The sequence below is a fragment of the Diceros bicornis genome, unplaced genomic scaffold, assembly GCF_020826845.1.
Source record: "Diceros bicornis minor isolate mBicDic1 unplaced genomic scaffold, mDicBic1.mat.cur scaffold_414_ctg1, whole genome shotgun sequence".
Lineage (NCBI taxonomy): Eukaryota > Metazoa > Chordata > Mammalia > Perissodactyla > Rhinocerotidae > Diceros > Diceros bicornis.
This window is the reverse complement of record NW_026691283.1, coordinates 2,734-146,912: the sequence shown is the minus strand read 5'-3', so window position 1 is coordinate 146,912 and position 144,179 is coordinate 2,734. Positions and strand designations below refer to the sequence as shown.

The 144,179-nt window shown below is 49.2% G+C and overlaps 2 long non-coding RNA genes across 4 annotated transcripts; both read right to left on the bottom strand.

Moving 5' to 3' along the window:
* Positions 1–23,408: 23,408 nt before the first annotated feature.
* On the bottom strand, positions 23,409–33,632 carry LOC131402975 (uncharacterized). 2 transcript variants are annotated; one of them, XR_009219105.1, is made up of 5 exons: positions 32,861–33,632; positions 30,874–30,940; positions 30,236–30,305; positions 28,480–28,564; positions 23,409–23,558 (listed from the first exon to the last, which is right to left on the bottom strand). It is a non-coding gene; the product is annotated as an uncharacterized LOC131402975 (long non-coding RNA). The 2 variants fall into 2 exon arrangements; XR_009219104.1 differs by lacking the exon at positions 23,409–23,558 and having other exon boundaries at positions 28,366–28,564.
* Positions 33,633–59,506: 25,874 nt separating this feature from the next.
* On the bottom strand, positions 59,507–136,633 carry LOC131402974 (uncharacterized). Of its 2 annotated transcripts, none has more exons than XR_009219103.1 (4): positions 136,586–136,633; positions 71,319–71,433; positions 70,652–70,825; positions 59,507–59,940 (listed from the first exon to the last, which is right to left on the bottom strand). It is a non-coding gene; the product is annotated as an uncharacterized LOC131402974 (long non-coding RNA). The 2 variants fall into 2 exon arrangements; XR_009219102.1 differs by lacking the exon at positions 136,586–136,633 and adding an exon at positions 74,308–74,373 and having other exon boundaries at positions 59,508–59,940.
* Between the last annotated feature and the right edge of the window lie 7,546 nt (positions 136,634–144,179).

Here is a 144,179-nt window from a genome sequence, read left to right as displayed (position 1 = left end):
TCAGGTTTCTTTGGTTCAAATAAATTTCAGGCCAAATCACGTTCCAACCAGAATGGTTTCCACATATACTTGAAAACATAAAACATCTTATATCGCACCTGATGACATCCCGAGGGAGTAGACGCTAGAATGACCCCCACTGCACAGATGGGGACACTGGGGAGGACCTGAGAGGCACGTGGTTGTCCAGGGTAACATCACTGCCAAGAAGCAGGAGCGGGACTGCATTCAACTCTGTGTCCTCAAAGCTGGGGCCCTGGTTGCGTCCAGACCTCCCCAGAGGCTGTGGGGTGGACTGTGTTGGTGTGACTGTGTCTGGATGTGGTGTGGAGATGGAGAGTGAGCAGTCAGCAGCCCGGGGGGCCCTTAGGGAGGTCTTGTGTGAGGAGGAAGCTTAGGTAAGGGGACCCCAGGAAGTACCCTCATGGAGCCCAAGAGTACTTGGAACCCTGGTAACTAGGCACCCACATCCTAGAGACAGCCCCCAAGCCAGCTCACTTGTCTAGCACTTGTCTAGGAGCAGCAACGTGTTTAGTTGCTTCTTCTCGATGGTCAGGGGCCAGAGCCCCAGGAAAGCCCCCAAAGACCACCCGCGATGCAGATGCGGGTTCCTTTCTCATGGCTGACAATTGTGGCCGTTTAACCGGAGGGACAGAAACGTAACACAGGGAGTCCTATTGCAGGCCAATCCAGACCACACTAGCACTGTGGTCCCATCTGGGCAGCCCTACATCCCCTCCCCATGTGTGTGTGTGGAATGGCGGGTTCATGAGGGTGGACCACCATGAGCAGGAGCAGGTCATTGAGGTGTTAGAAGCCTGGTGGGCTTCAAACACGACCCTGGTGGGTCATGTTCACAGCCCAGGTAAAGGCCGGCTGGGTGGGATGTGGAGTGCTGGAGTGGCACCCTTCTGCCCGAGGTGTATGTCTTTCATCCAGGGTGGAATTCTGTGCAGACACAGGTATATGCCTGATCTGGGAGAATTAGGACCCGAGGGTAGAAGCAGCACAAGGACAGCTGGGCAGCTGGCAGGGATCGGATGCCTCTGGGTTGGCTGCCGGTCACTGCCGTTGCAGAGCTCCATACAGGAGATCAGCGTGGAGCTGGTAGAAGGGGACATCCAATCCCTCACCCCCAGGGATGAGCAGCTGTGACACAAGACCACATCAGCAGCTGTGGGGAGAACGTCTGCACTGACTGTTGTACAAGCCTCAGAGCTCCCTCAGTACCCATCATCCATTCCGGACAACTATCATTACCACCAACTCCTGCAGGAGACCAGGAGGCAGCTGAGGCCCCAGCCACCGTGCAGGGAGAGCCATCCCCTGCACGGGCTCCGGTAGGAGACCAGGAGGCAACTGAGGCCCCACCATGCAAGCAGGGAGACACATCCCCTGAAGAGGGTCCTGCAGGAGAAGAAGAGGCACCTGAAGCCAAACCATCTGGCCTGGGAGAGCTGGCTCTGCAATGTCTCTCATCAGCAGCTCCTGTACCACCCATTCAAACTGCTCCCTCACCAGAAATTTCCTTCCCTATCCTCATTAATGTGTTTGTTTCTTTCTTAGTTGTTCTTTTTGATTTTTCTTTATTGTTTAGTTCTTAATAATTATTTAAATTAAATGTTTCAATTTTTTTAAATTTATGTTTTCTCATTTTAAATTGTACACTTTATGAGCATTAAGGACATTCACAATGCTGTGCATCCATCACTGCTATCTGGGCTCAGACAATTTCACACTCCAAAAGGAAACCCTGTTCTAAAAGCACTCACTCCCCGTTTATCCCTCAGGCCCTGGCCAGCCCTAATCTGTTTTTTGTCACTGTTTTTTGCTTTTTTTAAAATCTATTCTGGATGTTTCCTATAAGTGGAATCATGCCATAACTGGCCATTTGTGTCTGCCTTCTTATTTTCACAGGGCCTGATAGGTTTTCCTTTTCTGTTTTTATTTGAAATAGAATTTCTCTAATTTGATAGGAAAATCCCAGGTGGATTCTAGATTTGATGTATCAAATAAAGCCCTTTTGGTAAATATGTGCATAATCTTGTGGTACAGACTGCTGTTCTAAGTGGGACACCAGAGCCAGAAGCCAGACGTGAAACGCCTGTGGCCAAAACAAAAACAAGAAAAGGGTAGAAAGCTGGAAAGACAAACCACAAACCGGAAAGCATTCCTCATAACCCAAGGCCAGGGAAAGGCTACACATCCTTCTCGTCCAAAAAACGCTTGAAAGTCAGTGTTTTAAAAAGAGATAAAGAGCAAACACACTCAACGCCAACGAGGGGTGATACACAGGGGCAGCATGTGTCAGAGACGCTCGAGCTCCATGAGGGGGACACGCACACATGGAGACACTGTGGATAGGGCACTGGGCCCCATCAGATGGGCAGGGTTCCAGTGTGGTGACAACCAGCCCTGGTGACAATGTGAGGAAGCAGAGGCCCCAGCACACTCCTAGAGACAAGTGTGAAAGGACACTCCTCTCTGGAGACCAGCCTGCAGGACCCATCGCAGTGCCCAGGGGCACGCCTGTGCTGGCGGTGCTGATCCCAGGACTTCAACCCACAGAAAGTCTGTAAAGTGTGTGCACGTGTGTGCACATGTGTGCGTATGTGTGTGTGCACGTGTGGGTGTCAGGAACGGAGCGTTCCAGGGTGTGTGCTCTTCTAGAACCTGATTTGTCCAGGCATGGCCACCGCCAGGTAATCCTCTTCCACGTGGTATTTTCTCTGTCCCAGCATCAGAATTTATGAAGACCTCCTGCTTGGACCAGGGGCCATTTCCAGTTTTTCACTCTCTGAATCGTGCTGAGGGGAACACCTGCAACCACAAATCTCTATTTAGGACAGAATCCACGACGTGGAGTTTCTGGGTCAAAATGTATACTGTTTTTAATGAATTGGCCCCAGTTTCCAACACCAGAGGGCTCTTTGTCAGCTTTGAGCCTTCTTTGGGAAAGCAGGGCCACAGAGACCCCGGGGCTGGGACCTCATGGAGTGAGGGAGGACGAGGAGCTGGCAGTGGATGTGATCAAGGTACTTGGGAGTGAGCTGTCTGGCAGAAAATGTCCCACCCCTCAGCCCAACACCTGGCCCCACCCATCATGGTGATGTCATGGGCTAGTCCTCTCGCTGGTGCTAGAGCTGGTGCTGGAGCTGGTTTTAGCTCAAAAGATGGCTCTGACTCTAGAACTGGAGCTGAAGCTGGAGCTGGTTCAATCTCAGCAGCTCATGCGAGAGCCTGTGTTAGAGTTGCACTATCTCTATAGCCGCCAGTATCTCTAGCTCTGGGGAAGGTACTGGAGCTGGAACTACCTGCAGCGATAATCTAGACCTGCTTCTGCAGTTTGATAAAGCTCTTGAGCTGGCTCCAACTCTTGCACAGGAGCTGTGTAGAGTTATTGTTGTAAGTGGCTCTAACTCTGGTTCTCATTCTAGACCTGGTTCTTGTGGCTCTAGTTGTAGAACCAGTCCTAGCTCTAGCTCTGTAGCTGGTGCTAAAACTGGTGGTGGATTGGTTTGTAGCTCTGGCACCGGCTCCACCTCTGGAATTGGTGTTGGGGCAGATTCTGGTACCAGAGCAGCACAGGCTCTGGCTGGGGGGTTGGTGATAGAGCTGCCTCCATCTCTGAAATCGGTGGTAGAGCTGGTAGCACAGCATGATCTAGCTCTGATGTTGGTGCTAGAGCTGTTGTCAGAGCTGGTTCTTTCTCTTGAGCTGGCATTGGCTCTAAGTCTGCTACTGGTACCCAAGCCAGCTCTTGCTCCAGCACTTGTGGGGGATCTAGCTCTGCAGCTGGTACCAGATCTGTTGCTGGAGCAGGCTCTGCCTCTGAACTTGGTGCTGACTCTAGCTCTCGAGCTGGTGCCAGAAATGGCTCTAACTCTGGAGTCAGTGTTAGAGCTGATGCTGGAGCTGGCTCTTCCTTGGAACCTGGCACTGGCTGTAAACTAGCTTCAACCTGGTTCTCTCTCTAAAGTGAGCACTAGAACCATCACTGGGACTGGCACAGGAGTTGGTGATAGAGCTGCCTCTATATCCAGCACTGATGCTACAGCTAGTGTTCAAGCTCTAGCTCATGAGAGAACACCGGCCCTGACCCTGCAACTAGCACTGGAGCTGAAGGTGGAGCTTGCTCTATCTCAGGAGTTTGTGCAAGTGTGGGAGCTGGGGTTAGCTCTAGCTATGGAGCTGGCCCCAACTCTGGTGCTAGAGCTGTTGGTAGAGCTGGTGTTGGGGCTAGCTCTGGCTATAGACCCATCACTGGCTCTAGTTCTGGAGCTGGTAATAGAACTGGCTCGTGCAGTGGCTTGGGTGCTGAAGCTGGTCCTGAAAATGGCTCTGAGTCTGGAGCCTGGCTAGAGCTGGCTCCAGAGAACACTGAAGCTCTTGAGCTGCTGCTGGAGCTGGTGTTGGAGCTGGCCCCAGCTTTTGACCGTTTTCTGGAGTTGGCACTAGCTCTGTGGCTGGTACTACATCTAGCTGTTGGGCATGGGCAAGAAATGGCTCGAACTTCAGATTTGGTATTAGAGCTGGTGTGATGTCTGACACTGAAGGCGGTGCTAGCTGTGGAGCTGGTGGTGGAGCTGGCACTGGAGCTGGCACTAGCTCTTACTTGACTTCAAGTAAAAGAGATTACTGTCATAATTTGGGTGGGCCTCATCAGCTGAGGGCCTTCAGAGCAAACACTGAGGTTTCCCAAAGAAGAAAATCTGCCTCGAGGCTCCAGCATCTAGACACCTGCCTGACTTTCTAGTCTGCAAGCCTGGTCTACAGATTTTGGACTTGCCAGCCCTCAGGAGCACATGAGCCGATATATTAAAATCAGTCTCTCTCTCTCTACGCATACACATACACACATCTGTGTGTGTGTGTGTGTGTGTGTGTGTATGTGTGCATGTGCATATGTATCCTGTTGGTTGTTTTCTGGAGAACTCTGACAAACACAATGCTGAAATGCCTTTGTCCTTCCTTTTTCCCCTTTAGAATCACTGTGCTTTAAGGGCTTCGGAAACTCAGTGCCATAGGAAGTTTGCAGACGAAGTGTCTGTCCAATCCAGACCTCGTACCGCATGTCGGGCTCTGCCGGCACCGCCTGGTAATTCTGAGAAAGCGTGGCTGACGCTTTCCTGCTGAAGACATGCAAATGACCCCAAAGGCCTCTTACCTGAAACCGAGCAAAATGTGGAACAGAAAGCTCACCCTCGTGAGGCCGGCCGACAACAGGGTCAGCACCCAGACTCCTGCAAGAGAAAAGTGATACACGAGGCCTCAGAAAATTAACCAGACACCGTATTTTCAGAACGTGGGCTTCCACGCCAGGAAGGTCTGTAGAGAATATGTCACATTTCCTTTAACACATTTCTTGAAGAGGTCAAGTTTTTTGCCTATTTATTGTTACCTTTCAGCACACACACTTGATATATGCTCTTTCCTGCACAATCCTCTCCCTTCATGCTAAATGTTTTCACTCTACAGTCAGTAAAGAGAAGAGAACACGACGGAGAACGCAATCCAGAGGGAGCCACCACCCTCGGAATCACCATGAGTATGTGAATTTCTGTCGTCACCTGTTTGGAGTGGGCCCACCCCCCAGTTACACAGCAGCCAGGGCAGGGATGACGGGATCAAGAGGTCTAGACTAGTCATTCGACTGGCTTTCAGCCAGTATATTTAATATGTGGGTTCTGGTTTGCCTCCTGAGAGGTTTTGTGTGTTTGTGTGAGGGAGAAAGATGGAGGAAGAGGGAAGGGAAGATGATTTCATGGTTTAAAAGCTGCTGCAAAAGCTAATATCCACTAAGTGCAGAAAACCCATTTGACAAAATCCAACTCCCTTTCGTGATAGAAACACTCAAGAAACTAGAAACAGAAAGGAATATCTTGAGCCTCGTCCAGGGCATCTGTGAACAGTCCACAGCTCACCGACGTCATAGTCAGTGGGGAAAGACTGGAAAAGCCACCCCTGAGGTCAAGAACAAGACGAGCATTGGCCACTCTTGCCAATTCTATGCTAGGTTTTACTGGAGGTTTTAGCCAGGTCAATTAGGCAAGAAAATGAAGTAAAAGGTATCTAGATTGGAGGGGATGAAGTAAAACTATCTCAATTCTCAAATGATGTGACCACATATACAGGAAATCACAGAGAATACATGGAAAAACTATTGGAACTAAGAAATGAGATTAGCAAAGCTGCCGGATACAAGATAAATTTAAAAAATCCATTGTATAGGAATATAAATTGGTGCAGCCACTATGAGAAAGAGTATGCAGATTCCTCAAAAAATTAAAAATAGAACTACCCTATGATCCAGCAATTCCACTTATGAATATTTATCCAAAGGAAATAAAAACACTAACACAAAAAGATATCTGCACCCCACTGTTCATTGCAGCATTTATTTACAATAGTGAAGACACGGTAAGCAACCTAAGTGTCCTTTGATGGATGAACGGGTAAAGAAGATGTGGTGTATGTATACACATATAACGGAATCTTATTCAGCCATAAAAAGGAAAGAAATCCTGCCACATGCAACAACATAGAGGGGCATTATGCTAAGTGAAATAAGTCAGACAGAGAAAGACAAATACCATATGATCTCACTTAAATGGCGAATCTAAAATTAAAAAAAGAAAACTGAGCTAACAGATACAGGGAACAGCTTGGTGGTCGCCAGAGGCAGGGGGTGGGGGTTGGGCAAATGAATGAAGGGGTCAAAAGGTATAAACTTCCACTTAGAAAATAAATGAGTCCTGGAAATGTAACAAAAAACATGGTGACTATAGTTAGCAATAGTGTATTGTACATCTGGGAGATGCTAAGAGAGCAGATTTTAAAAGTTCTGATAACAAGAAAAAATCTGTAATTATGTGAGTTGATGGATGTTAACCAGACTTATCGTGTTGATCTTTGGTAATATATACATATATAGAATCATTATGTTATATGCCTGAAACTAATATAATATCATATGTCAAGTTTTAAATTATCAATTTTATTTCTATATACTAGCAAAGGAAAATCTGACAATAAAAGTAAGAAAACATGTTAATTTACAATAGCATCCAAAACAATGAAATAATTAGAAATAAATTTACCGTAAGAAGTACAAAAGTTGTACAATGAAAGATACAAAACATTATTGGAAGCAATTAATGAAGACCAAAATAAATGGAAAGACATTCCATCTTCATGTATCCAAAGACTTGATACTATTAAGGTGGCAATACTCCACAAATAGAACTAGAGATTCAGTGGAATTCCAAGCAAACTCCCAGCTGCCTGTTTTTGCAGAAACTGACAAGCCAAGGCTAAAATTCATATGGAAATGCAAGGGAGCCACAAGAGCCAAAACAATCTTGAGAAAGAAGATCAAAGATGGAGTATTCACACTTCCCAATTTCAAAAATTATTACAAAGCTGCCATAATGAATACAGCGTGGTACTGTCATAAAAAATAGACATACAGACCAATGGAATAGAATTGAGAGTCCAGAAATCAACCTACATATTTACAGTCAATTGATTTTTGATGAGTGAAAAGACAATTCAATGGGGAAAGAACAGTGTTGTCCACAAATGGTATTGAAACAACTGGATTTTCACACGCAAAGAAGTTGGACTCCTTGCTTACAGTACTTACAAAAATGAACTCAAAATAGATCCAACAGCTAAATATGAGGCAAAACTATACAACTCTTACAAGAAAACACATGGGAATAAAACTTTTTTTTTGTTTGTTTGTTTGTTTTGTGAGGAAGACCAGCCCTGAGCTAACATTCAATGCCAATCCTCCTCTTTATTGCTGAGGAAGACTGGCCCTGGGCTAACATCCATGCCCATCTTCCTCTACTTTATGTGGGACGCCGCCACAGCATGGCTTAACAAGCGGTGCGTCGGTGCCCGCCCAGAATCCGAACCAGCGAACCCCGGGCCGCCGCAGCAGAGCACGCGCACTTAACCGCTTGCGCCACCGGGCCGGCCCTAGGAATAAAACCTTTGACCTTGAGTTAGGTGATGATTTCTTAGATAGGGCACCAAAAACACACGAATAAAAAGTAAATAAATTGGACTTCATCAAAATTAAAAATTTGTGTGTATCTAAAGGCAGTATCAAGAAAGTGAGAAAACAGCCTGCTGAATGAGACACAATACCAGCTCACCATATATATAACAAGCTACTTGCAAATAGAAGATAGAGTGAATGCTTACAACTCAATAATAAAGAAACTAATAACCCAATTTAAAAATGGGGAAAGGAGCTGAGCAGACATTTCTCCAAAGAAGATATACAAGTGGCCAATAAAGACATGAAAAACGCTCAACACCATTATCTAGGAAGAAAATGCAATCAAAACCACAATCAATAAGTATCATTTGCCATCCACTAGGATGGTTGTAAATTAAAAATATAGATATTAAGACGTGTTGTCAAGGATAGGTAGAAACTGGGATCCTCATACATCGTTGGCAGGAATAAAGATGGAAAATAGTCTAGCAATTCTTCAAAATTTAGAGAGTTTTCATGTGACCCAGCAGTTCCACCCTAGGTGTGTACCCAACAGACATGAAAACATGAAAGCTTGTGCGTGAATGTTCATAGCATCATTATTATAACAGCCAAAAGGCGGAGACAACTCCAATGTCCCTCAACCGATGAATGGATCAATAAAATACAGTATATCTATGCAACGGAAAATCATTTGGCACAAAACAGAAAGAATTACCGATACACTACAAACAAGGATGAACCTCGAAAACATGACATATTAAAGGAGCCATCACAAAAGAACACACATTGTACTATTCTGTGTATATAAGAGGTTCAAAATAGACAGATCGAGAGAGAGAAAAAGTAGAGGCGTGGTTGTCTAGGGCTGTGGCGATGGGGGAAGGGGGAGTGACTGCTAATGGGTCCAGGGTTTCATTCTGAGGTGATGAAAATGTTCCACTGTTGTGGTGATGGTTGCCCAACTCTGTGACTATACTACAAGCCATTGATTTGTACACTTTAAATGGGTGGGTTAAATGGCATGTGAGCAATATCTCAATACAGCTGTTTTAAGAAAATACAGAGAAAGATAATTTGTTTCAACTTGGAGATGTGTCTTTGTCCCAGGAGCAGCCGGACTAGGCACTTGCTATAGCACCAAGCCCCACCCCATCCAAACTATATGGGTCACAGCCCCACAAAACCCACCCTCACAAAGCCCACCCTCAGAGAAATGGGGAAAGACGTCCTCAGAAGGAAAGGATGGGGGGGTGGCCCCTGAAGGAGGGGGTGCAGACTTGCTCCAGCCAGCAGCATGGGCGTGAGCAGCCCTAACCCTAACCTGCACACTGATGAAATTTTACCTTGAATTTACGCCTTGATCTTCCCAAGGTGAAGCACGTGCAGCTTAGAGTGTCTCTCTTGGCAGGAGGGTAGCTGGCAGAGGACAGAGTGGAAATTTTATCTTTTGACTTTCAAAGCAGCTATTCCATGTGGGAAATACATCAAAGGGGAGAAAACATGAGTGTACACGGGGATATCTTCACTACAATTCACTTGGACCAAGACACTGAGGTTTGCTTAGACAACTTGCCCAGAACAGGGCTGGAGACAGGATTTTAAAAAATAGGACTTGGAATTATTGAGTAATATTGGGAGTGATTCACTGGGTACGATATTCAGGAACTCATCAAGTTGAACAGAAATCCTCCCGAAAGACCAATGAAAGTGCCCAAGGTCAACGATGAACTCTGGCGATAGGTAAGGAGCAGGACCTGCCCGGGGAGCATGTAAAGGAGAACTTTCCATGACACACAAGGTGTGAAGGAGTTTCACTGGAATCATCCATCTGCGAGCTGGGCCCCTCTCATTTTTATATTTATTAGCTTATGATTGTTAAGGGGTAACAACACCATTTGTGACCCCTCCTTCATGGCTTCAGGATCATTTGGTAACTTAAGGCATCACTCTCAGACCTGCAAGAACTTCTGGAATCCACTTACGACCTCCACACTAGCCCTATTTTACAGATGAGGAAACTGACGCCCAGGGAGGGTTCAAGGACACACTAGGAGTGTCTCTGACTTCTGGTCCAGGGCTCTAGCTCATTGGGGAGCCACGAAGAACTCTCCTCTCTATGCCAGAAATGGGCTGATCCTTAGGACATTTTCAAAGAAAGCTGCCTTTTTAAAAATTTTTAAAAATTTTTCCGCCAAAGCCCCAGCAGATAGTTGTATGTCATAGCTGCACATCCCTCCAGTTGCTGTATGTGGGACGCGGCCTCAGCATGGCCGGAGAAGCGGTGCGTCGGGCCGCGCCCGGGATCCGAACCGACCCGCCAGTAGCAGAGCGCGCGCACTGAACCGCTATGCCACGGGGCCGGCCCTATAGGATCATTTTAGTTCTTTCCCTGACACAGAAACAAAACAGGCTACTGGACAAGAGAAAACTCTAGGGCAAGTTGCCATTTTCAGTTCATCCCCACAGAGATTGGAACAAAATGACTGGAGTCCTGACCCCTCCGTCCGCATACTCGACCCACAATAAATGTATCAGCTCGTCATGAATGAGCATCAATGAGCCGAAACACGTTTGTCTCCTCGGCCAAGTAGCATCAACCTTCGCGACAGGTGTGCTCCTGCCACCAGGTCCCGTCTCTCCCACCGGTGCCCAGACACCTGGCGGGCACAGTGGGCGGGACGGTGCTGCCTCTGGGGAGGGGGACCAGCTCTCTCACCTGCAGGCTGGCGGGGTCAGGGCCCGTCTCCCTCACCGAGGCGATGGAGGTCTCCGGCTGTCCCTGCACACACGAACAAGCAGGCCTCCGTGACAAAGGCCCGGGACACAGGGCAAAGGGTTCACCGTCCCCCCGCGTGCAGCCCGGAGGCGGCACCGAAGGCGGGTCTCTCTCGGGCTCGGCGGCCAGTCTCTCCGGGCGCCGCAGCCTCTTCTGAAACCTCTCCCCGGGCACCGGCTGCACCGACACGCGGGGCTGGGAGTTCTGGGGAGACAGGAGTCCCCACACGCTGTCCTCCACCCCACGGCGCCCACGACCCGGCCCCACACGGGATCCAGGGCCTCTTCCAACGCCCCACCCGATGTGGGGGTCACAGAGCAGTTGGTGGAGTGGGGACCCTCGGGACCAGCCCTGTGGCAGCTGTTGGTGTTGCGCGTGCGCGCGGCGGAGCGGGGTCACGTGCACGCGCTGTGCGTGGGCCCCGAGCGCGCGCCCGGCTGGGGACGTGAGGCCCGGCTGCCCCGCGCGGGTCCACCCGCGACCGCCCGTTGGAGGGAGGCCCCTGCGCCCCCACGCCGGGGACAGCCCGAGCCGCGTCCACACTGAGCTGGCTGATGCAGTTCCACGAGCAGGCTCTCAGGCGACAGTTGGGAAACTGAGGCCAGGAGAGACAGGGCCTGGCCCGGGCCCATGAGATGGGCAGAGTCCAGAGGAGAAGAAACAACGGCTCCTCCTGTTTGGATCACACCTGCTTCTGTGTTTTCATTCACTCACCCATTCACTCATTCTTTCGTTTACTCTCTCATTCCTTCAATCACTCACTCAGTCATTCTCTCATTCATTCCTACACTCATTCATTCGCTCATTACACATTCATTCACTCATTCGTTCATTCACTGGTTCATTTATTCAATCATTCAGCCAACATCCTCCGGTGCCTGCTGTGTGCCAAGCACTGTGACTTCACCAGGGAGCACAACCTGATGTGGTCCCTGCTCACGTGGAGCTCACGTCCACTGTGTGACATAAAAGAGGGCCGTCCCTGGGGGTACCAGGGGTGATGAGCACCAGAAATCCACACCTGAAAATAGAGGCCAGTCATGCAGAGAAAAGTTCAGAGAAAAGCCATGCTGGGCACTGCCATCTTGCATGATCCTTGACCCCATGCCCCAGCAGAAGAGCCGGGGGCCACATTTCCCAATGGCTGAAGGCGAAGGTGGGCGCTGAGGGCAGCCAATGGCTCAGGGAGACCTGAGGATGATGCCCCGTGGGGGCTGAGGATCTCTGGGCACTGACTGGGGAGGCAGGTGGCGCAGGAGGGAAATGGGGCTCCTGGGCCAGGCTGCCAAATGGCAGGGTGATCGGACACTCAGATCCACCACCTGGACTCTCGTGTGTGTCTTTGCCTCCGTGCCTCTCCCTGGTGAGAAAAGCTCAAACCCTCTACACCACCCTCGCCCCTCCCTGCCCCATCCAGAGTGGTGAGAGCTCCAGGAGAGGAGAGTGAGGGGCAGGGGGAGCCCTGACCACCCCTTTCCCTCCCCCACCAAGTAGAAAAATCTGCTCTGGCTCAACCTTTGGCATTGGTTCCCCTGGTTCCCAAGAAACATCTTTCTCCCTCAGACCTCAGTCCTGACCCAGGAGAGAGATGGGCAGTGCCAACTCTGCACCTCCTTCCTCCATGGGGGTCTCCGAAGCCCCCAAGAGGTGTTACCCATGCCACTGCCCTCAGCCCAGGGCACTCATCCAAGATGGAGAGGTGTGCAGAACTCTATTCCCGAATATTTAGATGGTCCAGAGCCCCCCAAGCACCAGCATTCTCCCCCTCCCACCAACCGCAGGCCAGAGACCCCTGGAGGGAAGGGAGGGAGCCAGGTGACCCAGAGCCGCCCACTGTGACCTCCCCCCACCAGTCAGCATGGCCTCAGAGACCAGTGTGGTGTCCAGAAGATGATTCATGCTCTGGTGGGGCCTGGCCCGTTGTGGTGACAGAGGAGGCCATGGAGGTCAGGAGAGAAGGCTCTGGGAAGATAGGAAGGGCCAGGCCCCAACCCCATGCCAAAGCACCATTTGCCTGATCATCGAATATGAACCTGATCACCAACCACCAGCCCCTCCTGGCACTATTTACGAGGAAGATTTTTAGGAGTCTCACAGCTACCCTGGGCCACCTCTCTGAGCCTCTGGATCTGGAGGTGGGGACAACAAGGGCCCTTGCCGGCCCCGGCTAAGAGAGGGAAACTTGAGGAGCTCCCATATGAGAGCAGAGCACTCCAGCCCTGGGACTGAGGTATTTTTTAATGCCACTCTCTGAGTGAACACTGGGCTGGGGTAGGAAGAAAATACCCCCAATATATGCGTGCCCACTGTAAGCCAGGGCAGGGAGCAGCCAGTCACTGCTGTCACATCCACTGAGAAATGGAGTTAGTGATTGGTTTAGTGAGTGGAGCCTGGGGGAGGATGATGGAATCTCCCAGCAGTGGAAAGAAATGAGCTTTCCCCTTTCAGGTTCCTGGATACTGTGCTGAGGGAGGGGCAGCAGCCCTCCATTCACAGAGGCCTCCTGGGAGGGGAGAAACCAGGGTGGTGGACGGTGGTCGGCCTAGCAGAGGGCAGGCTTGGGAAGAGTGGCGGGGCTGTCCTGAGGGGAGTGGAGCCCTGCTGTAGGAGAGACCTTTCCCTACCTCTCAGAGCTCATCTGGCTCTTTTCTTTCTTTCATTTTCACATTAGAGGCAGCAAAAGGACAAGCTTACCTGTCTCTCATCCCCTTTCCATACCTTCAGCTTTGATGTCCACCCCTCCTATGACGCCTGCTCTCTTGGGAAGCTAAAGGCAGGAGCTGGTGGCTGAGGCAGCCTTTGGCCTTGAGGCTGGCGGCACCAGGAGCGGCTGGATGGGAGGTAGGAGCCGGCGGCCCGGCCCCTGGCGTCTGTGGGCAGCCTGGTGGTGAGGGAGTTTGTGGCTCTTGCTTCAAGGAGGTGGGAGGCTGTGAGAGTCAGGAGTGCAAGGTGGCCCTTGCCCTGGGGGCAGGACAGTGTTCTGTGCACGGCAAACGTGTGTTCATACACACGCATGTAAGTGTGAGCATGTGCTGTGTCATCCACAATAGTGTGTGTGCGAGCACACGTGTGCAGAGCCCAAATCCTAGCTGAGGGACTGGCTCATCCAGTATTTTGAGGCTTGGTAGCATTCTTATCCGGGGGCCACATGTAGAGCTGATGGGGGTGTGGCAGGCCTTGCATGCAGGACTGCCCCAGCCCACTTGACTGTGTAAATCTGCTCTGTGGAGGGGGCAGAGGTGTCTCCAGCAGGGGCTCTGCTGTGCACTGCGAGGCCTGGCAGTCCGTGCAGCCCAAAGGGGCAAGACCTGCTGAGGCGGCTCTTCAGAAGCATCCAGTCCTTGAGTACATTGTTCACAGGGAGAGGTTTTGGGTGCTGGTGCCCCCTCGCCTACTGGGGCTCGTCCCTGAAGAGGGTCCAGCAAGTTGGAGATGGGGTGGGAAGCGGGGATGAAAAATAGGCCAAATTCATGTCCCAAGTCACAGTCCAACTCAGTGAATTTCCCTGTTCCCTGCCTCAGTTTAACTATTCAGGAAATGTTCCAGAGTGCTGGGCAGGGTAGACTCCAAAGCTGGGGTCAGGGGGTAAGAAAGAAAATCCCAAGCCAAGCTCCTGCTCTATGCCACGATCATTTCCGTTACCCTGAGATGGGGTGAGTGGATGTTGGGGGTACAGTGGGACTCTAGGGGGCCTTGCCCTGCCCAGGACCTCATCTTCGGGGGTATGGCCCTCACCCCGCCTGCCCCAGGTCACCAGCAGTAGCAGTGGCACTTACATCTGTCCCAAGGTCTGGAGAGGGGAGAACTGGGCAGCCTTACACCCTGGTGGGGACCCTCACGCTTTCTTTCTTTCTTGAGGAAACACAAAACCCTCAAGATTCATGTACTGTGTGATGGAGAGAAAAAATACCAACTGTTTCTCCAAAAAGACAATGTATGTTGTACTTTGTAAAGTGTTAATTAAAATGGAGAAAAATATCATGTTGGCTGAGGGCGTCTGATTTTGAGCTGCTCCAGGGCCACATCTCATCTCTTTCCTTCTCCATTCCATGGTCGAGGAACATGGCCAGGGGCTGGGAGGAAGGCAGAACAACCTCCCCGTTCACACCCAGCGGCTGAGAGAGCACACATCCCCAGAGCGAGAGGGGCTGTATTAGTTACCTGATGCAGGGTAACGAGTTGCCCCAAACTCAATGGATTAAGATGATTGTTTACATGTCACGGTTTCTGTGGGTTAGGAATTCGGGAGCAGTTTGAGCAGGCACCTCAGGGTCCCTCAGGAGGCTGTGATCATCTGAAGTCCTGGCTGGGACTGGAGGATCTACTTTCCAGGTGTTTTACTCACAGGGCTGGCAAGTTGGGCTCCGCTGTTGGCAGGGAACCTGTTCCTCTCCACATGGGTCTCCCCATGGGGCTACTGGAGTGTCCTCACAGTATGGTGCCCGGCTTTCCCCAGGGCAAGGGATTCAAGGGCCAGTGCAGGAACCAAAATGGTTTTTTGGCCCAGAGCCTCAGAATTCACATGCCTCTGCCTCTACCATACTCTGTGAGCATACAGCCCCGCTCTGATTTGACACAGGAGGAGAACACACAAGGGTGTGAAACCAAGAGGGCAAGGTCACTGGGGTCGTCTTGGAGACCGGCTACTGTGCCCATCATTCCTCCCAAACCTCTGGCAGAGGCAGGCCTGGGGGTGAGGGGGCCTGCGGAGCAGGACAGGGCCTTGCTGGTGCATGGGGAGGATCCGGGGCTGGATTCCGGGCCACAGGGCCTCTGGCCCAAGCCTGGAGCCCTGCTGTGGATGTCACACCACCAGGAAGGTCCTTGGTGCTAGAAGCCCAGGAGCTGATGCCTCCTGACAAGATACCCTGGGGGTACGAGGGAGGGCTCCGTACCCAGCGTCCCTCCCACAGGGCTCTGGCATTTGGTTCCTGCCCTTTTGACAGGTAGGCACGGGGGATGCCCAGGCAGGACAGAGGTCTTGGACCTTGGACACCCTTCACTGCCAGCCTTTGATGCTTTCCATTGAGGACCGGTGAGAGCAGGGCAGTGATGAAGACCTGAGCCTGCACTGAACCCCACCAACCTCCATTCCCACCCGCCTCACCCCTGCTCGCAGGAAAAGCGGACCTGGGGATTGAAGGGAGTGACAATGGGGCTGAAGCTCACTCACCACCCTGAGCCCAAGAAAGTTTTGGATGCTGTGAATGCTTTCCCTTCTGGGGTCTTCAGACTACGAACCACTCATTCCTTCAGAGACCCCATTGGAGCTGGGACATCCACGGGGACTCTTGATGTCCCCCAAAATCTCACAAGTTACAAAGACCTCCAGGGCCCCATCTCCCTTTCCGACCACTCACTCACAGTCACTGTCACTCGGGCGGTGCTGGACCTTGTGCCAGGTGCTGGGGATCCCGAGGAACAGGCTGTGGCCCCTGGACCTGCGTCTCTCTAGGAGGTGAGAAGACAGGGAAAGGAGCTATTCCAAGGAGTGCAAGGCCAGGCTAGACCACAAGGATGTGCTGTGCCCAGGGGGAGGGAATGACCACTGTCCAGTAGTAGGGGGCAGACCAAGAGCCAGGACATTAGGGTTGAGCTTGGTAAGATGGGGACCCAGCAGAGGGAGGAGCAAAGGCGCAGAGGGCCATAGGGAACCTTGGCTGGAATGGATGAGTGCGGCGGGGGAGGGAGGAGTGGATGCGGCAGGTAGGGGATGAGGCTGAAATGCAAGGTGGGTGCTCAGGTCCGCCAGGGGCCTCACCCTCCTATAGGCCATGGGGAGCCACTGAGGACTTCCACGCAGGGGCGCAAACTTAGCATCTGAGTGGGAGTCTGGGTTATGAAGAGGGCTGATAGGAGCAGGAAAGGGGGACTGCAAGTGTCCTGGCCTCAGTTCTCAGGAGGAGTCCCCTGGCTGGTTCTAGAGTCGTCCCTGTGCAGAGTTGGGGTGGTGGGGGCAGTGGAGTATCAGGGGACCGGCAGATGTCCAGCCAGCCCTCAGAACCATGACTGTGCCCCTCGCCCAACCAGGGCATAATATCTCATGGAGCAGGTCTGGCTGCTTGTGGCAGGTTCTCACCGCAGCTCACATTCAGATCCCCAGGGGGGTTACCCATGCCAGGACTCCACCCCGAAGAGTCTGACTCAGTTTCTCTTGGATAAAATATCGGTTTAAAACCTCCCCCACCCTCTTTGTAAAGGTAACATAAAGAACTCGGCCACAGGAGGAAAGAGCAGCTTCTGTGGTCACATGGTCCCCCCGGCTTCATCATGTGACTTTCAACTGCGGGGGTGGGGGGCTTATGATGGTGAAAAGGAGCTCTCCAAAGGGAATGTGTGGGATGAGATCATGGGGGAGGTTGCACCACATAGACAATACGCTAAAACCACTGACTTGTACACTTTAAAATGGTCTTACGTCATGTGACTCACATGTCAATGTTTTAAAAATATCGATGTGGTAGAAAAAGCAACAGGAATGGACGCTGGGCATGAAGGATGGCCAAGAAAGAATGTGAGTTATTCTGACACTCTTGAGGGTTAGAGGAAGTCCCTATCAACATGGTGGAGGCAGCACAGAGAAGGAGGAGGAGGACGGAGGCAAGAACCCGGAACTGCCACCTCGCAAAGGTCGATGGGGGAGCATCTCATTTGAGCTGTTTTTCCAGGAGCTCTGGACCTGAGCTGACCCAGCGGGAAGCTGTGCAGCATCAGCCAGACCCAGGCCCATCTGCCACCCTGATGAGCATGGGGCACCGGGAGGGTCCTGTTGTCCCGGGAGAACCTCGGAGAAGCAGGCAGAGCCTCTGAGGAGCCTGTAGGGAAAAGCGTGAGTTGTTTTCAGGGCAATTAATACTCGGTGTCTTGGACTCAAGATCACCGAGTGTGTCATGAAATACGTGGTAAAAGTGTCCAAACTTAAAAAATTAAATGAAGGCCCCAGTGATCCCACTCCTTAGGTATACACTCAAGAAAACTGAGAACACGTTCACACCAACACTTATATGCGAATGATCCAAAAAAATATAATGCTGGGCCAATGTAAAACTCGTACATGAAGTTCTGGCATTATTCATAATAGCCAAAAAGCGGAACCACCCAAATGACCACCAACTGTTGAATACGGTACATCAACACAATCAATCAGTAACTTCCCAGATGATTCTATCACACAGGCAAGGTTGAGAAGCTCAGGGTGAGGGGTTGAATCTGCCCAAAGGAATCCCCTCATGAACACGGCCTCCTTTGGCTGCTTTGGGGGCAGGCGGCCTCATCTTGATTTCCTAGTTTGAGGCCAGACTCATTAGAGGCAGCCTGCCGCCAGATGCACCAGCTGGAATGAACGCGTCCTTCTCACCACTGCATCCCTTACACCTGGCAACTCCTGGTGTACAGTCAGACAGGAACAGGGACCCAATCAGGCCTTTGCTTCATCTTCAGGGTTCTCCCGCTGTAATGAGGGTGGATGACTTAGCTGTGGAACAGCTTCCGGTCATGAGCCTGAGCCTGTTCAGTTTCCGTCTCTGAGGGTGGACTCACACGGGGCATTTTTCTGTTGGGCACAGATTCCTGTGCTCTTCTCTGGCAACAGCTGGCACCACCCTACCAGAGCGACAGCAAGACCAAGTCTCTCCGCTCCTCATGGGCAGCCCGCACACCAGCTACATCCCACCTGTTTGCCTCCCTAGCAAGACAATGGACTCCTGGTTCGAGGAGGTGTCCACATTCTCGGGATTTTTCCTTTTAAACTTGACTGCTCGGCATGCCCTCAGTGTGGCCCCAAGAAAATCACAACGAGAGAGACTCCAAGCACTGTCTCCAGCTCAAGCTCAATCTGGGCTGTTCCGTGTGAAATATCAAGGTTTGTGTGGAAGAAAGGCTGGGTTTCTTGGTCGCCGCAGCATGAGCGCCTGAGGGTAGCTGGGTGATGCACCCTGGGAGAGAGAAGGCAAGTGTTGGGTCCTTGGGGGAGGGGATACATTCCTGGGGCTCAATCACGGGGCAGGGCAGGCCCCAGGAGAACGGAGGCCTCACAGAGCCACCCCAGTCCTGGGGGCCACCCCCAAGGCCATCTGAAGTGGTCTCTGGGAAGGTCAGGCAGCATGGTTAGGCCGAGGCACCTGAGCAGCTCCCATGCAGCCCCTGCAGGGAGAATGGACCTCAGAAGGTGTGAGTAACTCTGCTGCTGGTCAGGAGGTGCTGGGACCTGAGTGTAATGTGAGAGAAAACAGTGTGGATCTTCAGCAATGCAGCCCGAGTGTCTACCCTGTACCAGGTGCTCAGCGAGACTGCCACCTGCTGTGCCAAGTCAGAGCACTCTTCCTGCCGTGTGGTGCTCAGCGTCTGACTGTGTCACAAGAACACAGTGAGTGCACAGTAGGTGTTTCCTGACCTCGTGAAGATGTGAGACAACCACATATTCAAGAAACAAGCATGATCAGGACAGGACGCTCCTGAGTGAGTCAGGGGCGGACCTGACGAGAATGGCAGGCCAAGTGTTCTGGATTCACTGATGTCAGGGTGTGCCTGCCAGCAAGAGATCCCCGTCCCCACCAGAAATCATCATGGAGTGGCAGCCTGTATGCCCGGCATGTGGTCAGGGAAGAGAAGACCGAGACCTAGGCCCCTGGGAACGGCTATCCACTGAGGGAGACTGTGGTGGCCACCGTGTGACGAGAGTCCCTCCACCTTCTCAGGCCACACCTGCCACTTGGGCTCTGCACTGCCCTCCTCTACAGGCCCCAATACATGCAGAAGTACAGAGCCTGAGTGTAAGACGTCAGGACAGCCAGAGGACACGTCGGAGTGGCCCGTGGTCACTGCATTCAGGGTGTCCTCACACACTCACTGAAGTGACAGGAGCCCGGAGCCTGCAGACAGACTTTTCGCAGGGGAAAAAAAGGATAAATTATAGCAAACAAAGACAGTTTCTGTGTGTTTGGGCCTGCCGAGGTCACAGGGAACCAGGAGAGCCAGCGGCAGAGTGAAGGCACGATGGAAACAGCCCCTGAAACACCAAAGTGCCTCGAAACACTCTGCAGTGGGTTTTTGAAAGATAAATCCTTATTGTATTTAAATTATTCATTTCTTTTGCATTTTTACAAGTGTTTTTTAAAAATGCTTTTCACAATTTCAAAAGACATTATTAAAATCCAGCCTGCAAAGGAAATACTTAGGCCTGTGCATGCACACGGTCGCATGCACACACTCACGCTCTCTCCGCAGTCTTTCTCTGGAGGGAACATGAGAACCAGAACCGGTGGTGCCTCTGGGACAAGAGACGGGAGACTTAGTTTTCATAAGACACTTTGTACCAAGTACATATGTTCTGTGTTCAAAAATATCAATAGCTTTGTTTAGAAGAACTGACTTAGTAAACAGTAAGATAAACTACAATTTAAGGAATAACCTTTAATTCTGAAATGAGCCTTTTGGTCTAATTGCACCCTCCCCGTATGAAAACTATTATTTTTCACTTTGGTGGCTGTGGTAAGGCACTCTAAATATTAAATATCCTGCTTTCTTTTAAATGCGCTGTAAATCATTCCTCCAAACGCGCCTCTGCAAACAGCTCCTGGCACGCCAGCTTTGTCATTTCAAATCTTTCCCCCTTGGGAGCCCCTCTGGGCCTCGTGGAGCCCGGCCTGTAGCTTCTGCCTGAGTGAGGTCCCGGGGGGCCTCTGTTTTTCTGCTCCACGTGCCCGTGGACAGCCTCTGATGAGGCCTCTTCCAGGGCACCATGGGACTGGAACCCTTGGTCAGGCTGTCCCCTGCTTGCACAGGCTGCTCACTCACAGCCCCAAGAAGGAGCTCAGCGCCAGGGAGCCTGCAGCCTGAGAAGCTGCTGCTGGGCGCTCGCTCTGGCTCTTCACCACAACGCGGTCTCTCCTGATGCCCTGGCAGAGGGTGCGCTGGGGCAGGAGGAGGCCAGCGGGGACCTGGGAGGCGAAGCAGCGCCCAGGGACCTGGTCCTGGCCCAGCCACACACTGGACGCTGCTGCCACATCAGGTAGTCTGCTCTGTGGGCACGCACTCACGCCCGTCCAGTCCAGCCTTACGCTCCATGGCAAGTAACGGTCTTCCAGGCAACCGATTCCCAGGCACCCTCGGATGTTCTTGCCTCACACAAACAGCTCTCCTTTGTCTGCACAGAAAGGAAAAGGGTGGCTTGGCTGGGCTAGGCCAGGGGAAAGTCACCAAGAAGAGGAAGGGTCATGATAATAGGCTTTCTAGAACCAGGGACAGACAGAGCCCAATGTTAAACTTCAATTTCAACCAGGCATTAACACCTCCACTTGAACGGAAAGGTATACTATCCCCAAACCAAAGACATGTGCAAGCCCAGAATGACGGTGTGTCCGTCACATGGAGAAGAGCACACGCACGGAGCTGTAGGCCCAAGAGGCTCCTGGACACGGCCCACTCTGCTCGCCCCTTATGCACACCCCTCACCCACAGCCACATCCGACCACACCCTGCCCTCCACACCTTCCGAAGTCTGAGCACTACAGTCCTGGTCACGCCCTGATAGAGGGAGACCTCCATCTGTCATTCCTTGTCTGGGTTTCCACATCTCGGGAGCATTTGGTCAAGGGACACAGGGTGACTGGGCACCTCTTTGGGCCGGGTCGATGTCTGTGTGCTGAGAGCTGGGACAGGACAGTGAGTGAACACGTACGGTTCCTGTCCTCATGGGGCAGGAGCTAGTCAAACAGTTAGAAAGAAACAAACCATCAAACCAATATATACATGTTTATAAACTGTAAACAGTGCCAGGAGGAACAAGAACGGACAGAGTGCTCTAGAGGACAGTCCAGGAGAACAAATCTAGACTGGGCTCGGGAATGCCCACCTCCAGGATGGGACCCCAGACCTCGTGGGGCAGCCTCCCACTACCCAGCCTTTAGATACCACTTCCGTCCACATCAGCTCTAGGCATTCCTTGGCACAGAGGCCCCATATAACCACCTCCACCTGAGAAGCAGAAGAAGTAGACAAGACATGGAGAAGCCAGGACTAAAATAATCTGACTGATTAATAGGGAATCCCTTTGTTCCCTTCTGTCAGAGGCCCTCTGGTCTAACCACCACCCTGGGGCCTCCACCCTCAGATTTTACGTATTTAACAGAACAATGCAGTCTGGCCCCCAAAAGGTTAGCAGATCTCAGGGGAAACCAACCAAGTCCAACTCCCAGCTGACCACATGCAAACGCTGGGCACAGAAGGGGAGATACCCAAGCTCTGATGCTCCTTCTACTGAGGACAGTCACGGCACCTGGAGGGTGGCTGTGGGGTCTTGGGGGAAATCTAGCAGGGGATTTCATTTCGGTGTGACCCAAAACGTCCACATGGCATGACAGCAAACAGAAAACAGTGTACTCTAGTTGAATACTTGGCACATTTCATACGGATTTCCAAGGATGTGACTCTGCACAGTTTAAGCCATAGATCATTGATACCTCCAGACTGAGTCCATAGTGACTCTCATTTTTTAAATCAAAATAGCTGTGGAAGAGTCTGGCAGCCTCAAGACATTAGCATGTGGAAGTGCTGACTCCCAGTGATGGTGCTGAGGGACTACCCCGGTCATCACTGCGACCGAGGGTGCTGTGCACACAGTCACCCCCCCACAGTCCACGCCACAGCCCGTGTGTGTTACAGGCCTGAGATCTGAACATCAGAAGACAACTGAAGGGCAGTCAGGACTCTGGGTCGGGGGGCCCTTGGATAGTCCTCACAGGAGCGTGGGGCCAGAGAACACAAACGAGGATGACCCAACTCATTGTCCCGGCCCAGACGCCTAAAGAGAGAACAATAACTCACCAGAGATGAGTAACTGAGATTTACAAATTAACACTCTTAGGTGCAAGGAAATAGCGAATTTACGTGAGGATCCCCACAAAATGAAATTAATTTTCTTCAGTCTTACCAGTCAGGTCAACTAAAGAGCAGCAGACTGACCCGACAGTTACTGTGCTGGAACGGGAGAGGCAATCAAGGAAAGCGGATATCCGAGGGCGGGAGGCACCTGGGCGTCTGACGGCTTTGTAACTGGGCAAACCTTCAAGAACAGCTCCATTCCAGCCTTGGCTTTGATCATTCTCTCCCGGCACTTTGGAGAAATGGGGCATATTTTCCTCCACAAAACCCCAGGGCATCTGACAAATCAGCGTCCTGCCGTCCCCCATTCCTGGGTCGGGTCAGGATTTGGGCTTGGCCAGGAGCAGGATGAGTCCCACACTTTCATTTCCCAATGGCTCTCCCGGGGATTCACCAAAACTCTGCTGGGTTCCCCAGCACCCCGACATCTCGAGGGTCCCCCTCCTACCACTGACTGGCGTCCTCTTGAGAAAATTCACTTTCACATGAGCCCAACCACAAACCAAAGGAACCAAAAACAAAACTCCAGGATGAAAAAAGACACACATTATACAACTTCAAGCCAAACAACGTCTGGATGAGCTGCTCTCTGTAATTATCCACGTGGGGCGCCCCTCCACTGGATGGATGGACACTGAAAGCTGCCCACGGCTTGGGGTGAACCTAAGAGAATGCAGCTCGGCCTGTCACTGGGGCCACACGGGCTTGGCCACTTACTGGTAAGAGGAGCAACGCGGCTGAGTCCACAGCAAATGCGGGAAACCTGGACTTCTGGGTTGAACTCCATCAAGCTGAAGAGAGTGGGTGGAATCACTTCCGGAAGAGCAGTTTCCACTAGGTTTGGTCCTTTGCCAAGAATTCCGTAGCCTCAGACAAAAACATGTCCTTCTACATGACAGTAAAAACAGCGGTCAGTAAGTCAAACCAAGTGCAGCCCTCTTCACCAGAAATTCAAACTGCACCGCCGGGATGCTTTAGATCCACAGGGATTGTTTTCTCCTCCTTGCTTGGCAAAAACACATTAATGACACTTGGAAAAGAATCAGTTTCTTTTCTCCTCTTTTAAATTCTTACTCTGGGCGTATGTCAAGCAAACTAACCAAGCTCAGAATACAAACTTCCCACACCTGGAGGGCAAGCTGGAGGGGCCTAGTCAACAAATCACCCAGAAACCCCATGTGAACACAGGAGAGCCTCAGAAGGGCAGTTGTCCCCCTACTAACAGGTCTAAGATTCACACTGACCAGGAGGGCAAGCCAAGTACAAAACAACTTAGGGCCAGATGCCGATAACTCTCAGAAATGATGTTTTGCTTATAAAAAGTGGAATACCCATCAGTGGTGCCAGATGTTTCATCCCAGGGGCATAGACCTCAGCGTCGAAACCCTAAGGCTCTTCTCCCTCTGTCTCTGTTTCTTGGTGCAGCCTCTCTGGAGGAGGCAGGGCCAGAGTCTCTGGCCCAGGCGACGGGAGGGGGTGAAAGCAGTTCCTTCTCCACTCCAGAGGTTTACTACAGAATTACTAAGCTCTGGGCTGGCTATTTGTCTACAGAGAAACCAGGGCTACTATCGTTCTGTCAGGAACGTCACCCTCACCCTCTATTAACTGAACTCACTCTAACTAGGTCTTCCCACAGCCACGTTCCCTCCCTCAGGCTGAGGTCTGTGCCTGTGAATCCAACAGACACCGACCCTTCACCATCGACCCCTCTAGAGCTTCCCAATGACCTGCCTGCAAGAGGCTCTCACCATTTCATACAGCACAGCCAGTGCCCCTACACGCCATGTGCTTAACGGTCCCCACAACTGAGAAGGGCAAGTACCGGGGGACGTTCACCCGAGTCACAGGAAGGGTCCATACTGTTAGGAAGACAAACCGGTGAGAACTTGGAAGGATTCTGGTGAACGGAAGGAGCAGATAAGTGCCAGGTCATTCATTCACTCCACAAATATGTCCCAAACAGCAAACATACGCTATACATCTAACTGGTGATGGGAACATGAGGGGAAGGAAGAGACCCGGTCCCTCTCTCTGAGTTCAGTCTAGCGGAGGAGGCAGAGGTCAGCCAGAATTATCACCCAATTAATCTGTGCTGACTGCAAGGATGGCAGGACAGGGGCCTCCGTGAGGAAACTCAGGGAGCCTGAAGTAGTTCATGGGCAGGAGCGTTCAGGAGGCTACACTCTATCCACGCAGTCTGAGGGATGAGTAGGAGTGTGGAGGGGAGGGGAGAGCACGGTATTCCACGTAGGGGAGACAGCACCTGCACAGGGAGGGAGGGGCCATGGCCCACTGAGGGAGTTTAAACAAGGGCCCAGTGGATGAAGTCAGGGGACGAGGGGGAATATTTGCAAGACGCCAGTGGGGAGCAGGGAGGGCAGATCATGCAGGATGCTGTAGACCACGGAATGGTCTGGTCTTTATTCTAAGCACAATGCGTAGCCGGTAAGTGTTCTAAGTAAGGAGTGGACATGATTCCTAGAGGGGAACGTGAGTGGACGTGGCAAACAGTGGAGAAGGAGCAGGTGGGGGACGAGCAGGGGTTCACTTTTGGACCCACTGAACTCACAGTGCTTAGAGATGGCCAAGGGCAAACGTCAAGTGGCACTGAGAGATGTCTGCACCTCCCAAGAGCATGCTGGGCCTCAGCTGCCAGCTGGAGACTCCTGAGCACACAGTCGGTGACTGCAGCCACGGTGAGGGTGAGACCTTCTGAAGGAGAAGGCAGAGGAAAGGAGGAGAGCACAGTCCTGCCATGGGGACCTCTGACATGGGAGGGCCTGGCCCAGGAGCACAGCCAGGAAACGAGCCCAGAAGGAACGAGAAAGGAAGAGAGCCCTCAGAGAGCTCAGTCACAGGGGCGAAAGGAAGACCGCTCTTCACCAAGATGCTCGGCACGTCACAGCCAATGTCAAACGTTGCTGAGAGATCAAGAAAGGGAAAGATTGGACAATGGTCTCCAGGTGCTTTATTCTTGTTTTCAGCAACATGGAGGTCACCGTAACCCTAGCAAGAGCCACTCAGCAAACTGATAAGGGTGGAAGCTGAGTGGAACGGACAGAGGAATGAGAAGGAGACAAGGACATGGGGACAGTAAGTCAATGCAGCTCCTGAGAAGTCTGGCCTAGAAGTGGAGGCAGGAGGTGAAGCGAAGGGGTGGGACTTGGGGGAACGGGAGGACGTGGAGGGCTCCACACAGGGCCCCTTAAGATGGAAGACACCTGAGTCATGTGTAAATGCTGATGGCGAGGGACGAGTAGACAGGGAGAGGCTGAAGTTGTGGGGAAGAAGGCCCAGCAGATGGAGTGAGGCTTCTGAGGAACGGGGGGGAGATGGGATCCAGGACACAGAGAGAAGCATCAGCTTCAGCAGGATGAGACACGCTTCCCCCACTGCTATAAAGGGAAGGGACCCAGGGCGGGGACAGGTAGAGGCAAGTGTGCAGGAGTCCGAGTGGGAAACTGAGGGCTTTCTCAGCTGACGGCATCTGTTTCCTCTATGAAACAGGAGGCAGGTTCTTCTGCTGAGAGCGAGAGATGGGAGGGTCAGCGGTCTGGAGGATGAAGTGTGGCCAACTTAGCTTTCCAGCAGGATTTGATCTTGGTGCCTCTGCTGAGGGATAACTTTGGAAAGGCAGATTCTAAGTGCTTTGGAAAGACAGATTCTAAGTGCTTTGGTGAAGACAGCAGAACAACAACAGTCCCTAAATTGACTCAAAGGAAAAGAGGGGTTTACTGACCCAGAAAGTGTACACCTAGGTGAGCGAGGCTGGCAGAGCTGGGGCCTGGCCTCTGCTGCCTGGCTCGCAGAGAGCTTCTTTACCTCACTGTGCTCTGGCAAGGGCCACTGGAACGAAATCACTGTTGTCACTGACAGGGGGAGGCTCAGGCCACAGTCAAGATCACGGTTGTGGCGGGCTACTTCTAAAATGGCCCCTAGTGATCCCCGTCTCCTGCTGTTCACACCCACGTGTACTCCCCACCCTTGTGTGGGGGCTGGACCTAGTGGCTTGCTTCTCACAAGCAGAAGGCCAGCAAAAGTGAAGGGAGGTCACTGCCCAGATTAAAGGAGAGAACACCAGCTTCTGTCTCATTGGCACTCTGTCCTACCCTCTCATTTGGTCACTCTGACGGAGCCAGCTGCCATGTTGGGAGCTGCCACGTGGAGAAGCCTACATGGCAAGGAACGGAGGAAGGCTTGGCCAGCAACCATTTGCTGGACAACTACCAGCAAGGAATTGGGGTCCCTGAATCCTGCAAACAACCATCGGTGTGCTCCTGGAAGCAGAGCCTTCCCAGTGGAACCCTACGATGACTGCAGCCTTTGAGAGACTCAGAGCCAAAGACCCAGCTAAGCCCCCCCAGATGCCTCACCCACAAAATTCAAGTGGTACTTCTACCCGCTGCTGCCGGCAGTATCAACTGGTAAAACTTCTGGAAAGCAATTTAACAACACATTCTGACAACAATAAAAATATCCTACTCCTTTGACACTCCTGGGATTTATCCTAGAGCAATAATCCAAACGAAAGAAAAAGTCACGTATGCACACAAGATAAATGTCATGATATCTCCAACGGCCACTGCACTCCGCCTCCAAAGAAGTATGCCACATGACAACAGGGAAAAGCTTACGTAATTATTTAATAAAATGGTAAAATGAATAATTAATTATGATAAATTAAATTGATGCTATATCATACAAATATTAAAAACTGTAACTGTGAAAACATTACCACCATGGAAAAATGCTTTATGTAAGTATAAATGATAAAACAAGCATATAAAACCACACCTATGGTGTGATTACTGTATACAAATGTGCACACATGGGGCCCATCCCGGTGGCGGAGCAGTTAAGTGTGCACGCTCCTCCGTTGCAGCGACCCGGGACTCCCAGGTACGGATCCCGGGCGTGCACCGATGCACCACTTGTCAAGCCATGCTGTGGCGGTGTCCCATGTGGAGTAGAGGAAGATGGACACAGATGTTAGCCCAGGGGCAATCTTTGTTAGACAAAAGAGGAGGATTGGCATCGGATGGTAGCTCAGGGCGAATCTTTCTCATCAAAAAAAAAGAAAGAAAAGAAAAAAAGGGCCAGACCCGTGGCTTAGCGCTTAAGTGCCTGCGCTCCGCTGCTGGTGGCCCCGGTTCGGATCCTGGACACCCACCAATGCACCGCTTCTCCGGCCATGCTGAGGCCGTGTCCCACATACAGCAACTAGAAGGATGTGCAGCTATGGCATACAACTATCTACTGGGGCTTTGGGGGAAAAAAAAAGTAGTGCACATATGAACGAGGACTGGAAGAAAACACTAGACAATGAACAAAGATGATATCATGTGCTGGTAGGATCACTGAGAATTTCTAAAAGATTTAGTCTTATATTTAACGGCCCTCCCTTCAGACCAATATCAGAAACAAAAAGGTTAAATATACAAGCTTGAGAAAGTTTCTCAATCATTCCTCCCTGCATTAATTACATTCTTCTCAAATCAGTGAACATCAAGCTCCTTTTAGGGGACACTTGTTTTCTCTTTGAAAGCCTCATACAGTTTCCTGTCTCTGCTGAGAGAAAGGCTCACAGCTCCTCTGCTGACGGGTGGCTTTAATCCTCCACCCAATCCTTTATCCGTTCCTTTCCATGGGAGCTGGGATGAGGGCACTGGGAAGGGACAAACAGAGCAGTGGCCCCAGGAAGTGATAAGAGAGGTAAGAGTCAAATGAAGGCAGGTGGTTTTAGCCCATGAGAGCCCCACCGCTCACAGCTCCAGACTGCACCATCCCAAGGGGGTGTAAGGTCCACTACCTGTTTGCCCAGCTGCGCCCCATCCACCAGAATAGACTTCTCCTTTATCCGTTAGGAACAGACTATGGTCCTGACCACAGGCGACCTATCAGACGAACAGAGGGAAGGCTGATGAGAAGAAATCCTTGGAAGCCCAGTGTCCTGCTCAAGGGACGCAAAGTACGGGAGCATTCCCTACTGCTCCTGAGCCCGTAGGGGGCCGGATCCAGGCAGGCTGCCCCACACAACCTCCACTTCTTATTCTTTCTCACTCCACTGCAGCCTGGTTTCTGCCTGCCCCTCCACTGACGCGGCTCTTGCTAAAGGAAAGGGCCAGATGTCCTGAGGAGAAGACCCAAGAGCTCCTCCATCCCAGTCCATCCCTGTGGAACCACTCCCTCCTCCACAAGCCTTTCTCTTCCCCATCCCTCTCTTCTGCCTCTCCAGTAGCTTCCAATCTTGTTCCTTAGCTCAGCCCTACTGCTTACCCTTCAGTGTTGGAATCCTTCTCCAAGGTCTGTCTTCTGCCCTCTTCTCTCCTCCTCTTCACGCTCCCCTGGGAGGCTGCATCCATTTCCAAGGCTTTCCCTCTCACCTCTACCCTGCTATCTCCACTCCCAACAACTCTACTGAGTTCCAGACCTGCTTTTCTAACTGCCTAATGAAAAGCACCGTTTACTAAATGCTTATTATGCCAGGCACTGTGCTAAGTCAATAACCAAGAACACCTACGAAGAAACTGAATCTCAGAGAAGGTTGGTAACTTGCCCAAAGTCATCCAGTTAATATGTGGGGAAGCAGGGACTTGAATTCGCATCCATGGGACTTTCAAGTCTGTGCAAGAAGCACCACACTCTACTGCAAACTTAAAAGCAAATTCACTCTCTACCTCCTCCTCGCGTCTCCCTCCCACTCAACCCAAGCCTGCCCCTCCTCCAGGACTCCCCCATCTGAGTTGAGAACATCAGCAGCCACTCATTTGCAGGTGGAGTCAGGCTCCACCCCTTCTAGCTCACTCCCTGGACCTCTTATCAAGCCCCACATCTGGTCAATCCTCCTTACATGTCTCTCCACCTGTCCCTTCTCCCCACGCCTTCCCAAGTGGCCTTCATCACCTCCTCCCCCAACCCTAGAAAACCCTGCATCACTCACTCTCCACCTGTCTTCCAGCCTATGCCACAGCACTCCGCTGTAAGCATGCCAAACTCCAGCCACCCCGCATGCTCTCAGCAGTTAAAGTCTCCACCTGCCCCCTCCCCTCTGCCATGAAACCTTTCCCACCCTCCATCCCCAGCCTATCTGGTACATGCCTCTGCCACCTCCTCCACGATGCCTTCTCTCCCTTCCATTCCACCGCACGGACTTAACAATTCCCCTTTTGGTACTCTTATAGCACTTTCTAGATGCATTCACTTACGTATTTAAGGATTGATCTTAGCTATCTACCACGTGCCAGGCACTGCCCCCGGGGTGGGAATAAATGGTGAGCAAGATAAAGGCAGCCTGGAACACACACAGTGCCTGGACACACTCGGGTGCAGCTAGTTTTTTAACCTGTCTTTCCCACTACAGTGTTATCCCCCCAAACATTATCAAACTTCATACCCCATGATCTACGATACATCCTGGCCTATAGTAGGCAGCTAATAATTTTTATGAAACATCTTATTAATTCATAAAATCCCTCTACCAAATTTGCCATCACCCCACCCAAATTTCACGCTTTCAGAAGTGCCCCAGGAGTCAGAATGAGTGGCTCTCAGCCCAAGCCTCTTACCTGGACCACCTGTCCACTGACGTCCTGCCTTCTATGGACTTTGTGACTTTCGCTAATGACTGAGGGCAATCTGGGTAGAAGCAAGACATATGGTCATAGTAAGCACTGTGGGGTTCTGGCCTCTCCTCTGTCACCCCTAACTGGTGGCCCCCCACACACATAACTATCAGGGAAACTCTCAAGTTCAAATAGCAGGCAGAGGTAGACCCAGGTGGGAAAGTAACACAAAACAAATAAAATCGCTTGGTGATTTTAATACGCTGCCAGAGTTGAGACTGGTGTTTAGATCCACCAGCATAATGCGAGGATCTAGAGAGAAACTTTTTTAAAGACAAACAGACATAGAACTGAAACAGAGAAATTTTTGAAGGTAATCAATTTGGTTAAAAATAAAGAGTGAATCCAAAGAAAGTCCAGGTATCCCAATCAATGCTCATGCACCTGCCCTCCCAGCAGGCTGATGCTCCCCCTGCGATGGAACAACACTCTCCACAGCTCTCTGGGGAGTGCTCACTGCTCCTCTCAGGCATGAGGAACCTTGCTTGGTACTGCTCTGTGGCTCTATCACACAGTAATCACTCCGGAGATGTTTAATGCTCAACACAACTTGGGGAGGGGTAGTCCTTGTGGGAACTCACCTGTAAAGTTCATTTTCCACCACCTTCCTTCCACATTGTCCGTAATAGCTGTTTGCCAGGCTGAAGACTAAAGAATACCACCACCAATGAAATCAGTTCTACAGGTGTGTGGAACCCAAGAATGTCAGGACTGAGAGGGGGTCTGGAAAGTGGTCCTAGTCCAACTGCTCACCCAACTGCCACTGGGTTTCCTTCTCCAATATTCCCAGCCAGTGCAGGCACACCTCCAGGCATGCTGGGGTGCAGACCTGCTGCAACAGACTGGGACACCTGTACTTTCCCTCTGCTTCCCCTCTGGGCCCTCGTTCTGCCTCTCAGGAATTCCATAAGAGGCGAGTACCTCCTGTGAAAGGCCTCAGCACCCCCATTCCTTGGACCTGTCAACAGGCTGCCCTCGAGGCCAAGCCCCCTCTGGAAAGAGTTTCTAAACACCACCTTGGCCTTTTCCTACAAAGCACCCCTAGCCAGAAAATGAAATGTGAAAAATTTAGTCGAGGTGGCTTTCCCTGGGATAACCACTTTTTTGGCGACGATCAGGGTTACCAAGGAGCCTGGACTCTGAAAGCCCCACCTCTTGGAGGAAGCGTTAGCAAACAGCCTTCTCTCAGTACAATAGAAAAAACCGTCTACATACGCAGCCTGGCTCAGTGACTTCACGGCAAAGGGAGGCCTTGATGAGGCTGCCTGGTGTGCGCTGTCACGTTTATAAATACCTGAGATTTCCCAAGAACCACAGAGTGCAGAAACAGAAGAGAGTCAGCAAGGTCTGCCCAACACAGCTCTCTTAAGCTATCCTACTGATTTGCTCCGGGAAATTCCAACAGCTTCACAAATCACATGTGGCTCAATCAAATGGTCAACTTCAGGCCCAATGGCAAGAAACTGGTCCCCCCACCCTCCACCAATCTCCAACAGGTCAATTCACCTCCTTCACCGTCTGTCAGGACCAGAGAGTGGGCTCTGGCACAGGAGACTTGTACACCTGTGTCTCCTGAGGTCTATCCAGAGGCAGTGGGACAGGTGAGAGCTCTAAAACACACTTGTCTCCCCTCGCTCAAATGAACACAACCGGGGTCAGTGCACTGATGCAGAGTCAGAGCATTTCTAACATGAGAGATCACTGCCCCATCCTCACGTTGTTATGCAGTGAGATGGGAAAGACTTACTCAAGGTACGTAAGTTAGTGGCAGAGCGAGGAGCAGTCCCCAACTCCAACCCACTGCACCACATTGCCTCCACGACACACTGGGTTAGGGAAAAGCATCCTTAGTCTTTAAAGAAAGCTCTTCTCGTGTCATTTCACACCATTTGAACTCTTCAGGAAAGTAAAAGCAATAGCCACTTCCTGCAATAGCCACTAGGATTTCTCAGTAAGGTGAAGAACAGGATCTATATTATACGACAGCACTTAAAATAAAAGGAGGCAAAAAGAATACACAGACGCATTTGCTTGCACATGCATTAAATCTCTTCGGAAGGATGAACCGGAAACTGTTAACACAGGTTGTCTACAGGCAGAGAAACCATGGTGCTGGGAGGACAGAGGTGGAAAGCAGAGTCTTCATCATATGTTCTACTGTGCCTCTAGGATTCTGAATTATGCAAACATGGTATCTATTCATAATAGAAAATTTTAATTTTTAAATAAGCAAGTAAGGGGGAAAGATGTTTAGAAGTCACTCTAAAGAAACTTATTGTTCTTTACAATCCTACCGAGGAGGCCAGATGGGCTATGTAGGGAACGCCTCTTGCAGGTTTTAAACGATGACCTTCTGAATATTTACAATGGAGGCTAGAGTTCAGGAGAAGGTCTGTGAATGCACTGGTTCTCAACATACTCCTTACTAAGGATCCCCTACTTTCTCCTATGATCCCCATCTTTCAATAGATCTCGTCTACCAAATAAATGGCATTATGACTGCTATAATAATACACTTGCCCATTCGTATTCATCAGTGAATGATATAATTTCCAGACAACTTTTTACCTGCATGAAATATCTGGTTTATCTCAATGAGATGATGTGATTCTAGGCAAAATCAAAGAAAATGGACGATGTTGTTAGCTTATATTAGTAGCTGAAAATATGAAGTACTTTAAAATACTGACAAGTGATTCACATCCCCCATTACTATCTGCATAGACCCCTAAGGGCCTGGGAAGCAGTAAATACATAACATCGAAAGGGAATCTGGCTCTAGGTCCAACTACCAATTGGCAGGAAATACAGAGGACAGAGGATCATGTCAAACGGCACCACAGGGATGCATTCAACAAATTGCAGACTGGAAAATTCTGTAGAATAAACAACGTGACATCATTAAATAAATATCAAGGAGAAAAGATTAAAACAGACTTAAAAGACTATAAAAGTCTTATCAACCAGTTGCCACGCCTAGACTTTCTCTGGCCCTTGATTCAAATAAATTTTTAAATTTAAAATAAAAATCTATTGACAGTTCGGAGACAAAAGGCAGTTTGAATGCTGACTACATATTTGATATTCAGGGATTATACTGTTAATTATTTTTAGGTGTGACGATGTATTTCCTTTTTTGGGGGTCCTTATTTTTTAGATATGGATTGAAATATTCATAAATGAAATCAATAATCTGACGATTGTTCCCAATTTGCCGAGGGAGAAGGTGGGGGAAATGAGTAAAACAAGACCGTCATGTGTTGATGACGGCAGAAGCTGGCGACGGCCCACGGGGTGCATTATCCTATTCCAGCCACTTCTGTGTATGTCTACAATCGTTCCTAACAAAAGGTAAAAAGAAACGTAATGTGGCATCATACAGCCAATCAAGACTTCAATACTAACTGTAAAAGAATTCTAATATAAAATAAACTGAAAGAAGGCAGAACACAAAATAGACACTGTGATCAAAATTATATAAAAAGATACTTGCATACAAATGACGGAACACGAAAAAAATGACAAGAAAGATTTGTCCAGTATGTACTTCTGGGTAATTCCACTTTATTTTAAAAAATGCTTCTTATTGTCCTCATACTATTCATTGACTAATGAATATTTGTTAAAATATCATCAATAATTTCTAACATTTTTACAATCCAGTTTCAAATAATTGGAATAAAGCCTCCATCTTAAGGCTTTCGTTGAATTTCTTCCCCAGACCACATTCTAGGCACTGTAGGGTGTCTCAGGCTATCTCAAGCGAGGAAACAAACGTCATCACTCTGGGGCCAAAAAAGAACACCCCTACTTAGCAGCAAATGACCTTTACCAAACGGGCTGAAAAATAATCTAGCCCAGATGGTTTCAAACAACATGCCTTTCAAGACTCCATCCTTGTTGTTGTTGTGGTTTGGTTGATGTCATCAGATTCTTGAAAGTCAGAGGGAGCTTCCTCAGCCAATCATAGCAGAGAAAGCCAAGGGGAGAGCTTCACGTTTCCCTTCCTGGCTCCTGTGAAAGCCAAGCCGGGAATCTCTGTTGAGTTCCATCCCCCAAACTTCCGTCCCATCCTTGGTTTTAGAGGACAGCAGTGTGACTCCACGGCCACAGGCGGCAGGTGAAATCTGAAAAAGAGTTCCCATAAAGCATTCACTGACCTGGGACGTCCAGCTTTTCCAGCAATAAATGGCAGCTTGTTCACCCACTCCAAGAACACACACTATTAACACAGCAGCAAACACTTAAGGAACGTTTCCTATGTGCTAAGTGTTTGAGATGTACTGTCCCATTTTATCTTCACACTCACCCAAGGGTCTAGGTATCAGATCCTCCCCGTTCACGAAGACACAGTCTCACAGAGCAGTTAAATTGAAGATTACCTTAGTTTGAATCTTGGAAAGACCATGGGGTCTACAGCTGGTAGACTATGACCAGTTGTGCGACCTGAAATGGACTGCTTGACCTCTCTGTGTCCGTTTCCCTCTATGTGAATTGGAGTTGAGAATAACTTCTCTCTTATTGGGTTGTTGTGAGGACTAAATGAGTTAATAGAGCTAAAGCCCCTACAGTGAATAGAACCTGACTTAACGTGTAAGAGTGACGGCATATACTCACTATCATTACTGGTGGTAGCAGGAGGAGTATCTGGTAGAGGAGAAAATCGAGGCTCCTAGAGATTAAATAACTTTCCCGACACAGTCACACAGCTAATAAGTGGAGGTTATCTGGTTCCAGAATGTACACTCGTGAGCCTCATGCTGCACTGTGACATTCTCAAACCCCTGCCATGAAGAAGCATTCATACCACAGCTACATCGAACGTGACACATTCACAGCCCAGTGGCTTTGTGGGGTGTTTCACCCACATGTGATGTTATCAATCCTCACCTTCACTGGCCGCGTGAGGAAACTGAGGATTAGGTGGGGCTGAAGCCAATCAAAGGCAGCCTGGCTTTAGAATTAACCCCCTTCGCATAAAACCCAGAGTGAGCACCTTCCCGTGTGGCCTGGGATAGGCCTAGTTTACACCTGATGTCCCAACGTTCACTCTCGAACAAACTGGACGACAAATTCTATGGTCACCCACATGAGCCCCCACTGTCTCTTAGCTGTTTACAGTTCATCACAGGCCTCCAGAGTCAATCTCAGAGACTACACGTAAATCTACTCCTGAGGAAAACGCCAGCTGACCACTAATAGTGAACAAAGATGAAGAATTTTGGGGGGCGGGGGGCCGTCCAGTGGTCCACTTCCCAGTGGTTAAGTTTGGTGTGCTCTGCTTTGGTGGCCTGGGATCAGTTCTCTGGCGCAGACCTACACCACTTGTCAGTGGCCATGCTGGGGCGGCGACCCACATAGGAAATAGAGGAAGACTGGCACATGTGTTAGCTCAGGGTGACACTTTCTGTGCAAAAAACAAAGGAAAATAATTTTTTTTAATTCCAGCATTTCTGGAAGAAAGCTAGCTAAGTATTTCCTTTAAACTTGACTTGTTGGTGACTTGTTTAATCAAGTCATCCCATAGTGACACATCCCTTCTTTTGTCCTGTGATATTTTCTCTCCTCACATTCACAGGGAACATATACATATGCACCCCTGTGTGAGTCAAAAAGCTCAGTTCCCTGGCCTTTGGGAACGGCTTGGGTCCACAGAAACGACCCACTGGGGAGGCAGGAGCCAGCCCCTGACCGCACAGCAGGAAACATAGAAAAGAAGCGAGTCCACAGAGGATGCCCAGCACTCTATGCTTTCTCTCATTGCTTGTGGTAGCTGTTGATTCAACACTCAACAAATACTTGGTGAGCACCTACTGTGTTATTAAATCTGCTAGTATGGGAAAAGGCTTCGAACAACACCTGACACAGAGTCAGCATTCAGTAATGTGTGTTATAATAATGTGCCAGCAGAGCACTTCCAACTATGGTGGAGTGAAGAACTTAGTGAAGCTCTCACCAATAAAGAACTACAAAAATGGACAAAATTATTTAAAGAACACCACTTCACAGCCTGGGAAATCAATAAAAGGCAAATAAACTGAGGAATCATTCACAGAAGACTGCGAGAACTACAGGTAAGAACAGCTGCAGTCTCCAGACTTCCTGTCTTGTGCTGTTCGTCCACCCCAGCTCAGTTAGCACAGGAGTTTGAACAGGGCAGGGCTGGCCACGAAAACCTTCAGCTTTGTTGCCAGAAAGGACAGACTTAAATTGGGTGCTGAAACTGGAGGATGCAAACTCAGGCCCAGCAGCAAACTAGTAGGAAACAAACAGGGAAAATGCGCAACTCGAGGAGCCTGACTGCAATCCTGATTGGGGGCAAGAGGAGAGGCAGACCAGCCAGAAATTTCATGGGAAGATGCTAGAAAGGAGAGAGCCACAGAAGGCTCTGCTCACACCCACGCCACCTGGGCAACAGCACGGATGGACAGAGGAGACCCGAGCACCAGTGGAAAGTAAAGATGAGGAGACTGGAGAACAGGCTGAACTTTGATCTGGTTCCAACCTACCCACAGAACCAAAGGTAGAGGGTAGAAACCTTAGAAGCTCAAGGTGTTTGAGCACAACCTCTGCCCAAATCATTGCCTGACCACAAAGGTATGCAGACAGGGGGCAACCCTTAAGCAGCCAGGCTAAAAAAACTAAAGGGACGGAGACTAAAAGGAAACCTGAGCAAAGACATCAGTAGCCACGCATAGCAGAGGAGGCTGAGGCTATAGCTTAAGCCCCCAAAAATTGAAAAGAAAAAAAAAAAACCCAGGGGGAAAAATACCACAATCCAGAGTTGTTATATCATCAAAAATTCCAGTTTTTAACAAAAAAAATACAAGACATGCAAAGAAATAAGAAAGTGAGACCTGTACTGAAAATGGATTCATCAAATACAAGGCAACAACAATCAGATTAACGACTCAGTTCTCTTATGAAACTGTGGAGACCAGAAACCAGTAGAATGACATTTTCAAAGTGCTGAAAGACAGAAATTGTCAACCAAGCATTAATTCTATATCCCACAAAAACATACTTAAAAAAAATTGAAGATGGAATAAAGACATTCCCAACCAAAGACTGAGAGAAGTCACTGCTAGCAGACCTGTCTTAAGAAGTCCTTCAGGCTGAAGGGAAATGACAGCAGATGGTCACTAACAGTGACAAGAAGAAATGAAGAACATCAGGGAGAGTGATTATGAAGGTAAATATACAACACTGCACAAATATATTTTGACTATCTTCATCCCTTAAGAGATTAAAAAGACAATTGCATAAAATAATAATCCTAAATTACTTTGTCGGACTTAAAATGTATAAAGATGTGGTATATATCACAACAACCACACAAACGCGAGAGAAGGAAATGCAGCAATGTTGGAACAAAGTTAGTTTCCTCAGGATTAGGTCACTATTAACCTGAAGTAGATTGTGATAAATTAGGACACATATTTTAATCCCAAGAGCAACTAAAAAACAAACAAACAAAATATAGTAAAACATCCAACAAAGGAATTTAAAAGGTCCGCTAGAAAAATACCTATTAACCACAAAAGAGGGCCTCAAAGGAAGAGCAGAGACATAAAAATGACATAAAGAAATAAACAGCAAAACGGCAGATGTGATCCGACCACGTCAGTAACTACATTCAAAGGACATGGATTGACCAACGTCAGTGAAAATAGTGGGGCAACAAAAACACGGGGAAACTGTCAGAATCCACTTTTCAAAACTCTGACAAAGAACCAAAGACTTCAAGCAATCTAGGGGAGGTTCACTCCAGGAAAGCAGCTGACTCTCAGTCAGAACAGCAAGCTTGGTCCCATCTTAATCTGACCTATTCCCATCCAGCTCTCCTCAGCTCTGCAGGAGCCCTCAACACCAACAGCTCACAATTTCAGTGGAAATCAGCAATCTGGCAGCCACGGGGGGGGGGGGGGGGAGGCAGAAAAGGATTGGAACAACTGCAAAGCCCCACTCCCAGAGAACTCTCATTTGTTCTGCGTGGTGGTGCCCTGCAAGACCCCATTAACAAGGCTCTATTTTTCTGACCTGATGCAGATATCACCCAAAGCAAACAGCCTTTCCTCCCGGGGTGTCTGTTGAAAACAATGAGAGGCTAATAACGAACATTCAAGCATGGTGCATAATAGTAGGAGCAAACAATATAGATTAACCCAGAAACTATCAACCAACTTGACCTGACATCTCTAGAACACTGCACCCAAACAACAGCAGGATACACATCCTTTTAGAACACACACGGAACATTCTCCAGGATAGACCATAGGCTAGGCGAAAAAAGAAAGTCTCAATACATTTAAAAGGACTGAAATTAAAATATGTTCTCTAACCACAACAGAATGAAATTGGAAATCCACAAATAAAGAAATTAGGAAAACCATCAATATTTGGAAAGTAAACACTTCTAAATAACTCCAGGGTCAAAGAAGAAATTCCAAAGAAAACTGAAAACTACTTGAAGGTAAATGAAGACAGAAGAAATACAACATATCCGAATTTATGGGCTGTAGCTAAATAGTGCCGAGAGACAAAATTACAATTTTAGATTTAAACTTTAGTTTAAAGCTTGTAATGTAGCTTTCAATACCTACATGACAAAAGAAAAAAGACCTCAACAATAGCCAAAAATTCCACCTTAAGAAACTAGAAATAGCAAACTAAACCGAAAGCAAGCAAAGAAGGGAAATACTAAAAATACGACTAGAAATCAATCAAACAGAAAACATAAAATCAATAGTGAAAATCAATTCAACCAAAATTTGGTTCTCTCGAAACATTAATAAAGTTGACAATTCTTCAGCTAGACTGACCAAGGGAAAAAGAGAAAATACAAATTACCAAAATCGGGAACTAAAGAGAGAAGATCGCTACCAACCTACAGAACTGTGGGAGATCAGAAGTGAATACTAGAAACAACTTTATGCCAACAAATTAGATAACTAACAAGAAAAAACACATTGCTGGAAAGAAACACATTACCCAAGCCGACTCAAGAAGAAATCGAAATTTTAATATACCTAGAACGAGCTTAAAAAAATTAAATTAGTAATAAAACAAGCTCTTCCTACCAAGGAAAGTCCAGACTCAGATAACTTACTTCACTGGTAAATTAACCCAACATTTACCTAAGGAATAACACCAGTTTTTCACAAACTTTTCCAGAAACTCATTCTAGGAGGCCAGGAATATCCTGATACCAAAACCAGTCAAAGACATCACAAGGAAAAAATCCTCAATAAGATGTTAGCAAAACCAACCCAGTGGAAAAAGGATTATTGTCCAAGAAGAAGAGGAATTTCTCCCAGGAATGCAAGCTGGTTTAACATCCAACAATCAACTAACGTAATATATCCTATTCACAAAATAAAGGACAAACATCACATGATCACCTCAACAGATACACAAAAAGCATTTGACAGAATCTAGTCCCTATTCAGGATTTTAAAAAAGAAAAGAAACTCCGCATAAGGTAGGACAAGAAGGGAACTTCCTCAACTTGAGGAAAGGCATCTGTGAAAACCTTACAGCTCGCATCACCCGCAATGGTCAAAGACTGAAGGCTGTCTCCCTAAGATCAGGAACAGGACAAGCACAGCACTTCACTTCGACACTGTACTGAAGGCTCTACCCAGTGCAATTAGGCCAGAGGAAGAAACAAAGGCATCCAAATTGGAAATGAAGACGTGAAACTGTCTTGATTCACAGACAACCAGACAACACCATCCTGTATGCAGAAAATCCTAAGGAATACACAACAACATATAAAACTAATATACAAGTTCAGCAAAGTCAAAAGATAGAAGGTCAACATACAAAAACCAAAGGTATTTCTATAGACTAGCAGGAACGCTCCAAGAATTAAGTTGAGAATACAATTCTATTGAAAATACCATCAAAAAGGATAAAATGCTTAGGAATAACTGTAACAAAAGAAATGCAAGACTTGTATACTGAAAACTGCAAAACATACTTGAGAGAAATTAAAGACCTACTTAAATGAGAGATTCCACGTTCATGGATTGGAAGACAAGAGAATTTTTAGAGGGCATTTGTGCCCAAATCAATCTACAAATTCAACATAATCCCTACCAAAATCCCAGCAAGTACTTCTGCAAAAACTGACAAGCTCATCCTAACATTTATGTGGAAAATCAAAAGACTCAGAATAGACAAAACAATTTTTATAAACAAGAACAAGCTGGAGGACTTACATTTCCCAATTTCAAAATTTATTATAAAGCCACAGTAATCAAGAGAGCATAATTTCAGGACACGGTTAGACATATAGATCAACAGAACAGAACTGACAGTTCAGAAATAAACCCTTACTGTTTACAGGCAGCTGACTTGGACAAAGGTGCCAAACAATACAATAAGGAAAGGCTAGTCTTTCAACTAATGATCCTAGGACAATGGGATATCTACATGTGAAAAGGCCCCTACCCCACACCATACACAAATACCAGCTCAAATGGCTGGCTCATAGACCTAAACAGAAGAACTAAAACTATGAAGCTCCTACAAGAAAACATAGCAAAACTATCTTTGTGATCTTGGGTTAGGCAAAGACTTCGTAGACATACCAAAAACACAATCCACAGCAGAAAAAGGCATCAACTGAATTTCATTAAAATTTAAACATTTGCCTCTTCAAAGGACACTTAAGAAAATCAAAAGAAAAGCCGTGGACTGGCAGAAAATATCTGCACGTATCATGTATACGATAAAGGACCTCTATCCAGCACACACAAATAACTCTTACAACTCAATATTAAGGAAAAAACAACGCAAATTGTCATTCCTCTGGGGCGTCAATGCCCCGTTTCTCTTGATCTCCCCTTTTCAGTTCAAGATCACTTGTTACCCTTGACACACAAGTCAGAAGCCAAACTGGTCCAATCTGCTGCTGTTTCATCCCGCATGGAGATTCCCACAAGCATCCCCAACAAGAACCTATCCCAAGCACCTCGTTTTGCTCTTCTGACTGTTGGCTCCAAGAGAAGCCGCCGCAGGTCGCCCTCTGCTGCCATCTTTTCAAACCCGAGTCAAGGCAGACGCCGCCTGTGCAAAGAGCCTAGTGTGTGCGGACCTCCGCTCCTCCTCGCTCCTCCCTGTACCTGCCCCAGTTAAGGCTTCCTTTCCCACTGGTCCACCGACTCCAGCCGGCCCGCAAGGTCCCGGAGCTTTTGCAGCCGGCTGTCCTACCATCAGAACTTCCCGGGCCGACCGCCCGAGTGCGGGTCCCACTGTCCCTCCCCCTATCAGCTGTGGGGCCTGGGGCCTGTCCCTTGACCTGTCTGAGCCTCCCTCTGCTCCCTGATCTGTGGGACAACCCCGACCCGCCGGGGAGGTGCGGCTACCGCGGGCCGCCACAACCCCGCCGTTTCCGCGCCTCCATCCAGGCGGGCAGCGCCCCGTCGCCTCCCCCTCCCGTGCCTGCGGCCGCTCGAGGGGCGCCCTCCCGGAGTCTCACCGTCCAGCGCGGCAGCTTCTCCAAGAGGCCGAGGGCCCCGGGAGCGGCGGCGGCGGGCGGAACGCGCGGGGGGAGGGGCCGCCCGCTCCTTCCGCTCCAGCTCCAGGCGGGATGGCAGCGGCTCGACCCGGCGGCGCGGCCGCGAGCCGGCGCGGGGCTCGGCCCGGAGCTGGGCAGCACGACGGGGGGGGCGCCCTGCGCCCCGAAAAGCTGCAGCCCCCCACGAGGCTGCGGTCGGCGCGGGCCGCGCGCTCGCCAACCTACCGGCCCACGGGCGCGCCCCGGGCCTCCGCCGCCTCCTGCCGGCTCCGCGAGCACACAGCCGCCGTTCAGAGCCCTCGCCCCGGCCCCGGGCAGCCCAGCCGGCGCCCCAGCCGGGCCCTCGCCGCTTCACACCTTCAGGCCACCCGGCGAGGCCTACTTGTGTGACCCTTGACCCCACGCCCCGGCGAATGCGCCTGCCACCAGGTTTCCTATTGGCTGAAGGCAGAGGCGCTGAGGGTCCCCAGTGGCGCAGCCAGGGGGCGTGGCTGGACTGGGCGGAGCCGGGGACCTGTGATCCTCAGGGTGGTGGATGGGGCCCTGGTCCTGGCCTGGCCACCTGGTGCACGACCTTCCTCTGAGCTCCAGCTGCGCCTGAGCGCCGTCCCCTCCCCGCGCAGCGCACGTTTCCCGAGCATCTGCCCGGCTCGGACGGGCGCAGGGCGCTTTCCTGGCGCGAGGCCCTTTGCTTCTTGGCTTCAGCCTGGGAAACGCTGGAGGGGTGGCGCCCTCCGCGCATCTCCAGGTAAGTCCTTCCCCTGCCCTGTGTACTCCCTTTGCCAATGTCCGTCGTCATCTCTTCCCTGGCCTTGTCGTGGGCGTTCCCCACCCCCATCAGTTACTAGGCCACTCAGTCCCTGCTCCAGCCACAGTGAGCTAGAGGGTAGCTCTTCCTATTGGCATTCGCTGCCAAAACCCCTGGCAGGCATTCCCCGTTGTCTTCCACAGTGCATCCTCCTCCCGGGCTCACCTCGCTCCTCAGCGCTTCATCCACTTGAGCAGAGGGCTCCACTTGTGCCTTCTGATCCCAGCGCTGTTTCAGGCCTCCGTACTTTGCACGCACTGCCTCCAATGCCCTTCAGATGTCTGGCAAACTCCTAGTCATCTTCTAAGATCCAGCTCAAGCACCTCCTTTGAACTTCTGTGAAGGCAAGAACTTCAGTTCCTTCAGGTTGTCCTCACCAATGTTGTCCTCCTACAGGTTGGCAGGCGGCCAGGAACAAGGGATGCCCTCCTGAATGAATGACCAGGCCCTGGGTTCTAGTCCTTGTTCTGCTACTGAGTAGTTGTCTCACTTTTCTGGATCTCCTGTCTGAAATGAGGGGACGGGTTAAAACAAAAGTCAATACATGAAATGCATTTTGGTAAATAAATGAGGTGTTTTGACTTTATGGCTTGTCGTAGGATGTCTTGCAGCCGGTTATGATCCCTGATGGGCATGCCCAAATACTAGCGCCAAATGCTGAGGGCCAACGCCCTCTGTCTTCCCTCCCTTGCTTCCTTCTCTCTCTTTCTCTTGATAGTGCTTGATCCCTAGAAGTAATCCAGTTTTAATCTACTCCCAACACCAGTTCAGATTACTTTGTTGTCCTGGAATGTGCCTTGTATCCAGTCTGAAATGTGGTTGATGTTTTACTGTTCTGTGGGGCTGTTTTGCAGAGAGTGATCAGGGAAAACTGACTGATAAGATATGGTATCCAGGAGACTACTCCTCGAAGGCCTCCACCTGCAGGAAACGTAATTAACCAAGGTATGAAGTCAGTAGTCTGCTGGGCTATGAGGTCTATCCTCTGTTTGCACTGAGCTCGTGCTTCCCTTGGACTGCTCCGAATCAGTGAGTGAGGCAGGGATAGACACTCAGGCAGACCTGTTCCTGGGAGGCATGGACTCCTCTGCTGATCTGCTTGTGCTCAAGGACTCCCCAGTGGCATTCCTAAGCCTTCCTTAGATTATACAGCAGTGTAGGACACTTGGACCCATCCTTCCCTCTATCTCCCCCTCATTTAGAGTCAGACTTGCCTCATGGCCTGATGGATCTCCCACTTTGCCAGGCTCCCCCACCCCATTTTCTGTTACAGAGGCATTTCCCCTCATAAAATCCTTGCCCATTTAATCCTGTCTTGGTGTCCACCTCTCAGAGGACATTTGAGCCAAGGCATGAAGAAATGAAGAGTGAGCCATTTACACATCCTGGGTAGAGGTTCTAGGCAGAGGCTACCTCAAGTACAGAGGCCCAGTGGTGAGAGACTTCTTGGGTGTGTGTGCTGCAAACCAGCCCAAATACGACCAGCTAACCCAAAATAGTCCTGCCCAACTTTTCGGTTGCTTTTGGTAGAGAGGAGAGCCAGCAAAACTTTGCCTTGGTAATGGTTAGCTAAGCCCCACAACCTCATTACCAGCTTATAATGCAAGCGAGTCTCACGTGAAATGTTGTCACACAAGCAGACATTTACTTAAAAATATTCCTTAGGAATCAGGGAATGAAAGAACTCGTAAATCCTATTCTGTAAGCTCAGCAAAGTCTCAGCTCTCTGTCCTTTTAGATGAACCTACCATCCACATGCTTGCAAGATTTTCTTTAGGCAAATAGCACATTCCAGAAACAGCATTTTTGTTTCCTTTTTCACAGCTGTTGGCATTAGGCCTGATAGTGCTGCTTGGAGATCAAACCTCAGGCAGACCTGTTCCTGTGAGGCGTGGACCTGGTTCTGCAACCTCCTCTTTTCACTGAAAACTACACTGGAGATACTTTTGTAACAATTTGCTTGGACCTATGCCATTCTTTTTCACTGTTACATGTTACTATGAGTAAACGACATCTCCTTTGACCGTTCTTCTTCTGGTGCACATTTGGGTTGTTTCCAGTTTTTGCTATTCCAGTATTAAAACTCTTGTTTTAATTCTCACATCAACAAATGTCCTTTTTCTAATCTATGGAATGCTACGTTTGTCACCTTTTGTGCTTCTCCTTGGTGCTTTTGCTCTTTCGAATGGCCCTCAAACGTAGTGCTGAAGTGTTGTGTACTGTTCGTAAGCACAAGGAGCCTGTGATGGGCCTTTCGTAGAAAATGGTTGTGTTAGATGAGCTTCCTTCAGGCATGAGTTATAGATAGTGCTGTTGGCCGAGAGTTCAACTAATGAATCAACAATCTATATGAAATAAGGTGTCTTTCAAGAGACACACATAAGACAAGGTTGTGCATTGAGAGGTTCCCAAACATGTCACGACCAGAGGCTGCGGAAACCTCACCTTGTCCTTCCCCTAGGAGCACTGGTTCATTCTTGCTCATGCAGTGTCAGCGAAAAATTGACAGAACGTAACTCTTCCAAATAAGGAAGGTCAATGGTAACATAATGGAGATATTTTCAAACCTCTCTCTTAAAAACCATATCTACAATGCAGGTACCTTCTCAACTAACTGTTGAACTGTTGTCTTTACTTTGAAAGGACAGAGTTTTTAACAGTATCCACTAGGACGCATATCTTTGATGGCCGCTTATAACAAAAACCTCAGCAAATTTGGGATGATTGTCTTTTTGCAAAAGACAATGTGTACGGAATACATATATTAACGTCAAGACGGTAGTTACCTCTGGGCAGGAAAGAGAGAGGAAGGAGAATGGTGTCTTCCACTGTGTAATATTTCTTAAAAAACGACATCAATAAGGTGTGCTCTGTTAAATCTCAGCAAAGAGTAAATGGTTTCTGTTATCCTATTCTCCTTCTAAGTATATTTAAAATAAATATGTAACTGGAACTGAGATGAAATAACACTAATCTAATAGATCCTATTTGCTGGAGTGCTCCCACCGTCTGATGGACAGCTCATGATGGGTTGGTGATGTCACCGACCCCATCTAAAGGTCAGGACACGTTGTTTACAAGCTGTGGAGCTAGAGAAGGCTCGGTCACCAGCAGCAGAGCCAGAGTTACCTCAAACTACAAAGTTAGAGCCACATAGCACCAGATCCTACTCCAGCTGTGGACTAGTGACAGCTCTGGCGCCAGCTCTAGAGCTCAGTTGCAGCCAGCTCCAGAACTAGAGCTCCCTCCAGCTCCCACACTTGACCAGCTCCCGAGCAGCAGCTATTTCCATCACTAGCTCCCGCACCAAATCTGTCAACAATGCAGAGCTAGAGTCAGTCTCAGGACCGGAGCCAATTCTAGAAGCAGGTCAGGCACCATCGCCTGAGACAGAACGAGCTCCAGCCCCACATCAGGTCCAGCTCCTGGGCCAGTTGCACAGCCAGAGCTGGTGGGATCTCCAGCGTCAGCCACAGCAGTGGCTCCAGCATAGAGCAGCTGCAGCACTGCCCTCATCGCCAGCAACTAAGGCCCAGCCAGCTCCAGCTCCACCCTAGAGTTGTCCTTCACCTTGCCTGTGAGGGCGGGATGTCTTTTCCCTTTTCTATGTTTTGTGATTTTTTTATGTTTTATGTGTTCAAATGTAGATTCAATAAAGTTTAATGTTTTCATCACTTAAATTTGTATAATTCAGGGCCGGCCATTAACTACATCTTCTATGCTGTGTACCGTCACCGTTATCTAGATCCACATCATTGCTTCACCCCACCAGAACCCCTGTACCCATGAAGCAGCCATGCCCCCATATCCACTCCCCCACCCCCTGACAAGCACTGATCTGCTTCCTGTCTCTGTGCATTTCCCTGTCCCTGGTATGGCTGTCCTGAGCACAGCCAACCCTCCTTTGGGCCCTCCCCTCCATGTTGAAGACCCCTGAGGATGCCAATGTGTTCAGTGCCATGAACCCGAAGCCCAGTATGACTTTGACATGAAGAAGCCCACCGTCACCAAGGGGGTGAGGTCAGGCGTGGAGCCAGCTCAACCCGGCCTCACATGAAGAGGAGGGACCCTATATTGCCAAGGGCAACTTCTCCTCAGTCCCTAGTGCTGTTCAGCCACAGGGCCACCCTCTCCAGGGTCTGGCTAGCTGGGGAGACGAGCACATACAGACTAGAGTGACAAAAACCAGGTGGCCATCTTTTCTGTCCAACCTGCTGGCCTAGGCTACCCAGGAGCAGTTTCACCCTGAACCTCTCCTGCTGCAGGCCTGATGCCTGCCATTCAGCAGGCTGTCCTGGCCTGCCGTGGACCACTGGCAGCCTTAGGTGCCTTCTGCCCTCTAGGGTCCAAAGGACTAGCTGACCTTTGCCAAGGAGTGCTGCCCATGGGCATGAAGCCTTGCCTGCCACTGAGGCACTGCCCTCTGTGCACCTCCCTCACACCTTCCCAGGTGCGGGTCACTTGCATCTGTGACTGCAGGTGTCCCAGAGTCCCCACTCACTCGGTGGGTGTGACCTCTGCAAATGCAGCCCTTCCATCCAGCCTCCAAGCCTCCAGGCCCCAACACAGGCTTCAGGGCCAGGGACAGCTCCCACACCAAGTGCTGGGACGCCTCAGATGGGGCCAGGACCTCAGTGGCAGGGACATTGTCCAATGCTCAGCGAGCACTTGGCTGGTTCCTCCAGCTCCAAGGTGAGGAGAGTAACATGAGTTTTGACCCAGAGTCCCCTGATTTCAAGGAAAAGAAGGTGACTGCCCTACCCATTCTCCCTGACAGCCCATTCCCAGTCCCTTCTTGCCTGGGACCAGTGTTTCACATCCACACCCACAAAAGGGCCAAGAAGCCCAGGAGCTGGATGCCGGCCTGGGGTGTCCTGCCGGGTCCAGAAAATCTGCTGATCATGCCATCCCCCACAGTTATGGAAATCACCCGCCCCCTGGTCCCCGATGGTCTCTGGTTTCATCTTGGCGTCCAGCAGCACCTCTTCCTCCTCAGCCTCCACCACAGCCGTGGCAGCTTTGGTCACACACAAGTGTTGTGTCTCAGGCTCTTCAACCAAAGCTCCTCGCTGGCCCTCTCCATGCACCCGGTGGGCGATGCTGCATCATCCCAGTCCACCTGGAATAAACAACAACAACGTGGACAGGAGCGTCTTGTTTAGCCCACTGGTGGGACATGCCCTTGGTCCCATCACTCAGAGCTCTCTGAGCACAGACCTGTCCTGAATGGCTACTTTGACAAGAAGCCCTCTCCGGGCCCTCCAGGCAGCATGCCCAGCCCTGGGAGGAGGTAGGCGACCGCCACAGTGCCCACTGTACATGGGAGGAAATGGAGGCAGCGTTCTCATCCTGTTGGTTCTTGGGGATCTGGGCTTGAGTGGAGGTGGATAAGGTGCCCACACCAAGCTCCCTCCAAATCTAGGATCTAACCGCCAGAGGCTCTGATGAGACTGCTCGTTCACGTCCAACCAACCTGTAGTGAGGCCCGACTCCTTGCCTGAGTCACGGCCCTGTGTGATCTGGTCCAGACACCGTCCCCAGAGTGCACCCCTCACCGCACCCCACCCTCCCTAGAGCCTTCCTCCCTAACGACCCTGCCAAGCCCCTGCCCCATTCAGAGCTCCTGGCCTGCAGTGCCCCTCCCCCGAGCCCCCTTCCAGGATGCACTCACCTCTGTGCTGGACTCACAGGCCACCTCCTCAGGCTCGTGTGCTAGCAGAGCCTTTAGGGTCAGATTGACCTGGGGTCAAACCCACAGCTGCGTCACCTCACAGCCCTGTGACAGGCAAGGTCATGTGGTGTCTTCTCAGAGCCTCAGTTTCCTCCATGAAAAATGGGGTCAGTGACTCTGACCTCAGGAGGGTGTGTTGGGATTCAAGCAGGGAGAAGAAGGTGCCCAAAGTGCTTGGACTCAGGAGGTCGCCTGGCTGGGGGAGCCCCAACGCAGGACAAGGCCTCGATGGTCAATGCTGGGCTCAATGCTGGTGAAAATCAAGGATTTCTAGTCCCCTGTCCACGTCTGGACTTGGTCACTTAGAGCAGAGTGACCTTGAATGCTGGGACCAGTGGTCATCTGTAAAATGGGGTGCAATGACTCCATTAGGGGGCTATGGAGGGGCTCCCTAATAACAGTGACTCCCTCCACTAGTTGCCCAGCTGGGATCCCTTCAGCTCCTCCTACACCCACCAGGGCTGCAGGCAGGAAATGGCTGGACCTCATGTGGCAGGGAGGGGGTGTAGAGGAGGAGGGAAAAGGGCGGCCTGGCCTTCTCCCTGCCCAGGGTCTGTGTCCACCACTGTCTTCGTGTCCACAGGACCAGCCATGCATGGAGCTGGACCCTGGGATGCAGTCTGTGGACCAGGACAGTGAGGTCGGTGTATATTCAGTGACCCTCACGTCCCCAGATGTCCAACCTACCCAACTGCGCACCGTGTGGCCCACCTGGATTGTGTGGTGTGTTCCCGGGACGTAGGGGATGTGAGGGTCACCGAGCAGTTGGCTGGGGCAGGGGACAGATGAAAGCAGCCATGTCAGGGGACCGTTGTGTTACACGTGTGTGCTGCGGGCTGTGTCACCCGGAAGTGCTGTCTGCAGGGCCCCTCTGTGTGCCTGACCGTGGACAGGAGGCCTGGTTGCCCCACAGGAGAGAGGCCTGTGAGACCGTGTGGGTATCCCAGCCACACTCATGCGGGCAGAGATCCCAGGCCATGTCCATGCTCATCGGGGCTGATGTTGCTCCGTGTCCAACCCTCACAGGAAAGTTGGGAAACTGAGGCAAGGAGAAGCAGGGACAGGCCCTGGGCCCACGAGGTGGGCAGAGTCCAGAGGAGAAGAGAGCATTCCAAGCTCTTAGGCCAGCCTCAACACTTCCAAGGGGTTTGCTTTGGGAATGAGAGCCCCTAAGATCCTGGCGGACCCCTGCCAACATCCCCCATGTAGGGCCCTTTCCTCTACGCATCCCCACGTGGACATACTCACACACACAAGCATACACACACACTCTGACTGCCCAGCCCTGTGTCAGAAGGAAAGTGCACACTAGGGAGGTGACAGGAGGAAGGAAGAAAGAGGTTGGAGGCAGCTCTGCCATGGGGCAGGGGCATCCGGTCCCCTAGCAACATGTGCATGCCCATAGCATGAAGAGGAGAGATGCCAGACTGGTGGGCAGGGGGTCCCCAAGGTGCACAGTGGGATGCAGGGGTTGGGGCCATCCCTAGAGCAGCCTGCAGAGAACCAGGTCTGGCGTCCTGTGTCCACCACTCTGGGCACTGGGAACTAGGAAGTGACCCCCTAGGGGGGAGGGGCTACAGGAGAGAAGGCCTGATCTTAGGCCTCTGTAAGTTGGGGTGCATAGATGGGGTGACTCTAAGGGTCCCACAGGCTTGTAGAAGAGACTATTGACCTTCGTGCTCCATCCATGACCCACTGTTCTCTGAGTCCTTGTAAAATGCATTCCATTCCCTCGAGGTCTTGCTGAGCAGAGGGCAGCCTGAGAGCTTGGGGACTGGGGCCCCGGGCAGTGCAGAACATGGCAGAGCACTGGTCGACTTGTCTGGGGACCAGGGACAAGGCCATCCGTGTCGGAGCCTTGGGGGCCTCCTTTGGAAGTGAGGTGGAGTCATTGCCCTGGCTGGGGTGAGGAGGCCTTGTGAGTCAACGGGACATGCCAGGGCCAGTGTAAGGAAAGTGGGGAGCAAGGGAGGCTTCTGAGGTCCATCACGTCCCTCCTGGAGCCCACAGGTCCTGCTCCTTTGTGCCCTTGGCCCTGCTGGAACCACTACCTTGAGGACCCCAAACAAAGAAAGGTGTGTGTTTTGCTTTCTGCTTTCTTGCCTGGGGCTGCAAGGCTGGGGCTGACCACCAGGGGTGTCCTGTGTCCACTCGTGCTCAATGGAGCAAGTGGAGCAGGGAAGGGACGCCCAGGGCTCGTTCTGGGTGTTTCCCTGTCCAAAGCAACAGGCACCTTTGATTACTGGCATCCACGTCCACAATGGGAGCTGCTCAGAGGCAGGAGGGGACTCTGAGATCCTCCCATGATTCTGTCAGCTACTGTGGCCCCAGCACTCACCCTGAGCAGGGCCCATGTTAGTCCTGAGGGCAGTGCTGAAAGCACCCACATGGTCCCTGTCCTCCAGGTGCTCACAGCCTAGAGGTGGAAGGGACAAAATCATGAACAAATTCATGCAAAAAAGAAGAGCAGGTGCTACAGGGCAATGAATCAGGGTGCTGGAGGAGGGAGGGCCTAGAGCCCCTAGGTGGGTGTAAATGGCCCCCTGGGGACATTTGTGCCCTGAGCAGAAGGACAAGAGGAACCAGCCCTGCATCTGTCTGCAAACAGCGTGCTGGGGGGAAGCTCAAAGGTACAGAGACTTGGAGGCAGAAGAGAATTTGATGAGAGAGGAGGTAAGGAAAGAGCCAGTGTGGCTAGAGTGAGCTGGGGAGGAGAGAAGTGAGGGAGAGATGATGGCAGGGCCAGACCCAGGCTTGGAAGGAGGTACTAGCTGTCTATGCTGGGTGACAGCATTAGCCTCACTTAGCACTTATGAGACCTATCATTGAGCATCTGACAGTGTCTCTACCAGGGTCCAGGCTCAGGTCAGCTGGGAGGCTCCCCGTCAAGGTCTAGCAGGAGGCTTGGGCTGTGTTCTCAACTGAAGCTCGATAGAGGCAGGAGCCATCTCGGAGATCATTCACAAGTATCGGGGCAGTGGTAGGATTCAGTTTGGATGGGGGGTTTCAGGCCTTTTCTGTCTGTGGGCCGGGACCCTCTGCCAGTTCTTTGCATTAGGGGGTGCCATAGGGAAGGAAGCTCATAATATCTGATCTGGCTTCTCCTGAATAGTGGATCAGAGAGACAGAAAGAGAGAGAGAAAGAGAGACAGAGACACACAGAGATAGAAAGATGGGTAGGAGAGACAAAGAGAGGAGACACAGACAGAGACAGGGAGACAGAGAGGAGAGACAAAGAGAGACAGAGAGACAGGAAGAGACCAAGAGAGATACAGACAGCCAGAGACACAGAGACAGGGAGACAGAGACAGAGAGAGAGAATGAACACAGGAGAGACAGAACCAGGCAGAAGTCACAGACTTTTCGTTAAGCCGACCGTGGAAGGACATCCCATCACTCGGCCCTATTCTATTGGTTAGAAGCCAGCCGCAAAGTCCATTCTCACTGAGGAGCGGGGATTACATAGGGTGTGTACCTAGGAAGTGGGAATGCTGGGAGCCTTTGTGGCGGCTGCCCACCACATAGGCTGAGATGACCGCCACTCAGGCACTTGGACCTGAGTCTAAACATAACAGGAGGCCCTGGACGGTTGCGAGCCAGAAGCAGATGATGTCTGAACGTCATTTCATTTCAACCCTCCATGGGACACTGGGAAACTGGCAAGAGGGGAAGTGCCTCTCCCAGACGCCCAGGAGACCCAAGCCTCTTTGCGTTGTATTCTCTGCAACAGCCAGCCCTTCCTGTAATCCTTGCACTGCCAAATCTGTGCAGGAGCCACATTTGGGAGCAGCCCACGGGATTCACAGACTCTGAAGGGATCTCTAGGTCTATACACCTGATGACATCCCTAGGAATTAGATGCTAGAATGACCCCCACTACACAGAGAGGGACATGAACACAGGAGACACCCTGAGAGGGGAGGCCCTGAGAGGCGCAGGGTTGTCCAGGGTGACATCACTTGCAAGAAGCAGGAGCGGGACTGAATTCAACTCTGTGTCCTCAAAGCTGGGGCCCCGGTTGCGTCCAGACCTCCCCAGAGGCTGTGGGGTGGACTGTGTTGGTGTGACTGTGTCTGGACAGGGTATGGAGATGGAGAGTGAGCAGTCAGCAGCCCAGGGGGCCCTTAGGAAGGTCTTGTGTGAGGAGGAAGCTTAGGTAAGTGGATCCCAGGAAGTGACCTCACAGAGCCCAATAGAACTTGGAACCCTGGTAACTAGGCACCCACATCCTAAACACAGCCCCCAAGCGAGCTCACTTATCTAGCACTTGTCTAGAAGGAGCAACATGTTTAGTTGCTGCTTCCCAATGACCAGGGGCCGGAGCCCCAGGAAAGCCCCCAAAGACCGATGCAGTTGCTGGTGCCCCTCTCACGGCCGACGGCTCTGGCCGTTTACCTGGAGGGACGGAAAGGTAACACCGGGAGGCCCAGGGAAGGCCATTCCAAACCAGGCTACCACTGTGGTCCCATCTGGGCAGCCCTACATCCCCTCCCCATGTGTGCCTGGAAGGGCGGGTTCATGTGGGTGGACCACCGTGAACAGGAGCAGTCGGTGAGATGTTAGAAGCCTGGGGGGGTCGGTCAGGTTCAAAGCCCAGGTCAAGGCTGGCTGGGTGGGACGTGGAGTGCAGGGGTGGCGCCCTTCTGCCTGAGGTTTATCCCAAGCCCCTGAGGTGTAGGTCTTTCCTCAGGGGTGGAATACTGTGCAGACACAGGTGTGTGCTTGATCTGGGAGAATTAGCTCCAGAGGGCAGAAGCAGCAGCAGGGACAGCTGGGCAGGGCTCTGATGCCTCTGGGACGGAGCCAGTCACTGTCTTTGCAGAGCTCCAGACAGGAGATCAGCATGGAGCTGCTGGAAGGGGATATTCCATCCATCTCCCCGATGGAGGCGCCGGTGTCCCACAGGACTGGATTAGCAGCTACTGGGAGAGCGTCTGCAGTGACAGTGATAAAACCCTCAGAGCCACCAGAGGACCCAGCCTCAATCCCGGGAGAACAATCATATCCACCATGTCCTGCAGCAGACCAGGAGGCAGCTGAGGCCCCAGCCTCCATGCAGGGAGCGCCATCCCCTGCACAGGCTCCTGTAGGATACCAGGAGGCAGAAGAGGCCCAAATCTCTGTGCAGAGAGAGCCATCCCCTGCACAGCCTCCTGCAGGAGATGAGGAGGCAGCTGAGATCCCTGCCTCCGTGCTGGGACAGACATCTCCTGCACAGCCGCCTGCAGGACTCCAAGAGGCAGCTGAGGCCTCAGCATCCAAGCAGGGAGAGCCATCCCCTGAGCAGGCTCCTGCAGGCAAACAGGAGGCAGCTGAGGCCCCAGCCTCTGTGCAGGGAGAGCCATCCCCTGCAGAGACTCCTGCAGGAGAACAGGACGCAGCTGAGGCCCCAGCCTCCGTGCAGGGAGAGCCGTCCCCTGCACAGACTCCTGCAGGAGAACAGGAGGCAGCTGAGGCCCCAGCCTCCGTGCAGGGAGAGCAATGCCCAGCACAGGCCCCTGCAGGAGAACAGGAGGCAGCTGAGGGCCCAGCCTCAGTTCAGGGAGAGCCATCCCTTGCACAGCCGCCTGTAGGAGACAGGGAGGCAGCTGAGGCCAATCTCTGCGGCCTGGGAGAGCTGGCTCTAGACCCTCCCTCATTAGCACCTCCAGTCCCACCTATTACACCTACTCCCTTACCACAAATTTCCTTCCCCACCCTCCTAATTGTGTTTCTCTATTTCTTGGTTTCTTACATTGATTTTCTTTTATTGTTTATATCTTGATTATTTAAAATAAATTTCACTTTCGTCTTTTAACACTTTAATGTTTTTCATTTTAAATTGTACACTTCATGAGCATTAAGTACATTCACAATGCTGTGCAGACGTCACCGCTGTATGGGTTTAGAATATTTCATTCTCCAAAAGAACACCCTGTTCTAAAAGCACTCACTCCCACTTTCTCCCTCAGGCCCTGGCAACCCCTAATCTCTTTTCTGTCACTGTTTGTTTGTTTTTTTTTTAAATCTGTTCAGGATGTTTCCTATAAGTGAAATCCTGCCGTATGTGGCCATGTGTGTCTGCCCATTTATTTTCACACGGCCTGATAAGTTTTCCTTTTCTGTTTTTATCTGAAATAGAATTTCTCTAATTTGATAGGAAAATCCCAGATGGAGTCTAGATTTGATGTATCAAAGAAAGCCCTTTTGGTAAATATGTGCATAATCTTGGGGTACAGACTGCTGTTCTAAGTGGGACACCAGAGCCAGAAGCCACACACGAAATGCGCTGCTCTTCCTGCGGCCAAAACAAAAACAAGAAAGGGTAGAAAGCTGGAAAGACAAACCACAAACCGGAAAGTATTCCTCATAACACAAGGCCAGGGAAAGGTTACGCATCCTTGGGGTCCAAAAAAATGCTCGAAAGTCAGAGTTTTAAAAAGAGATAAAGAGCAAGCACATTGAACGCCAACGAGACGTGATACACAGGGGCAGCATGTGTCAGAGATGCTCGAGCTCCCCGAGGATGAGACGCGCACATGGAGACACTGTGGAGAGGGCACTGGGCCCCATCATACGGGCTGGGTTCCAGTGTGGTGACGACCAGCCCTGGTGACAATGTGAGGAAGCAGAGGCCCCAGTAGACCCCTAGTGACAAGTGTTAAAGGACACTCCTCTCTCGAGACCAGCCTGCAGGACATATCGCAGTCCCCAGAGGCACGCCTGTGCTGGCGGTGCTGATCCCAGGACTTCATCCCACAGAAATTCCTGCTCAACTTTTCAAAGATGTATTTTCCAGACAATTCATCGCAGCACTGGTTGCAATAACAAGCAATTGGAAGGAACGCTACTGTCCATGGCGAGGCGATGGGATCCATCCGTCCCATCTGTAAGACCACGTATATGTGATATCAGCCGGGAGACACGCATCTACGAAAATCAATCTGTGTGTGAGAGAGAGACAGAGACAGACAGACAGAAAGAGAGAGACAGAGCCAGAGAGATACGCACCAAATTGTCCATGGGGTTCACCTCTGGGGATGGGAATTGCCACTCGCTTCTCTTCTCCTTTAGGGGCCTGCGTGATGTTTCAACGTGATAGAATGTGCCTCTAGTCCTCTTATAATTCGAACAAGATTAAAATCTCATGGTTAATATTATCCATTTATCACTCACATTTGGACTGAAGTACATTATTTAGTTTTTCTTTGTAAAGGTTATTATTACAAAGACAATGAACGTTTATTATAGTAAAAGAATGAATTCTAAGGGAATTAAGAATTAAGTGGAAACTCAGGAGTGCCCTTAACAGGCAGTGTTCACCGTTTCAGTCCTTTGCCTTTGTATGCACGTGTGTGTGCACGTGTGTGCATGTGCCCATTCAGCTGTATGCATCTGTATGCACATGGGTATGTCTATGTGCAAGTGTGTGTGGGTGTGCACTTGCGGCTATCGTGTGGGAAGGACTGCAGGGGGTGTGCTCTTCTGGAACCTGATTTCCCCAGGGCTGGACCCCGGCCAGTCAATCCTCTTCTTCCTCTGCGTCCGGCTCAGAATTTCCTAAGAGCCTCTGCTGGGCAACACGGATCATTTCTGATTTTTCACCCCCGTCATCGTGCTGAAAGGAACACCTGCATCCATAAATCTCTACTTCTTTAGGACCGATCCCTAGAGGTGGAGATTCTGGCTCATAATGTAAATGTGATGTTAAGGTGTTGGTCACAGTCTCTGACACCCAAGGTCTCCTTCTACGCTGTGATCTTGTATGGGAACAGGGAGTCCAGAGACCCTGAAGCAGAGACCTGAGGGAGGGAGGGAGAAGGAGGAGCAGCTAGGATGCAGGGGATGAAGGTACCTGGGGTGACCTGCCTAGCTGGAAGGCCCCGCTCCTGTTGCTTCTGTCCCTACCACTCCCCTCACCCCCGGCCCCGCCCCTACCACACCTGACTGGGCTTTGGCCTTGCCCATGCCCCTCCTGCTCCCTAACTCACCTGAGCTGAGCAGCCCGGCCTGCCATCCAGGACAGATGATGATGAGGGTCTGGACACTCCTGCCTGCTCCCTCTCCCTCCAAGCACAGAGCCCCATCCTCAGTAGGGAAAGCACATCTAGGGCAGTGCAGTGAGTCACAGGGACCTCCTTGAACATGCTCCCTCCAGAAGGAGTTCTCAGTTGCAACAGCAGGACCCACTTGAGCTTGTGTGAGCAGAAGTGACTTTGACAAGACACAGTGGAGGTGTCATAGAAGGTGCCAGAAGGTCAGAGCACGGGGCTGGAGGCTTTGGAGAAGGTCATTGTGCACAAAGCACACCTCAGGGTCTTCCAGGAGTGATGGCTGCCTCAGGCACTGTGCCAGCCCCAGCCCACATATCCAGCACATTCAGCCTCTGCGATGGAGGGGCCCTGCTCAGTGGAGACGAGGGAGAGAGCCCTGGTGACCTCGGAGAGGCACTGCCATTGGATCCTCGGTTTCCTCACCTGTGAAGTGGGGTGGCAGCCGACCTTTCATGGTGGTGTCAGACAAGTTCGCTCAGGCTGCACCTGGAGTGCCCTGCACCTTCTCAGAGATCAACAGCTACTAGCTCTAATGAAGAGGAATCACGGGAGGAGAGATGGGGCTGGGTCCTGGATCCCCAACTGGCTGGCTGAATGCCGTGGGACAAGATGGAGGGGAGAAAGGCATTCCAGAGGAACAGTGGAGTCAGAGCGAGTAGGGCATGCCTGGTAGGAGATCAGAGTGGGCAGAGGCGAAGGGCCCCAGGGGGCTCTCAGTGGGGTGACATCAGCAGGAACAGCTCACTGTGATGAGCACTTACCGGGCCTCTGTTCTCCTCTTGAGCTATCTCCTTGAATCCTCCCCACAACTCCTTGGGGGAGGCGCAATTATTGTCTTCGTTTCACTGATGAGGAAACTGAGGCTCAAAGAGACTTGCCCCCTCTGTGCCCTGCAGAGTGGCAGAGCCGGGATTTGAACCCAGTGCCTCTTAGACCCCATGGGGCCTGCCTGAGAAGGGCTCCCCCATGCTGAGGGAGGGACCTCTTTTCCCTAAAGTTCTGAGAACTTTTGTTCCTGATGCCCAGAGAGACCTCACTCTGCGGGGGGTAGGCTGGTCCTTGGTACTGGGAGAGCCCACAGCGCCCACGGCTGGCCATTCCCCGGCCACCCTACCCAGCCCCAGGCAGACGGAGTGGCCCTGTCCCTTTAGTTCAGTGATGGCTGGAGGCCAGAAGGGTTCAGGCCCCCGGGAGGCCAGGACCCCTGAGCCCGAGGAGGCCGCAGTGCAGGACAGTGGTTTGGAATGATCCCAAGTCAGAGAAACAGGGGTGCTAGTCCCTACTCAGCCTCTTTCTAGCTGGTGACGCAGGTGAGGCTCTCAGCCTCAGTTTCCCCATCTGTACAATGAGGAAATAACTTGGCCTCCTGATGGGCTGTTGGGAGACTTCCCTGAGGAATGGATTGTGCATCTCTAGCCTGGTGCCTGGAGCGTGTTAAGAGCCCCCTGCCAGGCTGTCACAGTGGTCCTCCAGGGCGCAGGGTCTGGGAAGTCCCTCCTCAAGTTCCCTTCTTGCTGCCCTGCTCCCGGGAACATTCAGCATTGTTTGAGGAGGAGCTGAAGAAGATCCAGGACCACACTGTGTTGCAGGTGACGGAGGCTCAGTGCTGGAAGCAGAGCTGAACATGCTCCATGCCACCGTGCAGGGCTGTGCTGTGACCCCCTGTGAGCCCGCCACACTAAAGGCTCCTCCTGTGTGGATCAAGCTTGTGTGGTTTATTCACTTTTTCCTTCATTCACCCAGTCATTCCTTCACTCATTCCCTCACTCACTCACTCCTGCACTCATGTACTCATTCATGCATTCGTTCATTGTTTCACTCACTCATTCAGCCAATACACTCTGGTCCCTGCCATGGGCCGAGCACTGTAACCACACCAGTGAGTATGACACGACGTGGTCCCTGCCCACCTGGAGCTCACATCCACTGTGTGACCTGAAAGAGGGCTGTCCCTCATGTTAGCAGGGTTGATGAGCACCAGGAATCCACTTCTGAAAGTAGAGGCCACCCATGCAAAGAGAAGAGCGGAGAAAACCCATGCTTGGCACTTCATGGACAAAAAAATAATTAAAAGTTAAGAAAAATAAAGATATCCTATATTTAACAAAATGTGGGTTCTAATGACAATTGTGCACTCATTCCTACAACCAATGTGAAGTAATCCAGAGAGGACTGGGTATTTGTAACACATTTTTCTGGCCAATAATAGCATTTCAGTAAACATGTTCCAGGGCCTCACGATTTTTCTAAGGCCTCTGTGATCCTCCAACACTTAAATCTTTCTCCTTGGGAGCCTCTGTCCTGTCACCTTCCTTGTCAATGGCTCTTCCACTGTGCGGGGGCCTACCCTGCACGGCCACACTCGTCAATGAGTCTCCACGTTGTTTGGACAGGCTGCCCGCGTTCCTCCCTCAGCCTCAAGAGCTCCTGTTTCTTTGGCAAGGTTGGTGTTTTCACTGGGTGATCACCTGGCATCCTTCTTTGCAGTGGTTTGCATCTTCCCACGCTGTGTCTCCTCTGACATCTCCGGGAGGCAGGCCTTTTGTCCCCATCTTACAGGTGAGGAAGCTCAAGTCCAGAAGGCTGGACGACCTGCTCCAAGTCACAGCCAGCGTGGAGCCTCGGCAGGGTTTGGGCCAAAAGCAGACAAGGATGTAGGGCAAGTGGTTTGTTTGCAGGTGAGGGAGGAGGCCCGAGGAGGCCAAGGGGAAGGAAGCCTGGAGGAGGAGAGCCAGTGCGGGGCCTGAGGAGGGAGCACTGAGGTGAGCATCCCTCCTAGTCCTGTTGGGAGACGAGATCCCAACTGGACTGGCTCTGTCCCCGTGCGTGGAGGGTATACCCCGGGTCATGAAGGCTTCTGTGCTACAGGCTGGCACAGGCTTGCAGGAGAGGAAGCTCCCGGTGCAGGAGAGAGCCCTCAGGCAGAGAGTGGATGCAGGTGCTCCAGGGGGACACTGTGGGCCTGCTGGGGACTGGCTCCCAGGGACTGCGGGGACTCAAGTGGGCTGAGGGAACTGAAGGGCAGCAGCAGCAATGTCTGCAGCGGGGGTCTGCACACATGTCCCACACTTATGCCCCCAGAAAGGCTGCTCTGCATGGCATTTCTCCTCCCAGATGCGTAGTTGGCCCAAACCGCACCTCCACTCCACACGCCCAATTCCTTTCCACTCGTCTCAGGTTACTAGAAATTCAGAATATTTTATTTGGTGTTGGAGCCCAGAGACTTTTGTTTGTCCTGCCCATGTTCTAACATTGCTGGCTTTTTAAAGATCTCAGGGCTTTGACTCCAAAACAGCAAGATGCTGAGGATCCCAGAGAGCTTTCTGGAAGCAAGACTTTATGCTTTGCAATACTGCCATCCCACGAGCTCTTCTCAAAATCACTCCAGGACACAGACTCACAATCTTGGGTCCTCAGATTGCTGAAAGGATGCGCCTTCAGAAAGTGATTGGCGTGGGGCGGCAGGACACACCGAATGGTGGAGTGAGGCATTCAGCCAATCCTCTTCCCGGAAGCCACGATCACACCGGACGCGCTGTCAGAAAACAACCTCTGGGAAGAGACCAGAGACATACAACCAACTGAGGAGCATTTGAAGCTGAGGGAAGAACAGTAAGAGTTGTGGTGTTTTTCCCCAGGGCAGCTCCCATCCCCACCCCCTCAGTGTGACAGCCCTGTGAGCGGCACAAGCCTGAAGGGGGGTGGCTTCACTGTCAGAAGTTGCCCACTTGATGTCTCCATGGGTGGGCAAAGCCCAGCCCCTAAGCATTTCTGGAAACAGTAGCCATCTCAGTGGCAAGCTGACGTGAAAGGTCAACTTTGCAGCCGCCTGAGGTTGGATCTAGAACAGAGCAGCGAATCAGCCAGGAAGGTAAGACGGACAACCACACAATGAGACAGACACAGCGGCCTTGATGGGCTGCACATAACCCCAGGGGGTCTGAAAGGTTGTGTACTTGTGCAGGCCTGTTCCCAATCAGGAGAGACCAGGAAGATGGGCATTGTGGGGATGCTTAGAGACCTGCCACCAGCCTAGGCCCTGCCCCCAGGGGTTGCTGCCTCCCAGGAAGTCCAAGTTGACTGAGGGGACAATGCCCAGCCCTGTCGATCGTCCCCGTCCACTCTGGGGCTCCCATGGAGAGAGGCCTTTCCACCTGCAAACTTCTCCCTAGGTCCTCTTCAGACGCTGAAACGAGGTGCTCTCAGAGCAGAGAAGATGGTGAGCAGTGAGGAGAGGCTCCTGAGGAGTCGGCCCTCCTGGGGAAGGAAGCAAATGAGCTGGGAGGGTGGAGTGGTCCCTGCTTGCTCTGGCCTCAGCCCCCTCAGTGTACATCTCCCTCCTGGAGGGGACAGGAGCCCAGGGAACCCAGGAGAGCACCCCTGGTCCCCGAAGAGCAACACTCCCAAGGAGGAGGATCTGAGCTCAACATAGGATGAGCCCAGGTAGGAAGGGAGCCTTTCGCCACCAGGACAATCGAGTCAAGGTCAGCGTGCTCCTGCAGGGATGATCTCCCTGCCTGTTCTATATGTCCCTGTGGACCAATGACAGCTTAAGGATTGGCTCTGACCAGCAGACGAAGCACAAGTGACAGGACGACACTTCCCAGATTCTACCTCCGAGGCTATCATTCTCACTCACTCTCTTGTGTTCCCTCTACCCTCTCCCATTGCTCCCCTCTCTCAGTCTGTCTGACCCCTGGACCTTGGGACATACATGGATGTCCTGAGCTCCCCTATGCAGATGCCCACACAGAAGAAACCAAGGGAGTCCCCTGGCCAACAGACAGAAAGGAGCCGGGCTCTCAGTGAAGCTGATCCTGACCGAGCCCACAGGCGTTAGCTTGACAGCACATCTCATCCTGGTTCAGACTCAGTGGAGGCCACAGCCCCAACCTGGAAGAAGCGATGAGCAGAGGCTGCAGCTCAGTTGTGCAGGATTCCTGGTCCACAGAGATGGAGAGAGAGCGAATATTTGTGGTTTCATGATGCAGGGTGGGGAGCAGTGTTGTCAGAGAGGAGGAGACACCTCACACCATCTCCCAGTTCCCGGGTCTGGCCTGCCCCCTCCCTTCTCTCCCCTCCACGCTCTCTGCAGCCACAGTGCCCACCTCTCTAACCTCCTCTGGCCAAACTCACTTCTGCCTGGGTGTCTCCACACCAGCAGTGCCTTCTCCCTGGCACGCTGATCACAGGTGAGTGAAGCGCTGGGTCCTCATGTCATTCCGGTCACAGCAAATGTCACCTCTGTCAGGCCTTTCAGACCCTCCTACCCAGTGAGACCCCAGCCCTCCCTGCAGGACACTCTTTATTTTCATTCCAGTTCATGCTCTTCTCTTTCACGTGTCTCTGACTTTGTGCTTTTGTCCATCTGCCTCCAGACTGAGCTCCTGGTGGGCAGGGACCACTGGGTAGATTTCAGCACCACCCTTGGGCCCACCAGGGCTCCTGGCCCAGGGTGAGGGCTTGGCACGTAGCTGCTGAATGAACAAAATGGGGCATCTTGGATCCCTCCTTCCTGCTTTTGCTCCACTCAGATGGTGAAGAGGAACACTAGTAATAGGAAGTGCAAGTGGGTCCTGAGGCAGGCGGAGGGTCAGCATGACTTCTGCATGACTCCTCCTTTCTCCAATTGCTCCAGCAAAGCTCAGTGGGCACCACTGACACAGGAGGCTGCCACCTGATGGCCGTCACAGGAACTGCAGCCTCAGGCAGGGACAGCACAGCACCAGGCACCATATATTTCTTGTGGAGAAATGCCTATCCACATGCATTGCCCATTTTTCATTGTGCTATTTGTATTTTATTGTTGAGAGGGGAGAATGTATTATATGTTCTCAATAGTAGACCCTTATCAGATATGTAAAGATCTGTAAGCATATTCTCCCCTTTTGTGAGTCGTCTTTTCACTTTCTTGATCGTATCTTTCAACGCACTCAAGTTTTACTTTTGATGAAGTTGAATTGATCTGTTTTCCCTTTGGTTGCTTATGTGTTGGGTGCCATAATTACAAAAACATTGCCTAATCCAGGGCCATGTTTTCTTCCAAGAGTTTTATAGTTTTAGGTCTTACATTTACATCTTTGATGGTAAGAAGATGTAACATTTTTGTATATGGTGTTAGGTAGGGGTTCACCTTTATTATTTCACATGTGGATCTCCAGTTGTCCCAGCACTACTTGTTGAAAGATTATTCCTTCCTCATTGTCTTGGCATCTCAAATAATTCTAGAATCTGTGGTTGTTGCAGGTGGTGTGACTTACAGTGCCTTAGAATTTGTTCTTTACACGAAGGTTGCTTTTCTCTGGCCTTGTGGACTTTCACCCACTGCATATGTAGACTGATCATTAGCGAAATACTCATATCACGTATTTTGACTAGTCTTACTTTGTTTGTGGTGGGTATGTAAGTCCACTTCCTGTTACTCCCTGATGGCTGGTACACCACATTGCACCATTGTTCTGGCCTGGATAATCGCTGTATCCTTCTAACTGGTTTCTCTGTCTCTATATTTGACCCACAATCTATCCCCAATGCACCAATTGGAGTGACCCTTTAAAACCAGATGTCACACCCTGACATTGTGAAATCTCTCAAAGGGCTCTCCATTTCTCTCAGGGGGAAAGTTCAAGTCCTTATGATGGACCTCAAGCCCCATACAGTTGGTCCCTCACTCTCTCTGACATCATCTTTGGCCAGTAATCCCCTGTACCTCTGCCCTCCATTATGCTCCTGGTACATACCAGGCACTCTCCCACCTGTAGATTTGCACTCTATGTTCCTTCCACTTGGAATCCTCTTCCACATGATGACTTCATGCCTCATCTTCTTCACTATCTTTAATTCTGTGTTCAAATGTCATCTTGGTGAGGCTGTATTGACCATGTCATTTAAAATATAAACTATCCTCTTGTCCTGACACTCCCTATCCAACTTGTTCCCCTTTCATTTTTCCCCTTAGCACTAATACCCTATAAAATAATATATAACGATAAGAATCAGTGTTCAATCAGGACACGGAAACCAACCAATAGATTGAGCAGGGACAGTTTATATAATGAACAATTAACCATAAACCTTTAAAGGGAACTATAGAGAATAGCCCAGAATTACAGCAGAGTAGTTAAGAAAGAAACAAATTTGGGAGAGGACCCCCTCGCCAAGGCTGCCTTCAGGCCTTGATGGAGAAGGAATGATTGCAGCACAGGGATGGTGGAGAAGATTGTCATGTTTCCCAAGGCCAGTACCGGTCCCTGGTCAGGGCAGAGCTCAGCAGGTAGGGAACAGCAGGCTGAGACTGGCAAACAGGAAAGCCCTGTCTCCTCCCAGGGGCAGGTAGGCTGAGGCTGGGATGCCAACTGGATTCACTGGGATTCCACTTGCAGGGGTGCCACTCATTCTCCTTATTAAGCCATCCAAGGGGATCCACTGAATCCACTGTGGATCACCCAATGTGGTTGAGTCCCTGTAGACACCCCTGAATTGTGACACTGCTGGTTGTACTGCAGGAGAAAGAAAAAGAAAAGAATGGAAGCACCCTGGAATTAGGAAGGAAGGCCCTTTGTCCTAAACCTTCTCTGACAAAGCTTAACCCCTGCCAGGTGCAAAAGAGAAATGTCTACTGTGTGCAGCTCCATTATTGCAGAACAGACAATAGAGGCAAATACTCTGATGTTGTTACACAGGGGCAATCCATTGATAACTGGCACCATAATTCCCTTATTATTTTGTTTATCTATTCCATGCTTTTACTTCCAACTTGCCTCTATTGCTTTATTTGAAGTAAGATTTTGAAGACAGCATATGGTTGTATCAAGGTTTCTAAAAAAAGGTATTTTGACCCCCCAAAATGCCATTATTAGATCAAAACAACACAAGAATTAAAAGTACAAAGTAGCTATACTATCAGTATATGCCTTAAGTAAATAGTTTACTGTCAAATTCCTCTTATATAAGAAAGCACCATGCAGTTTCATTTTAATGATGTTAGCCTCAATAATCTAGTATAATAATAAACTCCTTTGTAATGAGTAACTATATACAATGAAGTTACAATAATTTACAATTTACGTCTGTGACATGACCCAACTACTCTCTACAAGCACCACTGAAATCTTGATTGATGCTTGGCTACCTTGTTCTACTAGAACTAACGGGAATATTTCACTGCCAACAAATTCTGTTTACCTGCTGTGTAGTTTATAAGGGTTGAATTCTTCTCTACTTGAAAATCACCATTTTCATATCTCCATATGGATACCTGTTTATCGGCAGATAGCTTTGCAGCCAGTATAGTTTTTTTCAGGAGAGTCTTATATAAGAAGTCATAAAAAATGAGTATAAATAACTTACACTTAGGCAATTTTTATTTTTCTTTTTTTTTCCCTGCTTGGAAAGATTTGCCCTGAGCTAACATCTGTTGCCAATCTGCCTCTCTTCTTTCTCCCTTCCCAAAGCCCCAGTACATAGTTCTATATTCTACGTGTAAATCCTTCTAGTTCTTCTACATGAGCCACCGCCACAGCATAGTCAATGAGAGACGAGTGGTGTGGTTCATGCCTGGGAACTGAACCTGGGATGCCGAAGCGGAGGGTGCCAATCTTTAACCGCTGGGCCATCAGGGGTTGCTCCAGGAAATTTTTCCAGAAAAAAATTGGAATCAAGATGTATGCTTTATTTCTAAAAATTTCATAACATACTTTAAAACATGAAATGCTCAACATGTTTAAAAGCACTTTACCACTCAGTTTACCTTAACAAAGATATAGCAAACATTTTGAGAAATGTACTTTCAACAGGAAAGTCCAATTGTAGCTTTGTGCTTTTGTAGACCACTCCCAATAACGTGGCTTAAAAAATATAACTGTAAGATTCTCTCAAGAAAATGTATTTCATTTCTATAAAAATCGTTCTTTACAGTGTCTCAATGTTTGTTTCGTAGTGAGCTTCTCAATGTTCTTTAGGCTTAACAATATAGTAGAATCAAGCTCCTATAATCTAGCTTTTAATTCCACAATCCGGAAAGCTCTATCTCAAGGTCATCAATGACCTCTTAAGTCACCGAATAATATTATTCCCATTTCATAAGTGTGAATACTAGGTTTTAAAGAAGTCAAGTTCATGCCCAATATTGTTTAGCTAGTAAGAGGCAGAGCCTAGATATGACTGACTCCTGCTGTCTGATTCTAAAATACATAAGCATAACCTCTAGATATACAGCCAAACATAACACTCTGTATTCTTGCAACAGAATAAATGCATTTGCTTTTTCCTTAATGTCTGTAACACGGTTCTTAACTATTCCAATACATTGGTTTCTCCCTTTCTGTAAATGAGAGTGTTCTTCAAAGTACCTTCCTTCCTCTCTGCTCTTCTCTATACATTCCCTCCACTCCCAGTGCTTGAATTCATTTAACAAGCATTTATTTTATTGAGTCCATACAATTCCAGACCCCATGGAAAAACAATGAAAAAAACCCAGTCCCTGGCCTTGAAGGATTTACAGACTACTAGGGGAGAAAGCCCTATAAGCAAGTCCAATACTATTTTCCAAAAAAAAAAAAACAAGTTTGAATCTGCACAAACACAGAAGGCTATCTATGCCACACAGCACGGGTTTTCAAGCCTTTTCTGAGGAGGACTAAAGTTTTTTAAGAAATAGCGTTTAACATTTCCAAAAGAGCACGCAAGACCTAGAACTTCCCTGATCCACTGTCCCATTCCCACTACAAGCCATGTTTTTTCTAAGACTCTTAAGAACATCGTTTGAAAACCACTATATTCTAACATCTTAATAGTTTTGCCTTTCATGCCTAGGTCTTTAAGCTACTTGGAATGGATTTTTGTGTACGGAGTAAAGTAGGGTTCCAATTTGAATTTTTTCCATACTGATATCTAATAGTCCCAGGACCACTTGAAGAAACGCCCCTCCTTTGCCCTCTGCTCTGTAAGAGCACTTCTATTAAAAGAAATCAAGTTTCTGGATACACGTGGAATTGGATTTGGGTTCTCTACTGTTTTCCACTGGTCTAACACTGTGCTAATACCAAAGTGCTTTAGTTACTATAGCTTTATATATAATACATCAGGATATCTCATAGATCAAGTCTTCTCACCTTGACCTGCTGCTTAAAAAATATCTTGGCTATTCTTAGTCCTTTGTATTTCCATATGTATTTTAGAAAACACACGTAATTTTGAGCTCTGTAATTTCCTGGCAAACTGGTAAAATACCCACAAAACAAATCTAGATCAGTGGTTCTCGACCGGGGCAATTTTAACACCCCCACCTCCCACCGCAGGGACATTCAGCAACGTCTGGAAACATTTTTGGTTGTCACAAAGAGGGGGGTAGGTACTACTGGCCTCTAGTGGGTTGAGGCCTGGGAGATGCTGCTAAGCATCCCACAGTGCACAAGACAGCTGCCACAACAAAGAATTATCCCATTCAAATTTTAATAGTGCCACTTTTGAGAAACCCTGACCCAAATAAATCAAGGGGCAAATTTGCATGGGCCCATTAAAGGCCAGGGAACGTCTACCAAAAACAATAATTTAGTTTTAGAAAAACCAAACTGCCCTGTGCCAAATGAGATTTACCCCAATTCATTAAAAAAAAAATCACATTATTTGCATATACCAAAAGGCTTATCTTCCTGTTCTCTATAGCAGGGACATTTGCAGGAAGCTTATTGGAGGGGTTAAGTCTTTAAAATACAAAGTTATAAAAAAACAAGACATAGCCAGAAGGTATTAAAAAAAAAACTCATAGAAATCAGTAAGAAACAACCCAATAGAAATATGGGCAATCTGAATAGACAATTCACTAAAAGGAATATTCAAATGACCAATAAACATATATAAAGATTCTCAACCTCATTAGTCACCAGAGAAATACCAATTCAAACTCATGAGTACACCATCCATGCACCAGAATGGCTAAAATTGTAGAAGACTGGACATATCAAGTGTTAACAAGAATGCTGAACAACGTAATTCCCATATACTACTGGATGTAGTGAAGGGGTTGCATAAACTGGTTCAACCACTTTGGAAAATGTTGGCAGTCTCTACTATAGCTGAACATATCCATACACTATGCCCAGCAATGCCATTCCTAGGGATATAGCCAACAGAAAATACTTACCTATTTGCAAAAGAATGAACAAGAATGTTCATAAAAGCATTAAAAGCCTAAAGGAGAAACCATCCAAATGTCTAATAACTGCAGAACGGATTAATAAACTGTGATATGTTCATAGAAGGAAATAATATACCACAACAAGAACTACTACTATATGCAACAACACAAATGAATCCCCAAAATACAATGTTAAGCAAAAGTACGCAGACTCAAGAGTACAGATATCACTCCATTTCTATAAAGAGGCAAAACTCATCAATGATGACAGAAAGGAGGAGAGCAAATACCTGTGCAGAGAAAGGACAGTGACTAGAAAAGAGCATGAGAAGGGGCTGTAGGGTGTTGGGAATGTCCTATTTTTATCTAGGTGGTAGATACACGAGTGTGTTTACTTTTTGAAAATTCATCAAGCTATACACTTAGGATTTGTATGCTTTTCTGTATTTAGCTTATATCTTATTAAAGAATTCGCTTAAAAATATAAAGAATACAACCCTGATTTACCGCATCTGATGCTTCAAGAGACTATTCTAAACAGCCCTAACCCAAGATGATGTTAAAATGCAAGTTGTGTATATATTGACAACTGATTTTTTACCAAGGCACAAAGGCAATGCAGTGGATAAAGGATAGCCGTTTCAATAAATGGTGCTGAACAATGAGATATCCATAGGCAAAATAAATGAACTTGGATCCATACCTCACACAATATACCAAAAATAACTCGAAATGGATTTTAGACCTAACGGTAAAACCTAAAACTATATTTGATAGAAAAACACTTGTATTCAAAATATACAAAGAACTCTCAAAACTTAACAATAAGAAAAAAAAACAGGCAAAAGATTCGAACAGACATTTTATCAGAGAAGATATACAGATGGCTAATAAGCACATGAAAAGATGCTCAACATCATAAGTTATCAGGGAATGCTGATTAAAACCACAATGAGATACCACACTACATGCCTATTAGAATGGCTGACAAGACTGACCATACCAAGTGTAAACAAAGGTGTACAGAAATGGGAACTCTTGGACACTGCTGGTGGGAATGTAAAATGGTATAATGTATAAACACTTTGGGAAACAGTTTGGAAGTTTCTTAAAGAGTTAAACATAAGTGATCCACTCACTCCACTCTTAGGTATTTGCCCATAAAAAGGAAAGCACATGTCCATAACAAAGACTTACATACAAATGTTCATAGCAGCTTTATTCATAATAGCCCAAAACTAGAAACAACTCACATATACATCAACACGTGACTGGATAAACAATTTGTAGTATATCCACAGAACAGAACATTACTCCGCAACAGGAACAAACTGTTGATACACACAACATGGGTGAATTTCAAAAGAATTATGTTAAGTGACAGAAGCTAGACAAAATCAGTGTACAAATGTCTGATTCCATTTATATAAACTCTCGAAAATGCAAACTAATCTATAGTGATAGAAAGCAAATCAGTGGTTGTTTGGGGAGAGTAAGTCACAGAGGGGTGGGAAGGAGGGATAACAAAGGTGCATGAGAAAACTTTTGAAGGTAATGGATATGTTCACTATCTTGACACTGACTTAAAGTTTCATGGAGGTACACCTTATGGTGGAGGTCATAACTTATCAAAGCATACCATTTAAATAAATGCAGTTTGTTTTCTGAAGTATATTTCAATAAATCTTTTCTAAAAATAATACAGGTTGTATATAAATATTGTAAACCAGAGTTCTTATAATTAGCTCAAAATCAACTCCATTCATTCACACAACAAATATTTACCTAGCACCTACTATATGCCAAGCACTCTGCTAGGTTCCAGGGTTACAATGGTAAGCAAACTGACATGGTTCCTGACCTCATGGAGAACACAGTCTGCTAGGGGAAGCAGAGATTATTAAAAGATGCACACAGACACATGGATAATAAAAACTTCACAGACAATTGCTGTGAAGGAGACAAACACAGTGAGATGACACAAAATAACAGGGAAACCAAATCTGATCTAACGGAAAGGTGAGTATGGCTCCCTCAAGGAAGCGACATTTAAGCGACACCTAATGGAAGAGGAGGATAACAAGTTGAAGATGTAACTTTCCTCAGAAGAGACACTAACACAAGCAAAGGCTCTGAGGAAGAAGAAAGCATGACCCTTTGAAGGAATGGAAAGAAAGTCAAAAGGGCTAAGGGTCAAAACAGTGTAGACAACACTATTGGTCACCTCTCCAGTAACTATTCCATCTCCTCTTCCTCACTCCTAACAGAATCACACTTGGGTTCCAGCAACCACCCTCCTCCACACATAGTCATGTGCTTTAGAGGAAGATGACTCCATTCTTGATTTTAGGAAGTAGATAATGTTGAGACTTAAGTCAGTCATGGCCACCTCTTTTCTCCCTGTCAGTGATTAGTTAAAGAATGGCATGAGTGAAAGCAGGAAAAGAAGTTATTGCATGCTCTAAACAAGAGATGGTAGTTTGGACCAGGGAGTTGTCAATGGAGATAGAGATTTGCACGGAGAGATAAGGTAGAGCAACATGTACAGGATGTCTCCTAGGTTTCTGGCTTAGGCAAATAACGATCAATCTTTTCCATATAGTCAAAGCCAGAGAAATATTTTTTAAAAATGAATAGTCTTATGTTATTCTTAATATATTTCTCTTAAATAAACCTAATTAGAACTACTCAAGGATCATACCTAAAACATATCTCATCCTCATGCAGGATACTGGCTTCAGAAGTTCATGCAAACTTATCAAGAATGAATGAGGCTAACTAGATTTTGTCTTACAATACAAATCAATGTTTTCTAAAATTCTAACCTATAATTAACAATCCTGCCTACAAATAACAGCAATTTCTGAATATCATTTATTTTGCCTTGCCTGCTTCAAAAAATGATTTAAGCTAGCAAAATGTCCAAATCAATTAAAAGCCAAGCCAAGAATAAAGTAGTCCAAGGATTTCTGACCACTCTTGTGTTATCTAAAAATAATTCTAGAGAAATTAGACGGAGGTATCTAATTAATTATGCTCATCCAATTTATCAAATTAGGTCTCATAACAACAGTAATGAAGGTTCCTATTACAGATACAACAGACCCAGGCAAAAATATAACCTACCTTGACAAGTTGATGAAGTGCCATTTCTTTCAGAAGGTGGTATACTTGGACTGTTGAAATGACGTGAAGTTCCTCGGTCCTCGCCATCGTTTGTAAAATTCTTTGAATGGCACGTACAACGACGTGACAATGGTACTTCAGCTTTTTTGCTTAAGCTTTCATCCGCTGGCTTCCCTAAAAGTGAAAGAACCTCTATTTATAATATTTCTAATTCAAAAAACATTAATCATCCTCTGCAGCTACAGTGAGCAACCACTCGAATTTGCCCTGGATTGGGAGGTTTCCCAGGCTGTAAGATTTTCAGTGCTAAACCTGGGAAAGTACCTGGCAAATCTGGACAAGTTGGTCACCCTATCTGTAGCATGAAATTAGGACAGGAGAGAAACACTTATGATGTCAGAGACATTTACAGAGAAATTATCATCAATTTGCATAATTTACAAAAAGATAATAGTCAAAGATTAATAATGTAATAAAGGCACAACCACTTGAGTATTCGTTTATATTGAGACATTAAAATATCAAGCAGGGAGGATTAAAAGAAAGACCAAAAGTATATTCTTAGTTACTGCTATTTCTTTAAATGAATCATTCTGGATGAAAAGTACTTTATTATATTTTTTTCAAGTCCCAATAATCAAGCTGAATATATCAACCAAATACTCACCACGAAGAAGAGACTGTTGCCACGCTAAAGCAGCACAAAGTAAGACTAAGCTGTTCCCACTTTCTGTAGGGCTCTCCAACAAACAATGCTGCTTACTTTTTAATCCTCGGACAATCTATTGACACAAAAACAATAAAAAAAAAATCAGTAAACAATTTACTTCATTAAGGTCTGTCTCCATCACAAGTACAAACACAACAAGTAAGGTTGTACTTGAGGGAACATAGCAATAGCAGAAGGGAGAATTAGTATTTAGTTCAATCTAGACCTTATTCCTTTATCTTTCTCCCTAAAATTATGTTGGACTTAAAAACATATGGGCATAAAAGAAATGAACAAAGCTATTTGTGCCTTAATGATGCAAGCACCGTCATTTCTGTAAAACTAGAGTACACTAATATCTTGGATGAAAATTTAATGGAGGATTCTGTTAGGGGGAGTGTAAATCACTACAACCACTTTGGACAGAAATTAACAATTTCTAGCAAAGTTGAAGATATCCAACACTAGGAAGTCCAGTCCTATGTATATATCCAAAACCTTTCCCACAGGAACATAAGGAAACATGCATAAGAAAGTTCAGAGCAACATTGTTTAGAATTGCAAAAGAATGTAAACAACTTAAATGTCTGTCGAAAGGAAAATGGATAAAAAATTCTGGTATATTCATACAATGGAATACTACACAACAATTAAAATAGATTAACAATCAATAAGGCTACTTCTTAAAAATAATGTTAAGCAACTAAAAACACTTCTGAACAAATATAGGTACAGTATCATATCATTGCACAAAGTTTAAAAACAGGTAAAGTAATGCTCTATATTGTTTACGGATACATACATATGTAACAAAAGTATAACAACACGTCTAGGAAAGAAAAAGAATAAATTCAGCATAATAGCAATGTTACTTGCAAACAAGGTATAAAGTAAATATGGCAAAATATTAAGATTGAACAACTCTGGAAAGTTTGCTTACTCATTTGTCTATTAATTTTCTATATGATTGAAACATCTCAAAAGATATGGTGAGAAATATAGTATTCTGTGTAAAAGACAGTAAATACTTTGTAGAAGGTAGTAATTCCGTAAAGTAAATAGAAGTGCCAAATGAGCTGAGAATAGTTTTCAGAATATTCTCCTTTGCCTCCTAACCATATACAGTTTATAGTGATCAGGATTATTTTTCGAAAGGTGACATGTTCTTCCATGAACCCAGCAAATATTTTCAATCCATTTACTATCTGAGAAAATGAATGTAGTCACAGATTCAGTATACGTTATTAATTATCAGCATCTTTATCTTAATGAAGACTTAACTGCTGAAAGATACTTGCAGAATTCATTATAGCAAGCTATGATGGACAAGCTTTACAAGGAAAGTTCATCTTCACCCCACCAACTGTACATTCAGACCATATTGAAGAGTCACGCTTTCTTGTTTACTTAGATTCCTAACTGCAGCAGAAACGAAAATCAAGGCTGAAACAATGCCATTCAAAGAAAACCAGATACCCAACTAGACTAGGACAGAAGTCTAGAAATAAAAAGGGGATTCCTAAATGTATCAACAAAACAAATGCAAGTAAAAGAATTTCCTAGTCTTAACCATCACACTGGTTGAGAACATGTCTCGGAATCTGACAAATCCGGATCTGTATCCCTACTCTGCCAAAGCTGTGGACCAGGAGGTAGAAGTACGAGTTCTAGATCAGGTTCCCACAACTCAGATGTGTTTCCTTGATCATGTCTTCACTTCTCTAGACTAAGATCCTTATCTGTAATAATCCCTAATTGAAAAACTGTTGTAAGGGAGAAAATGCCTTGGCACACAGTAGGTGCTTGATAATTCTGATTTAAAGGTCAGAAGGGTATAATGAAAAGAAGATGGGCTTTGGAGTAAAGCAAGCCTAAGTGTGAGTCCCACTGTGTGAATCACTGAACCTCAGTCTGTTTCTTCATCTGTGCAATGGAGATGAGATTATCCACCTGATAGAGTTTTGACGAAAATTAGCCAGGCATTGAGTTAAGAATTAAGTAAGGTAATGGATAGAACGTGCCTAAACTCCAGTACTTGACACAGAGGAGGTGATCTACTTTAATCCCCACCTCTTCTAAACCACCTATGCTTAAACTAGGATCCAGAGACGCAAGTCTGAGACTGTGATCTCTTGCCATTGCGTGCAGAAGTCTTGGTACATGACTGCGTTTCTCTGAAGAGAAAGTCCATGGATTTCTCATTCCCAGAACTATATCCTAATAAAATAACTGAAAACAGAGGGGAGACTGATATGCACCGTTATTAACTGAGGACTTCCTTGCAATAGTGAAAAAAAACCGGCAAATTCGACCTGGGGATGGAGGGATGGTTAAAAGAGCAATTCAACAGCTTATGAAGGCAATTATACCCTGACCCCTAGCCTGTGTGTTCCAAAACAAGCTAAGAACCACTATTCTGAGGTATTTCCCAGTTCTAATATTCTGTGATTCTCTCTGTGCAACTCGAGAAGAGATTTGGTGGCCTCTAACCCCTTCACCGCAGCCAATAACGCAACGCCGGCTAGCTCCTCAGATACAGCCTAGAAATCCATCCTGCCCGCAGTCGCCGCAATCCCCCAGGGGATAAAGGACGAGCCTCGATCCGCCTCCCGCAGTCGCCCCCGCCGCCACGAGTCAGCGGGGACCGAGGGGGCCCGGGCCCTCTCACCGGGGGTCGGGACAGGCTCCCTCCGGCCTCCGCGTGCTCAGACCCCCGAGGCCCGGGACGCGGTCACCCCGACGGCCCGCACGGCGGCCAGGCGAGAGCAGAAGGCTCCCTTCGGGCAGGCTGCGCGCCGCCCCACGAGAGACAGGCTGGCCTGTTCTGAGGAAAACCGAGGCAGCGCTGCCTGGGCTCCGAGTCCCGGGAGAAAAGGAAATGGTATCCGCGAGCACACACGGCGGAGCCTGGCAGAGAGGAGAGGCCCCAAACCTCTCGCCTCCTCACCGGGCTGCCACTCCCGGGCCGAGCGCGGACTCCGGCGCCTCACCCGCTCCCTCCTCCGCTCTCTCCAGGCCGCGCGCCCGTGCGCTCCCGGACGAATTCCCGCCTCCCGCCCCCTCAACTCCCAGCACCCAATCACCCGCCAGAGCAGAAACCAAGCAACCAATCCCGGCGTGAGGTTAGGGGGCGGGAACCCTGGCCCCCGAGGGAAGCCTCCGCAATAAAAACCCGCGCAAAGTATTTCGTGGCCCGGAGGCGAAAGCTGGAAGAGCGAAGGATGCTCGCAGACCGCAGGGTTTAAAGGAAAAGTCTTCTCCGTTTTGAGATTTTGAAACCGGCGACTTAACCCGTGCATCCGTTCCCTTGGAAACTCGCAGTCTCATTCTTCAGGTCTGTAGACCAAGCGAAAGCAAACCCTTTGAAGCCTTGCCGGGTTCTTCCCAGAGCGCCCGTCAGCGCCGCTCAGCTCACGTTTCCGACCTTCACGGCGGCCTGGGTGTGGCACAGACGGAGGCGGGAACTGCCAGACGCCTGAGCCCGGCCAGGCGACAAGGCTGGTTGACGACTGGCCGCAGAACCTCAGGATGTTCCAGGCTTCCCCATGTACCGAGTTCAACCAGAGCAACGCTCTAGAGCGCTCCCGCCCCGGTCACTTCTGCTCCATCAAGGCTCATCCGCCTTCTGTCCCTCCTAAAACCGGGTTGTTCTTCTTTGCCACGAAGAGCACTTCAGCTTCCTCGAAGGTAGGGAGTTAATCGTGATCTCTCCAAATTGTGATTTTGTCAATTTCTGAATAGCCTAAGCTTGGCTCCGATACTAGTGTCTCAAAAAAGTAAAACGTGAGACATTTTCTCAAGTTGGAGCAACTAGTGTGGGGAGAGGTTTGCTGCAGGGGGAGCAGCGGGAGGAGAGTGGATTTGTTTGCTTCCCTTTCAGTTTTACTGCATCTTCCCCAATTGCAAAATGTACAGTGCTAAAAATAAATTCTACCTTTTAATTTAGTAATCTCAGGCTCAAAAATTTACCCTAAAAGAGTAATCCAAAAGAAAGAAAAAGTAAAAATACCTAAATTGAGAACATTGCCTATTGTAATCCTGAAAAAAGTCATCAACCTCCCGGTCTAGTAATAGCACCCTATACGGTTATGATATATCAGTTTGATCATTATGAAGCCAATAAAATAATTATCAAAAGTAAACAACTTGCAAAAAAAATTTCATATAAAGTTAAATGAAAGAAAGCAGACTCCCTACTGGGTATTATGAATTCCACTATGTGAAAATATATGTGCATAAGCAAAGATGGAGGGAAAGTATAAAAAGTGTAACTTACTGTTAAAACAGTGGAATGAAGGATAATTTATCAATACTTAAAAATATCTTCAAATTTTTATTCTGCTTTTACAATTTTTTAAATATCAAATCGTTTATGTAACTGCTCCAGGGAAACTACTACGATTTTCCTCTGCTCAATTCCTAAGGCTCTCAACCGACTCTAGCCTTGTATGGCCATTTGACGTGTGTGGCGTTAACAGAAGTGGATACACGTAGGCTCTGGAGTCAGACAGTCCTGGATTCCAGTCCCTTGTACTGTTCCTTTCAGGTGAACAGTAGTGAAAGAAAACACAAAAAACTACAAGTTCATTTGATAAAGAATATGAATGTTTATAAACCAATATTCAAAATAGCTGCACACTTCTGTTTTCACTTGAATAAAAAGATCACATTATGACAAATGTTGTAACCTTAACTTAAAATACATGATTTCCTTCATTAAGTAGTAGATAATAACAACAATAAACAAACACATAGAGACAGAGATTGGATTGGTCGTTACCAGGGGGGAAGGGGCGAGGGAGGAGGGTGAAAGGGATAATTCGGTACATGTGTGTGGTGATGGGTTGTAATTAGTATTTTGGTGGTGAACATGATGTATTCTATGCGGAAATAGAAGTACAATGATGTACACCTGAAATTTTTACAATGTTCTAAACCAATGTTACTGCAATAAACAAAAAATTAAAAATAAAATAAAAAATACATGAATATTAACATTTACTAATATAGTTACACATTTTGTTTACATCATCAACAAATGTGATGAAAACCAGCATGTTGTTATTTAAACACAGCAGGTTTTGACCAGCCTTTGAAAACTGATCCAAGAATGTGTGCTGCATTGAGTTAGAAACCATTTATTTCAACCTTTTCTGAACTCCTAGAGGTTTCCTACTCACATAAAATATTCCAAAGCCTCAGTTTAAAATAAAACAAAAGAACACAGGACCGCTGTATTTATTCTTAGAAGACTACAAAACTGCCTTTTTTAAAAATATGAAAATTCTTACAGTATTTTTTAAGTGTATGCTTTTATTTTTCACATCGAAATTACTTGATTGAACATTAAGCATCTGATATCTCAGGGAAGGCCAGCCCAGTATCCTGTTTTTCAGAGCTGACCGGGTGTTTCTGATGCAATCTATGGACCAGCAGAGACCCATTTGACTAAAGAAGAAATAATTAATCAAGTGTTCTCTAAACATTGCTGCATAATGGAATCAACTGGGGAATCTTAAAAAAAAATACTAATGCCTGACTCCCAACCGCAGACATTCTGATTTAATTGGCATGGGTTACAATTGGGGATCAAGAGTTTTAACAGCTCTCCAGGTGATTTTAATGTGCAGCAAAATTTGGAGCCACCACAATGATGCAAGACACAACAGTGATCTAAGTCACAATTAGCCACAAATGACAGATGCCTATACAGGAGAACTCACTTTTAAAGTTTCTCAAGTAGGAAATACTTTATAGTTTCTCTCTGTTTCTTAAGATCAAATTTATGCTTTTTCTGAAAGTTATAATGACTCTTTAATTAGTAGTCTTCAGAGGGGATTTATATTGTTAAACACTCAACAATTTTTTTCAACCATTAAGTTTAGGTTATTGTATATAATCACTGCTATACACTTATCTATTACGTGTAACAATACACTGAAATTACCTTCTAGGCATCACGGTATTAAGAACCATGCATAGTTTATTGACTGTTTGAAGCATTCTCCACAGAACCCCTGAATTCAATAGCTGGTTCATATTGGATGTTAATACTTCTGCATATGGTATAAGTTCACTGGCAGAGAGTAGAGTCAAGCGTTCTAGAATCTGTATCGTTTCCATATGTCTTACTGGGACAGCTGAAAATGCTAAAGGGGAAACTTAGCAGTCATAATCTAAATTCTATACAGCTTACCAAATAAGAAGTAACATTGCTCTCTCAGACTACAGGCCAAACAAATCAAGAAAATAATGTTGCTCTAAATGTAAAACTTTCAATCCTAGCCATAGTTTTGGCCATACTTAAAATAAGGACTTTAAGAAAAATTCATTTAGGTGTAGTTATTTCACAAAGAACAAAACCTATCTCATTTAAGAAATCACATTAGTGACCCAAAGACAAGGTTCATTTCCTTGGTGATTCAGAAAGATTTTAAAAATGGATTGAAATATGAAAATATACCCAAATATTGCCTTTGGTAGTCACATTCATTTGAAAGATTGGAATTTGTTGACCCTTTATAGGTTATAAGCACTCAGCAGATCGCTGTTATTCAATAATATCAATCCTGTGCTCTTCAATAGAACAGACACTAACCACATCTGGCTGTTGAGCACTTGAAATGTAGCTAGTCCAAAATGAGATGTGCAGTAAGTATAAAATATACACTGGATTCCTAAGAGTTAGTATGGAACAACAGTAAAATATCTCATTAATCGTTGTTTATATCGAGCACCTGATGAAATAATATATTAGATATATTGGGTTAAATAAAATAATTATTAAAATTAATTTTGCCTTTCTTTTTACTTGAATGTGGCTATAGAAAGTTTCAAATTATATGTTAAAATTATATGTGTGTCTTGCGTCTTATTTCTATTTGACAGTGGTGATCTAGAACACTATCCAGTAACCGCAAGTCCGTTGCTCTATTCCGTGGCACTTATTGCTGACTTCTTTCTATCGACCTTTCACACAACCTGTTCAGTGATATAACGTAGGACCTATGAGGTAACAGATACAAGCATATCAGAAATAAATGGTTAAAACTCCTTAAACTCAAAGAGAAATATTAAAATTATATTCACGAAAACGTTAGTATATCCCCAGGGAAATTCTGCATGATTTTAAGATTTCAATGAGCCTAACATCTCTTTGCACTACTAAAGGGGTAAAAGGAGTACCAATCTACTATACCTTCTTGGAGTTGTTTAGGAGAGTGGTTTTTGGCATTATTAGTCAGGAGCATTTCCCTTAACAGGGCGTGAGTCCCTGTGATGTTTTCTTCACAGATCCAATCTTTCACAATGCATAAATGCGAGTAGTTAGTTACAAGGAGACATAGTAAAGCAGAATGCGACCCTTAAAAATTTACAGAAAGTCAACTGGATTCTTCATTCTTAAACACAAAACTCATCTCTCTCCTCTCTCCCCCTCCCTTCTGCCTTTCACTATCAGCAATCCAAAGGAAGTTGCACTTCTTGTGCATGCATACTAGAGTTTGAGAACTTCTGTTAGGTAGTTCAGCCAGGGAATCTGCTTAGATAAAGATCCCCAAGTGATCTGATACAGGGAAGTTGGAAACTACTACTTTTATCAAAAGTTCTCAAGCTTTCTTCCACTCTATCCCAACATAAAAGTCTTTCATCAGGAAAAGTTGTTTGACATAGCCATAGTTCAAGAGTTGAGAGGGGGAGGAAAGAAAAAGATGAGAAAAGAATGTCCATTTGGGGGAGATCATATATGGTTTTAAAAAGGCCTCACTCAGAAATTCTGATGACTAGTGGTATAGTGATTTGCATGCTCTGCTGCAGTGGCCCCAGGTTTGCAGGTTCGGATCCCGGGCACAGACGCACACACCACTCATCAAGCCATGCTGTGGCAGCATTCCACATACAAAATAGAGGAAGATGGGCACAGAAGTTAGCTCAGGGCCAATTTTCCTCAAGCAAAAAAAAGAGAGGAAGGTTGGCAAAGGATGTTAGCTCATGGCCGGTCTTCCTCACCAAAACAATAAAAGAAATTCTGATAGGCTTCTATAGGAGAACATGTCATCTCCTCCAACCCAGTTGACAATCATTGCTATACATGGGTAAAATTCAAGTTGCTCACTTTAAATACCTAAAAGTTCTCAGGCACTTTATATTTTCTCATTTCACCCTAACATTCCTACAAGGTAAGCAATATTGTCTCCATTCTACTGTACGGAAACAGGCTGAAAGACATTTATTAATATCCCAAAGTCACACAGCTAAGTATGTCAGCCAGTCGAAGCAGTACTGGTGATACCCACAAGAGGATGCAATTGTCTTCCTTCAAGAAGTGTTAAGGAAGCTCCAAAGGAATGGGAAAGCTTCCTTTTTGTAAATCAAATGCTTGTTTCTAACCTTTTGCTTATACCATGGTTTGACTATTCGTGACTATTACTGTGTAATATCAATAATGAGAAAGTAAATGATGATATTGTAAAAATGCCTATTTAGATATATGAGATACCACTATGCTAAGTGCTTGGCACATAAATACTTAATAAATATTTTTACTATATTACTAGTATCATTATCAGAGTTGTAAGTGTAGTAGTAATAACATTAGTAGCAACAATGGTACTTTAGATACAATCATCAACTTCTCATGCAACTTAAATCAAATCATACCAGTGCTTAGTCCCAGTAGGGATGGTATCTGCTTCCTTTCTCATAGAAACTGCTTAAAATTGATGTTTCTGTTTGAAAAGACACTGTAACAATCAAAAGTGGTATGATTTTAAAGTTCAAAAGTCTCAATGCACAAGTATGTGTACAGTGAAGACTATCCGAAGGCCGGTACCGCAGCATAGTGTTTAAGTGCGTGCGCTCTGCTGCTGGCGGCCTGGGTTCGGATCCCGGGTGCACATTGAGGCACCACTTCTCAGGCCGTGCTGTGGCGGCGTCCCACATAAAGTGGAGGAAGATGGGCATGGATGTTAGCTCAGGGCCAGTCTTCCTCAGCAAAAAGAGGAGGATTGGCATGAATGTTAGCTCACGGCTGATCATCCTCACAAAAAAACAAAACAAAACAAAAAAAATCCAAAAACAGTCATACAAGTGACTGCTTACAATAGTACAAATCAGTCTACATTTCATAATCTCTTCAATAAAACAGTTCCCAAATGCTGCCAAATACAACATAATTTCTTTGGAATTAGATTATGCAAAGATACGAGTAAATAAATGAAGACACCTGGCTGAAGATGACCAAAGAAGGTTCATGTTCCTCCTTGAAACCAACCACAACACAGAAAGAAAAAGAAAATTCCGACTTCAAGGAAACAAACAAAAAAACCCACACTCAAATGTTATTAAAAAAAAAGAAAATATTATAAAAAAATTAAATTTCAAAAATATCACTATTTCTATGGCAGTTTTACACTAAAACTATTATAGTAATTCTATGCTGTGGAATATTATAGAGCAATTAGAAACAATAAGGTAGATCCACATGTACTGACAAGAAAAGATTTCCAAGAAATATATTAAATCTCCAGACCAAAAGGAAAACGACAAGCACCCAGAAATCAACCCTGAAAGCACAGAAATGTATAACCTTAATGACAGAGAATTCAAAATAGCTATCACAAAAAAGCTCAATTAAATATAAGAAAACAGACAATTCAATGAAATCAGGATTTTTTTCACAAAAGAGATTGAAACTATAAAGAAAAATCCATCAGAAATCCTAGAGCAGTCAGTTAGTCTTCACGAAGTGCTTTCCGACATTTGATCAGTTTTAGAACAAGTAGCAGGGTTCTTCCTATCGCACACCCCCTCTTTTCCCAGAGTGTGTGTGGCATGAGGGTGGAGGCTGCACGTGCAAGCCGGTCATGGGAAATGTCACTTCAGCACTGGTTTCTGGGCAGAACTGCAAGATTTAGGGTGGAGTTATTTCCTTCTTTCCTCCTTGTCTTCTGGGGTGACTCCCTCCCCCCACAGTCCCCCAGGTGGGCTCAAGCACCCAGGATGGCAGCTATGGTGATGGGTGACCCGAGTTCACTTTTGGTTGGAGAGGCCTACAAAAGGCCAGCAGCAGCCTTTTGTAGCCACATTTCACAGGTGGCGCCTCAGAGAGTCTTTGGAACCGCAGCAGCACAGAACATCTGATTTCGCTTGTTTTAGTCTCAGAGAAACTGATACATGTTGTTTTGCATGTAGGAGCATCAAAGGGAATTTGTCCTGCAGTTCTGAGTGTGCCCTGCCCTGCCTGGCTCTCGACTCTTCATTTTTCTTGCCACATCTGCGTCTGTGGGTGCCATCCACCTGTCTTTCTCAGCACCTGAAGCTCAACGAGAAGCGCACACTGGCCTTGCCTCCTTGGAGTCTTCAAGGGCGCCCTGCTCTATGATCACGTACTTTGGGGCATTAGCTCTAAGCAGCCTGTCCATGGTGGCTATCTGGCTGGTGGCTCACCCTGCCTGGATGCCAACCTGGTTTCCACCCTTCTCCTTGAGCGAGTAGTGGACACCCACCCCAGCCTGCAGCATCTCCTGCCTGGGCTCTGCCAGTGAGCCTGGGGACCACCACTGTGAGTTTTGCAGGAGAAAGAGAGGAAGAAGTCCAAGCTCATACCCAACTATGTCTGGCCGTTAGTCCCTTCCAACCTCTTCAGATACTTAACCTGGTCATTTACTGGGAAAGTAACAGGTTTAAAACATGATTCCAGGCCGATGCCCACACCAGGGAGCAGAAGAACAGAGTCTGTCCCCATTAGTCCTGTTACCAGAGGGGCAGGAGCTGGGCAGGGAGCAGGACAGAAGGAAAGACCAGTGCTGCTGCAGCTGCTGTACTTGTCCCTCATCCACGCGTACCAGGTTTCCAAATGAGCCTGTGGGGCCAGCACAGGCCACAGAGGAAAGGCTAGAGAGAAGCAAAATCCTTCTTGACTCTTCTTTTGGGTGCCCACTGGGCTCAGTGGAGGTCCAAATGCTTACCCCATTTCTAAGGAAGTGCTTTTGTGGGTCTTCAGCCCTCCCCCCAGCTGATGGTCTCTGTCCTCAAGCGCCGGACAGAGGTGATGGTGCTCTGAGCTGACAGCTTGTGACAGCCCTTCAGGCCTGGCCTCTGAGGTCCACTCTCATAGTAGGCAGAGGCCCCCTGAAGACAGCTCAGCCTGGGCCTCCTCCCAGCATTCACGCCTGGTGCTTGGGAAGCATGCACAGCCTCACACAGCTCCCTGTGGCCCTGAGGACCTGGGAGTTGGCCAGTCTCTGCCTTTAGAGCCTTGGGACAGGTGTCGGGTACCAGTCTCTGTGAACTTTGAGCCCCAGGGATGCTCCACATGCCTCAGCTCAACCTCGCCCGGGGAAGACAGAGGCAGAATGCAGAGACACTGACAACTCACTCAAAAGACAATCTCTCTTTTGGACTTCTGAACCCATAGGCAAGGTGGGACCCCACAGCAGAGGAAGCTCTCCTGGAAGGAGGAAACACACTACTATGGTCTGGTAGCTTGACAACACAAGAGTTATCTGGAGGGGAGAAAAACGTGGAAAGATCAGATGAGAGTGACTAAAAGTTGGTGTCTAATGCACAGCTCATACACGTTTACAAAATTAACATGTGAGAACAAAAATAGCCTTGGTTCTCACAGCTCCTCACCTCCTTCTGGGATTTACTTGCTGCTGTGGGATCCAGGTGACCATCCAGAGCCCAAACGCAGCCTTGCAGGCTGTAGACTTCAGACTGGAAAACCCTGCACCCTGGCATGGGAGGGCCACCGGGGGGGGATTTGGAGCCCCTGGAGCCATTTAAAATTTAGGAGAAACCAGCCATGAAGACTTGGACACCATCCTCAAGGGCAGTTCCTTGCCTTGGTCTGTGTGGATGCACGGTGAAGGAGGGTGCTCCTAGGCTCCAGTGGCTGTCAGAGTCCCTGGCCCACACCAGGTGTTGTCCAGCCCGTCCCCAACACCTCCACTCGGCCTGATGGAAGAGGAGACCAGCAACCAGTGGGGTGCTTACCTGCTCCCCAAACCTGCTGGTCCAAGTTGCACTGCAGGGATTCCAAAAGAACAGAGGATGTTTTGGGGGGGAAAATAACATCTTCCATCTGTCATTCATTGCTCCTGACTAGACACATTTCATCTTTACAACTGAGACCAAATGGATGGTGAAGGAGCCCTGAGAGGAGAGGGGATGTTGGAGATGCATGACAGCTATTGCTGGGTTAGCCGGTGTCAGCAACACCAGAGCACACTTCCTGTGACCCCATTCACTCCCATTCAGCTCTGGGCTCTCTGAAGTCCCAGGGAGCAGGGGCCAAGGCTGGGGCCTTAGGAGTCAGACGGGCCCGACCAGCTATGTGACCATGGGCCAAGTGCCTCCTGGATAGGGGGACTCAGGGAGACATAGTATGTGCCGATGCTCACTTATTATTATTCTTCTGATTGCTGTTGTCTTTCCCCACCCCAGACGAGACGCTGGGCTGGATTCAGTGCACCTGCATCTATAGAGTGTCTGCCTGTGGCAGGTGCCAGAGGGGCAATGATGAAAAGGATGCTAAGGAATACTTTAGACCCATCGCAGGCACCACTCAGGAGGCGTGGGAAAGTAGAGGGTGGAGTTCTCAGGAATGGATTGAGTCTTTAGAATATTTGTCCCCAAATGTCCTTAAATAAGACAGACTTTTGGTGCTAACGTGCCGCATTATTAAAACAAAATGACAAAATATCCCTGTAGGAATTGTGTTCACGGGTTTCCATATCTGAGGGTCTCATCTTTGCAGGGCCTTGATCGAGTGCCGGGCCTGAGAAATGCCAGTGGTTGAGGACCCAGATGGCAAGATGTGGGGCTCTGAGCCTGCTGACTGGACAGGACACACTGCTAGCACGGGCTGTCTATGGGCATCCGATCCTTTCTTGACCTACTTGATGTCAATGCCCATAGTCTCTAGTTTTGGGGTGGGACTTTTTCTAGCAGTGACAACTTGGCCCTCAGCTTCAAAAAGTATGAACCAAAGCATATGCTTGCCTTTTGAAATGCTGGGGCCGAAGGCTCTGTGGCCGCCCCATTTGGCCGCACTCTTCATTCCCACACTGGAACATTCATGCTATGTCTGCAAGCACAAGCTACTCCCTACACATGCAATACAGCAAAGCCTTTTTTCCAGGAACACACATGACATCCAGAGAGCTCATCATGGAGACACTGGGACCCCAAGGGGTTTGACCATGTAGAGTTCATCTTTCCTGCAGGCACAACATTTCTATTTCTCCCTTTCTACTCCTGGCGCCTTTTTTTGGTTTCTTACTCAGTTGGGTCCTTTGGGAAGTGGCTGCTGAGCTGTGTAGGAGAGCGAGAGGGGTGTGGGGGCTGATGCCTGATATGAAGGAGAAGGAAGCCCAAAGAGGCAGGAGACCCTCCCAGGAGCCTCACTGGCCCAGCAGGGAGGTGGGAGCCATGGCTGCCCCTGGAGGAGCCTACAGAGTGGAAAGGCCAGCCCAGCGCCCTCCACCCCAAATCTCCCCATGTGCTCCCTCCTGGAGCACTGCCACTGGTGGCCTTCAGCCAGCTGCTGGTCTTGCAGCTCAGTGGCGAGCTCTCTTCTGAAGAGGCTCTGAGCGGTGCTCTGTGAGGACAACACAGCCCATCTGCCGTGTCATGTGTGCAGGTAAATGCCCCTGCTCACATTTGGGGAGCAGATTCTCCAGGTCCAGGAAATGTCCCTCCTGAGGGGACACTCAGAAGAGGGAGGTCAGTGGTCAAACCACGGCCCCGACCTGCTGCAGCTGGTCCTGGGGCCAGTCTGACTGTCACTGCCTCCACTCAGCTGTCCCTTCTCAATGCTACTCTCCCTGAGACCCCCTCATCTCAGTAGTTCCCCGGGTGGGTGAAGCGAGACTTCCTCCTGCTCACACGCTGGTCAAGAGGGCGGTGCATGTCCACTCATGATCACGATGCCTAGGAGCAACTGGTCTGCACATACGAGCTGCCTGCCCACTGAAGTCTAGTTACGAAAGTGTTGGGAAGAACCATCTGGAGCAGGAGTCACGCTGGTCTCCTCCCGGAGGAACTCAGTTTGAGTCTGCCCAGCACTTCAAAGGCCCTGCCATCCAACTCAGCAGAAGTAAATGACCCACAGCCAAGAAGCTGGCCCTGTGGGGGCTCACTGACCTCAACCCTAACCTTGCTGGGGTCAGCCTTGAGGGGTCCCAGCCATAGGTGGGGGTTGCAAAGGCCACTAGGCCAGCTAAGGTCGCTGATCACTGCACTTTTGCTCCACATCAAGTTCAGAAACTCCACTCAACTCCTCCACTCCCCTTCTGAGAGGCGCAGATCACCAGTTTCAACAGACCAGTGTTGTTTTTCTAATTCATGCAGCTTCCCTCTGGAGGCTCTGGGGAGGATCCATTTTCTCACCTTTTCCAGCCTCTAGAGGTCACTGCATCCCTTAGCTCCTGGGCTCTTCCTTCAATTTCAAGGCTGGCAGTGTCCAGCAGAGTCCTCCTCACATCACTTCACTCTGACTCTGCCTCCGTCCTCACGTCTTCTCTCCTCTGACCCTCCTGCCTCCCTCTTCCACTTGTAAGAAATATGATTACTCTGGGCCCACCTGTGCAGCTCCCTGCACTGGGTCCTGCCCCACCCTGTTCTCCCTCCTTCAGGCATTAAGAACCTCCCCAACTGCATGAACCCCAACAAGTCCAACATGGCCCTAACCCATGTCGCTTCCAGGGTGGAGACCCATCATCAACAGCTGGTTCATCCTGGAGAGGGACCATAGCATCGCTTACTTCCAAGACAAGATGAATAACCAGGACATGCAGATGATGAAGCTCTTCAGTGGGGGTCTCCACAGGGCAGGAGGAGCCTTAGAGGCAGTGGTGTGGCCACACAGAGTGGGCTGCCTACCTGGGCCAGCACATCTAGCAGCTGCACTGAGCCTGTGGGTCAAACTGCACCCTGTGCACTGATGGGGGAGTGTATGTCTGTGTGTTCACCTGTGTGTGCACTTCGAGGTGTGGGTGTAAGGCCGCACTGTCTGTCTCTCCACCACCACTGTGAATCGACCCTTTTGGTCACTCTGCGTCCACCCAGATGATCTTTCTGACATCCTGGACCCTTAGGCCCTGTCCTCCGCCCACCTTCCCTCAACCCCCACCACCCACTGCCCTGGCATCACTCTGCGCATTTAACCATCTCCACCATGACCGACACCCCCATTTATGGCCAGCCCACTCTAGCCAGTACCCACCAGTGTCTCTCCAGCCCACCCACTGGGGGTTCCCTCCCCTGATGAGTCCTCAGCCCACTGGGTCTCCGTCTGCCAACCTTGCTCCACGTTCGCTTTCCTTCCCCTATGTCACGTCCTTCCTTCCTCTGCACACACTGAGCTCCAGGACAGCCCCACGCTCCTGTCCTGCAACACTTTCCTGTTCCTTCCATGGTCCTGGCAAGGTAAAATCCATCCTGGGACCCATTCTGCACCTTCTCTGCACCTGCCCCAGCTGTGAGAGTGGCAGAGGCTGGTGCAGAGCGAGGGCTGGTCCCACCGTCACATCATGACGGCAGACCACAAGGCCCCTCGGTACTGCCCACACCCCTCCCAGTGTCCCCAGGTAACCTCACTCCTCCCTGCTCTAGGTGCATTTCACATGTCCATTCTCTCCTCACCATCCACCCCTGCTTCCCTGTGCAGGACAAACCTTTACCGCAAAGAAGGCTGAGTGCACGGATTGTGCACACTGCAGTGTGCACGGCTCGGTGGAGCAGGTTGTGGGTATGGTGTGCACACATGTTGCCAGCTGGGAGAGGGCTGAAGTGCAGCTTCTGAGACTCAGACTCCCCCAGGGAGAGGTCAGGCCCTGGTGGCTGGGAGGGGCAGACACCCTGGAAGGGACAAGGGCCACACCAAGGGACTGTCCCCTCTCCAGGATGAACATCTCAGGGGGCTTCAGGTTCTAATGGGCCAGGCTGGGAAGATGGGACTCCACTCAGGAGGGGCTGGGGGCTGATTCAGGTGAGGGGGAAGAGTGTGTAAGGTCACTGGCTCCTGGAGGCCGGGCACTGACAGCTTGAGCCCCCTCCTCTTGGTCTGGTCCCCCTGCAAGCCATCAATTGCAGGCATGTCCCTCATGGAGGGGCTTTAGCAGGGTGGACAGAGCACCCCTGAGCACAGGGAGTTCCACACCATCCCATCCACAGAGGGCAATTCTCTGCTCTCCGGGTCCAAGGGTACCCTTTCATGTGGAGTCTTCAGATAAGGGGACCACCCCAGGGGCCACAGCCACTCAGGCGGCTCCTTGGCTCAGGTGGCTCCTGTCCCAAATAGAAAAAAGTACAATGAAGAAAATAGGCAGGACCCATAATCCCACCACTATATCCACCTCCCCTAACTGCCAGGTCTGGTCCTTTGGGTTTGAGTGTGGATCAAACTGGGAAATTCGTTTTTGGCTTTTCATGGCATTTCCATCACGCTGCCGACTCTCCAATGTCCTCGCTGGAAGGACTAACCAGCTAGAGATCACCCGGTTAGTTAAACTCCTGTATTTATAGAGGGGCAGGAACTGAGATGGGGAAGGAAGCAGGAGCCCCAGGCCTTTGACCCTTCCTCCTGCACCTCAGCATCAGCTCTGCTCTGTCCCCACACCCTCACCTGGAGCATGTGTCTTGACTAGATCCCCATCCTGCTCCTCCCTCCACCACAGACCATTGTCCACCAGCTCCCCAGCCCAAAGAGTTAAGCATGGCAAGAACAACTACAAGAGCCATTATTTATGGAGTTCTTGCGCTGTGCCAGCAAGGAGTTAATTATCTCACTGAGTAAGAGAGAGGTTCCAAAAGTAACCCATTTTACAAATGAAGAAACTGAAGCCCCGAGAGTTAATCTCATGGCCCGGGTCTCTGAGGTAGGAAGAGGTTACATCCAGGATATGAATGTAGACCCATAAGTCTGGAGTCTCGCACTAACACGTATGCTTTGGGACTAATCAGTAAAAAAGTTTATAATCGTGAGATTGGATTTGCAAGTTGGAGCATAGCATACATACCAGCAAGTACAGAAATCATATTTGCATTGATCCGTGAATTATCCAAAGGAAACACAACTGCTAACCAGTACCCACAAAAGATAGAACATGACTAGCCCTCCAACGACCCTCTTATGTGCCCCTCCCAGGTCACTGACCTCTCTCCCCCAAGGGGAACCAATACTCTAACTTCTGAATTTGTTTTTCTTGTCTTTGAACTTTATTTAAATGGAATCATACAGAGTGTCTTCTTTGGTGTCTGGCTTCTTTCATTTTGCTTGTAAGATTCATCAATATTCTTGAATGTGGCTGTACTTAATTTTTATTTCTGTATAGTATTCCACGATAAAACATATAACCCATTTTATTTATCCATTCCACTACTGATGCGGGATGAGTTGTCTACAATTTGATGATATGCCAAAAAATGCTGCTCTGGACAACTTGTACATCTTTTGGTAAACATATGAACATATCTGTGTTGGGTATATACCTAAGCGTGGAATTGTTGGGTTATAGAGTATGTGTACGTCCACCTTTAGGAGATACTACCAAAGAGTTTCAAAGTGGATTAAACAGTTTGCACTCCCAGCTGTGTATAAAAGTTCCAGTTGCTCCGCATCTCCACCAACGCTTGGTGCCGTAAGAGGTTTGATTTGAACCGTGTTGGTGTATGTGTAGTGGTAGCTCATTGTGGTCTTAATTTGCATTTTCCTCCTGAGTAATAACGTGGAGCCCTTTTCCATTTCATTGTTCCCATTTGGTTATCGTTTTTTTGAAGTGTCTTGTAAAATCGGCCCTTTTTTTCTGGTGGATTGTCTGTAATATTTTTATAAATTTATGCGAGTTAGTTAAATATCCTAGATAAGAGTCTTGTGTCAGATAAATAAATGGCAAGTGTTTATCCCCTTTGTGCCTGCCCTTTTTCCTCTCTTAAAAGTTTCTTTTCACTGACAGTTCTCATTTTTAATAATTTCCTGTTTATCTTTTTGTTCCTTAGGTTTACTATTCTTTGTGTTCTGCGAAATCTTTGCGTGCCCCAAGATCTTGAGACTGTTTTCCTAAGGTACCTACTAGAGAAGTTATTGTAAAAACCCCCATTTAGATTTAAAATACACCTGGAATTGATTTTTGTTGATACAGCCGGTATGGAAAACAGTGTTTGTCAAAGATTAAAGATCAGACTTTTCTCAGAAGATTACCAATGGAACTCTCATGTGATGCAGCAATCCCACTACTGGGTATAGTTCCGAAGGAAATGAAATCAGTATCTTCAAGTGATATCTGCCCTCCCATGTTCACTGCAGCACTTGTCACAATGTTACCAAACCAAAATGAGTTCCCTATTTGGTGAGTTGAAATCAAAGCCTTTACCAGAAGTAGTTCTCACACAAAGTACAATTCATTTGCCGCAAATAAGGGGACCACAGGGAATCACTTCCAAAGCTGTGGCTCTCTCAGCAAGGGAAAACAAGTGCCTTTTATTTTTGGTAGGGAATAAATATTCAAAAGGAAAGTTTCGTCATCACGTCTAGAGGTGGGTACAAGCTATCCCAGGCGTAGTTTGAAAACATGCTTTCCCGTATATTTCATGTTATGCTAATAAGGCTTAAGCTCCTCCTGGGGTGGAGATCTTAACATTAAAATGAAGCAAAAGTAACTTTGGAGACTTCTTGGCCCATCTGTGCAGGCGTTGCTTTTGCAGTGGGGTTTGGACTGGTTCAGGGTGGTTGGTGATTGCGTCTCTTAACGTAACTGAGAAACGACTTTGAGAAAGAGTTAAGGGGCCGGCCTGGTGGCATAGTGGTTGGGTTTGGGCGCACCGCTTCAACAGCCTGGGGTTCGCAGGTTCAGATCCCTGGCGCCGACCTATGCACCACTCATCAAGGCATGCCGTGGCAGGCGTCCCACATATCAAACGGAGGAAGATGGGCACAGATGTTAGCTCTGGGCCAATCTTCCTCAGCATAAAGAGGAAGATTGGCAACAGATGCTAGGTCAGGGCTAATCTTCCTCACCAAAACAACAAAAAAGAAACAGTTAAGTGCTTTCGATACTGCCTTTGAATTACTCGGGGCAGTTAGTTGGTGACAACAATAGCCAAGATATGGACACAACCTAAGTGTCTGCTGATGGATCAATGGATTAAGAAACATTACATGTATCTACAATTAAATATTATCCAGCTTTAGATATGAGAGAAATACTGTCTTTTCTGGGAACACGGTTGAACTTGGAGGACATTATGCTAAGCGAAATAAGTCAGACACAGAAAGACAATCACTGCATGATCTCATTTACATGTGGAATCTAAAAACGTCAAACTCGTGGAAACAGAGAGTGGAATGTGGCTACCAGGGATGGAGGTTGGTGGGTGCGAGGGCAATGGGAGATGTTGTTCAAAGGATACAGACTTTCATTATAACATGAGGATGTTCTCAAGATCTAATATAGAATGTGGTGACCAGAGTTAATAATAATGCATTGTATACTCAAGAGAATTGATCTTAAGAGTTCTTAGCATTAAAAAAGGGGGATTATTACAAGAGGTGACGGAACTGTTTGTTAGCTTGATTGTGGTATTCATTTCACAATGTGCACATACATCAAATCATGACATTGTACACCTTCAATGTATACAACTTTTCTTTGTTAATCATACCTCAATGCAGCTGGAAAAATATTTGTGCTGACTTCAGAAAATGCTTACGAATTAATGTGAATGAGGAAAACAAGAAGTGAAAGCACAAATGCAGCAGGGCCTGGGAGAAAATTTGCCAAATGTTACCCATGGGTGACACTGGCCTGGAGCAAGTTGACTCGAGGGATGCCGTTTTGTAACTTAGAGTAATGTCTGACTAGCTCACTCAAGCTCTGTGTGTTTTACCTTGCACATAGCCTAGGAGATAAACAGCTCTCGGAAATAATCCTGGCTGACACACCTACCTCCCAAGAGTGATAGATGATAACTTTATTCTTTTGAGTTTCTTAGGAACATGACGTCCTCCTCAGGAAGAACATCTATGCCGGCATCCATCATCGATGACACCTGAAAGACCTGGTGTGATGTCTCCTGTCGCCGATGCCAGATGGTGAATATTCCTGAGCCCCCTCACAGCCCACTAGTCCCTATAGAACTGCCACAGATTATGTGCTTGTTTAAGATGGTCTCTGGGACATGAGTCCATCATCTTCCGATTTTGCTAACTAATCGAGTAAATTCCTTTCCTGACCACCGACTCATCTTGTGATTGGCTTCAAGGTTGCAGCAAGCAGAAGGAGCCTTTGCTCGGTTACACGGGCAGGGATTAGCAGCGATTATGAATTTCTTCTTTACACCTTTCTCAATTTCTCACGTTTTTTAAAAGCACATTCACTTCACCAGGAGAAAACCAGAAGCAATTGTGAGTCACAACAAAAGGTGGAGAGATGAGAGGGTGCACCCCTAGCCCTACTGGCCCCAGGAGGGCTGGAGGGAGAACAGTGGGCAGTGCAGGCAGCCCTGACCTTGCTTGGCCCAGGGTCTCCTTCCCCAGAGCCTTTCATGTGTCCACCAGGCCCCACCAGTGTGGCTGCGGAGCTCCTGCTGGAGGTGGCCCCCATCAGGGTGACGCCCAGCTGAGTGGTGGCCTCTGAGTGACCAGCAGGACCTGGTTTGTGATCTTGGTCACAGGTGGGCAGGACCGAGGAGGGTTGGTAGCTCAGTTGGAGAGGGGTGGTGGGAGGCTGGACTGGGGCTGGGGCAAAGTAGAGCAGGGGCCTGGGAGGGAGTCCCAGCAAAGGAACCAAGGGTTGGCCAAGGGGCACGGCTATGTCTGAGAGATGCTGAGGAGCACAGGGGGGGTCACTGGGGCTCAGGGAATCTGCCCAGGGCTGACCGTGACAAGAGTCTCCCTCAAGGTCACACAAGGCCCCTGACCCTGTGGCCTTCAACCCAGCTCCAAGGCCAAGGGGATCCTTTCTTAGAGAAGGTGAAAGGACCAGATCACTCTGGGGCTCTAAGTGTGTCAAAGTCTTTATTAATATGCTCCAAGTGCAGAGTGCCCATGCCCTCAGGGACCAGCCACCTGTGCTGATTAGGAGCACCTTCTTTATCCCCAGTGACCAAGCGAGGCCAGAGCTAGAATGTCCTTCCCCTGTCTTCCCAGGGGTTCTCACCTCAGAACCCTGGGTGTGGGTTGGGGGTGGCGACAATTCTTCAGTCTGTGGCATGTTCTGCCCCCTGAAATGACTGTGGTCTCCCCCATTCGCTGGCACAGCCCAAAGAGCCTCCACACATTTCCCAAAACCCAGGAGACACCACGCCGCCCAGGTGTCTTGACATGAGTACAGCCATGTTTGGCCGCTCCATTGACCTATAGCCACCAGCACACAAAGAAATACAAAGCTGCTTTCTGTGTGGTGGGAACTGGCCTTTTCCTGGGAACTGGCCTTTCTCCCACGGAGGGAGTTGCAAGTTGTAACAGTTCAAGGCTCTTGGAGCGTCGTAGCACGGGACGGACTGGCCATCTGTGCCGGGCTAAGACGATAACCAAAGAAAACAATGCACATACACAACTACTGGGCTGCGACAATAGCCAGGGGGCTCAGTGCACGTACGCCACTGATAACCATTTGTGCATGGAAACACTGGATGCTTGCTCTGTAAACTCTGTAACTGCTTATATAAACTGCTGGAGACTGAGACCCGGTGAGAGTTCCACCTGTGGAAGGGACACCTTGCCCAGGACGTGTGATCCTTGCCCAGCCGCGTCAATTGACAGGGCTCTCCCGGCAGTGGGGCGTGGATATTATGAGTAACTGATTTGATGTAAGTAATTGATTTACTGTGAAGTAACTGATTTGATGTGTTCTCTTTTCGGTCAACCTGGTGTTTCTCTTTCCGGTTGATTTGTGTCATTTCCCTTCAGTCGATCTGGTGTTTCCCTTTCCAATCGATCAGATGTTTTTCCCTCTTATTATATGACCTATTCGGCTCTACTGCTATCTCAGGCGATGTGGATGTTTTCCCTTTCCAGTCGAGCTGGTGTTTTTTCCCTCTTATTATTTGACCTATTCGGATCTGTTTGCAGACTATCGCCTTTACTACCCTCTATATAATAAAATATACCTTCAGTCCATTTGTTTGGAGTAAAAAGTGTCTTTTACATCTCGGATCAAATCCCCAAACCTCTCATAACACCAGGGCAGGGTGAGAACCTGGCCAAGCTCAGCAGGTAGAAACTCCAGGAACACTTTTCCTGACCCTCAGTTCCACACCAGGTGTACTTGCTAGCTGAAGGAGGGCGTTGGTGACACTTTTTGCACCTCCAATTCCCCATATGACATGGGGACAATGCTGCTCCCAGGGTGGGGATTCTGTGCCGTTGAATGAGATCAGTGCACGTGTAGCAGGCAGTGCAGCGGTAGTTGTCAAGGTGAGTAGAATCAACACAGGGAGGGCAGATATGGAGACACGACTGCACCTGCTCCTCCAACTCTCCTAAGGATAAAATGTGGTAAAATTCATGCCTTCCCACTCATCTAAAATACCAGCGCCCACCTTGAGCCCCTATCCTGTCCTCCCCACAGCCCTGTGAACTCTACTCTGGGCCATTCATGGGACCAGGGAGTTCTGGGACTCAGGGCCAAGGTTTTCCCGGAGATTTCTCATCTGGGTGGTGGTTAGGGAGGTCTCTGCTCCCTTCTGCTCTGTGCTTGGTGCAGGACACCTGGGACAGCCCTGAGCTGGACCATCAGTGATCTGAGGCTGTTCTCCTTCACTCTGCTGGGCTGACAAGGGGACCTGCATCTGGCAAGCTCAGCCATCTGTGCAGGGGTGGAAATCCACGTCAGCAAAATGCCAGGGCTGCCAGTGCCATTCTCTGCTTCATGCCTCAGCTCTCTGGGGCACCGCCATCTTGCATGACCTTTGCCCTCACTCCCCAGTGGAAGAGCCCATGGCCACGGTTCCTACTGGCTGAAGGCAAAGGCACTGAGGGCAGCCAATAGCTCAGGGAGGCCTGAGGAGTGAGTCCTGTTGGTGTTGAGCATCTCTGGGCCCTGGCTGGACAGACAGGTGCACGAGAGGGCAATGGTTTTCCTGGGCCAGGCCGCCCAGAGGCAGAGTGAGTCAGTGACTGGAGCCCCCACCTGGGCTGCCAGGTGTGTCTTTGCCTCTGTGCCTCTCCCTGGTGAGGAAAGCTCATACCCTCTGCACCACCCTCATACCTCGCCCCACCCTGCCCCATCCCTGTACATTCCAGAGTGGTGAGAGCTCAAGGAGGGGAGAGTGAGGGACGGGGGAGCCCTGAGCACCCCTTGTCCCTCACCCCCAATTAGAAACATGTGCTCTGGCTCAACCCTCTGCATGGCCTCCACTGGTTCCCAAGAAACCCCTTTCTCCCTCAGCCCCCAACCCTAATCCATCAGAGCGATGTGCAGTGCCACCTCTGCACCCCCTTCCTCCATGGGGGTCTCCAAAGCCCCCCAGCAGGTGCTGCCCATGCCACTGCCCTCAGCCCAGGGCACACATCTGAGCTGGAGAGGCATGCAGACCTCTCCTCCCCAAGATTCAGGGGGTCCAGAGGCCCCCAAGAATCAGCATTCTCCCCCTCCCATCAACTCCAGGCCACAGACCCCTTGTGGGGAAGGAGGGAGCCAGGTGACCCAGAGCTGCCCACTGTGGCCTCTCCCACCAGGCAGCATGGCCTAGGGGACAAGTGTAGTGTCCAGAAGAATATGAATGGTCTTGTGTGGCTTGTCCCCTCTGAGGGAACAGAGGAGGCCATGGAGGTCAGGAGAGAAGGTTCTGGGGAGATAGGAAAGGCCAGGCTCCCACCCCAAGCCAAGACACCATTTGCCTGATAATCAAAGATGAACCGGCCCACCCGCCTGGCAGCATTTCCCTGGAAGAACTTTAGGAGTCCCACGGCCACCCTGGGCCGCCTTTCTGAGCCTCTGGATCTGGATGTGGGGACAACTAGGGCCCTTGCCGGCCCCAGCTAAGAGAGGGGCCTTGGGGAGCACCCACATGAGAGCTGAGCACTCCAGCCCCGTGACTGAGGAATTTTTGATGACACTCTCTGAGTGGACACTGGGCAAGGGTAGGAAGAAAATACCCCCAATATATCTGTGCCTACTGTATGCCAGGGCAGGGAGCAGCCAGTCATTGCTGTCACATCCATGGAGAAATGAAGTTGGTGTCGCTTCGTGAGCGGAGCCTGGGGGAGGATGACGGAGTCTCACAGCAGCGGAAAGAAATGAGCTTTGGCCTTTCAGGTTCCTGGATACTGTGCTGAGGGAGGGGCAGCAGCCCTCCATTCACAGAGGCCTCCTGGGAGGGGAGAAACCAGTCTGGTGGACGGTGGTCGGCCTAGCAGAGGGCAGGCTTGGGAAGAGTGGCGGGGCTGTCCTGAGGGGAGTAGAGCCCTGCTGAAGGAGAGACCTTTGCCTACCTCTCAGACCTATCCAGCTCTTTTCTTTCTTTCATTTTCAAATTAGAGGCAGCAAAAGGACAAGCTTAACTGTCTCTCATCCCCTTTCCATACCTTCAGCTTTGATGTCCACCCCTCCTGTGACGCCTGCTCTCTCGGGAAGGTAAAGACAGGTACTGGTGGCTGAGGCAGCCTCTGGCCTTGGGGCTGGTGGCACCAGGAGCGACTGGAGTGGAGGTAGGAGCCGGCGGCCCGGCCCCTGGTGTCTGTGGGCAGCCTGGTGGTGAGGGAGTTTGTGGCTCTTGCTTCAAGGTGGTGGGAGGCTGTGAGAGTCAGGAGTGCAGGGTGGCCCCTGCCCTGGGGGCAGGACAGTGTTCAGTGGATGGCCACACGTGTGTTCATATACACACATGTATGTGTGAGCATGTACCATGTCATCCACATTAGTGTGTGTGCGAGCACACGTGTGTAGAGCCCAAATCCTAGCTGAGGGACTGACCCATCCAGTATTTTGAGGCCTCGGTAGCATTCTTACCCGGGGGCTACATGTGGAGTTGATGAGGGTGTGGCAGGTCTTGCATGCACGACTGCGGACTGCCCCAGCCCACTTGAATGTGTAATTCTGCTCTGTGGAGGGGGCAGAGGTGTCCCAAGTAGGGGCTCTGCTGTGCTCTGCGAGGCCTGGCAGTCCATGCAGCCCAAAGTTGCTAGACCTACTGAGCCAGCTCTTCAGAAGCATGCAGTCCTCAGGATACTGTTCATAGGGAGAGGTTTTGGGTGCTGGTGCCCCCTCGCCTACTGGGGCTCGTCCCTGAAGAGGGTCTAGCAAAGTTGGAGAAGGGGTGGGAAGGGGGTTTGAAAAAGAGGCCAAGTCGATGTCCCAAGTCACAGGCCAAGCCCAGTGCGTCTCCCTGTCCCCTGCCTCAGTTTACCTTTTCAGGAAATGGTCCAGGGAAGAACTGAGCAGGGTGGGCTCCATGCTGCAGTCGGGGAGTAAGAAACAAAATCCCACGCCCCCCTCTTGCTCTATGCCAAGATCACTTCCGTTATCCTGAGATGGGGTGAGTGGATGTTGGGGGTAGAGTGGGATTCTGGGGGGCCTTGCCCTACCCAGAAGCTCATCTTCGGGGGTCTGGCCCTCACCTGGCCTGCCCCAGGTCACCAGCTGTAGCAGTGGCACTTACATCTGTCCCCAGGTCTGTAGAGGGGAGAACTGGGCAGCCTTACATCCTGGTGGGGACCCTCACGCTTTCTTTCATTCTTGAAGAAACACGGAACCCTCAAGATTCATGTACTGTGTGATGGAGAGAAACAAATATCAAATGTTCCCCCAAAAAGACAATGTATTTTGTACTTTGTAAAGTGTTAATTAAAACAGAGAAAAATATCATGTTGGCTGAGGGCATCTGATTTTGTGCTGCTCCAGGGCCACATCTCATCTCTTTCCTTCTCCATTCCATGGTCGAGGAACATGGCCAGGGGCTGGGAGGAAGGCAGAACAACCTCCCCGTCCACACCCAGCGGCTGAGAGAGGACACATCCCCAGAGCGAGAGGGGCTGTATCAGTTACCTGATGCAGGGTAACGAGTTGCCCCAAACGCAATGGATTAAAATGATTGTTTATGTGTCACTGTTCCTGTAGGTTAGGAATTCGGGAGCAGTTTGAGCAGGCGCCTCAGGGTCCCTCAGGAGGCTGCGATCATCTCAAGTCCTGGCTGGGACTGGAGGATCTACTTCCCAGGTGGTTTACTCACAGGGCTGGCAAGTTGGGCTCAGCTGTTGGCAGGGAGCCTGTTCCTCTCCACAGTGGTCTCCCCATGGGGCTCCTTGAGTGACCTCACAACATGGTGCCCGGATTCCCCCAGGGCAAGGGATTCAAGGGCCAGTATAGGAGACAAAATGGTTTTTTGGCCCCGAGCCTCAGAATTCACATGCCTCTGCCTCCACCATACTCTGTGAGCATACCGCCCCGCTCTGATTTGACACAGGAGGAGAACACAAAACGGTGTGAAACCAAGAGGGCAAGATCACTGGGGCCATCTTGGAGACTGACTGCTATGCCCATCCATCCTCCCAAACATCTGGCTTAGGTGGGCCTGGGGGTCAAGGGGCCTGCGGAGCAGGACAGCGCCTTGCTGGTGGCAGGCAGAGGATCAGGGGCTGGATTCCGGGCCACAGGGCCTCTGGCCCAAGCCTGGAGCCCTACTGTGGATGTCACACCCCCAGGAATGTCCCTGTTGTTAGAAGCCCAGGAGGTGATGCCTCCCGACAAGATACCCTGGGGGCACGAGGGAGGGCTCCATGCCCAGCGTCCCTCCAACAAGGGCTCTGGCATTTGGTTCCTGCCCTTTTGTCAGGTAGGCACTGGGGATGCCAGGGCAGGACAGACGTCTTGGACATTGGACACCCTTCACTGTCCCTCTCTGACATTTTCCACGGAGGGCCGGTGTGACCAGGGCAGGGCTGAAGACCTGAGCCTGCACTGAACCCCACCAACATCCATCCCCACCCGCCTCACCCCCGCCCGCAGGACAAGCAGACCTGGTGTCTGAATGGAGTGACAATGGGGCTGAAGCTCTCTCACCACCCTGAGCCCAAGAAAGTTCTGGATGCTGTGAATGCTTTCCCTTCTGGGGTCCTCAGACTACGCCCCCCTCATTCATTCAGAGACCCCATTGGAGCTAGGGCATCCACAGGGACTCTTGATGTCCCCCAAACTCTCAAAAGTTACAAAGGCCTCCAGAGCCCGACCTCCCTTTCCCACCACTCACTCACAGTCACTGTCACTCGGGCGGTGCTGGACCTTGTGCCAGATGCTGGGGACCCTGAGGAACCTGCCGTGGCCCCTGCACCTGAGTCTCTCGAGGAGGTGAGAAGACAGGGAAAGGAGCTATTCCAGGGAGTGCAAGGCCAGGCTAGACCACAAGGGTGAGCTGTGCCCAGGGGTAGGGAATGACCACTGTCCAGCCGTAGGGGGCAGACCAAGAAGCCAGGACATTAGGGTTGAGCTTGGTAAGATGGGGACCCAGCAGAGGGAGGAGCAAAGGCGCAGAGGGCCAGAGGTAACCTTGGCTGGAATGGAGGAGTGTGGCGGGGGAGGGAGGAGTGGATGGGGCAGCTAGGGGTTGAGGCTGAAATGCAAGGTGGGTGCTCAGGTCCGCCAGGGGCCTCACCCTCCTACAGGCCATGGGGAGCCACTGAGGACTTCCACGCAGGGGACCAAACTTAGCATCTGTGTGGGGGTCTGCATTATGAAGAGGGCTGATAGGAGGAGGGAAAGGGTACTGCCAGCGTCCTGGCCTCAGTTCTCAGGAGGGGTCTCTGGCTGGTTCAATGTCTTCTGTGTGCTGAGTTGGGGTGGTGGGGGCAGTGGCGCATGCAGGGAACCAGCAGATGTCCAGCCAATCCCAGAACCATGCCTTTGTCCCCCCGCCCCCAACCAGGGCATAACTCCTCCTGGAGCATCTCTGGCTGCTTCTTGGCAGGTTCTCACCGCAGCTCACATTCGGATCCCCAGGGGGGTTACCCATGCCAGGACTCCACCCCCAAGAGTCTGACTCAGTCTCTCTTGGATAAAATAATGGTTTAAAGCTTCCCCCACCCTCTCTCAAAAGGCAGCATAAAGAACTCGGCCATAGGAGGAAAGAGCAGCTTCTGTGGTCACATGCCCCCCCTGGTTTTATCATGTGACATTCCACTGGGGGGGCGGGGGGGCTCATGATGGTGAAAACGAGCTCTCCAAAGGGAATGTGTGCGATGAGATCGTGGGGGAGGTTGCACCGCATAGACAATATGCTAAAACCACTGAATTGTACACTTTAAAATGGTCTTACGTCATGTGACTCACATGTCCATGTTTTAAAAACATCGATGTCGTAGAGAAAGCAACAGGAATGGACGCTGGGCTTGAAGCATGGCCAAGAAAGAATGTGAGTTATTCTGACACTTTTGAGGGTTAAAGGAAGTCCCTATCAACATGGCGGAGGCAGCACAGAGAAGGAGGAGGAGGACGAAGGCAAGAACCCGGAGCTCCCATGTCACAAATGTTGATGGGGGAGCATCTCATTTGAGCTGTTTTTCCAGGAGCTCTGGACCTGAGCTGACCCAGCGGGAAGCTGTGCAGCATCAGCGAGACCCAGGCCCATCTGCCACCCTGATGAGCATGGGTCACTGGGAGGGTCCTGATGTCCAGGGAGAACCTCGGAGAAGCCGGCAGAGCCTCTGAGGAGCCTGTAGGGAACAGCCCGAGTTGTCTTCAGGGAAATCAGTACTCGGTGTCTTGGACTCAGGGTCACCGAGCGTGTCATGAATTACGTGGTAAAAGTGTCCTAACTTAAAAAATTAAATGAAGGCCCCAGTGATCCCACTCCTTAGGTATACACTCGAGAAAACTGAGAACACGTTCACACAGACACTTGTATGCGAATGATCCAAAAAATAAAACGCTGGGCCAATTTAAAACTCATACATGAAGTTCTCGCATTATTCATAATAGCCAAAATGTGGAACCAGCCAAATGTCTACCAAATGTTGAATACGGTACATCAAAACAATCAATCAGTAACCTCCCAGATGATTCTATCATACAGGCAAGGTTGAGAAGCTCAGGGTGAGGGGTTGAATCTGCCCAAAGGAATCCCCTCATGAACACGGCCTCCTTCGGCTGCTCTGGGGGCAGGCGGCCTCTTCTTGATTTCCTAGTTTGAGGCCAGACTCATGAGAGGCAGCCAGCCCCCAGATGCGCCAGCTGGAATGAATGCATGCTTCTCACCACCGCGTCCCCAGCACATGGCAGCTCCTGGCATACAGTCGGTCAGGAACAGGGACTCAATCAGGCCTTTGCTTCATCTTCAGGGTTCTCTCGCTGTAATGAAGGTGGATGACTGCAGCTGAGGAACAGCTTCGGGTCACAAGCCTGAGCCTGTTCAGTTTCCATCTCTGAGGGTGGACGCACACGTGGCATTTTTCTGATGGGCACAGATTCCTGTGCTCTTCTCTCACAACAGCTGGCACCACCCTACCAGAGCGACAGCAAGACCAAGTCTCTCCGCTCCTCATCGGCAGCTCCCCAACCAGCTACATTCTACCTATTTGCCTCCCTAGCAAGACAACGGACTCCTGGTTCGAGGAGGTGACCACACTCTCTGGATTATTCCTTTTAAACTTGACTGCTCAGCCTGCCCTCAGTGTGGCCCCTGAGAAAAGAACAGCAAGAGGGATTCCAAGCATTGTGTCCAGCTCAAGCTCAATCTGGGCTGTTCCGTGTGAAATATCAAGGTTGGTGTGGAAGAAAGGCTGGGTTTCTTGGTCGCCACAGCATGAGCGTCTGAGGGTAGCTGGGTGATGCACCCTGGGAGAGAGAAAGGCAAGTGTGGGGTCCTTTGGGGAGGGGATACATTCCTGGGGCTCAACCACGGGGCAGGGCATGCCCCAGGACAATGGCTACCTCACAGAGCCACCCCATTTGAGGCCGCCAAGGCCATCTGAAGTGGTCTGTGGGAACCTCAGGCTGCACGGTAGGCCGAGGCACCTGAGCAGCTCCCATGCAGCCCCTGCGGGGAGAACGACCCTCAGAAGGTGTGAGTAACTCTGCTGCTGGTCAGGAGGTGCTGGGACCTGAGCGTAATCTGCGAGAGAGCAGTGTGGATCTTCAGAAAAGCAGCCCGAGTGTCTAACCTGTGCCAGGTGCTCAACGAGACTGTCACCTGCTGTGCCAAGTCAGAGCACTCTTCCTGCAGCGTGGTTCTCAGCGTCTGACTGTCACATGAACACAGTGAGTGCACAGTAGGTGTTTCCTGACCTCCTGAAAATGTGAGCCAACCACACATTCAAGAAACAAGCGTGGTCAGGACATGACTCCCCTGTGTGAGTCAGGGGTGGACCTGACGAGAATGGCAGGCCAAGAGTCTTTTGTTCACTGATGTCAGGGTCTGTGTGCTAGCAAGAGCCACTTCTCCAGAAATCATCATGGAGTGTCAGCCTGCACGTCCGGCGGGGGTTCAGGGGACGGAAGACGGAGACCCAGGCCCCTGGGAACGACTGTCCACTGAGGGAGATGGTGGTGGCCACCGTGTGACAAGAGTCCCTCCACCTTCTCAGGCTGTGCCTGCCATTCGGGCTCTGCACTGGCCTCGCCTCTTCCCCAATATAGGTGGAATGACAGAGTCTGAGTGTAAGAAGACAGGACGGCCAGGCGACACGTCGGAGTGGCCCGTGGTCACTGCATTCAGGGTGTCCTCACACACTTGCTGAAGTGACAGGAGCCCGGAGCCTGCAAACACTGACTTTTCACAGAAAAAAAGGATAAATCACCCAACCAACGTACTGTAGAAGCTTTCTGTCCATGTGTGTCAAATGTTGGGAGTGTCAGAGGCCTTGTTGCGAATTTCTCTGAAGATGAAACGTATTTGTAAAACCATAGGAGTAAAATAATGACGATCTGGCAATGACAAAAGACTTAACATGAGAATGTAATTACAAGGAAATTTGGTTATTTTTATAAGCCACATTTTAAGATAACGACTAGAATTATACCAGGACATATCAGATTTTTAGGAATTTTATATAATTTTTAGAATACTGAAAACATGTTTATCTTCATCAAACCAACAAACTTAAATAAGCTTTCATTTACTAAAGATGATATCATGTTAACTTGAAAAACATTTGGGTTAGTTTCCACTACATTTAGAAACAATTTATATAAATGCTTACTTTAAGCCTACTAATGGAGCTCTTTTAGAAATTACATCATCCAGAGGTAGAAAAATATCACATATATATAACGCTTACACATAGACATACATAGATACACAGACAGACACAAGCAGAGACCTTAAACGGTTTTCGTTAAATGTTTCCTATGAATCAGGTAAAATACAAAACTCACTAATTTAAAAAAGAATAGTTGGCAGCTGGGAGAGAATATTTGCAAAACATACATCTGACAAGGGGTTGATCTCCATAATATATAAAGAACTCACACAACTGAACAACAAAAAAACAAACAACCCGATCAAAAAAAGGGCAGAGGAAATGAACAGACACTTCTCCAAGGAAGATATACAGATGGCCAATAGGCACATGAAAAGATGCTCAACATCACTAATCATCAGGGAAATGCAAATCAAAACAACACTAAGATACCACCTCACGCCCGTTAGAATGGCTATAATCACCAAGACAAAAAACAACAAATGTTGGAGAGGATGTGGAGAAACAGGAACCCTCATACACAGCTGGTGGGAATGCAAATTGGTGCAGCTTCTATGGAAAACGGTATGGAGATTCCTCAAAGCATTAAAAATAGAGATGCCCTATGATCCAGCCATCCCACTACTGGGAAGCTATCCAACGCACCTGAAATCAACAATCCAAAGAGGCTTATGCACCCCTATGTTCATTGCAGCATTATTCACCATAGCCAAGAAGTGGAAGCAACCTAAGTGTCCCTCGAGTGACGACTGGATTAAGAAAATGTGGTATATATACACAATGGAATACTACTCAGCCATAAAAAAAGACAAAATCGTCCCATTTGCAACAACATGGATGGGCCTGGAGCGTATTATGTTAAGTGAAATAAGCCAGAAAGAGAAAGACAAACATTGTATGATCTCACTCATAGGTGGAATATAAACCAACACATGGACAGAGAAAACTGGACTGTGGTTACCAGGGGCAGTGGGGGTGGGGGGTGGGCACAAGGGGTGAAGGGAGACATATATATGGTGATGGACAAACAAAAATGTACAACCCAAAATTTCACAATGTTAGAAACCATTAAAACATCAATAAAAAAAAAAAAAGAATAGTTGGATCCAAACTGTGTTTCTGGCAGTATTAAACAACTCTATTAATTTTTAATTTAAGTTTCCCATTGACTGTTTAAGGAAATAACGTTAAGTTTCCCAGAAAATCTCTCATGATCTCATTAACTCTGAGAGGGGATCATACTGGGCCCCTCTTTGAAGGTCGATTATGGGGGTGTCTGTAAAGCCATAATTTAATAGACTTTTAGGTACATTTTATAACTTAATTTTTTATTAGCTTTTTGCAACCAAACTTTCAGTAGGGCTCTTTTGGAATTTTGAAGGCTTTGCTTTTAAGTGCACATCTTAAGCAATCTTATCTAATTAGATCATTCCTTCTTATGGCCAATGTAACACCCCTGAAGCTGGTGGCATTTTGGTAGGACCCTAGCCACAAATGGAGTTCAACCCATATTTCTGTCCAACCATACCTGACTGCAAACTGGGTGCAACCCGCAATTCTGTCTGACCATATTTTGGGGCGCCCAACCTGATGGTTACTAAGCCAAGCTCTCAGGACACAATACAAGCGTAGCAAGATTTTGCTGTTGTTTTAAATATTTACAACTTCTGGTACCTTTAGTTTTCAAGCAGGTGTGCTGGAAGGTGGCATGCTTAACTCTTTAGAGATTAAAGATTGCATTTAATCTGTCTGTTCCACGGTTCTCAAATCTAGTGCACAAAAAGACAAGTTTTGAAAGCTCAAAGGAGCCCCAAAGTGGCCAGTGTAATTTTAAATTATCCCAGGTTATCCTGATCCAAAGATTCAGCCATTTACAGCTATCCGCATTTGGTTAAGTACTTGCAAGTAAAGGCTCCATACATATTGTACACAGAGCCAGCCAGAATTGAAGTGGGTGGGTGCCCATCTGGCATTGTTGGCTTTGAAAGTGTGGTTTCTCATTTTCTTTTACTTTCATTTTAATATAAAGTCTGAACAATTTCTAAGGACAGTGTAGCGGGTCAAAACTGTGCTGCTTGTGAGTGTCACTTCCTAAAAGGTGATGAACACTCTCTCACGTGTCTTAGCTTCTCCTGTGGGCAGTCTACAACTACCGTAGGGGTGCAGAGCACTGGATGAACAATCCTTGTGTGCGGGTCCCTCGACAAGCCATTAATTATTTAAAGTGAATGATGGTGACTGAGTTCCCTATGGGACTGCCGCATGTCATGGAGATTGTCCTCAGACACTTACACCAGGTTCTCAGTCACCTGAGAACAACTTGTGGCTGGAAAGAGCAAGTGCCCCTTTTCTTCAGAACAAAACAAATTCAGTTTCTCATTTTGCTGTCAGTTTTTTCAGACTTTATCAACATGTCTCTTTTTCAATTGAAAGCCAAATTAAAGAGGTTAGCTAACCCAGTTCACTCCAAACTTCCCCCTTGGTTCCCCTTACCTAGGAAATATCTCCCTCTTGGCTCCCCTTACCTAGGAAATGCCCCCCCCCCCAGGTTCCTCTTACCTAGGAAGAGTACCAACACACTCTTAAGATGTTGAAGTCTTCAGACCCAAAACAGCTGGAATAACAAGTCAGGACTGTCAACTTAAATAAGGAGGTCCAGATTTCGGGAGAACTCACCAGAGCACCTGAAGAGTGCAGTGAAGCCGGGGGGGGAGGAGGGGTGGTGGAGTGCAACGGTCCCCTGTGGTACCAGTGTTGGTTGAAAGTAGGCTCCACCTGGTCTCAGGTGGGCGTCTCAGAAGTCCCTTCGTGGTTGCCAGGAAAAGGTGCCGCAAATAATCAATACTCATTCTGTAGCACAAAGTTTTATTTGAGCCCAACTTCATTTGAGGACTCTAGCCCGGAGCACATCTTTGCAAGGGAAGAAAGCGCTGTGAAGAAGAGTGGTTTTCAGCAGAGTTACATCCCATTTCCAAAGACAGAGACACACATCAAGCATGACAGGTGCACATTCTCTCAAGGATTCAAGGAGATATTTTGCTATTGATGAGCACATAGACAGCAAGTCACCATGGCCTCGGTGCTGGGGGAAATGAGGCATTCAGTCTTATCTTGAAAGGGTGCTGACATCAAAGGAAGGGAGGGATGTTTTTTTATCTTCAAAGAGTACATTCTTTACTTTAGGGTAACGATTAAAGCAGACAGACAATGCATGTCTGACAAGCCGTGAGTCAGGTTTCTTTGGTTCAAATAAATTTCAGGCCAAATCACGTTCCAACCAGAATGGTTTCCACATATACTTGAAAACATAAAACATCTTATATCGCACCTGATGACATCCCGAGGGAGTAGACGCTAGACACCCCCACTGCACAGATGGGGACACTGGGGAGGACCTGAGAGGCACGTGGTTGTCCAGGGTAACATCACTGCCAAGAAGCAGGAGCGGGACTGCATTCAACTCTGTGTCCTCAAAGCTGGGGCCCTGGTTGCGTCCAGACCTCCCCAGAGGCTGTGGGGTGGACTGTGTTGGTGTGACTGTGTCTGGATGTGGTGTGGAGATGGAGAGTGAGCAGTCAGCAGCCCGGGGGGCCCTTAGGGAGGTCTTGTGTGAGGAGGAAGCTTAGGTAAGGGGACCCCAGGAAGTACCCTCATGGAGCCCAAGAGTACTTGGAACCCTGGTAACTAGGCACCCACATCCTAGAGACAGCCCCCAAGCCAGCTCACTTGTCTAGCACTTGTCTAGGAGCAGCAACGTGTTTAGTTGCTTCTTCTCGATGGTCAGGGGCCAGAGCCCCAGGAAAGCCCCCAAAGACCACCCGCGATGCAGATGCGGGTTCCTTTCTCATGGCTGACAATTGTGGCCGTTTAACCGGAGGGACAGAAACGTAACACAGGGAGTCCTATTGCAGGCCAATCCAGACCACACTAGCACTGTGGTCCCATCTGGGCAGCCCTACATCCCCTCCCCATGTGTGTGTGTGGAATGGCGGGTTCATGAGGGTGGACCACCATGAGCAGGAGCAGGTCGTTGAGGTGTTAGAAGCCTGGTGGGCTTCAAACACGACCCTGGTGGGTCATGTTCACAGCCCAGGTCAAGGCCGGCTGGGTGGGATGTGGAGTGCTGGAGTGGCACCCTTCTGCCCGAGGTGTATGTCTTTCATTCAGGGTGGAATTCTGTGCAGACACAGGTATGTGCCTGATCTGGGAGAATTAGGACCCGAGGGCAGAAGCAGCACAAGGACAGCTGGGCAGCTGGCAGGGATCGGATGCCTCTGGGTCGGCTGCCGGTCACTGCCGTTGCAGAGCTCCATACAGGAGATCAGCGTGGAGCTGGTAGAAGGGGACATCCAATCCCTCACCCCCAGGGATGAGCAGCTGTGACACAAGACCGCATCAGCAGCTGTGGGGAGAACGTCTGCACTGACTGTTGTACAAGCCTCAGAGCTACCTCAGTACCCATCATACATCCCGGACAACTATCATTACCACCAACTCCTGCAGGAGACCAGGAGGCAATTGAGGCCCCAGCCACCGTGCAGGGAGAGCCATCCCCTGCATGGGCTCCGGTAGGAGACCAGGAGGCAACTGAGGCCCCACCATGCAAGCAGGGAGACACATCCCCTGAAGAGGGTCCTGCAGGAGAAGAAGAGGCACCTGAAGCCAAACCATCTGGCCTGGGAGAGCTGGCTCTGCAATGTCTCTCATCAGCAGCTCCTGTACCACCCATTCAAACTGCTCCCTCACCAGAAATTTCCTTCCCTATCCTCATTAATGTGTTTCTTTCTTAGTTGTTCTTTTTGATTTTTCTTTATTGTTTAGTTCTTAATAATTATTTAAATTAAATGTTTCAATTTTTTTAAATTTATGTTTTCTCATTTTAAATTGTACACTTTATGAGCATTAAGGACATTCACAATGCTGTGCATCCATCACTGCTATCTGGGCTCAGACAATTTCACACTCCAAAAGGAAACCCTGTTCTAAAAGCACTCACTCCCCGTTTATCCCTCAGGCCCTGGCCAGCCCTAATCTGTTTTTTGTCACTGTTTTTTGCTTTTTTTAAAATCTATTCTGGATGTTTCCTATAAGTGGAATCATGCCATAACTGGCCATTTGTGTCTGCCTTCTTATTTTCACAGGGCCTGATAGGTTTTCCTTTTCTGTTTTTATTTGAAATAGAATTTCTCTAATTTGATAGGAAAATCCCAGGTGGATTCTAGATTTGATGTATCAAATAAAGCCCTTTTGGTAAATATGTGCATAATCTTGTGGTACAGACTGCTGTTCTAAGTGGGACACCAGAGCCAGAAGCCAGACGTGAAACGCCTGTGGCCAAAACAAAAACAAGAAAAGAGTAGAAAGCTGGAAAGACAAACCACAAACCGGAAAACATTCCTCATAACCCAAGGCCAGGGAAAGGCTACACATCCCTCTCGTCCAAAAAACGCTCGAAAGTCAGTGTTTTAAAAAGAGATAAAGAGCAAACACACTCAACGCCAACGAGGGGTGATACACAGGGGCAGCATGTGTCAGAGACGCTCGAGCTCCATGAGGGGGACACGCACACATGGAGACACTGTGGATAGGGCACTGGGCCCCATCAGATGGGCAGGGTTCCAGTGTGGTGACAACCAGCCCTGGTGACAATGTGAGGAAGCAGAGGCCCCAGCACACTCCTAGAGACAAGTGTGAAAGGACACTCCTCTCTGGAGACCAGCCTGCAGGACCCATCGCAGTGCCCAGGGGCACGCCTGTGCTGGCGGTGCTGATCCCAGGACTTCAACCCACAGAAAGTCTGTAAAGTGTGTGCACGTGTGTGCACATGTGTGCGTATGTGTGTGTGCACTTGTGGGTGTCAGGAACGGAGCGTTCCAGGGTTTGTGTTCTTCTAGAGCCTGATTTGTCCAGGCATGGCCACCGCCAGTCAATCCTCTTCCACTTGGTATTTTCTCTGTCCCAGCATCAGAATTTATGAAGACCCCCTGCTTGGGCCAGGGGCCATTTCCAGTTTTTCACTCTCTGAATCGTGCTGAGGGGAACACCTGTAACCACAAATCTCTATTTAGGACAGAATCCATGACGTGGAGTTTCTGGGTCAAAATGTATACTGTTTTTAATGAATTGGCCCCAGTTTCCAACACCAGAGGGCTCTTTGTCAGCTTTGAGCCTTCTTTGGGAAAGCAGGGCCACAGAGACCCCGGGGCTGGGACCTCATGGAGTGAGGGAGGACGAGGAGCTGGCAGTGGATGTGATCAAGGTACTTGGGAGTGAGCTGTCTGGCAGGAAATGTCCCACCCCTCAGCCCAACACCTGGCCCCACCCATCATGGTGATGTCATGGGCTAGTTCTCTCGCTGGTGCTAGAGCTGGTGCTGGAGCTGGCTTTAGCTCAAAAGATGGCTCTGACTCTAGAACTGGAGCTGAAGCTGGAGCTGGTTCAATCTCAGCAGCTCATGCGAGAGCCTGTGTTAGAGTTGCGCTATCTCTATAGCCGCCAGTATCTCTAGCTCTGGGGAAGGCACTGGAGCTGGAACTACCTGCAGCGATAATCTAGACCTGCTTCTGCAGTTTGATAAAGCTCTTGAGCTGGCTCCAACTCTTGCACAGGAGCTGTGTAGAGTAATTGTTGTAAGTGGCTCTAACTCTGGTTCTCATTCTAGACCTGGTTCTTGTGGCTCTGGTTCTATAACCAGTCCTAGCTCTAGCTCTGTAGCTGGTGCTAAAACTGGTGGTGGATTGGTTTGTAGCTCTGGCACCGGCTCCACCTCTGGAATTGGTGTTGGGGCAGATTCTGGTACCAGAGCAGCACAGGCTCTGGCTGGGGGGTTGGTGATAGAGCTGCCTCCATCTCTGAAATCGGTGGTAGAGCTGGTAGCACAGCATGATCTAGCTCTGATGTTGGTGCTAGAGCTGTTGTCAGAGCTGGTTCTTTCTCTTGAGCTGGCATTGGCTCTAAGTCTGCTACTGGTACCCAAGCCAGCTCTTGCTCCAGCACTTGTGGTGGATCTAGCTCTGCAGCTGGTACCAGATCTGTTGCTGGAGCAGGCTCTGCCTCTGAACTTGGTGCTGACCCTAGCTCTCGAGCTGGTGCCAGAAATGGCTCTAACTCTGGAGTCAGTGTTAGAGCTGATGCTGGAGCTGGCTCTTCCTTGGAACCTGGCACTGGCTGTAAACTAGCTTCAACCTGGTTCTCACTCTAAAGTGAGCACTAGAACCATCACTAGGATTGGCACAGGAGTTGGTGATAGAGCTGCCTCTATCTCCAGCATTGATGCTACAGCTAGTGTTCAAGCCAGCTTTAGCTCATGAGAGAACACCGGCCCTGACCCTGCAACTAGCACTGGAGCTGAAGGTGGAGCTTGCTCTATCTCAGGAGTTTGTGCAAGTGTGGGAGCGGGGGTTAGCTCTAGCTATGGAGCTGGCCCCAACTCTGGTGCTAGAGCTGTTGGTAGAGCTGGTGTTGGGGCTAGCTCTGGCTATAGACCCATCACTGGCTCTAGTTCTGGAGCTGGTAATAGAACTGGCTCGTGCAGTGGCTTGGGTGCTGAAGCTGGTCCTGAAAATGGCTCTGAGTCTGGAGCCTGGCTAGAGCTGGCTCCAGACAACACTCAAGCTCTTGAGCTGCTGCTGGAGCTGGTGTTGGAGCTGGCCCCAGCTTTTGACCGTTTTCTGGAGTTGGCACTAGCTCTGTGGCTGGTACTACATCTAGCTGTTGGGCATGGGCAAGAAATGGCTCGAACTTCAGATTTGGTACTAGAGCTGGTGTGATGTCTGACACTGAAGGCGGTGCTAGCTGTGGAGCTGGTGGTGGAGCTGGCACTGGAGCTGGCACTAGCTCTTACTTAGCTCTTACTTAGCTGGTACTAGCTCTGGAGCTTGTTTTAGAGCGGGCACTGGTGCTTCAAGAGGACAAATGTTCAGCAACATGACTGCCTTTCCACATGCCTTTCCAAAAACAGAAAACACCCCGCTGCCCTCCAGAGAAGCTCCAGCCCAAGGATGCAAGAAGCCTTCCAGGAAGCCTTCCCAGACTGTAGACAGTGTGCATGTATCAAATAAATTTTTTTCTTCTGTTCCTTATCTTCTTATCACAGAACATCATATGTAACTAGGTGTATCAATAACAGTTAATTTCACATGATAGTATTTAAGTCATAGGATATCATGGAAAGGAGTGAACATCACCCAAGAACTTTGCATCCTTCTTGGGGAGAGTATTTGTGTTTTGAGTTGTCCACAGGAGAGGGGTACCATGTTAGAGGGAAGAATGACTTTCTTCCTGTCCTTATTTGGAGATTAAATGCCGCTAAAGGAGATGTGAGTGGGCACCAAGTCGAGGGAGCGTGGGCTGTGATGGTTAGTCTTGTGAGTCAACCAGACCAGGCCATAGTATGCAGCTGTTTAATCAAACTGGATATTTAATCGCGTCTTGCTGCGAAGGTATTCTGTAGATGTGGTTAACACGTACAATTACTTGACTTCAAGTAAAAGAGATTACTGTCAATAATTTGGGTGGGCCTCATCAGCTGAGGGCCTTCAGAGCAAACACTGAGGTTTCCCAAAGAAGAAAATCTGCCTCGAGGCTCCAGCATCTAGACACCTGCCTGACTTTCTAGTCTGCAAGCCTGGTCTACAGATTTTGGACTTGCCAGCCCTCAGGAGCACATGAGCCGATATATTAAAATCAGTCTCTCTCTCTCTACGCATACATATACACACATCTGTGTGTGTGTGTGTGTGTGTGTGTGTATGTGTGCATGTGCATATGTATCCTGTTGGTTGTTTTCTGGAGAACTCTGACAAACACAATGCTGAAATGCCTTTGTCCTTCCTTTTTCCCCTTTAGAATCACTGTGCTTTAAGGGCTTCGGAAACTCAGTGCCATAGGAAGTTTGCAGACGAAGTGTCTGTCCAATCCAGACCTTGTACCGCATGTCGGGCTCTGCCGGCACCGCCTGGTAATTCTGAGAAAGCGTGGCTGACGCTTTCCTGCTGAAGACATGCAAATGACCCCAAAGGCCTCTTACCTGAAACCGAGCAAAATGTGGAACAGGAAGCTCACCCTCGTGAGGCCGGCCGACAACAGGGTCAGCACCCAGACTCCTGCAAGAGAAAAGTGATACACGAGGCCTCAGAAAATTAACCAGACACCGTATTTTCAGAACGTGGGCTTCCACGCCAGGAAGGTCTGTAGAGAATATGTCACATTTCCTTTAACACATTTCTTGAAGAGGTCAAGTTTTTTGCCTATTTATTGTTACCTTTCAGCACACACACTTGATATATGCTCTTTCCTGCACAATCCTCTCCCTTCATGCTAAATGTTTTCACTCTACAGTCAGTAAAGAGAAGAGAACACGACGGAGAACGCAATCCAGAGGGAGCCACCACCCTCGGAATCACCATGAGTATGTGAATTTCTGTCGTCACCTGTTTGGAGTGGGCCCACCCCCCAGTTACACAGCAGCCAGGGCAGGGATGACGGGATCAAGAGGTCTAGACTAGTCATTCGACTGGCTTTCAGCTAGTATTTAATATGTGGGTTCTGGTTTGCCTCCTGAGAGGTTTTGTGTGTTTGTGTGAGGGAGAAAGATGGAGGAAGAGGGAAGGGAAGATGATTTCATGGTTTAAAAGCTGCTGCAAAAGCTAATATCCACTAAGTGCAGAAAACCCATTTGACAAAATCCAACTCCCTTTCGTGATAGAAACACTCAAGAAACTAGAAACAGAAAGGAATATCTTGAGCCTCGTCCAGGGCATCTGTGAACAGTCCACAGCTCACCGACGTCATAGTCAGTGGGGAAAGACTGGAAAAGCCACCCCTGAGGTCAAGAACAAGACGAGCATTGGCCACTCTTGCCAATTCTATGCTAGATTTTACTGGAGGTTTTAGCCAGGTCAATTAGGCAAGAAAATGAAGTAAAAGGTATCTAGATTGGAGGGGATGAAGTAAAACTATCTCAATTCTCAAATGATGTGACCACATATACAGGAAATCACAGAGAATACATGGAAAAACTATTGGAACTAAGAAATGAGATTAGCAAAGCTGCCGGATACAAGATAAATTTAAAAAATCCATTGTATAGGAATATAAATTGGTGCAGCCACTATGAGAAAGAGTATGCAGATTCCTCAAAAAATTAAAAATAGAACTACCCTATGATCCAGCAATTCCACTTATGAATATTTATCCAAAGGAAATAAAAACACTAACACAAAAAGATATCTGCACCCCACTGTTCATTGCAGCATTTATTTACAATAGTGAAGACACGGTAAGCAACCTAAGTGTCCTTTGATGGATGAACGGGTAAAGAAGATGTGGTGTATGTATATATATATAACGGAATCTTATTCAGCCATAAAAAGGAAAGAAATCCTGCCACATGCAACAACATAGAGGGGCATTATGCTAAGTGAAATAAGTCAGACAGAGAAAGACAAATACCATATGATCTCACTTAAATGGCGAATCTAAAATTAAAAAAAAAAAACTGAGCTAACAGATACAGGGAACAGCTTGGTGGTCGCCAGAGGCAGGGGGTGGGGGTTGGGCAAATGAATGAAGGGGTCAAAAGGTATAAACTTCCACTTAGAAAATAAATGAGTCCTGGAAATGTAACAAAAAACATGGTGACTATAGTTAGCAATAGTGTATTGTACATCTGGGAGATGCTAAGAGAGCAGATTTTAAAAGTTCTGATAACAAGAAAAAATCTGTAATTATGTGAGTTGATGGATGTTAACCAGACTTATCGTGTTGATCTTTGGTAATATATACATATATAGAATCATTATGTTATATGCCTGAAACTAATATAATATCATATGTCAAGTTTTAAATTATCAATTTTATTTCTATATACTAGCAAAGGAAAATCTGACAATAAAAGTAAGAAAACATGTTAATTTACAATAGCATCCAAAACAATGAAATAATTAGAAATAAATTTACCATAAGAAGTACAAAAGTTGTACAATGAAAGATACAAAACATTATTGGAAGCAATTAATGAAGACCAAAATAAATGGAAAGACATTCCATCTTCATGTATCCAAAGACTTGATACTATTAAGGTGGCAATACTCCACAAATAGAACTAGAGATTCAGTGGAATTCCAAGCAAACTCCCAGCTGCCTGTTTTTGCAGAAACTGACAAGCCAAGGCTAAAATTCATATGGAAATGCAAGGGAGCCACAAGAGCCAAAACAATCTTGAGAAAGAAGATCAAAGATGGAGTATTCACACTTCCCAATTTCAAAAATTATTACAAAGCTGCCATAATGAATACAGCATGGTACTGTCATAAAAAATAGACATACAGACCAATGGAATAGAATTGAGAGTCCAGAAATCAACCTACATATTTACAGTCAATTGATTTTTGATGAGTGAAAAGACAATTCAATGGGGAAAGAACAGTGTTGTCCACAAATGGTATTGAAACAACTGGATTTTCACACGCAAAGAAGTTGGACTCCTTGCTTACAGTACTTACAAAAATGAACTCAAAATAGATCCAACAGCTAAATATGAGGCAAAACTATACAACTCTTACAAGAAAACACATGGGAATAAAACTTTTTTTTTGTTTGTTTGTTTTTTTTGTGAGGAAGACCAGCCCTGAGCTAACATTCAATGCCAATCCTCCTCTTTATTGCTGAGGAAGACTGGCCCTGGGCTAACATCCATGCCCATCTTCCTCTACTTTATATGGGACGCCGCCACAGCATGGCTTAACAAGCGGTGCGTCGGTGCCCGCCCAGAATCCGAACCAGCGAACCCCGGGCCGCCGCAGCAGAGCACGCGCACTTAACCGCTTGCGCCACCGGGCCGGCCCTAGGAATAAAACCTTTGACCTTGAGTTAGGTGATGATTTCTTAGATAGGGCACCAAAAACACACGAATAAAAAGTAAATAAATTGGACTTCATCAAAATTAAAAATTTGTGTGTATCTAAAGGCAGTATCAAGAAAGTGAGAAAACAGCCTGCTGAATGAGACACAATACCAGCTCACCATATATATAACAAGCTACTTGCAAATAGAAGATAGAGTGAATGCTTACAACTCAATAATAAAGAAACTAATAACCCAATTTAAAAATGGGGAAAGGAGCTGAGCAGACATTTCTCCAAAGAAGATATACAAGTGGCCAATAAAGACATGAAAAACGCTCAACACCATTATCTAGGAAGAAAATGCAATCAAAACCACAATCAATAAGTATCATTTCCCATCCACTAGGATGGTTGTAAATTAAAAATATAGATATTAAGACGTGTTGTCAAGGATAGGTAGAAACTGGGATCCTCATACATCGTTGGCAGGAATAAAGATGGAAAATAGTCTAGCAATTCTTCAAAATTTAGAGAGTTTTCATGTGACCCAGCAGTTCCACCCTAGGTGTGTACCCAACAGACATGAAAACATGAAAGCTTGTGCGTGAATGTTCATAGCATCATTATTATAACAGCCAAAAGGCGGAGACAACTCCAATGTCCCTCAACCGATGAATGGATCAATAAAATACAGTATATCTATGCAACGGAAAATCATTTGGCACAAAACAGAAAGAATTACCGATACACTACAAACAAGGATGAACCTCGAAAACATGACATATTAAAGGAGCCATCACAAAAGAACACACATTGTACTATTCTGTGTATATAAGAGGTTCAAAATAGACAGATCGAGAGAGAGAAAAAGTAGAGGCGTGGTTGTCTAGGGCTGTGGCGATGGGGGAAGGGGGAGTGACTGCTAATGGGTCCAGGGTTTCATTCTGAGGTGATGAAAATGTTCCACTGTTGTGGTGATGGTTGCCCAACTCTGTGACTATACTACAAGCCATTGATTTGTACACTTTAAATGGGTGGGTTAAATGGCATGTGAGCAATATCTCAATACAGCTGTTTTAAGAAAATACAGAGAAAGATAATTTGTTTCAACTTGGAGATGTGTCTTTGTCCCAGGAGCAGCCGGACTAGGCACTTGCTATAGCACCAAGCCCCACCCCATCCAAACTATATGGGTCACAGCCCCACAAAACCCACCCTCACAAAGCCCACCCTCAGAGAAATGGGGAAAGACGTCCTCAGAAGGAAAGGATGGGGGGGTGGCCCCTGAAGGAGGGGGTGCAGACTTGCTCCAGCCAGCAGCATGGGCGCGAGCAGCCCTAACCCTAACCTGCACACTGATGAAAATTTACCTTGAATTTACGCCTTGATCTTCCCAAGGTGAAGCACGTGCAGCTTAGAGTGTCTCTCTTGGCAGGAGGGTAGCTGGCAGAGGACAGAGTGGAAATTTTATCTTTTGACTTTCAAAGCAGCTATTCCATGTGGGAAATACATCAAAGGGGAGAAAACATGAGTGTACACGGGGATATCTTCACTACAATTCACTTGGACCAAGACACTGAGGTTTGCTTAGACAACTTGCCCAGAACAGGGCTGGAGACAGGATTTTAAAAAATAGGACTTGGAATTATTGAGTAATATTGGGAGTGATTCACTGGGTACGATATTCAGGAACTCATCAAGTTGAACAGAAATCCTCCCGAAAGACCAATGAAAGTGCCCAAGGTCAACGATGAACTCTGGCGATAGGTAAGGAGCAGGACCTGCCCGGGGAGCATGTAAAGGAGAACTTTCCATGACACACAAGGTGTGAAGGAGTTTCACTGGAATCATCCATCTGCGAGCTGGGCCCCTCTCATTTTTATATTTATTAGCTTATGATTGTTAAGGGGTAACAACACCATTTGTGACCCCTCCTTCATGGCTTCAGGATCATTTGGTAACTTAAGGCATCACTCTCAGACCTGCAAGAACTTCTGGAATCCACTTACGACCTCCACACTAGCCCTATTTTACAGATGAGGAAACTGACGCCCAGGGAGGGTTCAAGGACACACTAGGAGTGTCTCTGACTTCTGGTCCAGGGCTCTAGCTCATTGGGGAGCCACGAAGAACTCTCCTCTCTATGCCAGAAATGGGCTGATCCTTAGGACATTTTCAAAGAAAGCTGCCTTTTTAAAAATTTTTAAAAATTTTTCCGCCAAAGCCCCAGCAGATAGTTGTATGTCATAGCTGCACATCCCTCCAGTTGCTGTATGTGGGACGCGGCCTCAGCATGGCCGGAGAAGCGGTGCGTCGGGCCGCGCCCGGGATCCGAACCGACCCGCCAGTAGCAGAGCGCGCGCACTGAACCGCTATGCCACGGGGCCGGCCCTATAGGATCATTTTAGTTCTTTCCCTGACACAGAAACAAAACAGGCTACTGGACAAGAGAAAACTCTAGGGCAAGTTGCCATTTTCAGTTCATCCCCACAGAGATTGGAACAAAATGACTGGAGTCCTGACCCCTCCGTCCGCATACTCGACCCACAATAAATGTATCAGCTCGTCATGAATGAGCATCAATGAGCCGAAACACGTTTGTCTCCTCGGCCAAGTAGCATCAACCTTCGCGACAGGTGTGCTCCTGCCACCAGGTCCCGTCTCTCCCACCGGTGCCCAGACACCTGGCGGGCACAGTGGGCGGGACGGTGCTGCCTCTGGGGAGGGGGACCAGCTCTCTCACCTGCAGGCTGGCGGGGTCAGGGCCCGTCTCCCTCACCGAGGCGATGGAGGTCTCCGGCTGTCCCTGCACACACGAACAAGCAGGCCTCCGTGACAAAGGCCCGGGACACAGGGCAAAGGGTTCACCGTCCCCCCGCGTGCAGCCCGGAGGCGGCACCGAAGGCGGGTCTCTCTCGGGCTCGGCGGCCAGTCTCTCCGGGCGCCGCAGCCTCTTCTGAAACCTCTCCCCGGGCACCGGCTGCACCGACACGCGGGGCTGGGAGTTCTGGGGAGACAGGAGTCCCCACACGCTGTCCTCCACCCCACGGCGCCCACGACCCGGCCCCACACGGGATCCAGGGCCTCTTCCAACGCCCCACACGATGTGGGGGTCACAGAGCAGTTGGCGGAGTGGGGACCCTCGGGACCAGCCCTGTGGCAGCTGTTGGTGTTGCGCGTGCGCGCGGCGGAGCGGGGTCACGTGCACGCGCTGTGCGTGGGCCCCGAGCGCGCGCCCGGCTGGGGACGTGAGGCCCGGCTGCCCCGCGCGGGTCCACCCGCGACCGCCCGTTGGAGGGAGGCCCCTGCGCCCCCACGCCGGGGACAGCCCGAGCCGCGTCCACACTGAGCTGGCTGATGCAGTTCCACGAGCAGGCTCTCAGGCGACAGTTGGGAAACTGAGGCCAGGAGAGACAGGGCCTGGCCCGGGCCCATGAGATGGGCAGAGTCCAGAGGAGAAGAAACAACGGCTCCTCCTGTTTGGATCACACCTGCTTCTGTGTTTTCATTCACTCACCCATTCACTCATTCTTTCGTTTACTCTCTCATTCCTTCAATCACTCACTCAGTCATTCTCTCATTCATTCCTACACTCATTCATTCGCTCATTACTCATTCATTCACTCATTCGTTCATTCACTGGTTCATTTATTCAATCATTCAGCCAACATCCTCCGGTGCCTGCTGTGTGCCAAGCACTGTAACTTCACCAGGGAGCACAACCTGATGTGGTCCCTGCTCACGTGGAGCTCACGTCCACTGTGTGACATAAAAGAGGGCCGTCCCTGGGGGTACCAGGGGTGATGAGCACCAGAAATCCACACCTGAAAATAGAGGCCAGTCATGCAGAGAAAAGTTCAGAGAAAAGCCTTGCTGGGCACTGCCATCTTGCATGATCCTTGACCCCATGCCCCAGCAGAAGAGCCGGGGGCCATATTTCCCAATGGCTGAAGGCGAAGGTGGGCGCTGAGGGCAGCCAATGGCTCAGGGAGACCTGAGAATGATGCCCCGTGGGGGCTGAGAATCTCTGGGCACTGACTGGGGAGGCAGGTGGCGCAGGAGGGAAATGGGGCTCCTGGGCCAGACTGCCAAAGGCAGGGTGAGCGGGCACTCAGAGCCACCACCTGGGCTCCCGTGTGTGTCTTTGCCTCCGTGCCTCTCCCTGATGAGAAAAGCTCAAACCCTCTACACCACCCTCGCCCCTCCCTGCCCCATCCAGAGTGGTGAGAGCTCCAGGAGAGGAGAGTGAGGGGCAGGGGGAGCCCTGACCACCCCTTTCCCTCCCCCACCAAGTAGAAAAATCTGCTCTGGCTCAACATTTGGCATTGGTTCCCTTGGTTCCCAAGAAACATCTTTCTCCCTCAGACCTCAGTCCTGACCCAGGAGAGAGATGGGCAGTGCCAACTCTGCACCTCCTTCCTCCATGGGGGTCTCCAAAGCACCCAAGAGGTGTTACCCATGCCACTGCCCTCAGCCCAGGGCACTCATCCAAGATGGAGAGGTTTGCATTACTCTACTCCCGAAGATCCAGAGGGTCCAGAGCCCCCCAAGCACCAGCATTCTCCCCCTCCCACGAACCCCAGGCCACAGTCCCCTGGAGGGAAGAGAGGGAGCCAGGTGACCCAGAGCCACCCACTGTGACCTCCCCCCACCAGTCAGCATGGCCTCAGAGACCAGTGTGGTGTCCAGAATATGATGCACGCTCTGGTGGGGCCTGGCCCTTTGTGGTGACAGAGGAGGCTATGGAGGTCAGGAGAGAAGGCTCTGGGGAGATAGGAAGGGCCAGGCCCCCACCCCATGCCAAGGCACCATTTGCCTGATCATCGAATATGAACCTGTTCACTCACCACCAGCCCCTCCTGGCAGTATTTCCCAGGAAGACTTTTAGGAGTCTCACAGCTACCCTGGGCCACCTCTCTGAGCCTCTGGATCTGAAGGTGGGAACAACAAGGGCCCTTGCCGGCCCCGGCTAAGAGAGGGAACCTTGAGGAGCTCCCATATGAGAGCAGAGCACTCCAGCCCTGGGACTGAGGAATTTTTGATGCCACTCTCTGTGTGAACACTGGGCAGGGGTAGGAAGAAAATACCCCCAATATATGTGTGCCCACTGTAAGCCAGGGCAGGGAGCAGCCAGTCACTGCTGCCACATCCACGGAGAAATGGAGTTGGTGATTGGCTTAGTGAGAGGAACCTGGGGGAGGATGATGGAGTCTCCCAGCAGTGGAAAGACATGAACTTTGGCCTTTCAGGTTCCTGGATACTGTGCTGAGGGAGGGGCAGCAGCCCTCCATTCACAGAGGCCTCCTGGTAGGGGAGAAACCAGGGTGGTGGATTGTGGCCAGCCCAGCAGAGGGCAGGCTTGGGAAGAGTGGCGGGGCTGTCCTGAGGGGAGTGGAGCCCTGCTGTAGGAGAGACCTTTCCCTACCTCTCAGAGCTCATCTGGCTCTTTTCTTTCTTTCATTTTCAAATTAGAGGCAGCAAAAGGACAAGCTTACCTGTCTCTCATCCCCTTTCCATACCTTCAGCTTTGATGTCCACCCCTCCTATGACGCCTGCTCTCTTGGGAAGGTAAAGGCAGGAGCTGGTGGCTGAGGCAGCCTCTGGCCTTGAGGCTGGGAGGTAGGAGCCTGCGGCCCGGCCCCTGCCGTCTGTGGGCAGCCTGGTGGTGAGGGAGTTTGTGGCTCTTGCTTCAAGGAGGTGGGAGGCTGTGAGAGTCAGGAGTGCAAGGTGGCCCTTGCCCTGGGGGCAGGACAGTGTTCTGTGCACGGCAAACGTGTGTTCATACACACGCATGTAAGTGTGAGCATGTGCTGTGCCATCCACAATAGTGTGTGTGCCAGCACACGTGTGCAGAGCACAAATCCTAGCTGAGGGACTGGCTCATCCAGTATTTTGAGGCCTCGGTAGCATTCTTATCCGGGGGCCACATGTGGAGCAGATGGGGGTATGGCAGGACTGCCCCAGCCCACTTGACTGTGTAAACCTGCTCTGTGGAGGGGGCAGAGGTGTCTCCAGCAGGGGCTCTGCTGTGCACCGCGAGGCCTGGCAGTCCGTGCAGCCCTAAGGGGCAAGACCTGCTGAGGCGGCTCTTCAGAAGCATCCAGTCCTTGAGGACATTGTTCACAGGGAGAGGTTTTGGGTGCTGGTGCCCCCTTGCCTACTGGGGCTTGTCCCTGAAGAGGGTCCAGCAAGTTGGAGATGGGGCGGGAAGGGGGGATGAAAAATAGGCCAAATTCATGTCCCAAGTCACAGGCCAAGCCCAGTGAACTTCCCTGTTCCCTGCCTCAGTTTACCTATTCAGGAAATGTTCCAGAGTGCTGGGCAGGGTTGGCTCCAAAGCTGGGGTCAGGGGGTAACAAACAAAATCCCAAGCCAACCTCCTGCTCTATGCCACGATCATTTCCGTTACCCTGAGATGGGGTGAGTGGATGTTGGGGGTACAGTGGTATTCTGGGGGGCCTTTCCCTGCCCAGGACCTCATCTTCAGGGGTCTGGCCCTCACCCGGCCTGCCCAAGGTCACCAGCAGTAGCAGTGGCACTTACATCTGTCCCAAGGTCTGGAGAGGGGAGAACTGGGCAGCCTTACACCCTGGTAGGGACCCTCACGATTTCTTTCTTTCTTGAAGAAACACGGGACCCTCAAGATTCATGTACTGAGTGATGGAGAGAAACAAATACCAACTGTTCCCCCCAAAAGACTTTGTACTTTGTAAAGTGTTAATTAAAACGGAGAAAAATATCATGTTGGCTGAGGGCGTCTGATTTTGTGCTGCTCCAGGGCCACATCTCATCTCTTTCCTTCTCCATTCCATGGTCGAGGAACATGACCAGGGGCTGGGAGGAAGGCAGAACAACCTCCCCGTCCACACCCAGCGATGAGAGAGGCCACATCCCCAGAGCGAGAGGGGCTGTATTAGTTACCTGATGCAGCGTAACGAGTTTCCCCAAACGCAATGGATTAAAATGATTGTTTACGTGTCACGGTTTCTGTGGGTTAGGAATTGGGGAGCAGTTTGAGCAGTTGACTCAGGGTCCCTTGGGAGGCTACAATCATCTGAAGTCCTGGCTGGGACTGGAGGATCTACTTCCCAGGTGGTTTATTCACAGGGCTGGCAAGTTGGGCTCAGCTGTTGGCAGGGAGCCTGTTCCTCTCCACAGTGGTCTCCCCATGGGGCTGATTGAGTGTCCTCACAATACGGTGCCCGGATTCCCCCAGGGCAAGGGATTCAAGGGCCAGTGTAGGAACCAAAATGGTTTTTTGGCCCCGAGCCTCAGAATTCACATGCCTCTGCCTCCACCATACTGTGTCACCATACAGCCCCGCTCTGATTTGACACAGGAGGAGAACGCACAAGGGTGTGAAACCAAGAGGGCAAGGTCACTGAGGTCATCTTGGAGACCGGCTACTGTGCCCATCATTCCTCCCAAACCTCTGGCAGAGGCAGGCCTGGGGGTGAGGGGGCCTGCGGAGCAGGACAGGGCCTTGCTGTTGCATGGGGAGGATCTGGGGCTGGATTCCTGGCCACAGGGCCTCTGGCTCAAGCCTGGAGGCCTGCTGTGGATGTCAAACCACCAGGAAGGTCCTTGGTGCTAGAAGCCCAGGAGCTGATGCCTCCCGACAAGATACCCTGGGGGCACAAGGGAGGGCTCCGTACCCAGCGTCCCTCCCACAGGGCTCTTGGCATTTGGTTCCTGCCCTTTTGACAGGTAGGCACGGGGGATGCCCAGGCAGGACAGAGGTCTTGGACCTTGGACACCCTTCACTGCCCATCTGTGACGCTTTCCATGGAGGGCCGGTGTGACCAGGGCAGTGCTGAAGACCTGAGCCTGCACTGAACCCCACCAACCTCCATTCCCACCCGCCTCACCCCTGCTCGCAGGAAAAGCGGACCTGGGGATTGAAGGGAGTGACAATGGGGCTGAAGCTCTCTCACCACCCTGAGCCCAAGAAAGTTCTGGATGCTGTGAATGCTTTCCCTTCTGGGGTCTTCAGACTATGCCCCACACATTCCTTCAGAGACCCCATTGGAGCTGGGACATCCACGGGGACTCTTGATGTCCCCCAAAATCTCAAAAGTTACAAAGACCTCCAGGGCTCGATCTCCCTTTCCCACCACTCACTCACAGTCACTGTCACTCGGGTGGTGCTAGAACTTGTGCCAGGTGCTGGGGATCCCGAGCAACAGGTTGTGGCCCCTGGACCTGCGTCTCTCTAGGAGGTGAGAAGACAGGGAAAGGAGCTATTCCAAGGAGGCAAGGCCAGGCTAGACCACAAGGGTGTGCTGTGCCCAGGGGGAGGGAATGACCACTGTCCAGCCGTAGGGGGCAGACCAAGAGCCAGGACGTTAGGGTTGAGCTTGGTAAGATGGGGACCCAGCAGAGGGAGGAGCAAAGGCGCAGAGGGCCAGAGGGAGCCTTGGCTGAAATGGACGAGTGCGGCGGGTGAGGGAGGAGTGGATGTGGCAGGTAGGGGATGAGGCTGAAATGCAAGATGGGTGCTCAGGTCCGCCAGGGGCCTCACCCTCCTATAGGCCATGGGGAGCCACTGAGGACTTCCACGCAGGGGAGCAAACTTAGCATCTGAGTGGGAGTCTGGGTTCTGAAGAGGGCTGATAGGAGCAGGAAAGGGGGACTGCAAGTGTCCTGGCCTCAGTTCTCAGGAGGAGGCCCCTGGCTGGTCCTAGAGTCGTCCCTGTGCAGAGTTGGGGTGGTGGGGGCAGTGGAGTATCAGGGGACCAGCAGATGTCCAGCCAGCCCTCAGAACCATGACTGTGCCCCTCGCCCAACCAGGGCATATTTCGTGGAGCAGGTCTGGCTGCTCGTGGCAGGTTCTCACCACTGCTCACATTCAGATCCCCAGGGGGGTTACCCATGCCAGGACTCCACCCCCAAGAGTCTGATTCAGTTTCTCTTGGATAAAATATCGGTGTAAAACGTCCCCCACCCTCTCTCAAAAAGTAATGTAAAGAACTGGGCCACAGAAGAGCAGCTTCTGTGGTCACATGGCCCCCCTGGTTTATCATGTGACATTCCTCTGGGGGGCCAGGGGCCTCATGATGGTGAAAACGAGCTCTCCAAAGGGAATGTGCGGGATGAGATCGTGGGGGTGGTTGCACCACATAGACAATACGCTAAAACCACTGAATTGTACACTTTAAAATGGTCTTGCGTTATGTGACTCACATGTCAATGTTTTAAAAATATCGATGTGGTAGAAAAAGCAACAGGAATGGATGCTGGGCGTGAAGGATGGCCAAGAAAGAATGTGAGTTATTCTGACACTCTTGAGGGTTAAAGGAAGTCCCTATCAACATGGTGGAGGCAGCACAGAGAAGGAGGAGGAGGACGGAGGCAAGAACCCGGAGCTCCCACCTCGCATATGTTGGTGGCGGAGCATCTCATTTGAACTGTTTTTCCAGGAGCTCTGGACCTGAGCTGACCCAGCGGGAAGCTGTGCAGCATAAGCAAGTCCCAGGCCCATCTCCCACCCTGATGAGCATGGGGCACCAGGAGGGTCCTGTTGTCCAGGGAGAACCTCGGTGAAGCAGGCAGAGCCTCTGAGGAGCCTGTAGGGAACAGCCCGTGTTGTCTTCAGGGCAATTAATACTCGGTGTCTTGGACTCAAGATCACCGAGCGTGTCATGAAATACGTGGTAAAAGTGTCCAAACTTAAATAATTAAATGAAGACCCCAGTGATCCCACACCTTAGGTATACACTCGAGAAAACTGAAAACATGTTCACACAGACACTTGTATGCGAATGATCCAAAAAAATATAATGCTGGGCCAATGTAAAACTCGTACGTGAAGTTCTGGCATTATTCATAATAGCCAAAAAGCGGAACCACCCAAAATGACCACCAACTGTTGAATACGGTACATCAACACAATCAATCAGTAACCTCCCAGATGATTCTATCACACAGGCAAGGTTGTGAGGCCCAGGGTGAGGTGTAGAACCTGCCCAAAGGAACCCCCTCATGAACATGGCCTCCTTCGGATGCTCTGGGGGCAGGCGGCCTCATCTTGATTCCCTAGTTTGAGGCCAGATCATTAGAGGCAGCCTGTCGCCCGATGCGCCAGCTGGAATGAACGCGTCCTTATCACCACTGCATCCCCTGCACCTGGCAACTCCTGGCGTACAGTCAGACAGGAACAGGGACCCAATCAGGCCTTTGCTTCATCTTCAGGGTTCTCCCGCTGTAATGAGGGTGGATGACTTAGCTGAGGAACAGCTTCCAGTCATGAGCCTGAACCTGTTCAGCTTCAGTCTCTGAGGGTGGACTCACACGGGCCATTTTTCTGTTGGGCCCAGATTCCTGTGCTCTTCTCTGGCAACAGCTGGCACCACCCTACCAGAGCGACAGCAAGACCAAGTCTCTCCGCTCCTCATGGGCAGCCCCCACACCAGCTACATCCCACCTGTTTGCCTCCCTAGCAAGACAATGGACTCCTGGTTCGAGGAGGTGACCACACTCTTGGGATTTTTCCTTTTAAACTTGACTGCACAGCATGGCCTCAGTGTGGCCCCAAGAAAATCACAACGAGAGGGACTCCAAGCACTGTCTCCAGCTCAAGCTCAATCTGGGCTGTTCCGTGTGAAATATCAAGGTTTGTGTAGAAGAAAGGCTGGGTTTCTTGGTCACCGCAGCATGAGCGCATGAGGGTAGCTGGGTGATGCACCCTGGGAGAGAGAAGGCAAGTGTGGTCTCCTGGAGGGAGGTGATACATTCCTGGGGCTCAATCACGTGGCAGGGCAGGCCCCAGGAGAATGGAGGCCTCACAGAGCCACCCCAGTCCTGGGGGCCACCCCCAAGGCCATCTGAAGTGGTCTCTGGGAAGGTCAGGCAGCATGGTTAGGCCGAGGCACCTGAGCAGCTCCCATGCAGCCCCTGCAGGGAGACTGGCCCTCAGAAGGTGTGAGTAAGTCTGCTGCTGGTCAGGAGGTGCTGGGACCTGAGTGTAATGTGAGAGAGAACAGTGTGAATCTTCAGCAATACAGCCCGAGTGTCTACCCTGTGCCAGGTGCTCATCGAGACTGTCACCTGCTGTGCCAAGTCAGAGCACTCTTCCTGCCGTGTGGTGCTCAGCGTCTGACTGTGTCACATGAACACAGTGAGTGCACAGTAGGTGTTTCCTAACCTCATGAAAATGTGAGACAACCACATATTCAAGAAACAAACGTGGTCAGGACAGGACTCTCCTGAGTGAGTCAGGGGCGGACCTGACGAGAATGGCAGGCCAAGTGTTTTGGATTCACTGATGTCAGGGTCTGCATGCCAGCAAGAGACCCCCGTCCCCGCCAGAAATCATCATGGAGTGGCAGCCTGTATGCTCGGCATGTGGTCAGGTAACAGAAGACCGAGACCTAGGCCCCTGGGAATGGCTATCCACTGAGGGAGACTGTGGTGGCCACAGTGTGACGAGAGTCCCTCCACCTTCTCAGGCCACACCTGCCACTCGTGCTCTGCACTGCCCTCCTCTACAGACCCGAATACATGCAGAAGTACAGAGCCTGAGTGTAAGACGTCATGACAGCCAGGGGACACGTCGGAGTGGCCCGTGGTCACTGCATTCAGGGTGTCATCACACACTCACTGAAGTGACAGGAGCCCGGAGCCTGCAGACAGACTTTTCGCAGGGAAAAAAAACGATAAATTATAGCAAACAAAGACAGTTTCTGTGTGTTTGGGCCTGCCGAGGTCACAGGGAACCAGGAGAGCCAGCGGCAGAGGGAAGGCCCGATGGAAACAGCCCCTGAAACAGCAAAGTGCCTCGAAACACTCTGCAGTGGGTTTTTGAAAGATAAATCCTTATTGTATTTAAATTATACATTCCTTTTGCATTTTTACAAGTGTTTTTTAAAAATGCTTTTCACAATTTCAAAAGACATTATTAAAATCCTGCCTGCAAAGGAAATACTTAGGTCTGTGTGTGCCCATGGTCGCGCGCGCGTGCACAGATGCTCTCTCCGCAGTCTTTCTCTGGAGGCAACATGAGAACCAGAACCGGTGGTGCCTCTGGGACAAGAGACGGGAGACTTGGTTTTCATAAGACACTTTGTACCAAGTACATATGTTCTGTGTCCAAAAATATCAATAGCTTTGTTTAGAAGAACTGACTTAGTAAACAGTAAGATAAACTACAATTTAAGAAAGAACCCTTTAACTCTGAAATGAGCCTTTTGGTCTAATTGCATCCTCCCCGGTATGAAAACCATTATATTTCACTTGGGTGGCTGTGGTAAGGCACTCTAAATATTAAATATCCTGCTTTCTTTTAAATGCATGTAAATCATTCCTCCAAACGGGCCTCTGCAAACAGCTCCTGGCACGCCAGCTTTGTCATTTCAAATCTTTCCCCCTTGGGAGCCCCTCTGGGCCTTGTGGAGCCTGGCCTGTAGCTTCTGCCTCTCTGAGGCCCCGGGGGGCCTCTGTTTCTCTGCTCCACGTGCCCGTGGACAGCCTCTGACGAGGCCTCTTCCAGGGCACCATGGGACTGGAACCCTTGGTCAGGCTGTCCCCTGCTTGCACAGGCTGCTCACTCACAGCCCCAGGAAGGAGCTCAGCGCCAGGGAGCCTGCAGCCTGAGAAGCTGCTGCTGGGCGCTCGCTCTGGCTCTTCACCACAACGCGGTCTCTCCTGATGCCCTGGCAGAGGGTGCGCTGGGGCAGGAGGAGGCCAGCGGGGACCTGGGAGGCGAAGCAGCGCCCAGGGACCTGGTCCTGGCCCAGCCACACACTGGACGCTGCTGCCACATCAGGTAGTCTGCTCTGTGGGCACGCACTCACGCCCGTCCAGTCCAGCCTTACGCTCCATGGCAAATACCGGTCTTCCAGGCAACCGATTCCCAGGCACCCTCGGATGTTCTTGCCTCACACAAACAGCTCTCCTTTGTCTGCACAGAAAGGAAAAGGGTGGCTTGGCTGGGCTAGGCCAGAGGCAAGTCACCAAGAAGAGGAGGGTCATGAGAACCGGCTTTCTAGAACCAGGTACAAACAGAACCCCATGTTAAACTTCCATTTCTACCAGGCATTAACGCCTCCTCTTGAAGGGAAAGGTATACTATCCCCAAACCAAAGACATGTGCAAGCCCAGAATGACGGTGTGTCCGTCATATGGAGAAGAGCACACGCACGGAGCTGTAGGCCCAGGAGGCTCCTGGACACGGCCCCCTCTGCTCGCCCCTTATGCACGCCCCTCACCCACAGTCATGGCCCACTCTGCTCGCCCCTTATGCACGCCCCTCACCCACAGCCACATCCGACCACACCCTGCCCTCCACACCTCCCGAAGTCTGAGCACACTCCAGTCCTGGTCATGTCCTGATAGAGGGAGACCTCCATCTGTCATTCCTTGTGTGGGTTTCCACATCTCGGGAGCATTTGGTCAAGGGACACAGGGTGACTGGGCACCTCTTTGGGCCGGGTCGATGTCTGTGTGCTGAGAGCTGGGACAGGACAGTGAGTGAACACGTACGCTTCCTGTCCTCATGGGGCAGGAGCTAGTCAAACAGTTAGAAAGAAACAAACGATCAAACCAATATATACATGTTTACAAACTGTAAAAAGTGCCAGGAGGGACAAGAACAGACAAGAGTGCTCTAGAGGACAGTCCAGGAGAACAAATCTAGACTGAGCTCGGGAATGCCCACCTCCAGGATGGGACCCCAGACCTCGTGGGGCAGCCTCCCGCTACCCAGCCTTTAGATACCACTTCCGTCCACATCAGCTCTAGGCATTCCTTGGCACAGAGGCCCCATTTAACCACCTCCACCTGAGAAGCAGAAGAAGTAGACAAGACATGGAGAAGCCAGGACTAAAATAATCTGACTGATTAATAAGGAATCCCTTTGCTCCCATCTGTCAGAGGCCCTCTGGTCTAACCACCACCCTGGGGCCTCCACCCTCAGATTTTACATATTTAACAGAACAATTCAGTCTGGCCCCCAAAAGGTTAGCAGATCTCAGGGGAAACCAACCAAGTCCAACTCCCAGCTGACCACATGCAAATGCTGGGCACAGAAGGGGAGATACCCAGCTCTGATGCTCCCTCTACTGAGGACAGTCACGGCACTTGGAGGGTGGCTGTGGGGTCTTGGGGGAAATCTAGCAGGGGATTTCATTTCGGTGTGACCCAAAACGTCCACATGGCATGACAGCAAACAGAAAACAGTGTACTCTAGTTGAATACTTGGCACATTTCATACGGATTTCCAAGGATGTGACTCTGCACAGTTTAAGCCATAGATCATTGATACCTCCAGACTGAGTCCATAATGACTCTCATTTTTTAAATCAAAATAGCTGTAGAAGAGTCTGGCACCCTCAATACATTAGCATATGGAAGTGCTGACTCCGAGTGACGGTGCTGAGGGACTACCCCGGTCATCACTGTGACCGAGGGTGCTGTGCACACAGTCACCCCCCCACAGTCCACGCCACAGCCCGTGTGTGTTACAGACCTGAGATCTGAACCTCAGAAGACAACTGAAGGGCAGTCAGGACTCTGGGTCGGGGGGCACTTGGATAGTCCTCACAGGAGCGTGGGGCCAGAGAACACAAACGAGGATGACCCAACTCCTTGTCCCGGCCCAGACGCCTAAAGAGAGAACAATAACTCTCCAGAGATGAGTAATTGAGATTTACAAATTAACACTCTTAGGTGCAAGGAAATAGCGAATTTACGTGAGGATCCTCACAGAATGAAATTAATTTTCTTCAGTCTTACCAGTCAGGTCAACTAAAGAGCAGCAGACTGACCCGACAGTTACTGTGCTGGAACGGGAGAGGCAATCAAGGAAAGCGCACAACCGAGGGCGGGAGGCACCTGGGTGTCTGACGTCTTTGTAACTGGGCAAAACTTCAAGAACAGCTCCATTCCAGCCTTGGCTTTGATCATTCTCTCCCAGCACTTTGGAGAAATGGGGCATATTTTCCTCCACAAAACCCCAGGGCATCTGACAAATCAGCGTCCTGCCGTCCCCCATTCCTGGGTCGGGTCAGGGTTTGGGCTTGGCCAGGAGCGGGATGAGTCCCACACTTTCATTTCCCAATGGCTCTCCCGGGGATTCACCAAAACTCTGCTGGGTTCCCCAGCACCCCGACATCTCGAGGGTCCCCCTCCTACCACCGACTGGCGTCCTCTTGAGAAAATTCACTTTCACATGAGCCCAACCACAAACCAAAGAAACCAAAAACAAAACTCCAGGATGAAAAAAGACACACATTATACAACTTCAAGCCAAACAACGTCTGGATGAGCTGCTCTCTGTAATTATCCACGTGGGGCGCCCCTCCACTGGATGGATGGACACTGAAAGCTGCCCACGGCTTGGGGTGAACCTAAGAGAATGCAGTTCGGCCCGTCACTGGGGCCACACGGGCTTGGCCACTTACTGGTAAGAGGAGCAACGCGGCTGAGTCCACAGCAAATGCGGGAAACCTGGACTTCTGGGTTGAACTCCATCAAGCTGAAGAGAGTGGGTGGAATCACTTCCGGAAGAGCAGTTTCCACTAGGTTTGGTCCTTTGCCAAGAATTCCGTAGCCTCAGACAAAAACATGTCCTTCTACATGACAGTAAAAACAGCGGTCAGTAAGTCAAACCAAGTGCAGCCCTCTTCACCAGAAATTCAAACTGCACCGCCGGGATGCTTTAGATCCACAGGGATTGTTTTCTCCTCCTTGCTTGGCAAAAACACATTAATGACACTTGGAAAAGAATCAGTTTCTTTTCTCCTCTTTTAAATTCTTACTCTGGGCGTATGTCAAGCAAACTAACCAAGCTCAGAATACAAACTTCCCACACCTGGAGGGCAAGCTGGAGGGGCCTAGTCAACAAATCACCCAGAAACCCCATGTGAACACAGGAGAGCCTCAGAAGGGCAGTTGTCCCCCTACTAACAGCTCTAAGATTCACACTGACCAGGAGAGCAAGCCAAGTACAAAACAACTTAGGGCCAGATCCCGAAAAGTATCAGAAATGATGTTTTGCTTATAAAAAGTGGAATACCCATCAGTGGTGCCAGATGTTTCATGCCAGGGGCATGGACCTCAGCGTCGAAACCCTAAGGCTCTTCTCCCTCTGTCTCTGTTTCTTGGTGCAGCCTCTCTGGAGAAGGCAGGGCCAGAGTCTCTGGCCCAGGCGACGGGAGGGGGAGAAAGCAGTTCCTTCTCCACTCCAGAGGTTTACTACAGAATTACTAAGCTCTGGGCTGGCTATTTGTCTGCAGAGAAACCAGGGCTACTATCGTTCTGTCAGGAACGTCACCCTCACCCTCTATTAACTGTACTCACTCTAACTAGGTCTTCCCACAGCCACGTTCCCTCCCTCAGGCTGAGGTCTGTGCCTGTGAATCCAACAGACACCGACCCTTCACCATCGACCCCTCTAGAGCTTCCCAATGACCTGCCTGCAAGAGGCTCTCACCATTTCATACAGCACAGCCAGTGCCCCTACACGCCATGTGCTTAACGGTCCCCACAACTGAGAAGGGCAAGTACCGGGGGACGTTCACCCGAGTCACAGGAAGGGTCCATACTGTTAGGAAGACAAACCGGTGAGAACTTGGAAGGATTCTGGTGAACGGAAGGAGCAGATAAGTGCCAGGTCATTCATTCACTCCACAAATATGTCCCAAACAGCAAACATATGCTAAACATCTAACTGGTGATGGGAATATGAGGGGAAGGAAGAGACCCGGTCCCTTTCTCTGAGTTCAGTCTAGTGGAGGAGGCAGAGGTCAGCCAAAATTATCACCCAATTAATCTGTGCTGACTGCAAGGATGGCAGGACAGGGGCCTCCGTGAGGAAACTCAGGGAGCCTGAAGTAGTTCATGGGCAGGAGCGTTTAGGAGGCTTCACTCTATCCACGCAGTCTGAGGGATGAGTAGGAGTGTGGAGGGGAGGGGAGAACACGGTATTCCACGTAGGGGAGACAGCACCTGCACAGGGAGGGAGGGGCCATGGCCCACTGAGGGAGTTTAAACAAGGGCCCAGTGGATGAAGTCAGGGGACGAGGGGGAATATTTGCAAGACGCCAGTGGGGAGCAGGGAGGGCAGATCATGCAGGATGCTGTAGACCACGGAAGGGTCTGGTCTTTATTCTCAGCACAATGCGTAGCCGGTAAGTGTTCTAAGTAAGGAGTGGACATGATTCCTAGAGGGGAACTTGAGTGGACGTGGCAAACAGTGGAGAAGGAGCAGGTGGGGGACGAGCAGGGGTTCACTTTTGGACCCACTGAACTCACAGTGCTTAGAGATGGCCAAGGGCAAACGTCAAGTGGCACTGAGAGATGTCTGCACCTCCCAAGAGCAGGCTGGGCCTCAGCTGCCAGCTGGAGAGTCCTGAGCACACAGACGGTGACTGCAGCCACGGTGAGGGTGAGACCTTCTGAAGGAGAAGGCAGAGGAAAGGAGGAGAGCACAGTCCTGCCATGGGGACCTCCGACATGGGAGGGCCTGGCCCAGGAGCACAGCCAGGAAATGAGCCCAGAAGGAACGAGAAAGGAAGAGAGCCCTCAGAGAGCCCAGTCACAGGGGCGAAAGGAAGACCGCTCTTCACCAAGATGCTCAGCACGTCACAGCCAATGTCAAACGCTGCTGAGAGATCAAGAAAGGGAAAAATTGGACAATGGTCTCCAGGTGCTTTATTCTTGTTTTCAGCAACATGGAGGTCACCGTAACCCTAGCAAGAGCCACTCAGCAAACTGATAAGGGTGGAAGCTGAGTGGAAAGGACAGAGGAATGAGAAGGAGACGAGGAAATGGGGACAGTAAGTCAATGCAGCTCCTGAGAAGTCTGGCCTAGAAGTGGAGACAGGAGGTGAAGCGAAGGGGTGAGACTTGGGGGAACGGGAGGATGTGGAGGGCTCCACACAGGGCCCCTTAACATGGAAGACACCTGAGTCATGTGTAAATGCTGATGGTGAGGGACGAGTAGAGAGGGAGAGGCTGAAGTTGTGGGGAAGAAGGCCCAGCAGATGGAGTGAGGCTTCTGAGGAACGGGGGGGAGATGGGATCCAGGACACAGAGAGAAGCATCAGCTTCAGCAGGATGAGACACGCTTCCCCCACCGCTATAAAGGGAAGGGACCCAGGGCGGGGAAAGGTAGAGACAAGTGTGCAGGAGTCCGAGTGGGAAACTGAGGGCTTTCTCAGCTGACGGCATCTGTTTCCTCTATGAAACAGGAGGCAGGTTCTTCTGCTGAGAGCGAGATGGGAGGGTCAGCGGTCTGGAGGATGAAGTGTGGCCAACTTAGCTTTCTAGCAGGATTTGATCTTGGTGCCTCTGCTGAGGGATAACTTTGGAAAGGCAGATTCTAAGTGCTTTGGAAAGACAGATTCTAAGTGCTTTGGTGAAGACAGCGGAACAACAACAGTCCCTAAGTTGACTCAAAGGAAAAGAGGGGTTTACTGACCCAGAAATTGTACACCTAGGTGAGCGAGGCTGGCAGAGCTGGGGCCTGGCCTCTGCTGCCTGGCTCGCAGAGAGCTTCTTTACCTAACTGTGCTCTGGCAAGGGCCACTGGAACGAAATCACTGTTGTCACTGACAGGGGGAGGCTCAGGCCACAGTCAAGATCATGGTTGTGGCGGGCTACTTCTAAAATGGCCCCTAGTGATCCCCGTCTCCTGCTGTTCACACCCACGTGTACTCCCCACCCTTGTGTGGGGGCTGGACCTAGTGGCTTGCTTCTCACAAGCAGAAGGCCAGCAAAAGTGAAGGGAGGTCACTGCCCAGATTAAAGGAGAGAACACTGGCTTCTGTCTCACTGGCACTCCGTCTTACCCTCTCATTTGGTCACTCTGACGGAGCCAGCTGCCATGTTGGGAGCTGCCACAGGGAGAAGCCTACATGGCAAGGAACGGAGGAAGGCTTGGCCAGCAACCATTTGCTGGACAACTACCAGCAAGGAATTGGGGGTCCCCTGTATCCTGCCAACAACCATCGGTGTGCTCCTGGAAGCAGAGCCTTCCCAGTGGAACCCTACGATGACTGCAGCCTTTGAGAGACTCAGAGCCAAAGACCCAGCTAAGCCCCCCCAGATGCCTCACCCACAAAATTCAAGTGGTACTTCTACCCGCTGCTGCCGGCAGTATCAACTGGTAAAACTTGTGGAAAGCAATTTAACAACACATTCTGACAACAATAAAAATATCCTACTCCTTTGACACTCCTGGGATTTATCCTAGAGCAATAATCCAAACGAAAGAAAAAGTCACGTATTCACACAAGATAAATGTCATGATATCTCCAACGGCCACTGCACTCCGCCTCCAAAGCAGTATGCCACCTGACAACAGGGAAATGCTTACGTAATTATTTAATAAAATGGTTAAATGAATAATTAATTATGATAAATTAAATTGATGCTATATCATACAAATATGAAAAACTGTAACTGTGAAAACATTACGACCATGGAAAAATGCTTTATGTAAGTATAAATGATAAAACAAGCATGTAAAACCACATCTATGGTGTGATTACTGTATACAAATGTGCACACATGGGGCCCATCCCGGTGGCGGAGCAGTTAAGTGTGCACGCTCCTCCGTTGCGGCGACCCGTGACTCCCAGGTACAGATCCCGGGCGTGCACCGAAGCACCACTTGTCAAGCCATGCTGTGGCAGCGTCCCATGTGGAGTAGAGGAAGATGGGCACAGAAGTTAGCCCAGGGGCAATCTTTGTTAGACAAAAGAGGAGGATTGGCATCGGATGGTATCTCAGGGCGAATCTTTCTCATCAAAAAAAAATAAAGAAAAGAAAAAAGGGGCCGGACCCGTGGCTTAGCGCTTAAGTGCCCACACTCCGCTGCTGGCGGCCCGGGTTCAGATCCTGGGCGCGCACCAACGCACCGCTTCTCCGGCCATGCTGAGGCCGTGTCCCACATACAGCAACTAGAAGGATGTGCACCTATGGCATACAACTATCTACTGGGGCTTTGGGGGAAAAGAAAAGTAGTGCACATCTGAACGAGGACTGGAAGAAAACACTAGACAATGAACAAAGACGATTTCATGTGCTGGTAGGATCACTGATGATTTCTAAAAGATTTAGTCTTATATTTAATGGCCCTCCCTTCAGACCAATATCAGAAACAAAAAGGTTAAATATACAAGCTTGAGAATATTTCTCAATCATTCCTCCCTGCATCAATCACATTCTTCTCAAATCAGTGAACATCAAGCTCCTTTTAGGGGACACTTGTTTTCTCTTTGAAAGCCTCACACAGTTTCCTGTCTCTGCTGAGAGAAAGGCTCACAGCTCTTCTGCTGAGGGGTGGCTCTAATCCTCCACCCAATCCTTTATCGTTTCCTTTCCATGGGAGCCAGGGTGAGGGTACTGGGAAGGGACAAACAGAACAGTGGCCCCAGGAAGTGATAAGAGAGGTAAGAGTCAAATGAAGGCAGGTGGTTCTAGCCCATGAGAGCCCCACCGCTCACAGCTCCATACTGCACCATCCCAAGGGGGTGTAAGGTCCACTACCTCTTTGCCCAGCTGCGCCCTATCCACCAGAATAGAACTCTCCTTTATCCGTTAGGAACAGACTATAGTCCTGACCACTGGCGACCTATCAGACAAACAGAGGAAAGGCTGATGAGAAGAAATCCTTGGAAGCCCAGTGTCCTGCTCAAGGGACCCAAAGTACGGGAGCATTCCCTACTGCTCCTGAGCCCCGAGGGGGCTGGATCCAGGCAGGCTGCCCCACACAACCTTCACTTCTTATTCTTTCTCACTCCACTGCAGCCTGGTTTCTGCCTGCCCCTCCACTGATGTGGCTCTTGCTAAGGAAAGGACGAGATGTCCTAAGGAGAAGACCCAAGAGCTCCTCCATCCCAGTCCATCCCTGAGGAACCACTCCCTCCTCCACAAGCCTTTCTCTTCCCCATCCCTCTCTTCTGCCTCTCCAATAGCTTCCAATCTTGTTCCTTAGCTCAGCCTTACTCCTTACCCTTCAGTGTTGGAATCCTTCTCCAAGGTCTGTCTTCTGCCCTCTTCTCTCCTCCTCTTCACGCTCCCCTGGGAGGCTGCATCCATTTCCAAGGCTTTCTCTCTCACCTCTACCCTGTTATCTCCACTCTCAACAACTCTACTGAGTTCCAGACCTGCTTTTCTAACTGCCTAATGAAAAGCACTGTTTACTAAATGCTTATTATGCCAGGCACTGCGCTAAGTCAATAACCAAGAACACTTACGAAGAAACTGAATCTCAGAGAAGGTTGGTAACTTGCCCAAAGTCATCCAGTTAATATGTGGGGAAGCAGGGACTTGAATTCGCATCCATGGGACTTTCAAGTCTGTGCAAGAAGCACCACACTCTACTGCATACTAAAAGCAATTTCACTCTCTACCTCCTCCTCGCGTCTCCCTCCCACTCAACCCAAGCCTGCCCCTCCTCCAGGACTCCCCCATCTGAGTTGAGAACATCAGCAGCCACTCATTTGCCAGTGGAGTCAGGCTCCACTCCTTCTAGCTCACTCCCTGGACCTCTTATCAAGCCCCAAATCTGGTCAATCCTCCTTACATGTCTCTCCACATGTCCCTTCTCCCCACGCCTTCCCAAGTGGCCTTCATCACCTCCTCCCCCAACCCTAGAAAACCCTGCATCGCTCACTCTCCACCTGTCTTCCAGCCTATGCCACAGCACTCCCCTGTAAGCATGCCAAACTCCAGCCACCCAGCATGCTCTCAGCAGTTAAAGTCTCCACCTGCCCCCTCCCCTCTGCCATGAAACCCTCCCACCCTCCATCCCCGGCCTATCTGGTAGATTCCTCTGCCACCTCCTCCACGATGCCTTCTCTCCCTTCCATTCCACCCCACGGACTTAACAATTCCCCTTTTGGTACTCTTATAGCACTTTCTGTATGCATTCATTTATGTATTTAAGTATTGATTATAGATATCTACCATGTGCCAGGAACTGCCCCAGGCGTGGGAATAAATGGTGAACAAGATAAAGGCAGCCTGGAACACACACAGCGCCGGGACACACTCGGGTACAGCTAGTTTTTTCAATGGTCTCTCCCACTAGAGTGTTATCCCCCCCAAACCTTATTCAACTTGCTACCCCATGTTCCAGTACTGTACATCCTGGTCTACAGTAGTCAGGCAATCATTTGCATAAAATAATTTATTAACTCAGAAAATCCCCCTAACAAATTTGCCATCACCCTACCCAAGTTTCTCCCTTTCAAAAGTGCCCCAGGGGGCAGAATGATTGGCTCTCAGCCCACGCCTCTTACCCGGACCACCTGTCCATCGAAGGCCTGCGTTCTGTGGACTTTGTGACTTCCGCTAATGACTGAGGGCAAGCTGGGGAGAAGCAAGAGATATGGTCATGGTAAGCACTGCGGGGTTCTGGCCTCTCCTCTGTCATTCCTCACTGGTGGCCCCCCCACACACACATAGTAACTGTTAGGGAAACTCTCTAGGTCAAAAAGAAGGCAGAGTTAGACACAGGTGCGAAGGTAAAATAATACAAACTAAATCGCTTGGTGATTTTAATATGCTGCCCGAGCTGAGACTGGTGTTTAGACCCACCAGCATAATGCGAGGATCTAGAGAGAAACTTTTTTAAAGACAAACAGGAATAGAACTGAAACAGAGGAATTTTTGAAGTTAATCAATTTGGCTAAAAATAAAGAAGGAATCCAAAGAAGGTCCAGGCACCCCAATCAATGCTCATGCGCCCTCCCTCCCACCAGGCTGATGCACGGAGCTCCCCCTGAGATGGAACAACACCCTCCACAGCTCTCTGGGGAGCGCTCACTGCTCCTCTCAGGCATGAGGAACCTTGCTTGGTACTGCTCTGTGGCTCTATCACACAGTAATCACTCCGGAGTTGTTTAATGCTCAACACAACTTGGGGAGGGGTAGTCCTTGTGCGAACTCACCTGTAAAGTTCATTTTCCAACACCTTCCTTCCACATTGTCCGTAATAGCTGTTTGCCAGGCTGAAGACTAAAGAATACCACCACCAATGAAACCAGTTCTACAGGTGTGTGGAACCCAAGAATGTCAGGACTGGAAGGGGGTCTGGAAAGTGGTCCTAGTCCAACTGCTCACCCAACTGCCACTGGGTTTCCTTCTCCAATATTCCCAGCCAGTGCAAGCACACCTCTAGGCATGCTGGGGTGCAGACCTGCTGCAACAGACTGGGCCACCTGTACTTTCCCTCTGCTTCCCCTCTGGGCCCTCGTTCTGCCTCTCAGGAATTCCATGAGAGGCCAGCACCTCCTGTGAAAGGCCTCAGCACCCCCATGTCTTGACATGAGTACAGCCATGTTTGGCCGCTCCATTGACCTACAGCCAGCAGCACAAAAAGAAATATAAAAGCTGCTTTCTGCATGGTGGCAACTGGCCCTTCTCCCATGGACATAGTTGCAATGTGTAAAAATTTCAAGGCCCTTCGGGCGCCGTAGCCTGGGGTGACTGGCCATCTGTGCCGGGCTGGGACGAAACCACAAAAACAATGCACGTACACAACTACTGGGCTGTGACAATAGCCAGGGGCCTCAGTGCACATACACCACTGATAATCTTTTGTGCATGGAAACACTGAATGCTTGCTCTGTAAACTCTGTAACTGCTTATATAAACAGCTGGAAAGCGAGGCCTGGTGAGAGTTCTACCTGTGGAAGGGACGCCTTGCCCCGGACGTATGATTCCCAACAAGCCGAGTCGATTGACAGGACTCTCCCGGCGTGGGGCGTGGATGCTGTGAGTAATTGATTTATTGTGAAGTAATTGATCTGATGTGTTCTCTTTTCGGTCAACCTGGTGTTTCTCTTTCCAGTTGACTTGTGTCATTTCCCTTCAGTCGATCTGGTGTTTCACTTTCTGATCGAGCTGGTGTTTTTCCCTCTTATTATTTGACCTATTCAGATCTGTTGGAGGACTATCGCCTTTACTATCCTCTATATAATAAAATATACCTTCAGTCCATTTGTTTGGAGTGGAGTTTCTTTTACGTCTCTGATTGAATCCCCCGAACCACTCATAACACCCCATTCCTTGCACCTGTCACCAGGTTGCCCTCAAGGCCAAGGCCTCCTGGAAAGAGTTCCTAATAACCACCTTCGCCTTTTCCTACAAAGCACCCTAAGCCAGAAAATGAAATGTGATGAATTTCGTCAAGTTGGCCTTCCCGGGAATAACCGCTTTTTTGGAGACGGTCGGGGTTACCCAAGAGCCTGGACTCTGAAAGCCCCGCGTCTTGGAGGAAGTGTTAGCAAACAGGCTTCCCTCAGTACAGTAGAAAAGCCGTTTACACACATAGCCCAGCTCAGGGACTTCACAACAAAGGCAGGCGTTGATGAGGCTGCCTGGTGTACGCTGTCATGTTTATAAATACCTGAGATTTCCCAAGAACCACAGAGAGCAGAGAACAGAAAAGAGTCAGCCAAGTCTGCCCAACACAGTCTCTTGAGCCATGCTCCTGATTTGCTCGGGAAATTCCAAAGCTTCACAATCAGATGTGGCTCAATCAAAGGGGCCACTTCAGGCCCTATGGCAAGAAAGTGGTCCCCCCACGCTCCATCAATCTTGAACAGGTCAATTCACGTCCTTCACCGTCTTGTCAGGATGAGAGTGGACGCTGCCGCAGGAGACCTGTAGCACCTGTCTCCCCTGAGGTCTGTCCAGAGGCAGTGGGACGGGTGAGAGCTCCAAAACACACGCGTCTCCCCTCGCTGAAACAAACACAACCAGGGCCAGTGCACTGATGCAGAGTCAGAGCACGTCTAACATGAGAGATGACACTGCCCCACCCCCACATTGTTACACAGTGAGATCGGAACGACTTACTCAAGCCACATAAGTTAGTGGCACAGCAAGGACCAGAACCCTGGTCCCCAAGTCCAACCCACTGCACCACACTGCCTCCATGACACACGGGGTTACTGAAAAGCATCCTTAGTCTTATTAAAGAAAGCTCTTCACATGTCATTTCACACCATTTGAATTTTTCAGGAAAGTAAAAGCAATAGCCACTTTCTGCAACAGCCACTAGGATTTCTCAGTACGGTGAAGAACAGCACATATTATATGACACCACTTCTAATAAAAGGAAGCAAAAAGAATACATTTGTAGATGCATTTGCTTGCACATGCGTTACATCTCTCCAGAAGGATAAACTGGAAACTGTTAACGACAGGGAGAAAAATCATGATGCTGGGAGGACAGAGGTGGAAAGCAGACTCTTCATCATATGTTCTATGGCGCCATTACGATTCTGAATTATGCGAATATGTTATGTATTCAAAACAGAAAATTTTAATTTTTAAATAAGCAAGAAAGAGGGAATGTTGTCTAGAAGTCACTCTAAAGAAGAAACTTAGGGCCGCCCCTTGGCGCAAGCGGTTAAGTGGGCGTGCTGCGCTTCGGATTCGCTGGCTTGGATCCCGGGCACGCGCCGACGCCCCACTTGTCAGGCCATGCTGTGGTGGCGTCCCATATAAAGTAGAGGAAGATGGGCATCAGATGTTAGCTCAGGGCTGATCTTCCTCACAATAAATAAATAAATGATTTAAAGAAGAAACTTAGCATTCTTTATAATCCTACTGGAGAGGCCAGATTGGTCTACGTAGGGAATTCCTCTGACAGGTCTTAAACAATGAAATTTTGACTATTTACAGTGGAGGCTGGAGTTGAGGAGAAGGTCTGTGAACGCACTGGTTCTCAACATACTCCTCACTAATGACCCTCTATCTTCTCCTATGATCCCCATCTTTAAAAACATCTCATCTACCAAATAAATGGCATTATGACTGTTATAATAATCCACTTGCCCATCCATATTCATCAGTGACTGATATAATTTGCAGACAGAGCTTTTGATCTGCATGAAATAACTGGTTTATCACAATGAGATGATGTGATTCTAGGCAAAATCAAAGAAAATGGACAATGATGTTAGCTCATATTAGTAGCTGAAAATATGAAGTACTTTAAAATACTGACAAGTGATTCACATCCCCCATTACTATCTGCATAGACCCCTAAGGGCCTGGGAAATGTTACTATATAACACTGAAAGGTAAACTGGCTCTAGCTCCAACTACCAATTGACAGGCAATACAGAGGACAGAGGATCATGTCAAACAGCACCACAGGGATGCACTCAACAAACTGCAGACTGGAAAATTCTATAGAATAAACAATGTCATTTCTTCGTTAAATACATTTCAAGGAAAAAAGTGTCAAACAGACTTAAAAAACTATAAAAGTCTTCTCAACCACTTGCAATGTCTAGACCTTATCCGGCTTTGGATTCAAATAAATTTTTAAATTAAGATAAAAATCTATTGACACTTATGAGACAACTGTCAGTTTGAACACTGACCAAGTATTTGATATTAAGGGATTACACTGTTAATTATTTTTAGGTGTGATGCTATACTTACCACTCTTTTCAGTCCTTGTTTTTGTAGATATGTACTGAAATATTTATGAATGAAATCAATTTTCTTATGATTTGCTCCAAATTTCCTGAGGGAGCACAAGGGGGAAATGAGTAAAACAAGATCGTCATGAGCTGATGATGGCGGAAGCTGGTGACGGTCCATGGGGTGCATTATCCTATTCCATCCACTCTGCGTATGTCTACAATCATTCGAAACAAAAGGTAAAAAGAAATGTCATTTGGCATCGTACAGCCAATAAAGACTTCAATACTAAGGGTAAAAGGATTCTGATATGAAATTCAGTGAAAAAAGGCAGAAAACAAAATATACACTGTGATCAAAATTCTATAAACAGACATTTGCATACAAATGAGGGAAGAGGGAAAAAAATGAAAAGAAAGATTTGTCCAGTATGTATTTCTGGGTAATTCCCCTTTATTTTAAAAAATGTTTCATATTGTCCTCATAATATTGATTGACTAGTGTCTACTTTTGAAAATATCATAAATCATTTCTAACATTTTATAATCCAATTTCAAATATCTGGAATAAAGCCTCCATCTTAAGGCTTTCATTGAATTTTTTGCCCAGACCACATTCTAGTCACTGTAGAGTGTCTCAGGATATCTCAAGCTAGGAAACAAAGGTCAGCACTCTGGGGCCAAAAAATAACATCCCTACTTATCAGCAAAGGACCTTTACCAAACAGGCTGAAAATAATCTAGTCCAGATAGTTCCAAACAATGTGCCTTTCAAGTCTCCATCTATGTTGTTGTTACGGTTTGCTTTATGTCATCAGATTCTTGAAAATCAGAGGGAGCTTCCTCAGCGAATCACAGCAGAAAAAGCCAAGGGGAGAGCCTCAATTTTCTCTTTTTGACTCCTGTGAAATCCAACTGAGAATATCTGTTGAGTTCCATCCCCCAAACTTTCGTCCCATCCTTACTTTTAGAGGACAGCAGTGTGAATCCATGGCCACAGGTGGCAGGTGAAATCTGAAAAAGAGTTCCCATAAAGCATTCACTGATCTGGGACGTCCAGTTTTTCCAGCAATAAATGGCAGCTTGTTTACCCATTCCAAGAACACACACTATTAACACAGCAACCAACACTTATGGAATGTTTGCTACATGCTAAGTGTTTGAGATGCACTATCTCATTTCATCTTCACACTCACCCAAGGATCTAGTTATCAGATCCTCCCCGTTCACCAAGACACAGTCTCGCAAAGCAGTAAAGTTGAACATAACCTTCGTTTTAATCTTCGCAACACCAGAGGGTCTACAGCTGGTAGACCCTGACCAGTTGTGTGACGTGACACAGACTGCTTGACCTCCCTGTGACTGTTTCCCTCTATGTGAACTGGAGTTCAGAATAATATCTCTCTTATTGGGTTGCTGTCAGGACCAAATGAGTTAATAGAGCTAAAGCCCCTACAGTGAATAGAACCTGACTTCATGTGTAAGAGCGACGGCACGTACTCACTATCATTACTGGTGGTAGTAAGAGGAGTAGTCGATAGAGGAGAAAATCGAGGCTCCTAGAGATTAAGTAACTTGCCTAACACAGTCATGCGGCTAAGAAGTGGAGGCTGTCTGGTTCCAGAATGCACCCTCTTCACCCTGACGCTGCACTGTGACATTCTCAAAGCCCTGCCATGAAGAAGCATTCATCCCACAGCCACAGCGAAAGTGACACATTCACAGCCCAGTGACTCTGTTGGGTGTTTCACCCAAACGCGATGTGATGTTATCAATGCTCAGTTTCACGGGCCGCGTGAGGAAACTGAGGATTAGGTGGGGCTGAAGCCAAGGGCAGCCTGGCTTCAGAATCGGCTCCTTTCCCATAAAACCCAGAGTGAGCACCTTCCCGGGTGGCCTGGGATAGTCCTAGCTTACACCTGATGTCCCAACGTTCACTCTCGAACAAACTGGACGATAAATTCTATGGTCACCCAAATGACGCCCCACTGTCTCTTGGCTGTTTACAGTTCATCACAGGCCTCTGTAGTCAGTCTCAGAGACTATATATAAACCTAATCCTTAGGAAAAGCCAGCTGACCAATAAAGAACAAATGTGAAGAATTTTCTTGGCGAGGATGCCGGCCCTGTGGACTAGTTCCCAGTGGGTGAGTTCGGCGCGCTCTGCTAGGGCGGCCTGGGTTCGGTTCCAGGGTGCAAACGTATACCACTTGTCAGTGGCCAGGCTGGGGCTGCGACCCACATACAAAATAGAGGATGATTGGCACGTGTGTTAGCTCAGGGTGACTCTTCCTCAGCAAAAAAAAAAAAAAAAAAAGATTATTTTTTTAATTGCAGCATGGCCTGAAGAAAGCTAGCTAAATATTTCCTTTAAACTTGACTTGTTGGTGAATTGTTTAATCACGTCATCCCAAAGTGACATATCCCTCCTTTTGCCCTGTGATATTTTCTCTCCTCACATTCACAGGGAACATATACACATGCACCCCTGTGTGAGTCAAAAAGCTCAGTTCCCTGGCCTTTGGGAACGGCTTGGGTCCACAGAAACGACCCACTGGGGAGGCAGGAGCCAGCCCCTGACCACACGGCAGGAAACATAGAAAAGAAGCGAGTCCACAGAGGATGCCCAGCACTCTATGCTTTCTCTCATTGCTTGTGGTAGCTGTTGATTCAACACTCAACAAATACTTGGTGAGCACCTACTGTGTTATTAAATCTGCTGGTATGGGAAAAGGCTTCGAACAACACCTGACACAGAGTCAGCATTCAGTAATGTGTGTTATAATAATGTGCCAGCAGAGCACTTCCAACTATGGTGGAGTGAAGTGGTTAGTGAAGCTCTCACCAAAAAAGAACTACAAAAATGGACAAAATTATTTAAAAAACACCACTTCACGGCCTGGGAAATCAATAAAAGGCAAATAAACTGAGGAATCATTCACAGAAGACTGCGAGAACTACAGGTAAGAACAGCTGCAGTCTCCAGACTTGCTGTCTTGTGCTGTTCGTCCACCCCAGCTCAGTTAGCACAGGAGTTTGAACAGGGCAGGGCTGGCCACGAAAACCTTCAGCTTTGTTGCCAGAAAGGACAGACTTAAATTGGGTGCTGAAACTGGAGGATGCAAACTCAGGCCCAGCAGCAAACTAGTAGGAAACAAACAGGGAAAATGCGCAACTCGAGGAGCCTGACTGCAATCCTGATTGGGGGCAAGAGGAGAGGCAGACCAGCCAGAAATTTCATGGGAAGATGCTAGAAAGGATAGAGCGACAGAAGCCTCTGCTCACGTCCACGGCTGAATGAGAAACTGCACGAATGGACAGATGAGACCCGAGCACCAGTGGAAAGTAAAGATGAGGAGACTGGAGAACAGGCTGAACTTTGTTGTGGTTCCAACCTACACACAATCAAAGGTAGAGGGTAGAAACCTTAGAAGCTCAAGGTGTTTGAGCA